Source organism: Phocoena sinus, chromosome 7 (assembly GCF_008692025.1).
Source record: "Phocoena sinus isolate mPhoSin1 chromosome 7, mPhoSin1.pri, whole genome shotgun sequence".
NCBI classification, from domain to species: Eukaryota; Metazoa; Chordata; class Mammalia; order Artiodactyla; family Phocoenidae; genus Phocoena; species Phocoena sinus.
Genome location: NC_045769.1, coordinates 61,941,031 through 62,085,209, shown reverse-complemented (window position 1 = coordinate 62,085,209; position 144,179 = coordinate 61,941,031). Strand labels below are relative to the sequence as shown.

The 144,179-nt window shown below is 38.4% G+C and overlaps 2 protein-coding genes across 5 annotated transcripts; one reads left to right on the top strand and one right to left on the bottom strand.

The window, feature by feature from the left end:
* Positions 1 to 29,414: 29,414 nt before the first annotated feature.
* On the bottom strand, positions 29,415 to 108,912 carry METTL8 (methyltransferase like 8). Of its 2 annotated transcripts, none has more exons than XM_032638638.1 (11): positions 108,692 to 108,912; positions 76,889 to 77,054; positions 72,981 to 73,135; positions 54,832 to 54,923; positions 44,527 to 44,897; positions 43,102 to 43,151; positions 38,051 to 38,114; positions 36,715 to 36,854; positions 31,633 to 31,739; positions 31,422 to 31,487; positions 29,415 to 30,679 (listed from the first exon to the last, which is right to left on the bottom strand). In XM_032638638.1, the coding sequence occupies exons 2-11, from the start codon at positions 76,898 to 76,900 to the stop codon at positions 30,489 to 30,491; spliced, it is 1,248 nt and encodes a 415-aa protein (XP_032494529.1). In that variant the 5' UTR covers positions 76,901 to 77,054; positions 108,692 to 108,912; the 3' UTR covers positions 29,415 to 30,488. The 2 variants fall into 2 exon arrangements, with proteins under 2 accessions (XP_032494529.1, XP_032494530.1); XM_032638639.1 differs by having other exon boundaries at positions 44,527 to 44,603.
* A 205-nt stretch (positions 108,913 to 109,117) lies between these two features.
* On the top strand, positions 109,118 to 142,217 carry DCAF17 (DDB1 and CUL4 associated factor 17). Of its 3 annotated transcripts, none has more exons than XM_032638232.1 (14): positions 109,118 to 109,553; positions 109,996 to 110,099; positions 115,545 to 115,635; positions 119,256 to 119,392; positions 120,157 to 120,235; positions 121,240 to 121,329; positions 124,157 to 124,261; positions 124,726 to 124,831; positions 130,346 to 130,488; positions 134,286 to 134,395; positions 137,258 to 137,348; positions 138,072 to 138,155; positions 140,369 to 140,524; positions 141,310 to 142,217. In XM_032638232.1, exons 1-14 carry the CDS (start codon positions 109,428 to 109,430, stop codon positions 141,475 to 141,477), a joined length of 1,590 nt encoding a protein of 529 aa, XP_032494123.1. In that variant the 5' UTR covers positions 109,118 to 109,427; the 3' UTR covers positions 141,478 to 142,217. The 3 variants fall into 3 exon arrangements, with proteins under 3 accessions (XP_032494123.1, XP_032494124.1, XP_032494125.1); XM_032638233.1 differs by having other exon boundaries at positions 109,996 to 115,222; XM_032638234.1 differs by lacking the exons at positions 115,545 to 115,635; positions 119,256 to 119,392.
* The last annotated feature ends 1,962 nt before the right edge of the window (positions 142,218 to 144,179 follow it).

The window sequence follows — 144,179 nt, the reverse complement described above, 5'->3', positions numbered from 1 at the left end:
GGATAAAGGAGCCCTCTCCAAATTTTTCTTTGGTGGGCTCTAAATTTAGAGCTGTATCTCCACCTCTCAGAGTTTGGTTCAATCCCATGAAACAAATTTGGGTGAAGAGATTCCCTGCCCAAGATTACCCAGCTAATAAGGGGCAGATGTGGAACTTGAACTCATGTCTATCTGGCTCCACGGGTTAGTGTTTAATTTATATAATACCTTCCAACTGCAAGACGAAAAGCTTCAAGAAGGCCACTTCATCCAAGACCCAACAGTGGGACATAGAGAGGATCAATTTGTTTCCCACTTCTCATTCCTAAATGCCATCAACATAAAACAAATCAAGATCTAGCATGGCATTCATACAAAGATCAGCTCCTGACTCTAACATAGAGCATAGGGCAAAAGGGACCTACTTTCTTCATAAAACAGAGAAAGAGTTGTAAAAGAGGCCCCATGTGCACCATGAATTGGGCTAGAAATCTGTGTCCCAGTGTCATTATCTCAGGGAAATCAATCTCAGTTGAGGCAACAACTCTAGGTGACTGCTTAGGAAGGGAGGGGCAGCTTGGTGCTCTGAGAGCCTAGAGTTTCCCTGGCTCCTGCAGCACTTACAGTCTGTGCCATCAATCCCTGTCTGTTGTCTGTATCTCTGCCTAACTAGTAGTGATCTCTTTCACATGTCTCGTTCCTGCTTAAAAACTAGAATACCACCACCTCTGTGAAGCCTGCCCCTACTCTCTGGGGGCAGCTAATTATTTCCTCCCTACTGAGCTCATCAGCTCTGGGCCTGTTCCTTCACGGCAGTGCTTCTCCCACTGTGTATTGTTCTCTGTCCTGTCACAACCCCAATTAACTCTCTGAGGTCAAAGACTACAACTTTTTTTTTAAGGTTGATGGGAGAATAAGTTGAGATGATGTAAGTAAAGTGATAGACAGTGCCTTGTACACAATAGGTATTCAGTAAATGTTCTCCCACTTTGTTGGTTCTCTCACTTGTAGACCCAGTACTCAGAGCAATTCCTTCAAGGCCACGGTTACTAAACACATTTTTCTTGAATAAATGAATGAGTAAATTAACAAGTGCATTCCACCTCCTGCCCCCAGGGCAGGCGTCACATCTTATACTGATCTATATCTCCTGGAATATCTTCTTCCTTTTATGTATATCCTCTGAAACATCTGTAACAATAGTGATCACATGACTGGGCACAGTACATGACGGACTTTCTCTTCTTGCAAAGGGTATTGATAGATTGAACATTTACCTCTAGGACAGCTACAGGAAATATATTTTCTATCATCTGTTTCATCTTGAGTAAGTGAGATTGCCTGGGGTCTTATAGACAAAGCTTTCAATCTTGCTAGTAAAACTCAATTTAACTCACTTGCCAAGGAGAGGGCTGTTTTCCTTTCTTTCTTTCTAAACAGTTAAGAACGAATATAAACTAAAGAAGGATAAGCCCTCCAAAGTGAGAACCCTGATGAAATCCAAGTGTTAACTGTTTTGATCCTAAGATCTCATTTATTTCCATATCCCCATGCCAGCCTCATAGGTACTCAAAAAAGTGTTTCTTTACTAAATAAAATCCCTTTTAAGGAGATAAAGAGAAGGAAAGTGATGAACTCTACAGTGTAATTTTGTGACAGTCTGTGGCTTTAAAGGCAAACAGTACAGAGGAGAGATGAAAAAATAATAATTCACATATCTGGATAGCATTACAGAATTGTAAAAGCTTTTCCCCCACATGTTATATAGTATTCGTTACATAGCATTAATTGAACCCTTAGTGTATAATAGGTGATTTAAATACCATTGCGTCTAATCCTGACAACAAATCTTGAAACGTTATGACAGTGCTCATTTTATAGTTGGAAAAAACAAGCTTAGACAGGATACATGATTTGCCCAAGGTCACAGACCAATATTGATTACCTTCCCCACCATTAAAATGTGAGGTTCATGAGGGCAGCATCTCTAGCACCTAGAACAGTACCTGGCATATAGCGGATGCTAAATAAATATCTGCTGAAGAATTAACCTTGTTGGCTGACTCCAAAGCCTTAGCTCTTTCTGTAATGTCACCTGCTACTCTGTCAAATGGTCTTTTGAAGCATCCAGAAGTAGTACCCTCTTTACACCCATGAGAAACTGAGGTTCTAGGAGATGAAGTTAATTTGCCTAGAGCTAACAAGGATAGCTGGGCCAGGACTGGAACTCAAGGTTCCAGACTCCTAGCAGTATTTTTTTTTGGCTAGTCTGCACGGAGGCCACGAGGCAGACACAAGTTATAGCCCACTTTCTTTCTCCGAGAAAATCCACGGAGTCTGGCCTGAAGAGAAACAGTTAACAAAGAGTTCGGACGAGGGAGGGATAAATTAGGAGTATGGGATTAACAGATACACAGTAACATATATAAAATAGATAAACAACAAGGATTTACTGTATAGCACAGGGAACTATATTCAATGTCTTGTAACAATCTATAATGGAAAAGAATTGGAAAAAATATATAAAACTGAATCACTTTGCTGTACACCTGAAACTAACACAATCTTGTATAACACTATACTTCAATTAAAAAAAAAAGTTACATCCAAGACTTTCTGCCTAGAAAGCAAAAGGCAACCTGATGCTGGAAGAAAATTATGTCCCCCAGTAGATGAGTGGACATTTAGGGTTACCTTCTTATTACACCAGAATTTGATGTTTTGAGATAGGGCTAGTCATGTGGTGATGTCTAACCAGGCAGCAGCAACCTGACAGAAGCTACTTCATCACACAATTGTTTTTTTCTCCTAATCATATTACTTCAAATCATCATGGGCCTTTAATTTTTCAAGGAAGAGATATGTATTCAATTAAACATCTTAAGGTTATACAGACATCATATATATACACATTTTTTTTGCCAGAGACTTTTTTCTTCTTTTTTCATTTTATTTTTAATACCAAAGAAAATGTCTATGTATATCCTACAGTTATTATAAGTTAGTAGCTATGGCAACTCCTATATCGATTTGTTAAGTACCCAACTTAACAGTGTCCCTATGCTAGGTATAGTGTAAGACAAGTAAGTAAATATATATGTACATAAGTTAAAAGTTTACAATATTCCATACGGCATTAAAGAGGCCATGTAAAAGTAGATAAACTTATACCAAACCCACAGACAATCAAATAAACCTATTATTATCTGATATAATGGACAATGAAATATTTATAGCTATATTGGTCAAGGGACTAGCCCATCTCAACTGCCATTCCTTTTTTACTTTCAGGCTATCCTTCCTCCTTCTTTTTTATTAAAAAACAACAACAAAAAAACTTCCGAGTATTTTCTCTGTTTTTCTTTTCAAAGCATCAAAATCAGTGGAGACAAACCAGAGCCTATTCTGGTTACATCCACCTCAGAAATCCCCAAACCTAAGTATCTGGCAACAGCTTGCAGAAGAGCCATACAAACTACTCCTGGTGGGGAAGGAAGTCATTGACCTACTAGCAGCTCATGGGCTGACAAAGCCCCAACAAAGGAGATTATACGTGGTCATAACAGCCACATGGATACGCTTTTTGCAGCTGACACATCAGTCCCTGGATTCTCACACTGTGTCTGCTGTATGCCCTGGCAAAGCTCACTCTGAGGCCACCGTGGAGAACTGGAGCCATGTTTTCCTATAGGAAAGGAACAATAGTTCCTTCCCTCATCTCCACATTTAATAACTCCACATTGTACAGTGAACTCCTTGGCAAGGTAAGAAAGAAATCAAGCCTGGAAGCCAGGGACAGCTGCTGTCACTGGAAGGGATTTGTGACTGTCTCTTGCCCTTCTCTCTCCTCCTCAGTGCACTTTTGCTCCCCCTTAATTTTTCTATCGTATACATCTTTTATTGTTTTCTAAATATAGACTTGCTAAAACCTCAGTGGAAAGATCGTCTGTTGAAACCAGAGTGATAGCAAGTAATGTGCCGGCAAATCGCAAAACAAATAGAGGGTACACTCAGCACTTTTGCTTCTGCTGCACAAAAGAACCCAAATAAGGCTCCTGGAAACATGGGTTGAGTAATCAAGTCTTTTTCCTGGATGTACAACCGCACAGCTTTGGGAGATAACGAATTCAGCTCGTGTAACTGTATACTCATCTAGAAGAGCAAAAGGAAGCACAGAAAGCGAGAAAAGGAGAGCTGGCCAAACTTTTAACTGCTTGCCCTCCTTCTGCACCTGCCATGACTCGCAAGCATAATATCATGTCCCCGCTGGCCATCTGTCCTGAATTCTGAGACCCCAAGACACCCATTGCCCTTGGAATTAAAGAATTACAAATGGAATTTTTGTACCTGCAAATTAAAAAAAAAAAAGATAAGTGAGAGAACTTAGAAAAGATCCTTTGAAATGTTTCTATCACCATTGTCAGGCTGTTTTCTGTCCCTGGTGAATGCTAACCAGACATATGAGTAAGGGCTCCTGAGGACCATTTGGCTGTTTTACTGAAATTAATTTTGGTTCCTACAGATTAACCATAAAGACATGCGTTGGCTGCAGGTGTGCCAAAGCCAGCGTTAGGAGCAAACCCAGCAAATTTTGTGGAGATGGCTAATGACTCCTGCAAAATTAATTTAAATTGAAATAGGATAAGAACATATGGAAAGAATCAATCATTCCCCATTTTGAGCGAATATTATTTTAGTATGCATAGATTTCTGATATAATTTTCTTTCTTTCCCTTAAGGGCTGGGATGTACTCACACACTGAGTCTTCTTGCAAAAGAAAAGATTTTCTTTTTTCCCCAGGAAAGAGGAGATATGTGTTTCATAAATCTTTTTCCTTGTCTAATGCCGAAACATACATCTGGGGCTTCACAGATGCTGATAAAAGCCCTTGCAGAAAACACAACTCTGTTCTCGGGGTAATTATGCAATCCTAGTGGCTGGACACTGGCTCTGGCTTCCATTTAGAATAAGATCTGGGCCCACTTATTATGCATGTCCACATTAACTGGATGATTTATAGAATTTAAATGTGAAATGAGGAGAAAGCAGAGAGGCAATGGCAATAGAATGGAAAATATAAAAGAAAAATATGTTTCAAGTGTTTGGAAAGAAATGACTACATTAACAAAAATCCCACAGCCACACGTTCACACACTTGTACTCCCATTTCATGTGCAAAGCCATCTCCAAAGTTTGGCTCCAGTTTTTCTGGAGGAGAATAAGACAGAAGTAGACACACCCATTTTAAGGGGTGGGTTCCCAGAGCAGGACACCAGTGTAGTCCCTTCTTTTCCACAGACATTCTTCTAATACTATTTATAGTTTATGTACCTAAGTTATTTATACCTTATTCCAGAAAATATTTAAGGTAACGTTATTGATATAAATCCACATCAAACACAAATATTTATTGATATTTATTTAATGATATTTATTCATTCTTTATTCAACAAATACGGATTAAGATTCTGTTCTGCACCAGGTATTGTGTTAGGTACAGGGTAGGGGAGGATACCAAGAAGAAATTAGACTAGCTCCTGGCCTTGGGGACCACATAATTCAGGGATGAAACTGCCACATAACCTCCTAAATTTAAATATAGCAAATTCGTTCATGCAGAAATGATCTACTGATTTTTTCCCCTCTTTTTACTTTGGACTTATTTTCACATGTATTTATTGGACATCTATTATGTGCAGGCAGTATTCTAGGAATTGGGGATATAAATTTGGATACAAAAATCAAAAGAAGAATTTCAAAACAACATTCCACAATTCTAGGGACAGCAGATGAGAAGTCAGAAGACATCTATTTGTAATATTGTGCCAGGGGAGGTGGAGAAGAGAATTCAGAAAATTAAAAAAAAAAAAAATCATTCCTATGTGGCTTTGGAAGAGATCCTAACTTTTGTGGAAAGCAGGGAAATAGGGAGTGGTGACGAACTAATGACTGTCTAATTCAATTTTCCTTAGGCTCATGTTATCACTAATCTCTGTTCCCTGAGCATTCATCAGCTGGGGACAGGGTGGGGATGGGAGGTTGGTGTCGAAGATTAAATCCAGATTCCAGTAGTTGGTTTTCAAACTTTAATTGTATAAAACCCACAAAAGAGATCATCTGGAATTGGGGATGGTAGGGAAAGAAAGGGGACATGAGGTAGCCAGGAAAGGAAGTCCTCAAGAGAAAAGGCAAGCTGGAGGAGAGTAAAATAAAAGACAAAGTCAGATAGTAACAGACCAAAAGAACAGCACTCTTCTTCCAGCCTTGCTGACTAGAATCCTGGTGTAAGCACTTAACCAAGTAATCAGTTTATGTGCTCCATCTGCCTAGCTAATCCCTAGGGGGCTGTGACTACGTTCTGGTCATCTCGTATCTCTAAACCTCAGCAGGGTGCCTGGCCCAGAGTTGGCCTTCAGTAAGTGCTGGTTAAGTAGATAAGAAAATGAATCAAGTGAAGGAGAGGACAGAAATAAGTTCAACATGCATATGTATTCTGTGCACAGGAGGCTTTAGCTGCATCCTATAAGTTTTGGTAAGTTGTATCTTCATTTTCATCCATCTCAAAGTAGTTTCTGATTTCTTCTTTGACCCACTGATTATGTAGGTGCATACTGTTTAATTTCCACATACGTGTGAGTTTCCCAGATTTTTCCATAGGAAAATGATACTGTAAACTGCCCTAGTCTGGTAGGTCCAAGAAGAACACCATTTGGAGAGGACATGAGTGTACAGATTAGAAAAAGCACAAGATTTCCTGGTAACCTCTGCTCAGGATGAACTTATCGATATAAACCTGCCCTTCAGCTCTCCACCCAGAGAACACAGATGTGTTCAGCAAGTGAATATTCTTCCAAAATATAGATGAAATATATGTCCAATCACACATGATCCCAGACACAGAAAGGCGTGGCACATAGCACAATCAGGATTCCAGGCAGGCCATAGAGCATCATGGTTAGGAGCTTAGGTTCAAATTCCTATTCTGCCATGTTTTTGGCTGTATGATCTTGGGAAAGGTGCTAATTTCTCTAGGTTTCAATTTCCTCCTTTGTAAAATGGGGATAATAATAGTACCTATCCCATAAGGTTATTGTAGTAATAATAATAATCACATAAAACACAGCACCATAGGAAGCTTGCAATAAATGTTAGCAGGTATTATTGTTAGCACTTTGGGGCCTGGAGTCTGAAGCTTTCAATGTCAAATATGCTGCTGTATGTGTGCCCCCCTGAATAAAGGAACTGGAGCCATCCTTCCTGAGTTTGAATCCATGCTCTCCCACATAATAGCTATTTGACCTTTATCAGATTACTTAACCTTTCTGTGCCTCAGTGTCCTCATTTCTAAAAGCGGGGTCAAAAAGACCTGCACAAGGTTATTCTGAGTAGATGAATTAATATAGGCAAAGCTCTTACAATAGTGCCCTTCCCATGCTAAGTAGCCAGTCCCTGCAATGATGAGACTTAAATTTTTATTAAGGCAACAGACAAAAACCAATAAAGAGACAATTAAAAGTTACAAATTGTGGTAAGTGCTATGAAGGCAGTAAAATAAGGCTGAAATAGAGAATGGGGAGGGACACCTAATTAAGCTATCAAATGGTCAGGGAAGCCCTTCCTGAGGAGTAAACATTTGAGCTGACAGTTAAAGGAGGAAAGGACTGAGGAACATTCCAATCTCAACCTTGCCAAGAACTGAAGGAAAAGCCTCTTAGGCATAGGGAACAGAAGAAGCAAAGGCCAGAAGTGTATTTCAAATTGAATTCCTAACAATATCTGCAATCGTCACATTCCTTAACATATCATGTCTATGTATCTTGTTTATATCAGAAGCATGATGTAAAATGATGTAACATGATGAGACATGAGGACACGTGCCAAATTCACATGCCTGATCCTTGCTGGGCACTTCCTTGAGCTATGCACGTGTGTTACGGTGGTCTACTAAAGCGCACCATTTTATATGAGAACATGTGTAGATCTGAATTTTTATAAGAGATTAATGCAGACCTAAGCCTTCCTAATTCATGATCATTTAAAACATTCAAATAAAAGTACAGAAGAGGCAGGAGGACTCTTATTTTTAGGCTTTTGCACAAAAACAAATTCACCTGGCAGCACAAGTTGATGATGACTTGTTTCCAGTGTGGGCACAATTTTGATATGGAACACGTGTGTGTGTGTGTGTGTGTGTGTGTGTGTGTGTGTGCATGTTGTGTTTTAGCAGAGTCTTTTAAATAGTTAGGAAATATATATATTTAAAACAAAGGAAGAAATGTCTATGGAACCCCTAATTTCACTAAACTCAGTGTCACAGACAGTTTGAAAAGTACTGTTGCAAAAATATCCCAGGTGGGAAAAAATTAATTTATCACTGTCCTCCATTCTCTCCCCATTGGCTACTTTTATTTCATTCATTCATTTAACATGTTTATTGAGCTCTGTGCTAGTTATTCTTCAACTTCTGCCCCCTCCTGCTCTAATCTATTTATTCTCCACTTTACTCTGCACTGCTTAGGGCCCTGGGAGGCACATCACTCAGGGTCCCTTGCCCTTAGGCTTTTGGTTCCCTACAGCTGGTGGGAGCAGAGCAGAGATCAAAGGTGAGTTCTCTTCCTGCTTGGTTCCTGGTTCTGGCAGTGACTGGGCCCCTCTGTAACTAGAACTGCTGCTAAGTGATCCTCTACGGCACCTCCAGGGCTCATCAACTCTAGTAACATCATTTCCTCCCCTTCTTTTATAGACTGTTAACTGCTCCCCTCTGTTGCTAGTGTCTTGGTGCTTCGGCCTCCTTTGTGGATGTCTTTAACCACACTTCTGTGAATTGTCCCTTCATTAACATCTCTTCAAAATCTAAACTGAGTATATCTTCTTTTTCCTGCTAAGACTCTGACTTGAACAAGCCTCTGCTATGTTCTAGACCAGTCCTGTCCAATTGAAAATATAATTTTAAGCTTTTTACTAGTAAAAAGAAACAGATACAATTAATTTTAATAATATATTTTAACTCATTAAAAACATTATCATTTTAATGTGTAATCAATATAAAAACTTAGGAGATATTTTACATTCTCTTATTCATATGTCAAAACCCGATGTGTATTTTACATGTCTCAATTTGAACTAGCCACATTTCAAATGCTCAATAGCCACATGTGGCTGGTGGCTACCTTACAGGATAGTGCAGTTCTAGATACTGTGTTGGGGCTGGAGATACAGAGAGGAAAGATCTTATCCCCCGCATCATGGAGTGGATGCTCCAGTAAAAAATATGGACAAGCAGACCATTACAAAATAATGTAGTAAATGCATAATCAGTGCTATGCATAAGATGCTATGGAAGCAGAGCTCTCTCTACCTGTGGGGTTTAGGGAGAGAAGATAATAGGGAACACTTGAGTGGGTCCTGAACACTGATTAGGATTCCGCCAAGGAATGGAGAGTGGAGAGAGCAATGCAAGCGGATAGAGAGTCCTCACCTTTCCATCTGCCCTAGCTACGTCAGGCCTTTTGGACTACATCTGAAATGGACATCCTGACCACTTAGAGTACAGTTGAATCTCCCTAGTTATTCTGGTACAGATTTGGATAGATCTCTGTAGTCTTAGGCTTTGGGATGAAAAGTTTTCAAAGGAGACTCAACTAGGCGATAATGGGGAGGGTGCTGGTGAGATATGTGTGTGAGGAGAATGCCTATAAACAGACACATTGAGAGAACCTGGATCCATTTTCCAAGGTAACGAGAATCTGGCCACTGATTGGCTTAGTTGGTTCAGGTTCCTGGGCACAGAGCCCAGTTTTATTTTCCTTATCTCATCTGTTGCCCTTGCTATTCTATAAGTGTTGTCACTGGACAGATATTAAAACTCACTGTTCCTATCTTTTGGAGATGCTTCTTTGTTGTTGTTTGCTGTTCATTTATTCTCCTTATATGAGCCTCATTTCTTCAGCGGTTCTGAGGACTTGAGGCTCAACATCAACATCCCCGAAGTCTGTGTCTCATATGAAAACCCTACTGCCTTTAGCCAAATATATCTGTCTTTTCCCATTTCAAATGCAGACTCCCTTTAGGGCAGCTCAAGAAGTTCCTACTTCCTATCTGAGAGGCACTGCTGGTTCTCCGCCCTTTGAAGAGAGGATATAACTTAAGTGACAATAAGGAATGGTCACATCTTTTCTGCCTCAATTCACCTTCGCAGCATACTTCATCAGATATTTCTGGAAGACTCACCTGACTCTCCTGAATCCCCCAACTTGTTTTTTAGCATGAAAGTACTTCACACAGGGCTTCCCTGGTGGCGCAGTGGTTGAGAATCTGCCTGCTAATGCAGGGGACACGGGTTCGAGCCCTGGTCTGGGAGGATCCCACATGCCGCGGAGCAGCTAGGCCCTTGAGCCACAACTACTGAGCCTACGCGTCTGGAGCCTGTGCTCTGCAACAAGAGAGGCCGCGATAGTGAGAGGCCCACGCACAGCAATGACGAGTGGCCCCTGCTTGCCACAACTAGAGAAAGCCCTCGCATAGAAACGAAGACCCAACACAGCAAAAATAAATAAATTAATTAATAAACTCCTACCCCCAACATCTTCTTTTAAAAAAAAAAAGTACTTCACACATATAACAATAACAAAATAGAGCTGCTCACCTTTCAAGCCTAGGGCCTTGTGCAAGGTTCCTCTGATCCTGTTTAGGAGGTAATAAAGTACGCTGCAGATCTCTTTGGGTAATTTCACAGTGCTTAATGGCTGGTGAGGATTTTTAAGGATACCCAAACAGTAATGAGAGAGGAAAGGAGGATAACTATTCTTAGATACTAAAAAAGAAGTATGTGCTTAACTCAGACAAACATTCTGGAGCCTTTCTGTATGAGCAGAGCTCTGATTTCCAAGAGGTTGGAGAGCTATGGCTGTTTACATCCTTTGTCTGCAGCAGTCAGATGGTATATACACTGCAGCCTTATTTTCCTTGTCTCCTTCTTAAGTCAACCATAAATCATTTTCGATGCCGAGCTTTCCACAAAAATTCCCTGTGGTTTCTTACGGTCTCACACTCCAACTATCACGTTGCGATTTCCACTGGCAATAATGTCAGCATCTGTTCTTCATATCAGCACTATTTGCAAATACTTTGAGACCAAGTCCTGATTACTACTCAAAAGTTCAACTTCTGTTTTCTCAGAGCCAAAACACATACTGTATTATCCAGTTTAAATAGTTTCCAATCCTCATCTGGGCAGCGGCCTTTTTCAGTTCCTCCCACTACTCATATTACTATTTTAAAATTTCTCTTTATCCTTTTCTTTCAATTCATTCACTGTATAGACGATTAACTTGGGTCTTGAACATGGCTAACTTTGCTCTTCTGAGCTCCCTATATCCCTTCTGAATTCCCCCCCTAAGGATTTCTTCCATCCATGCTGATGTGGACTCTGAGTTCTCTTACTCCCAAAGGCAATTTATTTATTGATGCCACCTTTTTGTTTTTCCTGAGTGGTCTAAGTCAGATCTCAGTGTGCCAGAAATCAGGCAATGATTGCACACAAAGAGTCAATTACTCTTAAAGAGAAATTTCCATGGCTTACATCTGGCTATCTTTCATCTCTCTGGCTTAAAACCTCCACAGTTTTGTTTATTTGCAATGTGCATGTATTTACATGGTTTGTTTTTGTTTTTGGTTTTTTTTTTTTTTTTTAACATCTTTATTGGGGTATAATTGCTTTACAATGGTGTGTTAGTTTCTGCTTGGTTTTGGTTTTATAAGTGAGTGTATGTATGTGGTTTGGTTTTGCTTCTGGTTTTGTTTATTTGTTATTTTTCTAAATGACTTGGTTGAACAGTTCTTCAAGTGAGCTGGGCGTGCCATTGTAGGCACTGTCTGCAATAAACATTTGTATGAGCTACCCCTTTTGCATAGACACTGTGTTTCTGGATTTGTGAGAAAGTATGTACTCATATGCTTGTGTGTGTGTACACATACACATGCAAAATATAGAAATTAAAACAAGAAACAGGAAGCTACCTTACCAAACCCAGTAGACTGAAGGACTTACATCTATATTATATAAAAAGGTCTTCTATAAGTTAATCAAAGATAGGTATGCATTTATATAAGAACTAGAAAAATCATATAAATTATAAAGAAAATCACTAATATATTATTAGATAACTAATACCAGTGCTACTACTAGCTCTAATTCTAACTTTTTTTTGAAGGCCCTCCATGCGTCAGGTACTCTTCTATATGCTTTACATTTAGAAATCCATTTAATCCAACAATAACTCTATAGATAGGCACTATTATTAGTCTGTTTACAAATGAGAAAACAGAGAGTCACAGAGAGGTTAGGTGACTCATCCACGGTTGCACAGCCAGATAAATGGAAAAAGGGACAATGAGAAAATTCACAGAAGATAAAATGCAATCACAAATGGAAAAATGTTCAAGATTGCCAGTAATCAAAGAAATGTACATTGACAGTAAGTATCCTTTCATACTACACCTTTGATGAGGCTGTGGTTAAACTGTCACTCTCAGATATAGTGAAAACAATGTAAATCATTGTAAGTTTTTAGGAAATCCGTTTGTCAGTACTTATAAACAACTGTAAAGAGACTCTCTTGAACTCAGTAATCACATCCCTAGAATTTATTCTTTGAAAGTTATTCAAAAGAAGACTCATATGAATAAAGTTTGCTGCAGCATTTTTATATTATCAAATATTAAAAGCAATCTAAATTTATAAATACAGAAGTACTTAAGTAAGCTATGGTACATCAATGAAATGGAATATTATGTAGCCATTTAAACTATAATTATGAGTGATAATGATAATATAAAAATGTTAGATAATGTTAAGTAAGGTAAGTCAAATATAAAATTTGACCTATTTGTAATTATATAAAATTATGTATACATATGCTCAAGAACCAGAATGGAACATAAAATGAAAACACTTGCAAATGTTAGGATGGCAAAAAATTTTTTTCCTATTTTTAATTGCCTTTATTTCTGTAATTTCCCATATGATAGCAAAACCAGGAGTTGGGACAGAATAGAAGATGCTGTCTTTGCCTTTTTTTTTTTTTTTTTTTTTTTGCGGTATGCGGGCCTCTCACTGTTGTGGCCTCTCCCGTTGCGGAGCACAGGCTCCGGACGCTCAGGCTCAGCAGCCATGGCCCACGGGCCCAGCCGCTCCGCGGCATGTGGGATCCTCCCAGACCGGGGCACGAACCCGCGCCCCTGCATCGGAAGGCGGACTCTCAACCACTGCGCCACCAGGGAAGCCCCCTGTCTTTGCCTTTTGATAATATATAATTTAGCTGAGAATTTATAGAATCATTGACTTTTAGAGCTGAAAGGGACCTTATCGGACTCTTTGTTCAACTCCCTGATTTTACAAATAAATACTCTGAGGCAGAAAAAGATTGACTTGCTCAATTGCTCATATTTAATTAGGAGCTAGAAATTACAAACCCAAAATGACTCACAATCATTTAGGGTACATTTGTTGCAGAGAAATTAAGTTATTAGGACCCTATCTTGAAATATATTATATCCATAAAAATGACTATTTTACTAATTCTACTTTCTTATCTGCATTATCAACTGCCTCCTTTCCCACCTGAAATAAGCTTTATGCCAAAGCAAGAGCTCTAATTCTTGACTGTATGGTACACATCATGCATATTTTTGGCATTTCAAAAAATGTCAAAATATTTATCAAGAAGATGAGTATTTCAATAACAATACGGAAGCTGCTAGTCATTTTCCTCTGATGGTAACAGCAGGAATTCAATTAAGATTTGATAAAACAAATTGAATTTCACTTTAAAGCATTTTAAAAAATGTTTCCTAACACTGACTAAAAATCTATCTAAACCTCTTAAAAACTAATTTTTGGGATAGGGGCTTCCCTGGTGGCACAGTGGTTAAGAATCCACCTGCCAATGCAGGGGACACGGGTTCAAGCCCTGGTCTTGGAAGATCCCACATGCCGCAGAGCAACTAAGCCCACGCGCCCCAAGTACCGAGGCTGCGCTCTAGAGCCCACGAGCCACAACTACTGAGCCCACATGCCACAACTACTGAAACCTGCGCGCCTAGAGCCTGTGCTCCACAACGAAGAGAAGCCACCACAATGGGAAACCCGTGCACCGCAACGAAGAGTAGCCCCTGCTTGCTGCAACTAGAGAAAGCCCACATGCAGCAATGAACACCCAACGTAGCCAGAAAAAAAAAAAAAAAAAAAAACCCACTAATTTCTGGGATAAAAATGAAGAGTATAGGTGAATATATAAATGTTTACACAGGCCTTGTAAAGAGGCTCCCATCTACTCACGCATGATCACAAAAGAAAAACATGTCTTCAGGAAAAGTAAGACCCACTTGGCAGGTGAAGTTCTCTAGTCATAAACCCATTTAGATTATGATCAATTCTGGCTGGGCTCCTCTGAAAGGACAAATGAAAAAGAAAAAACATGGGAAGAGGCTAAAGAAATTTTGGAAGTTGCAGATTGGTGTGGTGATACTAAAGTTGTTCTAGTGCATGTGTGTTGGGGCCGTTACCTCATGCCCCCATGGCTGATTTGCAAGAAGTGTGTATAAGGACAACTTGAGGTCCTCACTGCTGGGATTCTAGCATGCCTGGGCAGAGTGCAGTAGTACAGTGAGTTTCCTGGGGCATCAACCAAATAGCACCAGCAGCCAAAGTGATAGTTTTTGTTTTTGTTTTGCGGTACGTGGGCCTCTCCCTGTTGTGGCCTCTCCCAATGCGGAGCACAGGCTCCGGACGCGCAGGCTCAGCAGCCATGGCTCACAGGCCCAGCCACTCCGCGGCATGTGGGATCCTCCTGGCCCGGGGCACGAACCCATGTCCCCTGCATCAGCAGGCGAACTCTCAACCACTGCGCCACCAGGGAAGCCCAGCCAAAGTGATAGTAACAGCTGCTCCCACCAGTACCCTGTACCTGAGCCCTCGGCAGCAGCAGGAAGCAGCACCAGCTTTGGGCGCTGGGACAGGAGCATGGGCTGGGTGGAAAGCCCTGGACGCCATTTGATAGAAGAGAGCTGTTGAGACACTCTAAGGACTGAGGAAAAAGATAATAAGACACAGATAAGGAATAAGAGAGGAAGACTTTTAAGTAGAAATTGCTTATACATACAATCGATAGGTTTTTTTTGTTTTCTGATATGTATTTTATTAATCTCTCGTTCTCTCTCTCTCCTCCTCTGTGCCTCTCTCTCTCCTCACTATATTTCTTTTTTTGTCCCAGGAAGTTAAGAGATTTGATATACTAAGAAGACCTTTCCTGAGTATATAATCTGTAGTTTCAAGTTAATATTCATATATGTAGTTCAAAACCTATTCAGATTTAACTATCTGAATCTACTTTTTTACAACTCCAAATCAGTTCAAAATCCATGGAATTCTATGTGATAGTTTCCTTTAAGTCATACCCTCAATGGTCCTCCATCCTGGCTAAGTATCAAAGTCTCTGAGAGAATCACAAACACCAATTCCCAGGGCCCCCGTGGACGGATAAAATCAGAATCAGGTGGTGGGATCTGAAGCATCAAAACGTGTTAAGAGCTTCCAGGTGCTTCTAATGAACAGCCAAGGTCCTGAGATCCATTGCTCCAACAGGAGTTAGAAGCTTTCTAGAACAATTCTAGTTTCAATATGCATATGAATTACCGGGGGATCTTGTTAAAATGCAGATCCTGATTTAAAATGTCTGGGATGGGGACTGAGCTGAATTTCTAACAACCTCCCTGGTGATGCTGATGCTGCAAACCACCTTTGAGTACAGAAAGGATCTAGGATAATTAGGTCCAGAATAGAGTGGGCAGAGATAAGCAACTAACAAAATAATAAACTTTTTAAACAAAAAAGAGCAAAACAGAAAGTGTGTATAGCTTCATTTTACATGACCGAAACTTTTAACTTGGTCACAGATTCTAAAGAATCTAGATATTCTCTAAAGTCAAGGAAATACTGAAATTGGTAGCACGGACCTTTCTATATTGCCTCCTACCTCCCAGGTTTGCCATGTGTGTCATATTTGTGACACTCCTTAAGACCAAGCCTTAGGGACCACAGTTGGAAGGGATATTTGGATTGAAATAGCAGGGAAGCCAAGGTAATAGGTAAGAAGATGAGCATGAACTCTGAAGGGAGATGTAAGAATCAGAAAAGGGAAATGAACTTTTTCGTCCAAAGGCAGGAGTCAGAGAGCTGGAGTAAATGCAGTGCCTAGAATTCCAACTAAGACCCTCAACAAATGCTGGGGTGGTTTTTTTCTGTTGCGCCAGCACACTGTGTGGGGAGAGTCAAATGTAACACATTTGCTTTAGGTCCTCTCCATTTACCCACCACTCCCAAGCACAAGGGTTGGTGGAAGGTCTGAAACTTTTCCAGGTCTGCTTGGTGAAGGGTTTGATGGTACATTCTTAGTGGTGGGTGTTATGAGAAGGTACTATGGTGGTGGGAGCCCAGGATCTCTTGTACTTAAGCCCTCTCTCCTGGGAGTGGGCAATGAGAGTGTATGCAAAATGCCGGGCTGAGGCCAAGTGGGCTGGGCATAGTGAAGACTGGTGGAAGGCAGGGTGGTGTGTATGGAAAGTGGACGGGAAGGGCAGAGAGCTAGAGACAGAAGGCAGCAAGTTCATGATTTGGGAAGGCCAGGCTGAACACCAGGGCTAGTTTTTGTTTTTTAACTGTGGTAAAAATACACATAACACAAAACTTACCATCTTAACCTTTTTTAGTGTACAGCTCAGTGGCACTAAATACATTCACACTGTGTTACCATCACCACCATCCATCCACACAACTCTTTTCAGCTTGTAAAACTAAAACGCTGGCAACCCCAGTCTACTTTCTGTCTCTATGAATCTGAATATGGTGTCATATTCCAAGAAATCATTGCTAAATTCAATGTCATGAAGCTTTTCTGTCTCTATGAATTACATGTACCTGTAAGTGGAATCATACCTTGTCCTTTTGTGACTAGCTTATTTCGACTACCATAATGTCCTCAAGGTTCATCTACATTGTTATAGCATGTGTCAGAATTTCCTTCCTTTTAAAGACTGAATAATATCACTTTGTATGTATACACCATGTTTTGCTTACCCATTCATGTGCTGATGAACACTTGGGTTGCTTCTACCTTTTGGTTATTATGAATGCTGCTATAAACGTATATGTACAAATACCTCTTTGGGTCCCCGCTTTTTAACTCTTTTGGATATATATATAGAAGTGGGATTGTTGGGTTACATGGTAATTCTACTTTTAATTTTTTGAGGAACCACCATACTGTTTCCCATAGGCACTGCACCATTTTACATTCCTACCAACAGGGCACAAGGGTTCCAATTTCTCCACATTCTTGCCAACAGTTATTTTCTGTTTTTTGACAGTGCCATCTTAATAGGTGTGAGGTGCTTTGCAACTGTGGTTTTGATTAGTGATGTTGAACATCTTTTCATGTGCTTACTGGCCATTTGTAATATCTTCTTTAGAGAAACATCTGTTTAAGTCCTTGGCTCTTTTTTTAATTTTTTTTGCGGTACGCGTGCCTCTCACTGCTGTGGCCTCTCCCGTTGCGGAGCACAGGCTCTGGATGCGCAGGCCCAGCGGCCATGGCTCACAGGCCCAGCCGCTCCATGGCATGTGGGATCTTCCAGGACCAGGGCACGAACCCGTGTCCCCTGCATCGGTAGGCGGACTCTCAACCACTGCACCACCAGGGAATACCCTTGGCTCATTTTTTAATCGATTTTTTTGTTGTTGAGCTGTAGGAGTTCTTCATATATTCTGGCCATTAACCCCTTATCAAATATATGATTTGCATATATTTTCTCCTGTTCTGTGGGTTGCCTTTTCACTCTGCTGATTCTTTTTATTTTTTGGGGGGGTGTAGGAGTTCATTTATTTATTTATTTTTGCTGTGTTGGTTCTTCGTTTCTGTGCGCGGGCTCTCTCTAGTTGTGGCAAGCAGGGGCCACTCTTCATCGCAGTGCATGGGCCTCTCACTATCGCCGCCTCTCCTGTTGCAGAGCACAGGCTCCAGACGCGCAGGCTCAGTAGTTGTGGCTCAAGGGCCTAGTTGCTCCGTGGCATGTGGGATCCTCCCAGACCAGGGCTTGAACCCGTGTCCCCTGCATTAGCAGGCAGATTCTCAACCACTGCGCCACCAGGGAAGCCCCTGCTGATTATCTTTTGATGTACAAAAGTTTTACATTTTAATGTATTCCAATTTACCTTTTTGTTGTTGTTGCCTGGGCTGCCCGTGTTGCTGCTTGTGCTTCCTTATTCCAAGAAATCATTGCTAAATCCAATGTCATGAAGCTTTTCCCTTATGTTTTCCTCTAAGAATTTTAGTTTTAGGTCTTACATTTGGGTTTTTATCCATTTTGAATTAATTTTCCTATGTGGTATAAAGTTAGGGTCCAACTTAATTCTTTTAAATTAATCAATTAATTAATATATATTTTTTTGGCTGCGTTGGGTCTTCGTTGCTGCGTGCCAGCTTTCTCTGGTTGTGGTGAGCAGGGGCTACTATTCATTGTGCTATGCCAGCTTCTCATTGTGGTGGCTTCTCTTGCTGTGGAGCACGGGCTCTAGAGCACAGGCTCAGTAGTTGTGGCTCATGGGCTTAGCTGCTCTGCGGCACGTGGGATCTTCCCGGACCAGGGCTCGAACCCGTGTCCCCTGCATTGGCAGGCCGATTCTCAACCACTATGCCACCAGGGAAGTCCTCAACTTAATTCTTTTGCATGTGGAAATTCAGTTTTCCCAACGTAATTTGTTGGAAAGACTGTCCTTGCCTCATTGAATGGTCTTGCCACCCTTTGCAAAAACCATTTGAGGATGTGTGCAGAGGTTTGTTTCTGGGCTCCAAAGGGGCTAGTTTTTGAATTTATGTGATCAGGTGATGACTGTTGCCAGAGATGAGCCAGGTTTCTTGCTTGTATGACCAGATCAGGTGAACAGTGTGTGGGGTGGGGCTTTGTAGCACTGATAGCGGGAGTTTGCAGCTCTCTTGAAGGCAGCTCAGACCTCATCCCAATTGTGACAGGTTGGATGGGTTGTGGTAATGCAGAATAGTGCTGAGTGGTATTATAAGTGGAAGCCCTAAATGCTGTGGCAGGAGGTGATCTATGTAGAAGTATGGGCAGAATTATTAAAAGGGAACTTACACACAAGAGGGTCTGTGACACAGGGGCTACACCTTCTTTCACACGATTTGTTTGGCTTTTGCTGGGTAGTACGTGACTAGATTTATTCACGGAGGGCTTTGAAAAGGGTCTCAAAAACTAGGGTGCAAATTAATATGCTGGGGTTGGGTAGACTACGGTGGTCGAATGGCAGTGGCCAGCTGAAGCCAAGAGATTTAAGTAGGAGATACCACATCTCAGACAAATGGTCATCCATCCTAAGTTGTGGGCATCCGAAGAGCAAGGGCCGAGTCTTATTCATTCCAGCATTGTGTCTGGCAATTTCTGGCACACAGTGGATGGATGCTTAATATATGTTTGAACTGAATTGAATATAAGTCAAGAAAACAGCAATAATTTGAAGTAAGGAAACTTAACTCTTCATAGTTAGGAAAATTTCTTATGGCTAATTTAAAATATGTATATTATAGGAAGAGTGCATTTCTCCTCCCTTAAAAAAAGATAGACTTGATCACCATCCTTTGTTTAAAAAAAACTATTAATTACCACTTATTAAGCACCAATTATCTCCAGGCATCATGTCTTGCACTTGATGTGCATTATATTTAGTCCTTACAACAATCTTCAGGTAAGCAATATCATCTCCAATTACTGGGGCTCAGAGATGTTACATGTCTTGTTTAAGGTTACACAGCCAGCAGGAGCAAAGCTAGGATTTATATCCAAATGGGCCCCATGTTTCTTCTCTTCTCTGAGAACTCTTTTTATCTGTTTCTACCTGGGAGCTATCATTCTCATCCTGTAGCATGCTCTTCTTCTAGGGTTAATAAACACATTTTCTTCAGCCTCTAATCATGGCCCTTGTAACAAACTATCACTAATCGTTTATCTGTCTCTGGCCTTTCCCCAAGTTCTCCATGTTCTTTGAGTTTGGCATCAATCTAGCATTTAAACACTACTGAGTGGGGGAAAAAATTACAAGTTTTGACTTCAACAAAAGAACTGAATCATCTCCCTTTCCATTTTACATTGGCATAGAAACTATTTTGCACTGATTCACATATTCACAAAAAGTCAAAAATTTAAAAAGTGAACAAATAAAAGGAACAATAACCATCAGGAATCCTGGTGACAGCTGGGTGGTAAGGTGTGGTTTTGTGTACTTAACACAGACAACTATGTGAAAAGGATAGCAGCGAAAAGCACTGAGCACCTGGACCAAGCATTTCTAGGTGCAAGAGCCCAGGCCCTGGCATTGTACACTCTGAGGTGAAGAGAGACAACAGGGCTCAGGAGGCAAAGCTGAACAAATACTGTGACATGGATTTTTAATCTCCCTGTGGTTTAGAGCAGTGCAGCTCAAGGGATGGGTTGTGACTGGGTGCTGGTCTGGGAACTGTTTCATTCCCAGTCTGTGACAGGGTGAGCAGAGAGACCAAGTAAGGTTATAACTGATGAATCTAGTAAAAATCTTGGGCTTGTCTCTTTCCTTTTTCCTGTTCAACCCTTCATTCCCAAAACCTAGAGCAATGCCTGACATGCAGCTGGTAAGCACTGGCTGACAGGGCAGTAATATGGAGAGATTGTGGGGAGAGGGCAGAGACCAGGAAATAATGCCAGAAACTGGAGTATATCTTTTTTTTTTTCCCTACTAATTCATCTTTATTGTGTTTTACAAAAGTAGTGGTCTGTGACAGCTTGGAAACGGACAAAACAAAACAAAAAGCAACTACTGGTCCTTCGCCTCGGATAGTTTGAGAAGTGCTGGTGTACAGTGAGTCAATGTAGAAGCGGTGCTTGGCAAAGTTGCTAGACCTCCTGGCCATTTATTTAGCAATCTAGTAAAGGTTTAAGTGTAGTAAGGTTCCTAGAATAAGTCACTGGTTATAACTTTGGAAATTCATTCTGTTTGCAGTCCCCGGTATTCTAACCACATACAAGTGTCAGTGCATACCCTGCAGATTCCACCCATCACTAAGGCAGATGCTTACAGACCAGGTAAGCTGCCACAGGCTTACAGGTAAATGCTGAGCAGATGACTCAGCAAGTGACAAAAGGACAAAATAGAGTCCACTCCACATTGCTCTAGTCTCGGTAGATGTGGGGTATGCTTTACCCAGCACTTACAAAACGTTTAGGTAATTCCCACTCCTGTTGTTTCTCACCATGTGGAGGGACAGCAACTGGTCTCTTCAGTCTTGTCTTCCTCATTCCTGGGAGAGGTGAAGTGACTTGGCTAAAAAGTGAATTTGGGAAATGAATTAGGCATGTTTAACCTAGTCCTTTTTCACTCTCTCTTGGAAGCCAGCTGCTCTGTAAAAGGCTCTACAGGGGCAGACTCCCCATGGGTAGAGTCTTGTGGCTGTCCAGCTGTGGGTCTTGATTCTGGGGTTCAGTACTGGGGGGCAACTGTTTCCATGCACCTTGAGCCATTCTCTACTGTACCAGCTACATCAGTAATTAAGCTCATGTTTTAATCTTCATCTGTTGGCACCTCAGTCTCTCAGTTGGTTTAAAATGTGGGCAGGGAACACAGGAATAGTGCTTTGGGGGGCTTCTCAAACCTCACCAGATGGTGGTGACTGCATATCATGGTATTGTCTCATAGGCTATTCTGGCCTGTATTCTTTACTTGCCCTCCATTTATTTCCTTGCAGAGGGTCAGGAGATCTTAATCACTTGGTGACTCTATTACATTGATACCTAATCTGTTCCCTTGTGCAAAGTAGGAGCTAGACCTTTCTCTGTCACACTGGGGAATAAGGACGATCTTCTGGCTTGGCCAGTGTCCCCTTCTGCCTGCACCTCTCTGGGCGTGTTTATTCTAAAGCTGCACCCCATCTTTCCAGGTTTATGAACATCAATAAACTCATACTTTGTGACATGTCATGATGGAAAACAAGCACAAGGGCTCTGGAATCAAAAGTAAGAATCAGATAAAGGCAAGTCTTTGCTCTTCTAAAAAGTATCAAAGGGGCTCCTCTGGTGGCACAGTGGTTAAGAATCCACCTGCCAATGCAGGGGACACGGGTTCGAGCTCTGGTCCGGCAAGATCCCACATGCCGCAGAGCAACTAAGCCCGTGTGCCATAACTACTGAGCCTGTGCTCTAGAGCCCATGTACCATAACTACTGAGCTTGTGTGCCACAACTACTGAAGTCCGCACACCTAGAGCCTGTGCTCCACAACAAGAGAAGCCACCGCAATGAGAAGCCCGTGTCTGCAACAAAGAGTAGCTCCCGCTCACCGCAACCAGACAAAGCCTGCGTGCAGCAACAAAGACCCAACACAGCCAAAGATAAAAAAATAAAATAAAATAAAAATAAAAAGTACCAAAAAAAAGTATCAAGAACAAAATGTCTTAATGGCTATTTCTGTGATATAATTCAGGTAAACAGAAAAAGAGCTCATGGCCTCTGCAGCCTTCCTATTCCCAAGGCTCAGTGAAGTCTCTTTCTTTGGTTCTTCCTGAGCCAGGCTAGGAGGCATTTAAGCTTACAGTCTAGTTCTCTGAGGTTCAGTTTCAAGTCACTCTTGCTACAAACTTCTCTGACCTTGCATTTTTCTTTGGGTCGCTGGAACAGTATTTGGCTATTCTGCCTGTGGACACTGCCCACTTTCTCTAGGCCAGTGTGCCAGACGCTTCTGCTAGTAGCCTTTCCTAACGGTGACTGTTTCTATGTATCTCGCTGAGCTTTAGAGGAATGACTGACCCTAGATTCCGCTGTCATCATTATTGACATGGTACGCTTCTTCAAACGGACCTTGTCTATGCCAATAACTTTGTCTGTAACTCCCCCCCATATGGTATTTTATTTGTCATATTATTTTACATTATAGATTAAGTCCTTAAAGACAACGCCCACCTCGATGTAGTTAAGACCTTTGTCAGTCAAGGTTTTCTATTTTTATCATTCAACTAACTTTTTACATTAAACATCTTTTAGGGCTTCCCTGATGGTGCAGTGGTTGAGAGTCCGCCTGCCGATGCAGGGGACACGGGTTTGTGCCCGTTCTGGGAAGATACCATATGCCGCGGAGCGGCTGGGCCCGTGAGCCATGGCTGCTAAGCCTGCGCGTCCGGAGCCTGTGCTCTGCAACGGGAGAGGCCACAACAGTGAGAGGCCTGTGTATCGCAAAAAAAAAAAAAAAAAAAATCTTTTAATGTAAAGAATGCATTAATATATAAAAATATAGGCTCCAGGTTTAGAAAGCCACTCTCTTTGGAAAGTTACTGACACTTCATAACAAACTATTAATAAATACCCCAAGGCAGGATGAATCAAGAGTAACTTACATTCATATATAAACATAACTATAGTATAAATAAAGTTGCATAACTAGAATAAAATTTAATGTAAACGTGCCAAAGAGAAGAAAGCACGAGATTTATAAAGCTTACATGCAGTCAGAAAATGTTCAACTGAGTAATAACCAAAGCTTCATTAACTTGGCAGTCTTGGGGACTTAGAAAGTGAGGTAGCTCAAGCCAAATTCCTTGGGTGTTACAGTTCCTCCTGTCCCATGCCAGGCAACTGGCAATGGAACTGCAGTAGGGGTAAGCACTGCATGTGTTGTACATCGTTTTCATTGTAGGTAAAAACCAGCAAACAGGGAATTCTTTATTCTTAAGAGTTTCCCTGTGCCCATGATCAGCTTCTGCATGTACTTGGAGGAGAGACAACCCTATTAAAATGTCTTTTAAAAAGCTAAAGCTAAATGACTAAACATTAAAGCTTTGAGGAATGGGGGGGGGGAAACCTACAAGGAAAGCATCAGCTTGTTTATCCAGGGAATGAGCAGAATTTAATTCTCATTCCAGCATGGGGCTGCTAGGCACCCAGTTCCTTTCACTCTGGGTAGAAAACAAATCCCCAAGTTGCTACCGAGCCAAACTTTAAAGGCCAGTCAGGAAATGAGCAGCACTCCCAAATGGGAAAGGCTGGATCAGTGTTTTTTCTAAAGTAAACAAAAGATCTGCAAAAGTATTTCCTTGCGCTATTTGGCAAGAGAAAGAAGCACCTGGAGAGTGAGTTAGGAAGAGAAAGCCTATAAGACAAGGGAGTAAAACAAGGATGGTTATAATGAAGCTTTGTCTTTGTCTCACTAATCTCCAGAGCCCAAGTATTCTATTACGAAACAAAGCAGCAAATGAAGAGATGCTCAGAAAGACTGGTTGATTAAGAATACATTCATGGAGAGGATAAACAGAGTAAATGCTTTTCTGGATCCTGAATTTCATCTTTCATTTGGATTTTTAAAAAAAACCTTTAAAAATATCTTCCAGAGAGTCAAAGTGGAATATATACATTAAAATAAATGAGGGCTGTGAAGGAAGATGTATGAGCAGGGAGAAAAGCTATTATCCTTAGAGGCAGAAATTTCCTTGCTTCAATGCGGCATGTGACACTGGCAATTTCAGCCATTCTCTTTCAGTGCAAGTTCCAAATGCTGCTTAAGGGGACGCTGTTCCAGCTCACCTGAGGGAGTGCGGCGTAACTAAAAATGTATGGAGAGCTATCACGTCTGTTCAGCAGGACAGCCTCAGGAGAAAGACGTTACTCTCAAAAGGCAGGAGGTGAGAGAAATGAGGCTGCAATTGCATAGTGTTCCTTGTATTAAGTACACAGCATTTAAAAAAAACACAAAACCATCAACAAACTAATGCAAGAGACTCAACAGCATCTCATCATTAATTTTAGGAAGTTACACAGTTTTAGAGCTTTTTCTCAATGAGAAAGGCTTAGACTTGATGGATGATTGCCCTTCCCCAAAGTTTTTTGAAACAACCAACAACTGATATATAAAGATTAAGTAAGAAAAAAACTAATTTCTTTTTCTGCAATGAACTAGGAAGTGTCACATAAAGGAGCAATGGGTTGAAAACACTGCCAAAAAATTTGTGTAAGGATAACAAAACTTATAGTTTTCCTGGACTAAACCCCACCAGCCCAAGTAGGAGACATGTTTGGGGATTTTTAGGAGGCAATGAACAGCTCACCTAATTTAGCAGTTAACACCTGATAGAAAAGCATATCTTTTCTGGAGTCCAGGCTCTACTTAGTGCCTATCTGCTGGAGAAAATCAAAGATAAAGACAAAAATCACTGGGATGCCAAGGACACAGCTAACTAAATGCTATTTGTGACTACTTGAAGTCCATGTGCTCCTAAATATTTTTTTTTTCTCCTTATGTAATGTTAACATGTATTTATCCATTCACCTGCCTCTAGCTGTTCCTGACTAAAGGTTAAGTGGTTGTGAAACCACATGCACCGTAGAATCCAAAGCAGCTGTTTTAAACTCTTGGACAGTGGTGGTGCCTTGTAGCTTGCTTTTGATGAGGTCCGGGAGCAGCTGAGGGTGAGCTGTCTTTGACTATCTGGAGGTTTTAATGTCCTCCATGCACATCATGCCAACCTGGTTTGCCAGAGTTGGGGTCACTGTGCCCTGAGACACTTCAAGATGGTGCTCAAGGGAGCTGTGCTCTACCGCCACCTGGGCCCCTCCGGCAGGTGAACTTGCATTTTCAATTTGATGCTGTTTTTCTTACCCTCTGTAGGGACTCACACGCAGAACTATTATTACTTGCATGTTGCTGACTCATACGCAGAGGAAAAAGTAATTTTGTCTTAACACCTCTTCCCTGTCATTTAAGGCATATGTTAATGAAAGATAGATTTTGGCATCCACTCTCCTCTGCAGCTTTGAGGCCACAGTATATATTCATTATAAATGAAGATGCAACTGTTATTTTACTTCTATTTATATTTATAACTACACCAAAGCCAACCTGCAGGTAACTTTGGGCTCTCTCAAATCCCAAGCCATATTCCATGGAATGCTCAACATGTCAGGCTTGAATTGGCATTATTGTACATACAATGTTTTAAACAAAGATGTTCTCACTCATTTTATTATTGACACTCCCTGATCACATATTTTTAGATTATGCTGGAGTTGATCCCTTTGAGGGTTCCCCCTACCCCCTTGCAGTACAGACTGATTTATTTTCTTTAAGTGAGGAGTATGCAAGTGATGGGTGCTCTGTGTGCTCGCAGGGGAGCCAAGTGGAAGGCTGAAGCCCGAAGGGGGGTGGGGCGAGAGCAGAAGTAAACATATGCAGAATGCTGAAAAGAGCTGACTGCAAGCTTTTGCTTTGTCATTCCTCTTCGTTCCTTCCCTTCTCTTCCTTCCCAGTTTGTAACTGTGGACAAGTACTACCTACCTATTTCATAGAATCACTGGATCTAGAATGAGCTGTCTCCTTGAAGATCGTCTGATCCAAACTCCCACCCATTGCTATAATTCTCCGCTAGATTCAGGAGCTCTTTTTCTTCTCCAGCAGCTTTCCCGAACAGCATTTGAGTCTATCAATTAAAAGTGTACTGATGAGACTAGATGTTTTGGAATCAGACACTTCTGGGCCCAAATTGTGTTTCTGCCACTGACTCGCGGTGTTATCCTAGGCAAATTACCCAATACCTCAGAGCTCCAGTCTTATCTGTTAAATGGTTATTTTTACGGTAAAAACTAATTCATAGGAGTTTGAGGATTAAATGAAGGAATAATGTGGTATATAAAAGTGTAGTGTATAAAAGACTTAGCACTCAGAGGTAAATTAAGAGCAGCTAAGCGGTTCAACAGGAACTAGGACCCATGCTTCCTGTCTGACTTGCAGGCAATATTTTTCCATGCATTTTACTGTCTTTCTCACAAGGTCTCATAAAACCACTGAAAAAGTTTCTGTTGCTGGAGTGCTCTGTATGCTGCCTTGTACACTGTAAATACTGTTATTAATAACAATACCTCACATATATTCAGTGCTTTAGATTTTACAATGCACTTTTCACAAGGAAGGGAGGTAAATACCCACACCAACATGTCTACTGATGACTAACAGAGGCAGAAAGCAGAAGAAGCGGAGGCTCAGAAAAAGGCCTATTAATGATGCAAATGTGAAGTTATCTGCACTTGTGAGGAGCATAACAAACATTAAAACCAATTAGAAGTAATAATGCGTGATATATTCTGGCTTCAGAAATTGGCTTTGATGAGTTGGAAAACCAGAGGAATACAGCATAGGAGTCTGGGGGCAAGAATTTAAGTCACCTGATGTTGAACGGCTTACATGGTCCTGATGCCCCGGAGGGCAGCTCTTCGCATACGGGTGAATAATTTTCACGTACAAGTGAGTATAGCAACGATTTAGACTGCATGATGGTAGAAACCTCGATGTATTCAAAATTTAGAGACAACGCATATGGAACTGAGACAAGCAAAGCAAATAAGTTCTCAGAAGTCAACATTAACTGGGTGTTTCAATACGACAAATGTGTCATACCGAAATGCAAAACTTTTAATAATAGAAACCGCTACCTTGGCTTTCTCACAACCTTATGAAACAGTACTTCATATGTATGAGAATTTTTACATTTGGAAAATGCTCAAAAGTGAATTTTTAAAAATGGAGGAAAACAGAGGGTGCATTTTTAATATAGCATCTTTCATTGTTTCTGTATTATAAAATGAAGGAACACATCTTTTTCTGTTAGAAAGAAAATAGTCCTTTTGAAATTCAGCTCCCTCAGCAGATGAAGTTTTAAATATCAAACTCTGCCTAACTGACTAGTCCTAGCTCCATAGATGTGAGGGAAAAGATGAGAATTTCATGCAGTTATCAAATATTTTAAACTAATACCCAAGCAGATACATTTGCAACATTTCATGATTTCTTAATATCTATAGGCAATATTCCAAATCAGGTCTTTCTCTTATTTTTCCTCTGCCAAAAAAAATCTACATTTTGTCTGGCAGCAAACTCTAAATAGGGGGTTGATTCAGGTAGGCTAAGGGAGAGAAAGACTGACCAGACAAGCAGAAGACACTGATAGAAATGGCCCATTGAGCAGCCATGTGGAATAGGAGGTCTATGCTAGACAGAGCCCAAAAGAGCCCAGTTTGTGTCTCACAGTCCAAATTTGGTGGATGTATTTTTGAAGTTTCTAAAGGTTAACTACATGCTGTAATACATTATAGAAAGACACGGAGCAGCATTTTACTGTGCCAGTCAAGAAGCTGGCTTGAATCTGCTATTTAGGACAGAGAGAGACAGTACGATTTACATGTATGAGAATGTGGGAATAATTTTACCTTCTGTTGTTTTTAAAACCACCTTGGGCCATGAGTTTTAAATTGAGACACAAGAAGATCTGCTGGGGTTCCCATAGCAACATTAACTTATCTAACTGCCCTTGCTGTACGTAATAACTTCGTTACTAGTTTGGCTTTTAAATATACACTTTAGTTAGGAAAACAACTGAGTTAAGAGTCTCAGGCAAATTTTGACTTTTACATTTACTGCATGTTTAAACAGAAACCTTGATATTGTACTTCTGAGGATTTGTTATCAAGGCAAATGTACGCAAAAACCTTCCGTGGTTCTCCTTGCCCTGATCTCTGACCTCACTGCATTCCATTCTGTTGACGACTCCTCAATCAATCTCTCTAAATATATTTATAACACACCATGGCTAGGATAAAACAGAAATAAACCAACCTTGGATGGCTCTAGTCCAGAGACCAGAACCCAATGCACCCTCTATTCAAGGCTGTATATAGATGCCCTCCCCATCTTTTCTCCACTATTCCGAATCATGAATATCCATATCCCCACCAAACATACCTGTCTTCTCACCATCTTCTGAGAGCATATGTTCTAGGACTAGCCTGAGACCTACCTCCTCCCAGAACCCTGATTCTTTCCCTTCCATCCCACAGCTGATCTTTCTCTCTCTTCAGAACCATTATTACTACTGCTACCACCACACGATGTCTGTGACTGGGCAGCAGCCCTCCCCTCTTTTTTGATAACAGTGTCTTGATTTTCCTTTGAGGAACTTGCCTCCATTCCATATAGTCTGGTGGTGCCATCAAATAACCTGTCCTGCCCCAGTCTGTCAAAAGATGAATCCAGGGCTTCCCTGGTGGCGCAGTGGTTGAGAGTCCACCTGCCGGTGCAGGGGACACGGGTTCGTGCCCCGGTCCGGGAAGATCCCACATGCCGCGGAGCGGCTGGGCCCGTGAGCCATGGCCGCTGAGCCTGAGCGTCCGGAGCCTGTGCTCCGCAACGGGAGAGGCCACAGCAGTGAGAGGCCCGCGTACTGCAAAAAAAAAAAAAAAAAAAAAAAAAAAAAAAAAAAAAAAGATGAATCCATGATCCAAATTGGACCAATCATATGCTTCCAGGAAGTTGAATTTTAAGTGAGTTCAAAAAGGAAAAATAGTTGGAACTGATCATTCTGATGGTGGTCCTTTCAAGAGATTGTCCATGTCTTCCAGATTTCTGTGGCTCATAATCAATCAAGCATATCAGCTAGCTGATAAGCTCCGTATTTGAGTACTTGCTCACATATTATCTTAGATCATGATTTAGAGGCTTGGGATGCACAGTTTGCTTTGCCAGCTAGAGCCTATTTATGCTCTCAGAAAACAGAGCTGGATCTTTATTGTATTATTCCATATAATTCAGCACAATGTAAGTACTCAGTATATGTTGTATAATGAATGACAAACCAGTTTTAGAAACTCCATTTTTACCAAGTACAATTTGCAAGCCAATTTATGTCTTTTTTGAGGCAAGGTGGTAAATAAATTTTTAATTGCTACGATTTTCTTGGGTATGACAGTTGTCTTAAAGAAGGCTTCCAACTTGTACACCTAAGAATAGCCTGAAAATAATATTAGCATTGGTCATACTTCCCCAATTTTAGGAAAGGAAAGAGAAACTAAAATTCTGTTTCAGACATTAGTCTGTGAATTAAAGAAAAAAAAAGTTTTGGGACGAACAACAACAAAACAAAAAAATATAGACTTTTGTCTTGGTCTTGTGACTTTCCTTGGAAACAAGGTGAGCTGCCTCTCTGCTATCAGTTAACAGTGGAGGAGAGTTCAACTGTGTTCAACTAATGTATAAATAAAGTAGATGGGTTTTTTTCACTTCTAAAAAATGGCAGGTTTCCACCTCTCAGAATCATCTGACTTATATCGGTAATTTAACTGAATGCTTATAAAACTCAAAGAACAAACAAAATGGTTAAGATGTAATAAATCCAAACAAGCTTTAGCATATTAAGTTTTGAAAACACAGAATACTGTGCTCTCTTCCAAATCACTTACATGTGCTTAAAATGCACAAAAGAGCCCACCCATGGTAAACAGCAGGATATACAAATTCTCTTCTTCTGTCTTTTCAAAAATGGAAGATTTACAGAAGACTTTGCATAGTGTAATCCTCTGGTTTGTACCTTAACATGATACATAGTTCAGCCATGAGAAAAGAGTGAAAATACCAATTTGGAGCTTTTTTGAGTGAAGGGTAATGGTTTCTGGAATTTTCCTTGAACCCAAACTCGGTGCATTTTCACTTTTTTTTTCCTATTAACTTGTAAGCGACGATCGACCAGATTTTGCTTCTCATTTAACCCAGCCTTGCAGAACATATCGTGGACTTCCCCTGTGAGACAAGAATGGCAGTCAAATGTATGATATGTAACTTGGGGGGAGGGGCAGTCAGGAACAATGGAACATTAATGAAATGAATGACCATCTGAATTTTCATTTATACCAAGAAACATTCTCTAGTACAAATTGGTGAAGGAAACCCATGACACCAAGTGGTTTTCTTTTATTTCACACAAACATACTAAGTATAAACAGTTGAACACAGCAGGTGTTAACAGATATACAACACTACCGGTTGCAGCTTTCAATATTTTGAAAGGTGCCCAGATCTGAGTTTTTGTTGGTTTGCAGAGACCCCAAATGGCACATTGTAAAAGTACTCACATAAGTTTGGGGAAAGTCCTTGAATGAAGGATTCATTTTAAATGCTTTTTTAAAATGAGAAATTGACAAGAGATAAGTAATTTTCTATGGACTCTTAAAATCACATTCCCTCTTTTGGCTGTGGCACGTCATCAATTTTTTCATATCTGGGCTAACAGTACCTCTGAAATGGAAACTTCGTTAGGGTATGAGGATGAAACAAGTGATTCTTTAAATTGGAAAAAAATTAAAAGGCAAAAAGGCCACTTCCAAGCTTTTACATAGAACAGTTATAATCACTAAGGTGTAAAGACATCTAATGTTTATTCAACTCTTGAAGCCTCATTTTTAGAGCTTTTAAGTTTCTCCCTGCAAATAATACCCAAGGAAAGTTTTTACAGCTAATTATTTCCTCTTATAGATAAACATACCTTTTGTAAAGAAATATGCTCTGGTACCATCTCCTCGAACATAAAAGTTTTCAGATAAACAATGCCCTAAAAAGAAAAAGAAGTGTGACAAGAGAAACTCAGTATTCCTTAAGAAAACCACCACCACCACCACCAACAAAATTGACATGAAGTGTAAACACAGCATTCTTTAAAACACAAGAAAATAACTCCAAACTGAATATACCATTACCCCTTTTAAAACGAAGCTGAGTCTTATCGTATCTTCCATAGTCCCGAAATAACAGCATTCCCCCAGGTTTCAGTAACTTGGACAGTCGGTTTACAACACCTTGCATCCTTTGAAAACAAAGCAAGAGACTCTGTGGAAGTCTTGTTTTATACGTCACATTCAACCTCCTTAATGATAAAATAAGCACAGCTCAATGAGGCCAAAGAAATGTAAGCCACAAATATAAGGGGAACAAAACCAAAAATATTTTGTATAGAAAGAAAAAAGGACACCAACTTGCTAAATAATCAGATTCAAAAAGCCTAGAATATCAAGAAGTCACCCAAATGACCAGAGTGGTAACTTCACAGAGCTTGATGTGTAATGTCAATGCTGAACTGCAAAACCACATAGACATTCCTGATATTAACAGCAAATTAAGGTAGTTCCAAGGCAGAAAAAAATGAAGTCGTTTCATTTTCCTTGCAAGACAAAAAATATGCCAGAACTGTCCCAATCAGACATACCTAAACAGGGATCACCTTTCCTCCAAAACTAGCTGCTTTTCCTCCTGACTTCTTTATTTAGTTCAAAGGTACTAAATTCACCGAAGTGTAACACCTCAGAGAAATCTTTGACTCCTTTTATTTTTCTCTTCTTCCACTATCCTCAGCACAACCATTTGGTCATCAAATTGTCTTTTTTAAAAAACTACATATTTGATCGTTTCTCTCTCTTGTATCCCATTGGTACTCTCTTAGTATACAAACTCCAACATCCTCAGGCTGGAAACAGAATTGCTTCTTAACAGGTGTTATTATTATCCCTGCCAATCCTTCCTGCATATTATTGATGAATTAGTATGCTTAAAATGATGGTTTTGTCAAATCATCCCTTTGCTCAAATTTTCATGATTTTAATCCACAGGATAAAATCTTAGTTTCTTATTTGAGCCCTTAAGATCACCTACAACTGACCTCAATCTTTCCAACATCTTTCCCACTACTTCCTAATCTGAAGCATCTTTAGCCAAACTGTTACATGCTTGGCTCTGAGCAGTCCATGCCTTTGCTCATGTGGTTTCCCCTTAAAGAATTCTCTCCTCCTTACTCTTTGCCTATTTAAATTCTATTCACACTCTAAGCCCCAGCTCAATACTGGGAAGCTTTTATTACTTTCTATCTTTTACTGCTTATTCTACCCATCTGGTTCCCAAACATGACCCCTTGTGACTGGTTTTCTTTTTTTTTTTAATTTATTTTTGGCTGTGTTGGGTCTTCGCTGCTGCATGTAGGCTTTCTCTAGTTGTGGCAAGCAGGGGCCACTCTTTGTTGCAGTGTGCGGGCTTCTCACTGCGGTGGCTTCTCATTGTGGAGCACAGGCTCTAGGCACGTGGGCTTCAGTAGTTGTGGCATGCAGGCTCAGTAGTTGTGGCTCACGGGCTTAGTTGCTGCGAGGCATGTGGGATCTTCCTAGACCAGGGATCGAACCCGTGTCCCCAGCATTGGCAGGCGGATTCTCAACCAATGTGCCACCAGGGAAGCTGTGACTGCTTTTGATTTAATGTTTTTGGTTAAGTGTTCAAGGCCTTATATGTGATTATGGTACAGAGATGACAAAGATTTCAGATCTCATATCAAGCCAAGTGACTGACATTGGCTGCCGACGGAGCTCTACTGCAAAGGACTCTTAAGACTCACAGGGAATGACAATCTACAAAATCAATTATCAATGTCTGCCCTGGGCAGAGAATGGTAAATGGGCAGCCTGTGTACTAAGTCCTTGCTGTCTCTGCTTTATCCAAGCTTCTTAAAGCTTCTGAGCATAACTTATTTTAAAAATGAGGGGTTTTGATCAGATGATCTGTAAATTCCTTCCAATTAAAACACTCTTCAGGGACTTCCCTGGTGGCACAGTGGTTAAGAATCTGCCTGCCAATGCAGGGGACACAGGTTCGAGCCCTGGTCCGGGAAGATCCCACATGCCGCGAAGCAACTAAGCCCATGTGCCAAAACTACTGAGCCTGTGTGCCACAACTACTGAAGCCCATGCGTTAGAACCTGTGCTCTGAAACAAGAAACGCCACCACAACGAGAAGCCCACGCACCGCGACGAAGAGTAGACCCTGTTCCCCGCAACTAGAGAAAGCCAGCATGCAGCAATGAAGACCCAATGCAGCCAAAAATTTTTAAAAATTAAAAAAAAATAAAAAATTAAAACACTGTTAAGTGGAATAACGGGGTGAAACAGTATGTCAGGTTATGAAAGAAATAAGTAGTAAGAAAATGAAAGTAACTATGAAAACAAGAGAGAAATGACAGAAAAAGGTGCCATGATTAGAAAAAAAGCTCTTTAAAAAACCTGGAACCTGGGCTTCCCTGGTGGCGCAGTGGTTGAGAGTCCGCCTGCCGATGCAGGGGACACAGGTTCGTGCCCCGGTCCGGGAAGATCCCACATGCCGCGGAGCGGCTGGACCCGTGAGCCATGGCCGCTGAGCCTGTGCGTCCGGAGCCTGTGCTCCGCAGCGGGAGAGGCCACAGCAGTGAGAGGCCCGCGTACCGAGAAAAAAAAAAAAAAAAAAGAAAACCTGGAACCTAAGTACATGAAAGAGAAAAAGAAAAGTATTTTTCCTTGTTTATTTTATTACAGGTTATTTTCACACTGTGCTTATATCCTTAGAATTTGACAATTAAAGAAAACCATATCTAAACCTTAAAACGTTCACTTTCAGGATAAATGTTTTACGTACAGAGAAAAAAAATCTCTTTCTGCAATTATTAGCAAAACAAGCATGAAACGAAAACACAAAAAAACAAACAGCCAAATACTTCAAAATGTAGCCTCCTTCTGCAAATCCTCTCCTCCCAACTATCCTTTAAAGTCTGCATTGCAGGTGAAGGCAAGAGGTGGGGAGCTGCTTCTCTTATCAGCCCATCTTGGGTCATAATGCAATTCCAGAGCCAGTTCCTGAGAAATGCAGGTGGGAGTGGCCTGCAGGTGAGATGGACAAGAATGGGGGAAAGCCCCTTTTCTTTTTTCATCTGACTTGGGCCAACTCTGCTATCCTCACCTATCGCTGGATGGAGGGAGAGGAGAAGGAAAAAAGGAAATTAAAAAAATAGAGTGTTTATTGACTATTCTATGCTTAGATCTTTAGAAAACATATTATACTTTTATTTCAATAACAAGAAGGACAGCTACCTATTTTTTTTGTAGCCTTCTATGGTTTACTCCCATTTAAGCTGGGACCCCAAGACTCAAGGTCTAGCTGACCTTCCAAGCTGGCAATAAGCCATTTTTCTAGAATTTTCCTGGGGTTGAATCTACTACCACAGTGCTAGATGACCCTAAAGATACTGCCTTACTTTTCACTTACTATTACCCAACTTCTACTCATTCACCTCATTTTTAGATCATTTCCACGTAGGTAAGAAAGTAGCTATGGACATGATACATCTGAACTTATTTTATAATAAATAAATAGAATGAATATATGTACTATAAAAACAATCTTTCCAAGATATCTGCTTCCCTTTCTCTTTAACATTCAATTCAACTCATGACAAAAATACATTATCTAAACTAATTGAAATAGTCTTTTTGAGGTCTCATTTTGAATTTAAACATTTCCTGTTATAGGTGTCAGATAGAAAATCTTATTCACTATCCACCTACTCTATCTTTTTTACTATTCATCCTTTTAACTGTGAAACAAAATACATAGGTGACATCCTTCTACCAGTACCTGAATAATGCCAACAGTATAAACAGATTAGCAGAAAGAAATAGGTTATAGAAACTGGGAGGAAGTAACTTCATGGAACTTGATATATTTCACCAGGTGCAATTATATATTTCATTCGTTATTTGGAAATATAATTTGCTTTTCCACAAGTAATCAAAGTGCACATCTCTGAATGAGAAGTGAAAGGACTATAAAGGGTCCTAATGACCTTATAATAGCAAAGAAAGAAGGACACAATACTCGATTTCTTTGGGAAAGAGTCACACTCACCAAACAAAAAGCGGTTGATGCCAAGTCTGTATCTATTACCAGAAGATCACGAAAACCCAATTTTAAGAAACATTATGGGGCTTCCCTGGTGGTGCAGTGGTTGAGAGTCTGCCTGCCAATGCAGGGGACGCGGGTTTGAGCCCTGGTCTGGGAGGATCCCACATGCCGTGGAGCGACTAGGCCCGTGAGCCACAATTACTGAGCCTGTGCATCTGGAGCCTGTGCTCTGCAACAAGAGAGGCCAGCGCACCGCGATGAAGAGTGGCCCCCACTAGCCGCAACTAGAGAAAGCCCTCGCACAGAAACGAAGACCCAACACACCCAAAATTAAATAAATAAATAAATTTATAAAAAAAAAAAAAAAAAAAAAAGAAACATTATGAAGGCACAACCCCTGACACTTACCACATGTGTCTTAATACATACAAGGTGGCAAAATTTTAAGAAAAGTGATCATTTTAATTGCTGGTAATATCTCTTTGTGCTTCCTCTTTAGAGAAAAGCTGTATTTATTATTTCAAAACCTTATGTGAACAAAAATATATAAGTCATGAATATTTAAATGATGGCACTAGGCCAATCTTAGATTATAAAGGTCTGAGGTTAATCTGGCAAATTTTGATAACCCCTAATTCCCTAGTGGGCTTCTTTAAAACAAATATTTTAAAGCCCATCAACAGACCAGTGTGAAGCCAAACAGATTTACAGCCCACCTCTTCATGAACATTCAGCAAGATGCTAAATCAAAGATGTTTGTTTCTGATCACCAATGTACAATTTCCCTCTCGGGAGTCTATTAGGCTGTTCTGAATTTGTAATTTCCTTGAAGCTCTGTCACTTTTAATAGGCATGTGTCTTGCCAGAAGATGCTTTGACAGTGACAGAAAGCTCACTAAAGAAGTAGTGTCACCAGTTTCTTTCTGAAAGTCTGAAGAAAGGAAAAACTACATTTAAAAGGCTGTATATTATACATAATGCAGTTCATTAAATAATAAATTCAAGAATTGTCATTTTTGCTTTGATAGTTTTGAAAGCCACTCCTGATAAAGGGCTGTACACATTTGCTCTGCCCTTTCGTCTTCATTTACCTGTCAGGATGAATGGAAGAGAGCACAAAGACGAGGAGAATGACGTCCAGGATCCCATCTGGAAAAGGGTAGGGTAGGCCATCGTCACAAACGTCATGAACAAAGGCACAGCACTGGGCTGCTCTGTATGATGCGTGCGACTGTCATGATAAAGGAATGAAAAGACAAAAACAGTTGTTAGTAGACTTCTAGTATTTTTCTCAAATTAAAAAGGTCAATTTAACTTCTCTCAAGTGCCTTTCTTCTATAAATTTGATTTTTGGATTAGGTATTCTGTTAGGTTATTTCAAGCTGTCATTAAAAATTAAGTCTAGCTCTTGGACTTGATAACAAATATTCTTTTGCAATTCCTCCTTAGCTTGAAAAGTGGAGTAGGGCAGTCTTTCTGAGTCAGTAGGCAGTGTTGCTGGAAGCCCACCCTGTGTTACTTCAGAGGCACTGAGATGGTCCTCGGTTCTCTCTCTCACTGCTTATTCCATGCCTCCTTTGGCATTAATATGTAAATATCCTATAGTACATAATCAACATTAGGTAATGGTGATGGCTGTACAACTCTAAATATACTAAAAATCACAGGATTGTATTCTTTAAAATGGTGAAATTTATGGTATGTGAACTATACCTCAATAAAGACGCTATTTTAAAAAACCACATCCACACACAATTTGCCTATAAAAACAACACTAGAAGGATATATACCAAAATACTAACAGTGATTCACTCTAGGACTCTAAAAAAGCATATTATAGGTAAATTTTATCTGCCCCTTTAGGCTTTTTAGTATTTTAGAAAATGTCTACAATGAAAAACTATTAACTCTTATTACCAGAAATTATGTTCCATGTGTTTACTATACATTTTTGTTAGAATTTCCATTCCTTTTCCATTTCCTAAAATTACCTCTTTTTGCTATGATAATGCTTACTAGCATTTGGGAATTGGTCAAATAAGGCCCGGTTCCCACCACTGTTTTCCTTACAGTTGAGACATTTTAGATTTGTAATATATGCCTTTTCAGACCTTTTTTTTTTCAAAATTTTTAATTTAATGAGTGCCTACTATGTGCCAAACTGTGTGTAAAGCTCTAGGGACATAAATATAAATACCACCTTGTAGGAACCACTCTCTTGAACTCTATATTAAATCCCAAACAACTTCTATTGTTTTAGGGTAACATCTTAGGCATCAGTTGATGATATGATTTGCAAAATTGTAAAAGCTCAGTTAAAAATGGTCACAGATTACATCTGATGCAGTTACATTAAAAAAAAATCACTTCAACAGCAAAAAATTAGATTTTTAATATAGCTCTCTTTAAAGAAAATATAAGGCATACCTTTACCAGCTCCACAGCTCCAGAAGCAAAATCACAACAATAAAGAAAGAACTCTGGAGCATTCCTATGAAAATGAAAGAAATATTTAAATCTAGAGCCCAGATATGCTGAAGCTACAGAAGTAAGGAAAGTGTAGGTTTGAATTTGTTAGTATTTCTTTAACAGAATTTTGGATGACACTTGGCTTGTTGTTTCTTCCTTTTAGACACTGTTCTCTGCAGTGGTGTGTGGATGCCTTCATGTTTCTGAACCAACATTATCTCAAACACTTATCAATTACAGGGTGACTTTCAAATTCCTGCCCTGATTTTAAGGCCCTCCATTATGTGCGCCTACTTGCTCTATATCCCATCATACTCTCCCATGGGAAACCTCCAAAGCCATCCATCAGCATTGCTCAATCTTCCTCCTACCCCTCACAGGCACTCTTTCTTGTCTGCCTCCAGCCAGCGTGGCCTGTAACTCCTCTTAGCTTAGCCAAGTTCTATCCTCTCCAAGGACCCTCAACCCCCAGCTGCATTTACGTGCTGTTAAATATAATATTAATATGTTTATATTAACAGCATGTAAATACAACTTCTAAAAATAATAAAACACTAATATATTCTTATCGTTTCAAGTGATTGTCAAACTTTTCTTTCCTCTCCCGTTGCGGAGCACAGGCTCCGGACGCGCAGGCTCAGCGGCCATGGCTCACGGCCCCAGTCGCTCCGCGGCATGTGGGATCTTCCCGGACCGGGGCACGAATCCGTGTACCCTGCATCGGCAGGCAGACTCTCACCCACTGCGCCACCAGGGAAGCCCGATTTTCAAATTTTTATTGAGCCTTATACATGGACCAAGCATTAGAATACAAAGTAGTAAATGAAACTGTCTAATAAAACTGTCTAGTAAGAGTATGGGATTTGGGAGCCAATTACACCTGTGTTTAAATCCTGGATTTGCCAGTTATTAACACTGAATTTGACTTAACTTCTCCGAGACTCAGTTGCTTTACCTACAATACGTAAATAAAGTAAGCAAATTCAGGGAGGTTTCTTTTTGGGGGGGATGTTTACCCATATGAAAATCCTGACTAATTTTAATTGGCCTCCACTGAACTTAGACAAGTTCTATTTGGTCTTTACCTGAAATTCAGTAACAATGGCTGATCCATGGTTACTAATGGGCAGGCACATACAGCTGTCCCTTGAACAATACAGGTTTGAACTTCGCAGGTCCACTTACACATGGATATTTTTCAATAGTAAATACTAAGTGCTATATGGTCCGTGGTTGATGGAATCTGTGGATACAGAAGGAACCACAAATACGAAGGGTTGACTGTAAATTATTCGTGGACTAACCCCCCACATTGTTCAAGGGTCAACTGTACTTTGAATTTTGTGGGTCAGTACCCTTCCTAATCATACCTTGTATGCTATTAGCAAAGGATCCTTGCATCATCTTGCGTAGTAGTGTGTCTGAATCACAGAAAGAGATCAGTATGTCCTAAACAGTAATTATAGGTATGGTCCTGGCTCTTGTGGATTTTATAGCCTAGTTGGGGACATATACAAAAATTTCTATAGAAGTGTGCATAAGGCAGGCACCCTCAGGTGAAAGTCTTAAGAATTTTGAAGGAGGGGGATGGCATTACTAAGTGGGAAGAAGGGGAAAGGGTTTAGAAGTGGGAGTCACATGCTAGGGATGAGAAGCAGAGTTGATCCTGAGAGCCCAGTGTGTGACAGGATATATGGGCTTTGAAGCACATAATTAGAACTTCCAATTTGATTCAGGAGGCATTTCAAGCAAGCAGGACTTCTAAATAAATACGGAATATAAGCACAAATATGCATTTAGCAAAATCTCACCCAGGCTTGCATTACTCTCAAATGCTACTCACTGATGAATACTACATTCATGTATGATATTCATATATAGTATAGTATTCATATATAGTGCCATTCTGTGGCACTACGGGTTTGTACTCAAATTAAGATCTGTCCAAATAAATTAATGTATCATGAATAGGATATGGTTATGAAAAGTTAACCAGTACTGAATCAAAGTTAAAACTTGTGCTGCTTATATTTTCTTATCCATACCATATAAAAATTGTGCTTTATTGCAGCATATATACCCTTATTGTTTCCTATGAAATCCATATATTTGTGACTTGTAATTGTTGGCTGGTCACATATGTTTGATGTCTCAAAAAACACTCAGATACATATAGTACTATATGGTATGATGGCTAAGGGCAAGGGCTCTGAAACAAGACTGCCAAGGGTTGAATCCTGGCTCTACCACTTAGTTGGGTGACCATGGAAGAGTCATCTAATCTCTCTGTAATTGCTTTCTTCATCTTTATTTTTTTAATTAATTCTTTTATATTGGAGTATAGTTGATTAACAATGTTGTGTTAGTTTCAGGTGTACAGCAAGGTGATTCAGTTACAGATATACATGTATCTATTCTTTTTCAAATTCTTTTCCCATTTAGGTTATTACAGAATATTGAGCAGAGTTCCTTGTGCTATACAGTAGGTCCTTGTTAGTTATCTATTTTAAATATAGTAGTAGTGTGTATATGTCAATCCCGAACTCCTAACAGAGATAAATATGGCATCTAAGTTGGTTGTAAGGATTGAATGGACTCATATATGTAGAGTTTCTAGAAAGGTGCCTGACTCAGAGTAAGCACCTAATAACTGTTAGTCATTCTTATTATTGTTGCTATCATCATCACCATCATCATTATCATCATTGTTATCATCATTAAAGGAAGATCTGCCTCTGCCTTCCAGGAACTTAAAAACTTAAGAAATTAACATGGTTCTATAAATACTTCAATATAGCTCAAAATGCTTCTCTGGACACGGGCACATCTAGCTATTATGAAAGGTATGCAGTCTATCTTTGGGCAGTAGTTACTAAACACTCACAAGATACAGAACAGTCTAGTAAGCTAAAGGAAGGCATGTGCCATTTGCCATGTGTCCTACCAGACGGCAGCTTGACCTCTGAAACTGAATTCCCACTGCATCAGCAACCCAAGTTGGTCTTGTGATCACCCAATGACTTTCCAGAGCTTTTCAGTAAAATCGGCTGACTGCCTTGGCCCTTCTCCCAGCAAACAGGTGTAAATATCACCACTACCACCACACCACCAAGCACTCTCTTGGCAAGGGGTTTAAGAATTAAATGATCCTTGGAGAATGATATGACCTCTCAATTCCAGAGGTCTAATTATGGTAAAATATTCTAAAAATGTAAAACATTAATCTTATACTCTCCAAAAGTAATAAAACACAATTTCTGTGGTGGGAAAAAAAAGTCTAATCCTCCCTTTGGAAGGCTAATCACTGGTTGCCTTTTAAAGATGAATTAATTATCTCAGGTTATTGAGCTACAGTGATTTCTAAAATATGAATACGAGGCAAAAAAACCCAAAAAGACATATCCACAAAGAAAGAGTCAGCGGTGAGAGGCAAGAGCTTGCAATTATTAGTTGGAGGGAGAAGTAGAAGAGGGAAAAATACAACTAACAAGTGGGGAGCCAGAGATATTAATCAGTCAGTGTGTACCAAGCTCTATCTATATTGTATTGTTAGGCTACCTGAAAAATCAGATTAGAGTAAAATATGCTCTTTACCTCAAGGAATATATGAATAGTAGTTTAAGAAATAAGACATAGAGAAACGATATGCTAAATAATAACTTGAGGTAAGTCATAAAGTAACATACAATCAACTGCCAGTGTAGTAGATTTATGTGTATCACAAGTTCAGAGATCACGGGGGTGAAGGAATCTGGCTATGTGGTATAAAAGTACAGGAAATTTTGGCCCAGAAATTGGAAAAGGGAAAACAAAGAAAATAAGTCCGGAAAGAGGAAGACCATTCAGAACTGCAAATTGGCCAGCACCACTTCTAGCTGGACACTTTAACTGGTAATTTGATGATATTAGGGAATTACTTAATTTTTATTATGTTAGGTTTATAATAGTAATGAAGTTTGTTCTGCTTTTTGGAGATCCATCATAAGTACTTAAAGTGTCATGATGTTGGCCTTATGTTAGTAACTGTTGAAACAAGGTGGTGGGTGTATGAGAATACGCTGTATTACTCAGTTTTTCTGAATGCTTTTACATTTTCACAATGGAAAGTTAAAAAAAAAAGACTTTCTTAAATTTAAAGATAGGCATAGTGAAAAGACTGAAAGGAATTATAACAAAAATTCTGTCAGCAGCTATGCTAATGGTGGTGGGAATAATGGGTGATTCCCCCCAACCCATTTTCCTCTAATGGGAACGTTCTACAATGTGCTTATGTTGATTTTATAATGGAAAAATAATGGGAAAGCTATCATGTAAACTTAAAAAAAAAATAGGGACTTGACAGACCAGCCATAGGTAAAAGGTGTTAAAGTTTTGTAAGGTGTATCTTCTTCATCACCTACTAAAACACATAGGTGAGGTGGTGAACGGGAAGGGCAGCTCAGGAGAACATCTTTGCTCCTATCCCCTACTTCTGCCTTTTTGAATCTTAGGGTTAGGTGCTATAACTCCAAACAATTTCAAGTCTAGATACAGTCATTTGACATAGGAAGGTTTTATACTGGGTGTGGCTCCAGAAGTGATGACAAAAAAATGAGTTTAAAGCTTACACTTTATTTTGTGTAAGCTTTAAACTCAATTCTCTATGTGTAAAATGACACCTAAATAACCTGGAGGGGTAAATAAATCTCTAAAGTTCAGCAATTCCCAGCTTAGCAGAAGGATCCAACCTCTTACTCTCTTCTTATTCCCTCATCCACATAAACACAAGCTTAAAAAATTACTTCAACTCATGGTGGACAACCCATGCCTGTGAAACATTATTTTCAGAGTAATTCTCAGTTCACATGAAATTAGACACTCAGACCAAGACACTTCTTTTGAAATTTCCTTTAGTCATTGTTTATATAGGAACAAGAACACTACTGGCATATACATGACAACTTTTTCCCAGAATTTCTCAACCTCCCATATGTATGTAGAATTTTGTAGGAGAAAACTCTAAAACTCACTGCAAAGTGTTCAGAATTGGAAAAACACTATTCCCAGCACCACAGCCAACCTAAAATCAAAGAATAAACAAATATTATGAAAATAAAGTTAAATTTTCCTCACCAATGTCAGATTTTTTTATTAAAAAAAACTAAAAGAAATTTACTGGATCTCTGGGTATAGGAGAGTTTTCTAAACTCAAAAGCAATGAAGTAAATCACAAGAATAATATGCACTGAGAAATCTGACTATGGAAACATCTAAAATTTTTACATACCAAAACCCAAAATAAACCAAATTAAAAGGTAACAAACATACTGTGAAAAAAACATTTGCATTAAATATGATAAAGGGCAGAGCTCATTTTTTAAAAAGCATCTGATAAATAAAGGAAATAAACAGAACACAAAAGAAGTACAAATGACTTCTAAACGTTTGAAGAACTATATGACCTATTTAACAATCAAAGGAATGCAAATTAAAATAAGGTATAATTTTTGTCTAACAAAGCAGAAAGCACTAAAATAAGAATATTCCAGTCAGTAAGGGTGTGATGAAACAGACCTACACTGCTGTGAATTGGTATTAGTACAACTTCTTAGAAAGCAATTTGGCAATATATTTTAACAGTACTAAACTTTTAAAATAAATTATGAACTAGTAAATTGAACCCAAATAATAAAAGAAAATGCAGAAAAGTCTATACCCAAAGATGTTTGCTGCTGAAAACCTGAAAACAATTTAAATGCTCAGTCAAGTGAAAACAGGTAAGTAGAATCATAGTATTCCACATAGTAAAGTATTTTGCAGCCATGAAAAGGTTTATAGAGAATTTTTAAAGATAGGGAAAACTGTTTATGTTATAATGTTCAATACAAACAAAGCAAAACCCCAAAATGCAGGTAGAGTATAGCTCAACTATACAAAACAGTATAAACAAAAGGAGAAAAAAGTCAGTTAAATGTTAATAGTGGTTAAATTAAATCCCTTGTTTATGGGACTGTAGATTATTTTATTCTTTCTGTTTAGCAAATTCTCTGTAAGCAGTATATATTATCTTTACAATCAGAAGGAAAAGGTTTATTTTTTAAAACAGAAAATCAAGGTCTACACCAGATTATAGCAAATTACATACTTCACTTATTTCTATTTCACCTAAAAGTGGGTAATAACAGAAAGAGATAGAAATTAAGGCCAAAACCTTATTGGTATTTAAAACTTCCTTCAAGTTAGAATTAAAGTAGACAAATTAAAAAAAATTTAAATCACAAACTTAAAACCTGACTAATTAAAGATATGAGTCCCTTACATAATTTTTATGCACAAAAGTATATGAACACTTATTTAATAGTTAGATTTGATCATTTCCCCCCTAAAAAATATGGATCGTTATTAAAGTAATATGAAATGTACATTGAAAAATTTTTGCCCCTGCAGTACCATACCTCTAGGATTCTGAAAGTGGCATTGCTACCAGGAAACAATTCAGTCTTCAGAGGTCCTTTTCTGTGTTCTTTGGAGTCTAGGTTGGAAAAATCAGATCCTGCTTTGTTTTGACCATCTGATAAGCCAGAACTTTCTCTATCATGATTTTTTTCTTCACGCATAGTAGGGCAGTGCATTCTTGAGAAACAGTTTGCAGCATGAACTTTTACATGATTCCATGATAATTCTTTTACCTTCTCTTCAGTTTTTTGACCAACTGGAAGAATTTCAGGAAATTCTCTCAACAGCCAATTACGATCTTTGAAAAACTTATTCTTATGTATCTTATAAAATGTGTCCCAATATTTACTAGCTTCACTCTCATACTTCACTAAAGTAAAGAGAAGAAAAAGGATTTATTTTACTATGAATTATATTTATCATTAGTTACTATTTTAATAACTATATTTAATAATTAAATACTGCTAAATATATTACATATACTATTCATTTATAACAATTATATTTACTATTGAATAACTTTAATATTATAATAATTTTTATTTATCTGATTTTTTTTTTAACTTTTTTTTTTTTTTTTTTGCGGTACGCGGGCCTCTCACTGCTGTGGCCTCTCCCGTTGCGGAGCACAGGCTCCGGACGCGCAGGCTCAGCGGCCAATGCTTCATGGGCCCAGCCGCTCTGTGGCATGTGGGATCCTCCCGGACCGGGGCACGAACCCGTGTCCCCTGCATCGGCAGGTGGACTCTCAACCACTAAACCACCAGGGAAGCCCTTTTTCTTTTTTAACATCTTTATTGGAGTATAATTGCTTTACAATGGTGTGTTAGTTTCTGCTATAAGGGAAGCCCTTTTTTAACCTTTTAAAGGTTAAAACTACAGAGTATTAATCCTCACAAAATGTGTCAATGGGTGGGTTATTTGGGCTTACCCTGGTAAGTCTGCTTCTGTCTCAATAGTTTAGCCAATAAATTTTTGTGAGGAATATAATCATTGCATACTGCTTTCTACAGTCTAATCTTGAAATCTTAATGATCACATTTTCACCAATAACCTGTAAGGCTCTTTATTATCTTAGAGAAATGATACCTCATTTTTTATGTCTCTGTAAATGCAGCTTCAACACGACAAATGTCTGTGCAAACTGGTAATCAAACAGGAAATTGTGGAATAATAAATGACATAATCTTAGAGCTAGAACGGTCCATTGCAATAATCTACTCCAACCCCCTTGTTTCACGTTTGAAGAAAGGACACACAGAGAAATGAACCCACTTGTACGGGTCCTGGAGCCTGGTCACAGCAGAAGCAGGACCGTATGATCTGACTCCTGGGGTCTAGGGGCCATCCCCCAAGAACTCCATTCTTCACCCACCTCCAGAGGCACCTCTTCTTATTGACATCTCCTAATAGGAAGCCTTAAAGAGAATTTCTGATACAATTTAAAAAGAGATATGCATTTTGTGATGTCATCCCTTCGATTACCCTGGGTCTCAGCATCAGGGTTAGGTCAACAGTCTCAGACCTTCAGGCAATTCTTAGCTTTCTGCCTCTTTCTGTCTGCAGCTTAAATTAGTATAATCATTAATTCACTCACTTTCTCAATCACTCACTCAAGAAACATTTCTTGGATACTATTACATACCAGACCTAATCCCTGGGTTAGGAACTACTTTCGCCCAGTGTAGACACGTGACATTTCTAAAGTGCCTTCAAAAAATTAAAAAAACCTTCCATTAATATAGAATAATTTTCAAGACTTAATGTTAGGTGAGAAAGCAAAATGTAGAACAATAAGTATATGATGCAACTATTTATTAGAAACAAAAGAAGAAAAAAATACATGTATGTACATACACAGAAAAACAGTCATGTATGTATATGCACATATTTACTGCTATATGGGCAGAATACTTCTGGAAGGATAATCACATAATTAGTAGTACTGGTTGCCTCTAAAGAGTGGAACTGAGTGGCTGGGGACCAGGGTTTGAGGAAGAATTCTCATTTGAATTTTGATCCATGTGAAATTATAATCTATTCCAAAAATAAACTAAAACTAAAAACAACAGACTCATTTCTTTGAGAATTTTAAAGAAGCCCTTACCCTCAGAACAAGCAGTTGCCTATAGTCAGGATTGTCTCTGTTACAGAACCCTGTCCTGAAGTCCTTATATTTTTTCTTTTCTTTCCACTTTTATCTTTATGGCCTTGTACCATGGATCTCCACCCATCTGGCCACAAGACTTCCTTCCCATCAGGGCTGAATTGTATCTGGCAGCAGGACTGCTAGAAAGACAGAAACTCCCATCTGTATTTAAGGTCTGAGAAATGAAAGTAGATCTCTGTAACAAAAGAATTATGTGATGTTGAAGTCCAAAACATGCTCTCATCTGCACTAATGGGAGGAAGCCTATTTATCACTAATCTAAAAATGCTGTATATCTTTAAAATAGTTCTATCTCTACTTTTAGAAATTGGAGTGTACCTGATATACTGTGTAAGAAAACAAAACAACATTCTGAAAATCAGACTCAGGAGGAATTAGGAAACCGTCAAATTTCCCCAGGGTCTTCTCGCACCTTCTCTTCTTCCTTTTACCTTAAGAACTCTCTTTGTAACTCACTCTATGCTGGTAAAAGATTTTTCTGCTTAATAAAAGGTGACCCACCTAAGAAGACCTATATTTAGTCAAATCTCTAGCATTTGAGTTTCTAATACCAAGTTACTTGTGAAGTGAGTTTGAACCTAACTATAAGTAACTAGAATATAATATAAGTGATTAATTTGTGGGAATATCCCCCTCGGAATTAATTGGCAGGGGAAGAGATAGACAGCAGTGGAGTAACTTGAAAGAAAAGATGTTCATAGCAGTGCTATTTGTAATAAGAAAAAGTGGAAATAACTCAAACAGCCAGCAACATAGGAATGACCAAGCAAACCATGCATGTCAAAACAGAGTAAACTTATGTAGCAATTAAAATTTAAAGGATAATAATATTAAGAGAAAATATTCAGACAGAATGGTCTATACACTGACTGCAACTCTAAAATTTATTTTATATTCATTTATAACCAACAGATGGAAATTTGGAGTGCTGGTAACAATTTAACGATTATTAGGTAGTTCTTTCTTTTGCAAAGTTTTATCTACATCTTACATGAAGATAAAGAATCTTGGTTGAATTCTTCATTCTATTTGCCCAAAGAGTTTCCTCATTTGATGAGGGGTTGAATTAGAGCAGCGGCCCCCAACCTTTTTGGCACCAGGGACCAGTTTCGTGGAAGACAATTTTTCCACGGAGGTGGGGGGTGGGGGGGTGATGGTTCAGGAGGTAATGTGAGCGATGGGGAGCGATGGGGAGCGGCAGATGAAGTTTCACTCACTCACCTGCTGCTCACCTCCTGCTGTGCGGCCTGGTTCCTAACAGGCCATGGGCTGGACCCCTGAATTAGAGTATCTCTATGTTTAAGCTCTAAAAAGTCTATGTACTTCCCTATTAAATCCCATGAATTTATGGAGAACATTAAACATTCAGTTCTACAAACTGCAAAATCTTGGATCAGATTGCTGTCATAAATATGCGCCTGTACTACTGTTTAATTTCTACAGTTTATAAAGAAAATGAATTTGCAGTGAGGTGACTAGAATCTGGTGCAGGTACCAAATATATCAAGCACCTAAATTCAACCCTAGCTTATCCAATCTTTAAAAAGGATCTGATTACTATTAAAAGATGATGGTCAAGGTCTGCTAATATATACGCTTTCAAGCCTTTTTCAAGTATTTCCCACTCAGGAATTAGGAGGAAAAAAACAAACATCACATAAATCATTGTACCAATAACAGCAGCACAATAGTACATACTAAGTGTTTATTTTGTGCCAGGCACTATGTCAAATGTTACTTGGATTTTTTCCCCATTTAATCCTAATAATACCCCTCAGATAGACATGTTATTCCAATTTACAGACAAAGAAGTTCAAGGTCAGAGGGGATAAAAAAATTTGCCCAAAGTCACCCAGCAGAGCCAGGACCTGAACCAATTCTATCAGACTTTATGCTCTTAACCATTATACTATACTGCCTTCCTAACACAAAATCAAGATTAACCCCCTCCAAAATATCTCTGAAAATAATGTTTTTCTGATTTTGTACTTTCCTCTCATTATGAAGCATCAAGCGGAAATTAAAACCTCAGTATGACTTATAATCAGTATAACCAAGTAGTAAAAATAATGCTGACTGGAGTGAACCTACATAAAGACAGATCAGAAAAACAGACTTAATTAAACCCCATTTGAATTATATAAAAAATAAACTATGCAAGGTTGTATGATGAAATTATGATGAGCAACAGGAACATAAAATGCTCTTTGAGAATAGATGGGTTTGTGGGACAGCAACAAAACAGAAACAAAACAGGATAGTCTGGGATAAAGGCTAATGAGCTGGAATTTTTTTTTTTGCTTTTTAAAGTTGTGCTTTTAGCAGTACCTTCCATCAATGCTGGCAACTCCACAGTTCCCAGTAATGTATAACAGCTTCTGAGACCCACGGAAGCTCAATCAAACTCATAATTATGGCTATGAGACAAGGAAACACCTCCAGCATATAATTTAATTTCCTGAACTGCAAGAGTATCTGTGATAACAGGGGAATTGGAAGAGCAACTTTTCTGACCATGAGTGAAAAATTTAGCTTAATCCTGCTGTTCACTCAAGTTCAGGCCAATAATGATAAAAGAATATAGTGTAGAGAAATCTGCCCTGTCTTCACCTTGTCCAACTGATTTTCTAAACAGGTATATTAATGATCAATTTTTCTTGGAGGAGAAAATTTTCCCTTTACTCTGCAAGGTTGCCAATTCAGAGTTAATTGCTCTCTGCCAACGGCCGTAAAAGGGATGTAGTGATCTGTTTAACCACAGCCAGATGAAGCAACTTCTCAATTATTCATTTATTAAATTCAATACTGCTGAGGGGAAGAAGGACTATGACACACTAACCATACTTAAATATTCAGAATTCACCCTGAATCACACGGAATATAACAACTAAGAAATTGAATTAAACCATTTATATGTATCTGACATATACGATATGATTAATATGTATTATGAAAATTTATTCTAAGTTGCAATGTAACAAAAGGCAATTTATTTTTTTAAAATTTTATTTAGTTTAACATCTTTATTGGAGTATAATTGCTTTACAATGGTGTGTTAGTTTCTGCTTTATAACAAAGTGAATCAGTTATACATACACATATGTTCCCATATCTCTTCCCTCTTGCGTCTTCCTCCCTCCCACCCTCCCTATACAAAAGGCAATTTAAAGCTATTTTTGCACAGCAATTACATGAACACCTGAGCTCTCAAAGTTGGAAATTTCCACATGTCACTGATAAAGTTAATTGTCTAATAAAGGAAAACTCTTAAAGTTATGAAATTTAAAGTATACTTCTAAGAGCACTGTATGAAATTAACAACCAAAGCTGACCTACAAACAAGTATCCTAAATTTATCAGCACACAAAACTTTTAGCTACTCTATTTTTTTTCTCACATAGGACACTCTCAAGTGGTAAGGTATTCACAAAGGAAGGTATAGTGGAATTCTCTTACTATTTTCCTCGACATAGATAACTCATCCTAGGTAGTTAGTTATTTACAAGGGTATTTTAAAGTAAAAATAGCAGCTGCATTTGTTATTAACTTTTAAAAACCCATTACATTTGCTAAATTACCAGCTGAGATATAACACACTGGAGATGTTTTCAGGAAATTATAATCATGTTAACTCAAAAACTGCCAAATGTATCTTTCTCATTTCTCTGAATTAACCTGCTTTAAAACAAAATCTGAGCTATTATAAAATTTAAAATAAATTACCAAAAGGAAATGTGGAATTAAAAATCATTAATCTGGGCTTCCCTGGTGGCGCAGTGGTTGAGAGTCTGCCTGCCGATGCAGGGGACACGGGTTCGTGCCCCGGTCTGGGAAGATCCCACATGCCGCGGAGCGGCTGGGCCCGTGAGCCATGGCCGCTGAGCCTGCGTGTCCGGAGCCTGCGCTCCGCAACGGGAGAGGCCACAACAGTGAGAGGCCCACGTACCGCAAAAAAAAAAAAAAATCATTAATCTGGGCATCTAATTGAAAGAAATATTGCTAATGAGAGCCCGGATGCTTTACATTTTAATCACAGGAATGAATATGTCAACCATTGTACAGCAAAAGACTGTCTTATTTGTGATGTATAAGTTCTTATTTTCAGAATTGTGGGGGTGTTTCCGGACTTCAGTTCTCACCAAAGGCTGAGACAATAGGTGACAAATGGGAAATGGGAGTGACAGGAGAGACTGACACACAGAGACCAAAAGAAACTTGCCAGAGAGTTGGCCAGCATGGGAGAACAACCAGTATTTCCTCCCAGTGGCGTTAAAATAAGTAAGATAAAATCAGTAGACAGTGCTCATGCTGTATACTATTCTGCAAATGGAATACTTTATGATGGGAGAAAACTGGCTCTTTCAAAGACTTAGGACCCTCCTGGATAAGAAGAGATGGTGATTAACAGGGGCAGTGGGAGAAGAACCGGGTCACAGCTTCCTTTGGGTTTTCACAACGTTTGGGAATAGAGCTTTTAAACGGATCTATTCACCTTGACCCATATTCATCAGAGACATTAGATATCCAATTAGAAGCCTCACCTAGGCTGCTGCAGACTAGCAGGTCGATGATCCCTGGTGGAGACTGGACTGGGTGGCTGGGTAGGTATTTACTCTCACTGTAATATCCCATCACTCAATATAGTCCCTCAGGACAGAAGTTTTCTTTCTTTGCCACCCTCAACTGCTGCTCTGTGCAACCTTGCTTAAGTGTGATGTAAGGGTCACCCTCAATGTGTGTGTTCCTCTCCTTGTAGCAGTTCTCTGACATGTGTGAAGTCCACTGCACTGAGTGGTGTTATGGGGGGGTGGGGGGAGGTAGGAAGGGAGGACGCAGAGGGGACCCAGCAGAAGCCTTGATCACTTTGAGTCATTTTAAAATGAACTCTTTTGTTTTGTGTCTCCACGGCGGCCAGAAAACTTGCTCAGAAACAGACTGCACATGCTAATAAGCAAACTAAATGCTTCAAAGCAGTATCATCAGCTCTCTCCAGTCTGCTTTTCCTGCTTCTATAGAGAAAGGCCAGTCACCACCTTTCTATTTCAGTCACATTATGGTTCTGTGGGAACTGTCATTTTCCTTTACTGTGGTTTCCAAGGCCTGAAAATAACCTTCTCATTAGCTTCACTCAAGTTCATTGTTAACATAAATAGGCCAAAATAGGCAGCCACATACAGAGCCCTTTAAGGGAACATTATCAGCACTGCTCATCTATTTATGTTCTAAACAGAAATACTCAAAAGAGCATGGAAAAAAAAAATTCCTTGGTTTTTCATATTCTCAGGAAATATACTGTGGATAATTTTTAACTTCCTGGAAAAGAATTAAGATGACTGATATCTTTTAATTCTGTTTAGGCTTGACTCTCTCTGTCACATCCAGGTGGCCACTAGCAGAAGCTTGAGTAATGTGGAAAATATGCCTGTGCAGCTGCTGGCAAAGAAGCAAAATTATACTTCCTCAGAAACAGTGTGACAGAGTTCCTGCAAAGGAATGCAGTGCGGGCTGATCTGTGAGCAGAACTGCCACCGGTATGCACTCTCAAATCCAGCCCCAACACTCCCTGGCCACATCCCACTCTGGGACTGCATGGCTGGAGTTCATAAAAATAGAATGGTTCTACTGTGGATCAGGTGCTCTTCTTTCTTGTCCATCCTCCAGGACATATTCATGCTTACAGTAAGGAAGGAAAACTAGCTCTGAGGGATAACAAATGATGCCAGAGGATAAGACAGGGCCACACTGCCCCCCTTCACTGGCAAAGGGCAGCTCATGAGGGCTGTCTCATTAGCTTAAGTTTCAACAGCTACCTTTGCTTCAAACTTTAGCCTCAAGTGTAGACTAAAGTCACAACAATAGCTAACTACCAGTGGGATTAGTGCTTTTCACTATGCTTGGCTTGCACAGAGGAATGCAAACATCTTTCTCTGGGGAGTTTCAGGACAGCTGATCAATCTGGAAACAAAATTCTATCTCAGGGGTTGGCAAACTTCTTCTGTAAAGGGCCAGACGGTACGTAGTCTGTGTGGACTACATAAGGTCCCTGTTGCAACTACTCAACTCTGTAGATATAGCTCAAAAGCAGCCATGGACAATGTTAACAAATGAGTTCCAATAAATCTTTCTTTATAAAAATAGGCAGTGGGCTGGATTTGGCCCCTGGCCATAGTTTACTGCCTCTCATTCTATCTAACAGGTACACTGGCAGTGCTACATGAGTGATTGAGAAATGATGATGACCAGAACCAAGTTGTTCTGGCAAAACTAACCTATGGTATTAGAAGCCAGAATAGTGGTTGCTGTTTGTAGAGTCTTAGGGGTTTGGGAAAGTAATTGGGACAGGGCATGAGGAAGTTTCTGGGTTACTGGTAATATTCTGTTTCTTAAAGTGGGTGTTGGGAAAATTCACTGAGTTTTATGAAAACTTTATGAAAATTTATGAATTGTGTTAATTTCTATGGGTATCTGGTACTTCAATAAGCTGTTTTTGTTTTTTTTAAAGAAAAAAAAAATCAACCTGTTTTAAAGGAGAAATCATTTAAGGAAAAAAAAGGTAGGAAAATTCTCTCTGGAGAGTGTAAGTGTTGGGCCAACTGCCTGTCGGTTCCCAGCTATGCATTGAGAAGGACAGAGGCCAAATTATTTTTACTGTGCTTTTTAAACAAAAATTTGTGGTAAAAAACACATAACATTTACCATCTTAACCATTTTTAAGTGAAGAGCCCAGTAGTGTTAAGTATATTTACATTGCTGTGAAACAGATGTCCAGAACTTTTTCATCCTGCAAATCTGAAACCCTATACCCATTAAACAACAACTCTGTGTTTCACCCCCTCCCCTAAGCCCTTGCTAACCACCATTCTAATTTCTGTTTCTATGAATCTGACTACTTTAGGTACCTCATATAAGTGGAATCATATAGTATTTGTCTTTTTGTGACTGGCTTATTTCATTTAACATAATGTCCTCAAGGTTCATCCAGATGATAGCATGTGACAGGGATTCCATTTCTTTTTATGGCTGAATAATATTCCATATGAAGAGACCACATTTTTTTTTTTTTTTTTTTTTTTGCGGTACGCGGGCCTCTCACTGTTGTGGCCTCTCCCGTTGCGGAGCAACAGGCTCCGGACGCGCTGGCTCAGTGGCCATGGCTCACGGACCCAGCCGCTCCGCGGCATGTGGGATCCTCCCACACCGGGGCACGAACCCGTGTCCCCTGCATCGGCAGGCGGACTCTCAACCACTGCGCCACCAGGGAAGCCCGAGACCACATTTTGTTTATCAATTTATCTGTTGGACATTTGGGTTGCTTCTACCTTTTGCTATGGTGAATTGTGTTGCTATGAAAATGGGTGTGAAAATATTTCTTCAAGACCCTTTCAATTCTTCTGGCTATATATCCAGAGGTGGGACTGCTAGATGATATGGTAGTTCCATTTTTAATTTTTGGAGGAACTTCCATACTGTTTTCAGTAGAGGTTGTACCATTTTATAATTACCCTAACAGGGCATATAAGGGCTTCATTTCTATGCATCTTCACCCACACTTGTTATTTTCTGGTTTTGTGATTGGAGCATAGGCCAATACTTTAGAAGCCATTTTTAAGGTTGGCAAGGCCTTACCTAAATTAAACTCTAAATATCAAAGGCCTCCAAGAAAAGTACCTCAAATCCTTATTGAAACTTTATGTTCAATAAAAGACCAGAAACATTTTGATATGACTCTACCTTCTTCGCTCAGTTTTTGAATCTGTTGAATATTCCTAGCAGGTCAAGTGCACAACAGCATACTAAAAGATGCATAACTAAAGGAAAAAATTTAAATTATGTTCTCATATCTTGTTTTAAATGCCACCCTTATGTATCTCCCAGAGAAAGCAATAATATGACTATAGAAAGAGATTATACTTATAGGGTGAATACATAATTCATTTCTTTAACTTTGGTTCCGCTACACTGGAATAACTGGGAATTCTCCCAAAGGATCAAGTAGATTAGCAAAGGTAGAAGCTAAGAACTCTCTAAACTAGTGGCACAATTAGGAGGAAAAGAGACTGAGGTGTGAACTGAATCAGTGGAAGGGCACACAGGGAAGCCAGGCTCCAGGAGACACAACATGTAGTTGCTTTACCTTGCTCTTCCAGAAGGACTCGCACAGCTGAGTTTTCCTCTACTTTTTTTCTGGCTGCTTCTTCTTCTTCTTTTGACCACTGCATGTGATCCCTTTCAAAAAATGAAGATTATAAAACATGCTTTATAATTGAAGAAGGCAGAAAAAGAGTGACAAGGGATACCCCTTTCATTCTAGGTTAGTCAAAGGCAAATGACACAAACAAATTCCAAGGCAAATGAATACGCTGTGCCAGATGTTCCTTGTGACAGCGCCGGTGCAACCCTGGAGCGCCTACGGTCCTTCTAACTCTGGGTGTCTTGCAAGCCCCAGCGACCTTCTGGAGATAACTGCTGAAGTGGTGTCCCAGGAGCACCATGGTGCATGTTTATCTGGGTGCTGGTATGGTTTGCTGTGTTTCATTCTAAGGCTAAATTTATTTGCTTTTCTGTTAATTTATGAACAGGGAATTCTTTAATAGTTTTTTCATACTCCTTTTGCACTATTCTTATTAGCTGCCTTAATTTCTATATATGGATTCATTTATGTTTAAATGATAGACTACTTGATATAGCATATAAGAAGGTCATCTTTTTTTTTTTTTTTTTTTTTTTTTTTTGCTGTACGCGGGCCTCTCACTGTTGTGGCCTCTCCCGTTGCGGAGCACAGGCTCCGGACGCGCAGGCTCAGCGACCATGGCTCACGGGCCCAGCCGCTCTGCGGCATGCGGGATCCTCCCGGACCGGGGCACGAACCCGCGTCCCCTGCATCGGCAGGCGGACTCTCAACCACTGCGCCACCAGGGAAGCCCAGAAGGTCATCTTTTTAAGACCTGGCACTTTCTATAAGTATTTTCAGTTTCAGAATTTACTCCATATGAGAGAATATTATTTCCTGCCACCAAAATATCTTTCTTGGAATAGAAGCAACATCTTTATTGAAAAAAGGTGATTTTTGTTTTGTTTTGTTCTTCCAAAGTCTATGTTTCTTTTTTTGCAATAGGTAAAACTGTAAGTAGGTGATGTAGTTTCCTGGAATAAACCATTTTTCTTAACAATAAAGAAATCACATACCCAAAATTCAAGTCTGCTGCAGTAGTCTAGGAGTAATGAGGCCCAGCACTAAGGTGGTGGCAATGGGAAACAGAAAGGCAGAGTAGAGGGGGAGACACTATGAAAGAAAACTATAGTTATGATCTGGAGATTAACTAGATATTGAAGGGAGAAGAATGAGAGTCAGGAATGATTCCAAGGTATTAAAACTGAGTACTGATGAAGGTGGGGGCAACAGTGACAGAATAAGGAGTTGCTTTGGGTGGAATGATGATAAGCTCAGTACTATTTTAAGTCATGTTTATGCAATCAGATATGAGAGGGTATATTCCAGTGACCTGGCTATAAATACACCACTGAAAGGTGAGAAATTACATTTAAGAAGGATCAAAATTGGTATACTGAAGTTCCCAGGAAAAGTATATGATAATGTAAAAATCAGAGTTTCACAGATGAAAATTTAACCACTGTTATTTCAAATAAAACCCAATCATTTACAACCCAAATAATCACTAAACAGCTTTATCACTTGCTTTAATGAATGAGATCAGAACAAATTTTTGCTTTGACTTATTTTAATATATGTGAGGAATCGCATATATAACTTGGAGCTGGTAACTACATTTTATATTCTGTACCTATAAATATATAGAGAATATTATTATATGACAGTTATGACGTTAAAGGCAATAAATCACTTGTTGAAAAAATAGTATTACTAAGGCTGGGGACAAGTTTCTCATCTATGAATTTCTAAAAAATATAATAAGGAAAATAGAACAGTCTGTTTCCCTGTAAAAAAATCAAGCTCTGAGACAACGAGAGTGTATATGGTTTTCACTCGTACGCATTTGTTTTAAACTGTTAGTTTAACTTGCTTCTTCCTGAGTATTTAATAGATTTAGTTATTTCTTAAATTGCTCTAACTTCCTTATACTGTTTTTTATGTTGCTTCATTTTCTTAACTGCTAGGTGAGGGGGATATTATACCCTTAGCCCCAAGAGAACAGATTTTCCACTATATAGTTACAGAATCCCCATAGAAACCTATAAAATGTTTCTACTGTATTTATGGGGACTTCCTCCAGACCAGCTGCTTTATGGAGGTTCTTATATTAGAAGAGTCTGATTCATGTATATCCAAACCCAACAGACAGCAATAAGAATCATTAAGGTTTATAAGTAACAAATACAATTACAATAGAATTTAAGCATAGAGACAACTAACAAACAAACTGAAAATAATCAGGTATTTAACAACCACCACCACCACCACCACCACTACCACCACCACCACCACCACCACCACTACTGAAGGAAGAAAATGGTTCATACTGTTTGACTTGCAAATTATACTCTGCGAATTTATTGTAACGAAGCCACTAAAAAAAACCCAGAGAAGTTCTGTACAGAGAAGTACCTGTACAACAGTATTTACTGGAATACCAAATATAATAGCATAAAACTGGAAACAACCTCACTGATAGGATAATAGAAAAAGTATGGTAACTCAAAGGAATATTACACAGACATTTAAAATGATAGATATGAAGTTTATGCAACAACATGGAAAAGTATATATGAAAAAGCATGAGGTTAAAACAACAGATCCCCAAACTGTATATGTATTATAATTACAACTATATAAAATAATATACACACTGGGTGAAATAAAAACAATTATAGTAGAATAGTGGAATAAAGAGTAACTGCCTTAAAATTTCCTTAATATTATAAAGCTGCTTCAACTAGAGATAATCCTTTTAAAAACCATATTTATAAAAAAACTATACTGCATGTTTAAGGTCATTAAAACTTTATGCTATCCTTCTTGGGGGAAAACCCAGCAATCTTTATAATAAAAAAGAATATATGTTTTCTTAAAAAAAGAGAATTGAGGGCTTCCCTGGTGGCGCAGTGGTTGAGAGTCCACCTGCTGATGCAGGGGACGCAGGTTTGTGCCCCGGTCCGGGAAGATTCCACATGCTGTGGAGCAGCTGGGCCCGTGAGCCATGGCCACTGAGCCTGTGCGTCTGGAGCCTGTGCTCTGCAACAGCAGAGGCCACAACAGTGAGAGGCCTGTGTACCGCAAAAAAAAAAAAAAAAAAAAGAGAATTGAGAAGAAAATATAAAATATGCTGAATATTTTTTCCTGAAAACTTCAATTTGAGAAAAAGAAATCTTAAAAATAAAAGATAGGATTTTTAGTATACTACAAAGCTACAGTAATCAAGACAGTATGGTACAAGCACAAAAACAGAAATATAGATCAATGGAACAGGATAGAAAGTACAGAGATAAACCCACGCACATATAGTCACCTTATCTTTGATAAAGGAGGCAAGAATATACAGTGGAGAAAAGACAGCCTCTTCAATAAGTGGTGCTGGTAAAACTGGACAGGTACATGTAAAAGTATGAAATTAGAACACTCTCTAACACCATACACAAAAATAAACTCAAAATGGATTAAAGACCTAAATGTAAGGCCAGACACTATCAAACTCTTAAAGGAAAACATAGGAAGAACACTCTATGACATAAATCACAGCAAGATCCTTTTTGATCCACCTCCTAGAGAAATGGAAATAAAAACAAAAATAAACAAATGGGACCTAATGAAACGTAAAAGCTTTTGCACAGCAAAGGAAACCATAAACGAGACCAAAAGACAACCCTCAGAATGGGAGAAAATATTTGCAAATGAAGCAACTGACAAAGGATTAATCTCCAAAATTTACAAGCAGCTCATGCAGCTCAATATCAAAAAAACAAACAACCCAATCCAAAAATGGGCAGAAGACCTAAACAGACATTTCTCCAAAGAAGATATACAGAGTGCCAACAAACACATGAAAGAATGCTCAACATCATTAATCATTAGAGAAATGCAAATCAAAACTACAATGATATATCATCTCACACCAGTCAGAATGGCCATCATCAAAAAATCTAGAAACAATAAATGCTGGAGAGGGTGTGGAGGAAAGGGAACTCTCTTGCATTGTTGGTGGGGATGTAAACTGATACAGCCACTATGGCGAACAGTATGGAGGTTCCTTAAAAAACTACAAATAGAACTACCATACGACACAGCAATCCCACTACTGGGCATATACCCTGAGAAAAGCATAATTCAAAAAGAGTCATGTACCAAAATGTTCATTGCAGCTCTATTTACAATAGCCAGGACATGGAAGCAACCTAAGTGTCCATCGACAGATGAATGGATAAAGAAGATGTGGCACATATATACAATGGAATATTACTCAGCCATAAAAAGAAACAAAATTGAGTTATTTGTAGTGAGGTGGATGGACCTAGAGTCTGTCATACAGAGTGAAGTAAGTCAGAAAGAGAAAAAGAAATACCGTATGCTAACACATATATATGGAATCTAAGAAAAAAAAAAAAGGTCATGAAGAACCTAGGGGCAAGACGGGAATAAAGACACAGACCTACTAGAGAATGGACTTGAGGATATGGGGAGGGGGAAGGGTAAGCTGTGACAAAGTGAGAGAGTGGCATGGACATATATACACTACCAAACATAAAATAGATAGCTAGCGGGAAGCAGCCACATAGCACAGGGAGATCAACTCGGTGCTCTGTGACCACCTAGAGGGGTGGGATAGGGAGGGTGGGAGGGAGGGAGACGCAAGAGGGAAGAGATATGGGAACATATGTATATGTATAACTGATTCACTTTGTTATAAAGCAGGAACTAACATACCATTGTAAAGCAATTATACTCCAATAAAGATGTTAAAAAAAAAGAAGAAAATTTCACACCAAGGCTAGTAGAATTAATTCGTAATTTTGGAGTGGCCATGAGTCCTATGACTTCAGTTCATATGTGTGCATGTGTGTGTGATTTCATATTCCTTCTATAGGTATAGTGCAATTGAATGATGATTCCTTGCTTTAGCTTTAAGTTGATGGCAATAACAGTCTAAATAGTCATGCATTTGGTTTGGTTTTGAAAAGTTAAAACACACACACTCTCTCCCCAGTCATTTAGCTTGGGTACTAATGTTTCTGAGGTTCCTACTTATAGAAAACTGCTGAATGTGGTGTCACTTCCTACTATAATTTTTAACAATCAGATATAAACCAAAGTACCCAGTGTAAGCTACGCAGATAAAATGTTTTTCTGTCTTGGTCATTTACTGTGTATGAAAAAGTGTCATTATAGAAGAAAATTTAACAAATGTATTAGGTGACTAGTGAATTAAAAATAAAATATTGTTAGGTAAAAGGAAGAAATAAAGTTTATTAGTTTTACCTTAAAACTATTTCAGTAATCTTTAATTCCATAACAAAGTCATTTTATTACATAGTTAAATTATATTAATAGAAAAATTTAAAGAGGAAAAAGTCTTACCTTTCGTTTAAATATCCTAATCAATTAACAGTTCTTATTTTTTCAAGTTCCCTTCCTGTATTTGTGGATACACACACACACACACACACACAAACACTCTTCTACATAGCTACAAAATATTCATAATTATGGCTTAAAACTGCTGTATAGGATTTGTGATTTGCGCCATGACAGAGTACCTAGAAATAGGCCTATCCTTCTGCTATAAACAATAATAAAACTGGATAAAATAGTATATAAAGCAATTGCTTTTAGGCACTGGACTACACTTCAGACAGCACAGGACTGTGATCCCTAAAAGAAGAGAAACACAAAAGGTCAGCTCCCACATTTACCCTGGGCTTTCTGTCTGGGACATGTTCTAGACTGTGGTGCAGAGGTAGAGCCCAAGCAGAGCCTGGCTGACTCACTGAGTGGTAGTTTTGTGAGTTGAGAAGGCAGAAATCAAGGTTCAGAGCTGCTGAGATGGTGAGACTTTGTGTAGCAGAATACTGAACAAGAGGGGGTTGGACAAAGGGGAGGGTCCCTAAAGTCTGCATAGGCAGTGCAGTGCAGTGCTTGGAGATACTGGAGTTCTGGCTAAGCCAGAGTGGAGAGACCTCTCTGAACACCTCAGGCATTCAGTTAAGACCCCAGAATTGCCACACTATAGGAATAAGAATCACGCTAGATTCAGAAAAATATCAAAATAATTTCACCTGAACAGAACCTAAAATTAAATCTGACTTGACCAAGAAGATTTGGCAATAATTTAACCACTTGCCAGGAAAAAAAACTCAACACCTTTAAAGGAAGACAACATAATCCAGATTCCACATAAGATATCATCCATAATGTCCACCAGATAATCAAAACTTTTAGCATGTGAAGGAGGAGGATAATATATTACCCTTCGGTAAATATATTTTTAATATTTTATGTGACAAAATGGGAGGCATGCAAAAAGCTGCACACTGAAGTCTGATGAATGACTTGTAGAAAAGTACTTGTATGATTGTTTGCATTGTGAACTAAATTATATGCTTTTCTCATGGAATGCTATTTTTACTTGAAAGAGCAACTGTAGACAAACTATAGCTATTCAGACTTGAGTATTTGGCATCTTAAAAGTAAACAAAATCAGCCTATCACTTTAAGAAAAGAAACAGTATTTGCTGTCAAAGATAAATTTTGTGCTTTCAAGCAAAAATTAGGATTTTGGAAAGGTTGTTTCCACCACCATGAGTTTGATAGCTCCCAATACTTAAGAGATTTTTCCTGATGGGAATAATGGTGTATTAACAAATGTGATTTTTGAATATTGTATAATGAAATGTGTCATCTAAATCTACATAAAACAGGGAACTAAACTTTCCATACATGATGTCATAAAATGATACATAGGTAAAAAAAAAAATTCAAAATAGAAGGTGTGGGCTTCCCTGGTGGCGCAGTGGTTAAGAATCTGCCTGCTAATTCAGGGGGCACGGGTTTGAGCCCTGGTCTGGGAAGATCCCACATGCCACGGAGCAACTAAGTCTGTGCATCACAACTACTGAGCCTGCGCTCTAGAGCCCATGAACCACAACTGCTGCAGCCTGTGCGCCTAGAGCCTGTGCTCCGCAACAAGAGAAGCCACCGCAATGAGAAGCCCGCACAACGCAACGAAGAGTAGCCCCTACTCACCGCAACTAGAGAAAGCCGGGGCACAGCAACGAAGACCCAACGCAGCCAAAAATAAATAAATTTATTTTTAAAAAAAGTATAAGGTGTAACAATGGATTATAATATAGCACAATACCAAAAGTTCATTGATATGGTTTCATATTCCATATTGCAACTAAGAAACTGCTGCTGCTGAGATTTAATGTAGTATCAAGAAAAATATGGGGGGGCTTCCCTGGCGGCGCAGTGGTTAAGAATCCACCTGCCAATGCAGGGGACACAGGTTCGGGCCCTGGTCCGGGAAGATCCCACATGCTGCAGAGCAGCTAAGTCCATGCGCCACAACTACTTAGCCTGCGCTCTAAAGCCTGTGAGCCACAACTAGTGAAGCAAGCCCGCGCACCTAGAGCCCGTGCTCTGCAACAAGAGAAGCCACAATTAGATCCCCATGCACCACAATGAAGAGTAGCCCCTGCTTGCCGCAATTAGAGAAAGCCCGTGTGCAGCAACAAAGACCCAACACAGCCAAAAATAAATAAATAAATATTTTTTAAAAAGGAAAGAAAAATATGGGGAATTCCCAGGTGGTCCAGTGGTTAGGACTCCTGCGCTTTCACTGCCGAGGGCCAGGGTTCAACCCCGGGTCAGGGAACTAAGATCCCACAAGATGTGGGGCACAGCTAAAAAAAAAAAGAAAAATATCTAAAATTATCTTAAGATGCTATTATAACACTCCTCTCTTTTACAAGTACATATCTGTGTGAGGCCAAGTTTCCTTCATATAATTCAACCTAAACAACATTACACAAAAGATTAAATGAAGAAGCACATATGAGAATCCAGCTTTTTCCATTAAGCCAGACATTAGAGAGACTTACAAACATTTAAAACAATGCACTCCTTGCACTATATTTTTGGGGATCAAATAGATATTTTCATGAAAATATGTAATTTATGTTAACATGTAATGTTTATTATTGTTTTAAAATTAATATTTTACTGTTCAGTTTCAATCTCTAATATTGAACATATCAATAGATATAATCCACATAAATAAAAGGTCTTTGGGGTCCTCAATGATTTAACAGTGTACAGGGGTCCTAAGACCAAAATGTTTGAAACTATTGCTCTAAAATAACATACAAAAAATAATCAAAAGATGTATAGCCAAAAAGCCAGTAGAGAAAAATAAAAGAACAGATGAGACAAAAAATAAACAGAAATATAACCAGATTGTATTAACTTACACTGCTACCAGGATACAGTGTTATCTTAAATTTCTCTCTCTCTCTTTTTCTTTCTTTTTTGGTGTTATTTTAGTAGCTCTAAAAAGGTACCAAATTGTTTTGACTTGTATTTCTTTTACTGTTGTATATTTTCCCATATGTTCACATGTACTTCCTTCTGGGTCAATCTTTTATGTCTGTTGCCGATTTATCCATATAACAAAAGGTTTTCATGCTTTTCTAACAATATAACAAATATTCAAATGTTAATCTTGATGTATGGCAGTGGAAAGTAATTTATATTTTCTATGTCTCTTAGTTTTTGTATTAGTAAAATAAATGTAATAGTTCTCAAAACAGTGTACAATTAAGACTATGTACTTTGAAATTATAATTATCCTATTTCATCAAATCTAAGATACCATTATTTTCTGTACCAGTAAGAAAGAAAAAAACACTTCCAATTACAATTGTAAGATGCCATCAATTTTAAGAAATGCCATGACTTCACAGAGATGTTAATCGGTAAAAAAAATGTCTCAGATGGATAAAATATAGTTGTTATAGGTAAATCAGAGAATAACTGAACTAACTTCAATTAAATCTTTTCTACTATTGACACTAATTTATATTGCTGAGTCCTGGCTTTCCACTTATCTTTTTTGGCCATAATAAATATTTCAGTTGATTATTTTTATTAGTAAATCAGTTTCTTACTTAGGAATGAATGACATACAAAAGACACACAGAAAGAACCAATGCCTTCCCACTTCTGCATACAAGAGATAGAGGTCACAGCTGCTGGAAAAAAAACAATATTTACTTCTCTCATTAGACATTTATTGACAACCTATAACTATTAGGCACTGGGCTGTGAACTGGGGACACGAAAATGAAGAAGATTTGATAGAACTCAAAACTGTTAGGAAGATGAGGAGTTGTAATTGATTATTAAAGAACAAAGACTTTATCAGATAGACAGTAAGATGAGAATATGTACATGGGGGGCATTCTTTTAAAAAATCAAAATTCAAATAATACTAATGCTTATAAAATACGAAGTTTCATCTCTACCCTACTTCTTATCCCCATGTCCATCCCTGAGATAAACAGTGTTATCAGTATAATGTGGACCTTTCCAGACATTTCTCTGTGTATATAAAAACAAAGATATGTATATACTGTAGCACATGTATAGAAATTCCTTAATAAAAATGAGGCCATACTAGAGATACTTTTCTGCAACTTGCTCTTTCTGTTTAATGACATACCATAGCCATCTCTTGATATCAATACACATGGATCTCTCTTATTTTTATTAACTGCTACATTGTTTTCCAATGTATGGATGTAACCATATTTTTTAATGGCTTTATTGAGGTATAATTGACATACCGCACATATTTAAAGTATATGATTTGATACATTTTGACAAATGTAACATGCGTGAAAACGTCACCACAACCAAGTTAATGAATATATCCATTACTCTCAAGTTTTCTGGTGCACCTTTGTAATCCCTCCCTTCCACCCCTCCCCTTCTCGCCACACCCCCCTCCTGCTTCACTAACCACCACTGATCTGTTGTCGGCCTCTATAGATTAGTTTGCATTTTCTAGTACAGTAAAAGTAAAGTACATACTCTTTATTTCTAGCTTCTTTCACTCAGCATAATTATTTTGAAATTCATTCATGTTGTTGTGTGTATCAATAGTTTCATTCCTTTTTTATTAGTAGTGTTCATTATATAGATATACAATTTGTTTATCCATTTACTTGTTGATGGACATTTGGGTTGTTGCCAAATTTGACTATTACACATAAAGCTATGAACAATCATGCAAAAGTCTTCGTATGCTTTCTTTTCTCTTGGATAAATATCTAGGAATGGAATGGCTGAATCATATAGAGGTTGTATGTTTAATTTTTTAAGAAACTGCCAAGCTGTTTTCCAAAGTGGTTGCACCATTTTATATTCCCACCAGCAGTGTATGAAAATTCCAGTTCCTCTACATCTTCACCAACAGTATTGGTACAGTATTTTGAATTTTAGCTGTTCTAATAAATGTTTGGTAGTATTTCATTGTGACTTTAATTTGCACTTCCCTAATGACTACTGATGTTTGAGCATCTTTTCATATGCTTGTTATCTGTGTATCTTCTTAGGTGAAGTGTCTGTTCAATATTTTGCCCATTTTTATTGGGGTGTTTATCGAATTTTGAGAGCTTTTTATATATTCTGATTTTATTCTTTTATCAGTCATAAAAATAAGCAAAATATTGATATATGCAACAACATGCATAAACCTAAAAATAATGATCCTTAGTAAAAGAGGCCAGAAAAAAAAGAGTATATATTGTGATTCCCTTTACATAAAATATTGGAAAATGCAAACTAATCCATAGTGCATGCTATGTTCTTTCTCCCCTCCTTCCTTCTTTCCTCTCTGGTTTGTTGGCAGACAAATTCTCTTGACACCAAACCTTACTCAGGTTTATCTTTCTCTGCAAGCTTAGTTTGAAGGCTGGGTATTATGTATCCTCTGCACTTTTCTGTAATCTGAGGGTGTCAGAGGTGGGGGAGAAGGGGGAACTCCACTGGGTAGTTGGCAGCCTTTATTTTATGAGGGTCTGGGTCTGCTTTTTTTTTTTTTTTTTTTTTTTTTTTTTTGAGATTTATTAAGTCCTATCTATGCTAGGTTTCACTTATCTAGTTAGGATGTGTCCTATTCCTAAGGGGGTTTCCATTGGGCTTTGGATAGTTTCAATTCAGCATGGAACTCTGGAAAATGGTGAGCCCCATGATTTTCCCTACTCTACTAAGACCTCAAATTCTTCTGTGATAGGTGAGAACACTTATTTTCAAGGGCTCTTTCTCAACATTTGCCAGGGCTGCCTAATGAGTATTAGTAATGATTTGTCAGCTGACCTTTCCCTAGTACTGCTTCTGAGGGATAAAGATAGGGTTAGAAGCCACTCTGAGCCACACATGAATCTATAGTTTCTTTCCTTGGTCACTAATTGTCTATGTATGAACAGTATGAACTCTTGTAGTTGCTGTTGGCATAGTTTTTGCTTGCTTTTACTACTTCTTATTCATTTTGTTGGAGGAGGAATACTTTGTTTTTCAGATTCATTCCATCTTCTTTACCTGGAGGACTCAAGCTTATTAGTGAAACAGACTAGAGCTCCTTTAGAGCAGTGATCATCTGCTGTTCCTCTCTTGAGTACTGCTCTGAACCTAGCCCAGTGATGGGTACATGTCAATATAACAAAAATGCTAAGGAAAAAAGATATCATTTCATGTTCTACAATGGTTAACTCTATGTGTCCTGACAACAGAGCCTGATTAATTCTCCTAAAATACTTCTTTTGTCACACCATTTACCCAGTTTCAAAATGTGAAACCTCTCTTCCAAGTGGGCTGGTCTATTTGTTTGCTTTTGTACACGAAATATACCTCGTGTACAATGCAGATCTTTGCTCGTGTCTAGAACAAAAGGGTTTTCACTAGTTAAATCCTCCTCATCCTTCAGAGCCCAGGTTAAATCCTACCTGCCCTATGAAATCTTATTGACTTTCTTACATCCCCATCTCAAAAATCTCTTCCTATTGTGAAGACTATTCCTATGGTCTTCACTGTCTTCACTGTATGACCCTGCATAGTCCTCTATACTGTTTATTTATTCATTGGTATATATCTCAACTCTCCGTCTTATAATAATAACAAGAATGATGCCTTTTAGGGAGCTTACTACTACTAAGTGTTTTACATATTTATTTCCTTTAATACTCACAACACCTCATGAAAAAAACTTGCTCAAATTCCTCAAATTCTAACCCTGGAACGGGGTAGAGTCAGGGCTTAAATTCAGATTTTTTGGGTTCTGAAGCCCATGTTTAGCTATGATATTTTTTAAATTTATTTTTTATTTATTTAATTTTATTTTTTATAGCTATGATATTAACTCTCAGTCTAGCTGTAAATTTCAAGTAGACATAAACTGGATCTCCTATTTCTCTACATTCATTCACTTATTCAAACAAACTTATTGGGTACCTATAATATAGAGAATATAGCAATGAAACAGATATAAGCTAAGTTCTTCTCTGAAGAGTCATACAATCTAATAATGAAGATAAAACAGACACATAAGTAACTAAAGTACATGTTAGGAAACGGTAATAATAATAATACAGCTAATTCTTATGTGTTGCTTATTTATCATGTATATACAATTTATATTATAACATATATATACTAATTCAATCCTTACAAGAACTCTATGAGGTTAATATTACTGTTATTATCCCATTTTAGAGATGAGGAAACTGAGGCACAGAGAGATTAAGTAACTTCCTAAAGTTAGACATGTAGACTGCCCCTTTTAACATCTAGATTGCCTCATGACAAATTATTGTATAAAGAAAATTCAGACTATATAGTAAGAAAGAATTCTTGATACCTGAACTCTATTGGGATGCTGGAAACAGTCAGTTATTTAAATGGGTTATGTAATAGAAAGTCATGTTACAGGATATAGGTCTTGCCTTGGATCTACAGAGAATCACTTAGCTCAGTGTTTTTAAACTAAAAGTCATGACACTTTTAGTGAGTCATGAAACCAATTTAGTTAGTCCATCTACATTTAAAAAGAGAAAAAAACAAAAATGGAGCAGAAAAGAACAAATGGAAACTATGAGTGCATGTCTTACATGGTAAAACTGCATAGGAAACTTCTGTTCCTGTTTCATATATGTGCATGTGTTATACGTACAGGTACTGTTGCATGATGTGAACTGTTCTCCTTACTGTGGGTCATGCCAAAAAGCTTGAAAGCTGCTGGCCTAGCTGATTTAGTTATATGATAATACAAGTGCTTACTGCTTCCTTATAAATTTCGGGGGTCCCCTGAAAAGTTCCTATACACTTAAACCAGGAGCAGCGTGGAATAAGGAATGATTCTTCCAAGTAACTGTGTAATTTGCTCAATACAGACAGATGTCTGGGCCATGTCTCACAAGCACTCTGAATATAGTTTCATGTCAGTGCCCCCCAAATTGATAAATGTACTAAGTATAACTAAAAGACTATAAGTGGAATACAAAATGATTTAGTCACTGTGGAAAAGTATGGTGGTTCCGCAAAAAGTTAAATGTAGAATTACCACATGACCCCACAGTTCCATTCCTAGGTGACTCAAACAAGTACATGTACACACATGTCACAGCAGCTCTGTTCACAAGAGCCAAAAGGTGGAAATAGCTTAAATGTCCATCAGTGAATGAGTGGATAAACCAACCGTGGTATATACATACAATGGAATACTATTCTGTCATAAAAATGAATCAAGTACCGATACATGCTACAATATGGATGGATCTCCAAGACTTTATGCTAAGGGAAAGAAGCCAGACACAGAAGATCACATATTGTATAATCTCATTTATACGAAATATGCAGAAGAGGTAATTCTCTAGAGATGAACACAGATTGGTGGTTGCCAGGGGCTGGGAACTGTAGCATGAGTGTAAGAGGCCTAATGGATAAGGGACTTTACTTTAGAGTTATGGAAATGTTTTGGAACGATGCTGGTTGCACAAAATCGTGAATGTAATTAATGCCACTGAACTGTTCACCTAAAATGGTTAATTTTATGTTATGTGAAATTCACTTAACTAAACTATTAAGAATTAAGAGCCTATAGGCAGATGTAAATACTAGTAATATCCAGAATCTGGAGGGCAAATATTACTCAGGATATAGAAACTGAAGAAAAACGGTATTTTTATTTTTTCTCAAAAAATTTTTAACAAGAGGTTCATGTATAGAGTAAATAGTTCTTATTAACTAAACTAGAGGCTAAAGGGAAAAATGAACTGTACACAATTCTGATCAACATCTCTGAGAGAAAACTGACATGTACTTGTTAAGAGACTTCTTAAAAATCAAAATTCAGCATGAGGAGACATTATTCTTAAATATAAAGGAGGAAATAAGGAAGGAAGTGAGAACTTTTAGACAGAACTTTGGACTTGAAGTAAGGAGAAAGTAAACCAGTCTTCTGGTTTTCAGTTTAATTTACTTATCTTCTCTTCATGCAAAAAAATGGGGGGAACTGGGGTGGGGGACATGGGAAGGTGATGTGAAGCAACTACTTTCCTCTTCCCTTGGAGAAAATTATTATTTTTTTATTATTACAGTATGTATCTGCTTTGGAGAGAGTTCACTAGAGGTATCCTGCACAGTCAGGGTAACTTCTTTGGGGGTATGCTATGGAGAAGGATGGCTGTAGAGATCAGATCAAGGTTTTTCAAACTCTGGTCAGCTGAACCCTAAAGGTCCTCTAGGCTGCTAGAGGGAGGGAGGGAGGGGTGGGAGAGGAAAAGGGAAGTGGAGCTGTCAATGCCCCAAGCCTCTATGACCACTTCACTTCACTCAGAGTACGTTTGTTTTTACCTTTTAAATATTGGGATTCTATGTTAAGCCTTCACTTGGAAAAAAAAATCTACTAAAGTTTGAAACCATTGGACTGCATCAAGGATTCCTAAACCTGGTAGCTCAACAGAATTACTAAAAGAACTTTTTCAAATTACAAATTCCTGGGCCATACCTCAAGGGATTCTTGTGCAGCAGCCCTAAGCTAGCCCACAGTGTTTGAGAGGCACTGAACCACATGACCCTTGCTTCCCTGAGAGCCTATGACAAAACAGAACTTAAATGGGCAGGCAGGAATCTTGGGCAAAAAAGCTAGTGATAGCAAATGGAAAAAGAAATGTAGACAACTAAATCAGAGTCTACTGACAAAAAACAAATCAAAAATCCTGGCAGATGAGGAGCTTGCCTAGGACCAGAAGTTCCTCTGGAGGTTTAACTGTTTGACAATTATCTCACAGCCTATTATAACTGTCCAAATTGGTGATGATAGTCAAAATGGTTTAACTTAGTAACTGTCCAAGAAAGTATAATGTCGGCCACACATGTAATTTAAAATTTTCTCGTAGCCATGATAAAAAAGTGAAAAGGAAATTAATTTTAATAATATACTGTAATTCAACATATCCAAAATAATATCATTTTAACATTTACTGAATAATTAAGTACAAAAATTATTAATGATATACTTTACCTTTTACTTATATTAAATCTTCAAAATGTTATAGCACATCTGAATTCAGACTAACCAGGTTTCAAGTGCTCAAAAACCATATGTGGGTAGGGGCCACCATATTGTATAGTGCAGAACTAATTAATAAAGTCAAAAAAAAAAAAATAAAGTCAATCTATTTCCTTTTAAAATTGATATTCTGTTGCAATATAAACATAGAAAGTCCATGAATTACTTTCCCAGCCCTAGAGGTCCTGCTCCCAAGGCTAGTCAGATAACAATCTTGTCTGCAGATATTATACCCAACCTCACATCTTCAGCCCTGACTGCTCTCTCTTCCTAGCAGTGGAGTCTATGTTCTGGACATTTTTCTCAGGATGTTCCTCTCTGAAAACCTATTCAAAATATCTAAAATTAAATGCACCATCTTTATTCCAAAATAAAAAAATCAATTTACCTCTTATTTTGTCAAATACCTATATCTGTTATGAGCACTCATATACAAGTCTTTATGTGGACATATATTTTCATTTATTCTGGTAAATACCTAGGAGTGGGTGGAATTGCTGTGTCATATGGTAAGTGTATATTTAACTTTATAAGAAACCACCTGTTTGACATAGAGAACAAACCAGTGGTTACCAGGGGGAGAGAGAAGAGGGACGGGCAATATAGGGGTAGGGAATTAAGAGGTACAAACTATTATGTATAAAATAAGCTACAAGGATGAGAATATAGCCAATATTTTGTAACTATAAATGGAGTATAACCTTTAAAAATTGTGAATCACTATACTTTATACCTGTAACTTATATAATATTGTACATCAACTACACTTCAATTTAAAAAAAGAAGATAAAAACAAAACAAACAAACAAAAAGGGCTTCCCTGGTGGCGCAGTGGTTGAGAGTCTGCCTGCCAATGCAGGGGACACGGGTTTGTGCCCCGGTCTGGGAAGATCCCACATGCCACGGAGCGGCTGGGCCCGTGAGCCACGGCCGCTGAGCCTGCACTTCCGGAGCCTGTGCTCCGCAATGGGAGAGGCCACAACAGTGAGAGGCCTGCGTAATGCAAACAAAAAACAAACAAAAAACAAACAAAAAAAGAAGATAAACCACCTGTTTTTCTTCTATTATATTTAAAAAAAATCAATTTACCTCTTGATTTTCCTATTTCTATTAGTCATCTAGGATCAAACCTTCAGAGTCAAATGTTTCCTTTTCCTTTATTCTACAAAAGCACCAAGTTCTATTTTTTCTTCCCTTACAATCTCTCTCTCATTTTCCCTTTTCTGCTTCTAGTTCTACCTGCTGATCTATCCTTATACTGTTATACAAATACTTATACTTAATATACCATGTATAATGAATGCCATTTCTCTTTAGTGGCTCTGTAATACCTTTCACTTCAGGTGTGAATTTAAGACCACACACAATCTTGCTCCTACCCCACACCTGGTCTATTACCATTCCAACCTTATCATTTACCAATCTCCTAGAAAAGCCTTTATTTTCGGCAAACTATCCTGTTCTCCTGAATATGCCTTATACTTCCTCATCTAGGTGGATATGACTGTCTACCCACCTAGAATGCCCTTACTCCAGCTTTACCTATCTATTATTCCACAAATATTTATGTGTCAGGCACCATACTGGGTACTGGAGAAAGAATAAATATCTCAGTTTCCCCACTTAAACCTTCCTTTATATGCGAATTATAACTCAATAAAGCTGAAAAAAAAATCTTCCTGACTATGCCAAAATAGAAGTGATTCTGCATTGTTGAGTTGTTCTTTTTTTTTTTTTTTTTTTTTTTTTTTGCTGTACACGGGCCTCTCCCATTGCGAAGCACAGGCTCTGGACGCGCAGGCCCAGCGGCCATGGCTCTCGGGCCCAGCCGCTCCGCAGCATGTGGGATCCTCCCGGACCAGGGCACAAACCCGTGTCCCCTGCATCGGCAGGCGGACTCTCAACCACTGCGCCACCAGGGAAGCCTTTGAGTTGTTCTTATACAGACCTATGCCTTATAAGAACACTCTGGGCCCTTACAATTTGCTGCCTTGTATTCCTAATCATCAGTTTTTCCTATAAATACCCATCTATCTTCACAAATAAAGGGTGGATTTCCTAAAAGCATGAATTAAGGTCAAACCAATGTGTTCTCCCTGGTGCTCAGTAAGCAGCAGGTACTGAGTTCACATTTGCTGATTGATAAGTACTTGTAAAAGAGGCAAATGGAGGGCTCTACCTAGAAAAGAAGCCCCCTCAGTGATATGCTGCCAAATCAGGATCAGAGGTGAGCAGGGAGGGCCTGCAAGAACCCAAAGCTGAGGAAAGCACTTGGGAAACTTCACTTTTCTAATTCTCTTTGCAAAGAAATTCAGAATTGGCAACATTTAAGTTGGGATCAGTTACCCTTGCTTTTAACTTCAAAAACATAAGTGCTCAATTTAAAAAATCCTTTTCTGGCACTAAATGAAAATAACACTGGTGATGCTTAATGTACATACATTATATCACACCTAAAAAGATAACTTACCGGGCTCCCCTGGTGGCGCAGTGGTTGAGAGTCCGCCTGCCGATGCAGGGGACACGGGTTCGTGCCCGGTCCGGGAAGATCCCACATGCCACGGAGCGGCTGGGCCCGTGAGCCATGGCCGCTGAGCCTGCACGTCCGGAGCCTGTGTTCCGCAACGGGAGAGGCCACAACAGTAAGAGGCCCGTGTACCACAAAAAAAAAAAAAAGATAACTTACCACATGTTGTGTTCAAAAACTTTGGCTGGATCAGTTAAAATCCTTGATCCCAGAGGGGCCACTGGGTGATAACTACTTTGGTATCTGTGAGGCACCTTTCTTATCCTTAGACGAGAAAAATAATTTCTCCAAATCACATTCATCCTAATCAGTACCTGGAAAGTTACAAACAGTTAATTAGTCAATATGGATTAAACAACATATTATTTATCTAAGAGCCAAAAACTGGCCTAAAAGGTTTACAAGCTGAGAAAGGACATGAAAACTAAAAAATTTGAAATGAAAGATGGGCATGGTAGCTTCTTTCCTGAAGTATTTTTCAGGCCAAGAGAAGGAAAAAGAATATCTGGAGTGTACAACATTGCCTGGCATTCTTTATAAGTCACAGCCTTGACCAACTTGGCTTTCTTTGGTATTTGCTTATATAATTTTTAGCACATGGCTAAAGCATGTAAGCCCAGAATCTGGATTTTGTATACTAAAAAGTTTTTTTAAGTGATTTTATTATTTTGTTTTGGGAATTCTACGCAAATGTATTTCTAGGGAATATTTGATGACCACTAGACCAAAAACCCAAGTATAGGAGCAGAATAAGAAAACAAATTTTAAAAATCTCATTCCCTGGGCTGGGCTGAATAATATGAATATTGGTAAAATAAGTAAGTAAATACTATATTAAGATATGATCCCAACAGTTCTTAATTCTAACAACCCTGTATACATACATTTTAAAGAATAATCAGTAATGCATTTGCAAAACAGATTTCCCTGTACAAAACGCATGCTTAAATCCCAGCTCAAGAGGAGAATCATCATTTGATTAGCCAAATCTATCTCCATTTCTGGAGAATAACTTAAACATTTAAAGAGTATGTTATTTTAATTATGTACTGGCGTATATGTCGGCTTAAAATCTTCATGGAAAAGTATAAAAAATAAGCTCTAAAGAGCTTATGTTTTCCAATAAGAATCCATTGTAATACCGCTTGGCATTTCACCCCCATTCAGTTGTTAATCGCAACATTCAGCCTAATGCTGTAAGCTGTCAGGTAGAAACGGATGATAAAAGGTGTGTATATATAATATGCATTAGAGACTATCCCAGGTGCTATCAGGCATAAAAATGACATGTATTGTACACCCTTTACCACCTTACTGAAAGTCAATGGGTTTTTAAGACTATGAATTCCAAAACAAACTGCAGAATGTCAAAAACATCTCATTGTGCTTTTAAACATAAAATTCAAGATTTTCCTTTTGGGAAAAAAAGGCTTAGTTATACACACCAAAAAGACTGCAATGATTCCATTCAAATGTGACTAACAGTGATGAGAAATGAAACATTCAATAGCTAGTGCAGATCTCCTGTTTCTTATTTGTTTTTGCTTCTCCACTAAATGCAAGCTTTGGTGGAGGCAAATGAAATCAAATGCTCTGCCTACCACTACCTTTCCTCTGATGTGCCTTTGTTCTTTTCTCCTGTCACTGTTCCACATAAGACTAACAAAACCCTACTAGCACAATTATTTTTAGAGCTCTCTTTCTGCACTGAACATTATTCATAAAATCTTCCGTATGCTGAAGAGTAGAAATGGATTACACCTAGAAAAAGAGGCAATTCATGCTCAAAAGTATGAAATGATATAAATGTTTTCCACCTAGGAAAGCCAAATCAAAATGAAATTTCAATCCTTCAAATAATCACGTGATACTTATCTATATCTATCTATATATAGAAGAGGAAGAGAAGGGAAAAAAAGATGTTTTTCTCACTATAAATGCCCAAGAACATCTACAGACAGCTGGAGACAAAAAGGCATAACCGGATTGGATATTAGGCAATTCAGGAAAATGTCAGAGAAGTGTGTGCCTTGCAGACCGCTAGCCCATAGAAAAACACGGTATAGCCAGGGCCTAAACATGTGGCAATTTGTCCAGCTTAGGCAGCTTTTTCTAATTAACCACACAAACATCTTTATTTCATTTATGTATTATCTACAACAGCCTTGCAATGCTCTTTATCTTTTATATTATATAAATATATAGTAAACTGTATAATAAACATAATATAGATACATAATACAACTACTTAACATAAATGCTTTCTCAAATAAATTGCAAACTTCTAAGGGCAGCACCAAGCTGCTTGTGAATTAATTGTTTGACTACACAAAAATGGTACTTGTCTGACATAAATTTAATTGGAAGGAAGTTACTTCATATTTCCCAAGGTGGCTTCTTAGATCCCTGCAGTGTGGAAGAAGGAAGTGACCGAAGAGTTGACACTATACAGGCAGCTATCCAGTTATAGTCACTGCAACGATTAATAAATATGTGCTTTATGTTATGACTATCATGTTAGCTTAATGTTTACTAGGTCATGGTTCCATTTTGTGATGAGAAAAAAAGAGAAGGGCAGGGTCAGCTCCCAAAAGAATTCTGGTAGAGAAAATTGGTTTCTGCCACCAGAGAGTCCCACTCTCTTTAGGTACCCTCTATTAACTCTCTTTTGGCATACCCTAATTTGTTTGTTTGGGTTTTTTTTGGAGTGCAAAGTTTATTTATTTAAAACATCTTTATTGGAGTATAACTGCTTTACAATGGTGTGTTGGTTTCTGCTTTATAACCAAGTGAATCAGCTATACATATACATATATCCCCATATCTCCTCCCTCTTGCATCTCCCTCCCACCCTCTCTATACCACCCCTCTAGGTGGTCACAAAGCATCGAGCTGATCTCCCTGTGCTATGTGGTTGCTTCCCACTAGCTATCTATTTTACATTTGGTAGTGTATATATGTCCATGCCACTCTCTCACTTCATCCCAGCTTACCATTCACCCTCCCCGTGTCAAGTCCATTCTCTACATCTGCGTCTTTATTCCTGTCCTGCTGCTAGGTTCATCAGAACCTTTTTTTTTTTTAGATTCCATATATATGTGTTAGCATATGGTATTTGTTTTTCTCTTTCTGACTTACTTCACTCTGTATGACAGACTCTAGGTCCATCCACCTCACTACAAATAACTCAATTTCGTTTCTTTTTATGGTTGAGTAATATTCCATTGTATATATGTGCCACATCTTCTTTATCCATTCATCTGTCGATGGACACTTAGGTTGCTTCCATGTCCTGGCTATTGTAAACAGAGCTGCAATGAACATTGTGGTACATGACTCTTTTTGAATTATGGTTTTCTCAGGGTATATGCCCAGTAGTGGGATTGCTGGGTCGTATGGTAATTCTATTTTTAGTTTTTTAAGGAACCTCCATACTGTTCTCCATAGTGGCTGTATCAGTTTACATTCCCACCAACAGTGCAAGAGGGTTCCCTTTTCTTCACACCCTCTCCAGCATTTATTGTTTGTAGATTTTTTGATGATGGCCATTCTGACTGGTGTGAGGTGATACCTCACTGTAGTTTTGATTTGCATTTCTCTAATGATTAGTGATGTTGAGCATCCTTTCATGTGTTTGTTGGCAATCTGTATATCTTCTTTGGAGAAATGTCTATTTAGGTCTTTGGCATACCCTAATTTGAATACAAGTTTAATTAAGATATTATTTGCACAATGAAATTGTACGGATTAGTACTTTTATTTGAAATAACACAAAGAAGCATAGCTAAAAATATTCTATTCACCCAAAAGAAGGCAGGAAAGGAAGGAGGAGAAACTAAAGATCAGATGGAACCATTAGAAAACAAATACCAAGATGACATATTTAAATCCAACCATATCAGTAATTACATTAAGTGTAAATGGATTCCAGTTAAAAGACACAGGTTGCTAATTTGTATGAAAAAGCAATACTCAACCATATACAGGTCTCCCCCACTATCCAAAAGTGGAGGATTCCTGTGAAACCTTTTGTAAGCCAAAATGGTGTAAAGCAAAAAAGCAATTACCTTAGGACACATCTTGTTAATAGATGCACAAAATAAATCAAGATAAAGCACAGATGCTCAAAGCTATGGCGGCTTAATGCTGGGATGCTGAGTGTAGTTCCCAGGGAAGGAGCTTGGAGGTGCTGCTCTTGATGCTCAGGGTTTGCACCGCTTCTATAACAGCTCACTGCAAAACAAACACTGAAAGTTATTTTCGGTTTTCACCTTTTTTCGTAGAAGTGAAAATCCTCTTCAGATTTCTTTCATTTAGCGACAACAGGTACCAATGTAGGTCTTTCATCCAAGTGAAGGAGGTAAAGCAAACTTTCAAAAAGCAGGGCATACCTGTATTGTCTATAAGAGAAGCACTTTAAAGATACAAATAGGTTACAACTAAAAAAGAGATGGGACCTGGTAGCCCTACAAGCATTTGGTGTTAAACATAAACTCTGCGCAATGATGACTGGGATGGTAAAAGAGCAGGACAAATATTTGAGCAGGAGAGCAGTCCTTTCTTGATTCCTTCTGGTGAGCAGGGGTTGCTGCTGACATTTCTTCTTATCTGAGGTGGTGGGATCTAGGTCTTTCCAGATCTTTCCAGTTCACCTCCAGTGTTTTAATTGCTCTGGAGATACAATGGAGCGATAAACTTGGGAAGCTGCCCTTTACACCTGCTGGCATTTGAGGGTATAGGAGTGAGTTAAAGGGTTAGGAATCAGAAATTACACTTATTTAATGAAGCAACTTAGTAGCTCCACTTTTTTGCCTTTCATAATTCACATATTCAGTTGTGAAATCTGACATACGTACAGACAAGTACATAAAACACGGATGTTTAATAAACAGTCATAAAAGAAGCAGCCCTTCAGTGTACTTGTGCTCAGCAGCCCCTGCTCCCACCTCAGACAAAAGCCCCCACCCTGCCTGGTGCTCATTTCCTTCCTTGTGTGCCCCCAGTTTTGCCATCTACTGATGCATTCCTAAGCAACACTGTTCAATTTTGCCTATTTTTGAACCTTATACAAATGGCGATCCTACTTTATATCTTCTGGGTCTTCTTGGGCTCTGTAGTACATTGAAAAAAAAGAAAAAAAAAGAGATACCATGCAAACACTGCATAAAAAAACTAATGGAGGTATAATAATAGACAAAATAGACTTTTAAAAAGACTATTACATTTAATAATGATGAGCCAATTCATCAAGACATAAAAATCCTAAATGTACATGTACCTAATACCAGAGCTTCAAAATACACGAAGCAAAAATAGAATCTTTTAAAAGGAAAAATTAACAAATTCACGGCAATACTTGGAGATTTTAATAGCCCTCTCTCAGTAATAAACAGAACAACACTCAGAAATGAACTATCAAAAAATCAATAAGGACATAGGAGTTTTGAACATTATCAACTTGACCTGAATGACATTTATAGAAAGAGCAATATACCTAATAACAGCAGAATACACATTTTTTCAACTGATCATGAACCATTTGCCAAGGCAGACCACATATGCTGAGCTATAAGACAAGTCTTAATAAATTCCAAAGTATTCAAATCATACAGAGTATGTTTTCTGACCACAATAGCAATATTAAATGTTAATATTTTTGATGAATTGACTCATTAATAAATGCCCCTCCTTATTTCTAGTAATAGTCATTTTCTTGAAGTAAATTTTATGTATATTTTACCACAATAAAAAAACAAACCAAAAAACCTTCCTACAAAGAAAACTGGAGGCCCTGATGACTTCACTAGTGACTATCAAATGTTTAAGGAGGAAATAACACCAATCTTACACAGAATCTTTCAGAAAATAGGGGAGAGAACACTTCTCAATTTGTTTTATGAGGCCAGCATAACGTGGAAAAGTAGTACACTGTATTAAACAAAGGTCTGAATACTGGCCACATTATTACAATGCAGTTTTCCCACAGACTTAGGACTTCTCATTATAGTTCCTAGTTATCAGGTGTTTGTCAGGAATAAAACTTGCAGATATCCGAAAGAGGGAAGCCTGGTAAGAGTTTTCTAGGCATGTCTTGGTGTGCTTTATTTTTTTTTATTTTATTTTATTTTTTTTTAAACATCTTTATTGGGGTATAATTGCTTTACAATGGTGTGTTAGTTTCTGCTTTATAACAAAGTGAATCAGCTATACATATACATATGTTCCCATATGTCTTCCCTCTTGCGTCTCCCTCCCTCCCTTGGTGTGCTTTAATTGCTAAGGCAGTTTGAGTTACAACAGTCCAGAGCAGAGAAATACGAAGGCAATAAGAATTTCCACAAATCCTTGTTAGGTGTTTGAGTTTTAATTTACTGTTGGAAGCACCTTAAAAGGTTTGTGGTCCTGATGCTTCACTTAACTTAGCTCAAACTGATTCTGCCATATCAAATTCTAGTCCATATAATCAAGTGGTATTTCTTTTATTTACTTTGCCTATAGGTTCTCACTTTCAGCTCACCATCCTACGGTGGTTCTTCCTCTCAAGTTCTATCAAGGTCAAAATGAAACAGAATGAAGAAGGAGCATGGCTTTAGGGCCATGGCCCTCTGATATCTCAACACCAAGACTCAGTCATGAATAGTCAGTTGGCTAAAGCAATCACTGAGGAACAGATCCAGAAAGGAACTGAAGCTCATATGGGTATCAGAGTGAGAGAATTTCATTATCAATAGCATTTATTATGCTATAACTACATTGGTATGCCATGAAGAGCTGACAGACTTCCTGCCAGCTCTCAGATGTACGTAAGTGTGTGCCCATTTTAGAATACAAGGAAACAAATAAATGTATAAAATGATTTGGGTTCCACATATATATCGTATGACAAGCCAAGGAGAAGGTGATTTTAACACAAGTTTTCTGAGCTTACCACTAACACCACATTATGCTTGTAGCAAAAGCAGTAGCCTTGGTGTAGAAGGATGACTTGTAGGGAAGAGATCTCTGCCCTACCTCCAAATTTTGGCTAAATGCTTTGCTTTCCACTAAAATGTGGCCCTTTTCACAATGACTCACAGCCCTTACCATACCATACCAACAAAACTATATCATATTCTTCTGAAACAGGTAAGATGTATATGGGATATTTCATGTTTTAAGTAACTGCAAATGTTATTTTTGTAGAGTAATTGTTTTAAGTACTTCTTAAATAAAAGGGATAATTTTAGTAAAAGGAAATACTGCATGCCATACATTACAATTTGAAAAAATCTTTGAGGAAGTAAATCACCAATCCCAATTTATTTTTCATATAAATATTAATATTTTAAAAAGTTAAGTATTTACCATGTTTGAGGCCCTGTTCTAAGCACTTTACATGTATTATCTTATTTAACCTCTATTTCCCTACCAAGGGGTCCTATTTTTATACCCATATTACATAGGAATACCTCACAGAGAATGAAGTAAAGTAACATGCTTAAAGTTACCCAACCAATAACTAATGGGGCTTCAACTTGACCCCAAGCAGTTGAACGGGAAAGCCTATGCTCTACCTTTTTTTAAAAGCATCTTTGTTATGCACATATATACAATTTGCGCCCTACCTTTGTACACCACACATACAAGAAGGATCACAGTATTGACTCCCCAGTCTTTACTGGGGTTGCTAATTTGTTGTATTTGATTTAAGGAAGCCCAGAATTTCTTCCCTCCCTTCATCTTTCTCAATTCTGTTTTTTTCTCTTGGGCCTTAATCAAACAGCAAGCAATGCCACTGGGAGACACCAGTCCCCAGATGTAGGGCAGCACAGTCATTCTCTTTTTCAGTACTCAAATCTCAAGGTACAGGCAAAGTGCTCTTGCATAACCTAAACAAAACATTTTAACACCCTGTTCTTTCCACTGGTCTTTTACTTTTACTCAGTTGAGGAGTAGAGGCAAAGAAGGACTTCTTTCCCTTACTATTTAAGCTTTAGCCTAAGATTGCTTCCTCACATCTCAATACTATTGGAAGGGCACCAAAGAACTAGAGCAAATAGTACTGTTGTTTGTGTGAATCTGTAATGATTATCCTTGGAGCACTTCGCTGGCTCTGAGCTGCCTCCCTAAGAATGATTCCCAGTTGTCTCAGCTCACTGAAATCTCAGTGAAAGAAACTGCCGTTAATCATACACTAAATGCCTGCCCTTTGCTTAAAAGTTAACTTCCCTTGGATGTTTCCTGGGTTCTGAGCATCCTTTAAATGAGTAAATTAGTGAGACATTCATGTTTTTACCTTTGTTAACTGTTTAGCTTTCCTTCTCTGGCTGGGAAGCTGGTACAAAGGTTTCATTCAGAGGAACAAACAACATCTAGATAAAGCTGCACTAACATTACCTGAGAGGCTACCATTAATGAGAGCAAATTAAAGTGCTATTGTTGTACTGTTCTGAATAGTGAAAGCCACAGGTAAGAAACACTTAAGTATCAACTACAGGCGTGAAAACTGAAGCTTCAATTAACTCTGTCAATTTCAGAGAACTCTGAGGGTGACCATCTGTGAGGCAAAGAGCTCAGGCAACTCATACATCTTGTTTTAATCTTTCTTTGGATGATTATAATTTCAGAGAATAAATAAGGTTATTAGCAAGAACAGAACAGCAACAATAATTACAGTAAGTATTTGCAGAGCACACTGTGATGTCAGTCACCCTGCAGCTTCAAAATGGGAATCTCATGCTGTGTTTGCTCTCTAAGACCACCCTTAAAGGTGTCACCATGCACTCACACACACAAGAAGTTACTGGGACTCACACGTTATATGAAGGATTTCATGTAAACCCATCTCAAAGCTGCCTTAAACCTGAATATCTGAAGGGTATCTAATTGCTCTGGAAGTTGTCTCCAAAAACATGCTGGACCAGAATGAAATCTGTTTTAACTCATTCACCTGCCATTTCACATTTGTGCGCACTACAGTAACTTCTGGAAGTAGTAATCAGATTTGGTGGGCTGAGAAAAGGTATTAAGTTACATGCATGCTTTATGTGTTACCAGTCCTTACAAATTCTAGTAAAAAAACTCTCATGAATGAAGTTAATGGAGTTCTACACTTAATGAGACTTCTGCTTCCTGATTCATTGCAAATGGCCTTAACCCTAGGTACTCTAGATGGCAGGAGATGCTTGCACCTGTATGCAGGATTTACCCAGTCATGTTTGGACTAATGTATCAATAAGGCTGTCCTGGCACAAAATGGAATATTATAAAGAATTCAAGTTATAAATGAATGTTATATATAAAAACCTTCGGGGGGGCTTCCCTGGTGGCGCAGTGGTTAAGAATCTGCCTGCCAATGCAGGGGACACAGGTTCGGGCCCTGGTCTGGGAAGATCCCACATGCCGCGGAGCAACTAAGCCCATGCGCCACAACTACTGAGCCTGCACTCTAGAGCCCGAGAGCCACAACTACTGAGCCCGTGTGCCATAACTACTGAAGCCTGCGCACGCCTAGAGCCCATGCTCTGCAACAAGAGAAGCTACTGCAAAGAGAAGCCTGTGCACCTCAACGAAGAGTATCCCCCGCTCGCCACAACCAGAGAAAGCCCACGCGCAGCAACAAAGACCCAACACAGCCAAAAATAAATAAATAAAATAAATAAATTATAAAAAAAAATCTTAGAAAAAAAAAAAAAAAACTTGGGGACTTCCCTGGTGGCACAGTGGTTAAGAATACGCCTGCCTATGCAGGGGACACGGGTTCGATCCCTGTCCAGGAAGATCCCACATGCCACGGAGCAACTAAGCCCGTGAGCCACAACTACTGAGCCTGCGCTCTAGAGCCCGCGTGCCACAGCTACTGAGCCCACATGCTATAGATACTTAAGCCTGCGTGCCTAGAGCCCGTGCTCTGCAACAAGAAAAGCCATTGCAATGAGAAGCCCGCACACTGCAATGAAGAGTAGCCCCCGCTCTCTGCAACTAGAGAAAGCCCGTGAGCAGCAACGAAGACCCAACACAGCCATAAATAAATAAACAAATTTATTAAAAAAAAAAAAAAAGGAATCCACCTGCCAATGCAGGGGACACAGGTTTGAGCCCTGGTCTGGGAAGATCCCACAAGCCGTGGAGCAACTAAGCCCATGCACCACAACTACTGAGCCTGTGCTCTAGAGCCTGCGAGCCACAACTACTGAGCCCGCATGCCACAACTACTGAAGCCTGCGCACCTAGAGCCTGTGCTCCACAACAAGAGAAGCCACCACAATGAGAAGTCCATGCACCGCAATGAAGAGTAGCCCCCGCTCGCCGCAACTAGAGAAAGCCTGCACGCAGCAATGAAGACCCAATGCAGCCAAAAATAAAAATAATTAAAAAAAAAACTCGAAACAGAACATTAATGAATAAAAGCATCCAAATGAATGTATTTCCATAATTTCAAAAGAATGTGGGATTTAGGTAGGCAGAAATTATAGAACTGTGTAAATTCTATTTTAAAGAACTACAATTAGTTATAACTTGCAAAAAATCAAGGCAAACTGCACCATGGTCTATCAGGTAAAAATTTGACTGTCACATCACAGGAGGTATGACACAGAAAAGGCACCAGAGAATGGAAAGTAAAATTCACAAGAATGATACAATTTCCACATGAAAACAGACAAGTTGAAAGTTTCCAGGGAGCAATACAGAATGCTAGGAATATAGAGTGGGTAGTCAGAGTATGTTAGATTCCTCATTAGGTACATTTGTGCTTTCTACCAATAACAGATGTTGCTCCCACTGAGATCAAGCCTTTTTTCCTCTTGTCTTAAAGAGTCTTCTTGGCCTGGTCTTCTGTCTACCCTCAGGCCTTTTATCCAACAGGAAACAGATACCTGACCTCCTTGTGGCCTTGTGATTAGTTGGAGCTTAATCCCAACATCTTGGCCTTATTGAAAATATTAGCCTTCCTAAAAATACACCTTCCCATCTTCTCTTGCAGTTGGAGGAGCCATGTGACCGTGTTCTAGATGACAGAAGTCTGTTAACGGGCAAAAGTCTTTGCCTCCATACAGAAGGGAAAGGGGCTGGAGGATGGCTTGCTGACACCCTCACTCTGCCTTTTTCCTGAATAAAGGAAAGTGATGCTGTGTACAGGGGAGGGAAAGGGCCTGGTTCTTGACAGCATCATTGAACAGGTAAACCAATGATAGTTACCACTTTCCTCTGGATTTCCTGCTAGATGAGAAAAAGAAATCCTTATATATTTTAGCCACTATTAGGTTTTCTGTAATTTTCACCCAAGAGGATTCTAACATAACATCCATTACTATTGAGTCCTAGGAATCCAGGGACAAATCTATTTGGTTCCTGCCCTCAAGAACCTTATCACCAGGGCTTCCCTGGTGACGCAGTGGTTAAGAATCCGCCTGCCAATGCAGGGGACACCCGTTCAAGTGCTGGTCCACGAAGATCCCACATGCTGTGGAGCAACTAAGCCTGTGAGCCACAACTACTGAGCCTGCGCTCTAGAGCCTGCGAGCCACAGCCACTGAAGCCCGCGCACCTAGAGCCCATGCTCTGCAGTAAGAGAAGCCACCTCAACGAGAAGCCCGCGCACTGCAACAAAGAGTAGCCCCTGCTCACCGCAACTAGAGAAAGCCCACATGCAGCAACAAAGACCCAATGCAGCCAAAAAGAAATAAATTTAAAAAAAAGAAAAAAAAGAAACTTACCACCAAGTGAAGAAGAATGAGATGCAAACAGAGTCTTGATAAATGTGTAACAGAGGTGGGAATAAAGTGCTATTAAAGTACAGAGGCATTAGTGATTAAGTCTCTTGGTTGTGGCTAGGGAAAGCTTCCTGGTGAAGGCAACATCTGTGCTGGGTCTAGAAGAGTGAGTGACAATATTCCAAGGAGATAAGGGTAAAAACCAGGGCACCCCAGACAGAGGGACTAGCACAAATAAAGACAAAGAAGTGTGAAAACATACGGTATATTCAGGGAAGCAAAAGTAATTTGAAGAAAGATGCTAAGTAACTTTGGAAATGAGTAGAGTCTGTAAGACTAAGGGCAGTAAGAATTGTAATAAGCACTGTGATTTAGTTGATAAAGGGTTAACCATTCTGAAGTCACTATACAAATACACTGGAATTGAACAATTAAGAAGCAGATGGTGGGAATCAGGTTTCTCACCAGGAGTGGAAGGTTATGGATAAGTGAGGGGAGAAGGCTAGAATAATTTATATGGTAATGAATTAGAATTGGAGTCATCAGTATGAACTCATATTTAGCTTATAAATACAGATGTTACATACAGAACTAATTATAGATGTGTGTATATACATGGGTTAGCATACACACATATATTTCCTTATTCTGTTAGTTGAGAGGCAAACATACCCCTGTAGCAACAAGCACACCAGGGACCATCTTGGTTTCTAATACTATTCTCTAATAAAAGGAATCAGAGCTCCTTGGGAAAATAGCTGATGCTAGGATTGGGGCAGGGAATATATAAAATGAGCCTGTAGCATGGTACCAGAAAGTAAGGAACTGCTCAAACAAAAACAAAAAAACAACCCACAATGATAAGGATATGTCAAAGGGACACATAAGCCAACTGAAAGCACTCCCAATGGCCAAAGCTGAAATACTGATACTCTGAACCACAAAATAATTTTGGCTTATAACCCAAAATATAAAATAAATATCCATGTGTTCATATTGATAGAAATGGTTGATTGAATAAACAAATAAATAAATGGGTGAGAAGGGACAAATCTCTCATGCAGAAGACTTCCAAATAATTTATGTAGACACTCCACCCTCAAGGAGGTGGAACATAACTCCTCATTCCTTAAATGTGGGCTGCGCATAGTTACTTCCTTCTAAAGAGTACAGTATGGGTGGGATGTGGGGGAGTGACTCTGCAGTGGAGAAACTTGAGAAACACTACCTCAGTCAGGTGATCAAGGTTAACATCAACAATGATAAGTCAGGTTGATAGTATATATTCTTTATATATGATATGATGAGAATGGCACTTGGCCTCTGTATTCTTCTTCCTCCCCCAAACCCATAACTCCAGTCTAATCATGAGAAGAACATCAGACAAACCCCAACTGAGAAACATTCTTCAAAATACCTGACCAGTATTCCCCCAAACTGTCAAGGTCATCGAAAACAAGTTAAATCCGAGAAACTGTCAGAGCCAAGACGAGCTTAAAGAGACACGACAACTAAATGTAGTGTATCTTGGATGCGATCCTGTAACAGAAAAAGGATATTAGGTGAAAAAAATTTTTTTAATCTGAATAAACTATGGACTTTAGTTAACAATAATGTATCAATATTGGTTCATTAATTGTGACAAATATAGATACTAATGTAAGATGTTAATAATAGGTGAATCTGGTATGGAGTATATGGTAACTATCTATGCTATTCTCACAATTTCTCTGTAAATCTAAAACTGTTCTAAAATTAAACGTTTATTTTTTAAAAGTAATTTTATATGCTTAGAGCCTACGATGTGAGGGACAGATGGAGGTTGGAGTGGAGAAGTGATGATAAGGCTAGAAAATTAGGCAGGGGCCAGATAATGAGGAATCTTTATGTAAACCAAATTAAGCAGCTTGAATATTTTCTTATAGACACTGTCAACAACTGATAAGTTCTAAACAGGTAAACAACATGATCAGATTGTATTTTATAAAGATTGTTATGATGGTCTTATCCTGCCAATTACTGCGCCCTAAACGAGAGCAGTAAAAATCAAAGCTCGGGGACTGGGGCATCTACGGCTTCTTAAATCTTCACATATGATCCTGGTGCACATCAATGACTTAAAACCACTCCTATACAGAATTGATTAGATGAGGGCTACACTCAAGAAGAATTTGTCACAGATCATGAGAGCCAAAGATAGTGGCATGGGCTTCCCTGGTGGCGCAGTGGTTGAGAGTCCGCCTGCCGATGCAGGGGACACGGGTTCGTGCCCCGGTCTGGGAAGATCCCACATGCCGCGGAGCGGCTGGGCCCGTGAGCCATGGCCACTGAGCCTGTGCGTTCGGAGCCTGTGCTCCGCAACGGGAGAGGCCACGACATTGAGAGGCCCGCGTACCGCAAAAAAAAAAGGTGGATAATGGTGGGGTGTGGGTAGGGAAGGGAAGAGAATAAGGTCACTTTGCACATGACAAATTTTAAGGATCCCACAATACATTCAAATGAATATCACCAAAAGATAGTTGGAAATGAGTTCAGGTAATTAGTAAGCATTAGAGATATAGATTTCAGAGACAAGTCACTGGTCTACAGGTTGGTGGGTGAAGTCATGATGAATTGATCAAGAAAAAAAGGAGATAGAACTCAAGGGAATACAATACTTAGGAGTCAGGTAGAGGAAGAGGAACCAGTTTATGTGATCAAATACTAAAGAACATTAAAAAAGGAGAAGCTAAAAATAAATAATTGGTTTTGAAGGCACAGATCAATTATGACCTTTATCAAAGTGATTTGAATCCTGGCTGTGCTGGCAGAATGCAGACTTTAGGAATAAGTAGGTCACTGGGGTAGGGGAGGTAGTAAATGTAGAGGACTCTGATAGGCAGTAGCGAAGAAAAAACAGAACTTGGGCCTTATCTTAAGGGATTCCCTAGGTCAAAGTATTTGTTTAGATGCAAAGAATCCTAAGTATCTTTGTAGGATGAGAGAAAACCCAGTGTCGGAAACAAAATAGACTGAAGATAGCGGAAAGAGATGGATTGTTGACAAACAAGTTTCCAGAAGTGGGAGGTAGGGAGGGGGAATAAGTACACAGAAAACATGTTATCCATGTAAGGCATCAAGAACAATCTCATCCTCTGATGAGTGAGAACAGGTGTGTTTGTAGTGGAAGGGAAGATTGTTAAGAGAACCCTTTCCCAATGCTCTCTTCTTTGTGAAGTAAGAGGCTGCAAGGTAGGGAACCTGAGAAAAGAAGGAACAGGAAAAAAAAATGAGAAAGGAAACTAACAACATTTGAGTAAAATAATGTGAACAACATAATTGGCCCACATGAAGTTGCAACTCAAATTAGTGATCATTTATTAGCTGCCTCCTGAGTACTCACTCCCCACTTCCAATAGCTCATGGACCTGGAATCTGTGAGTTTGCAGAGAAGCCACAGTGGACCTGGCTGAAGCCAGAGATGGACTGCATAACCTACACTGAGCCAATCAGTACATTCCAAATCTGTGGGCATCGTGACTGGTTCAGAGGTGAGCATCAGACTAAATCTGGCCAACAGAGTGCATCTCTTAGGTCTAGTGCTAGAGATTTTGGGACAAAGATGATTTATCATACCTGTTACACATGAAAGAGGAAGCATGAAGCCCTGGAGCTACTGAAAGCTGTATTAGTCAGCTCAGGCTGCCTTAACAAAATACCACAGCCTGGGTGGCTTAAAGAGTAGAAATTTATTTTCTCACAGTTCTGGAAGCTAGAAGTCCAAGATCAAGGTGGCATCAGGGTTGGTTTCTGGTGAGGTCCTTCTTGCTACTTTCTTGCTGTGTCCTCACATGGCCTTCCATCTTGCATGCTTGTGGAGAGAGAGATCTTGGGTATCTCTTTCTCTTCTTATGAGGACACATTTCTATTGCATTAGGGCTCCATCCTTATCACCTCACTTAACTTTTATTTCCTCCACAAAGGCCTTATCCAAATATAGTCACATGGGGGGGGGGTTTGGGGCTTCAACCTATGAATTTGGGGGAAGGGGACACAATTCAGTCCATGACAAAAGCTATCTTGAAGCTACCTGGCCTAAGGATGATGGCACGGTACACATTTAGGATGAAGCCAACTCTGAAGAAGGAAAATTGGGAAAATAAAAAGAAGTTAGGTCCTACTGTTAATTAGTTAAAGTTTCATTTGAAGCCAGTCCCACATCTGGCTTTTTCAGTTATTGAGCCAATATATTCCCTTAATTGTTTAAGCCAGTCTGAGTTTTCTGTTATCTCCAACCAAAAGTAACCTAAATAATATAGCAGTTATGTGATTTCCTCTACCACCAGGCAGTCTGAGGGGAAAATATGTGGTTTTACCTAGATTTTTAGGCCTGTCTAGGCTTGTAGTACAGAAAGTAATGGTGATTTAGGATGTGGAATTGAGGGAGAATATAACAAATGACCATAAAAACCCCAAATGACTAGAAACCTAAAAATAAAGAGGAGAGAGGAGAAGGAGGGATTGGGGAAGGTTGATGGACTTGATGTGGTTGAAGTCTGGGTTTAACAGAAACAAGGGGAAGAAAAGACAGACAGAAGGTACTGGTTAGTAATTAGGCCTTCTGAGTTTAACCTATGTCACCTAGTAACAAAAACAGTAATGCTGTAACAAGGAGAAGGAAATCCTATTTGAATGAGAGATGCTTACAGTGTGGGAGAACCACAAGGCCATGAACACCTAGGAAAAAGAAACATTTTAGCATGGACAAAAAGCTGAAATATGGACCCCCAACTACCACCTCATTTTAATCTTCAGCAGGTCATTATAATAAATCTCCATCCTTTGCTCCTCAGGATCAATCCCCCACTGGACACATCTAAGATCCTATGACAACTTTTTAAATTGTATATTTATTATGATAATCTAAAAAATAAAACCAGTAGGAGCAAATGTATAACTGCTACTTGACTTCAGTGCCTATATGTGCATTTATGATCTTGTTGCCACAAGTAGCACAGATATAAGATAGAAAGGATGCATCTGAGTACACAGCACACTGTAAAAAGATTCTGCAGTATTTTTTTTTTTTTTTGGCGGTATGTGGGCCTGTCACTGTTGTGGCATCTCCCGTTGCGGAGCACAGGCTCCGGACACGCAGGCTCAGTGGCCATGGGCTCACCGGCCCAGCCACTCTGTGGCATGTGGGATCCTCCCGGACCGGGGCACGAACCCGTGTCCCCTGCATCGGCAGGCGGACTCTCAACCACTGCGCCACCAGGGAAGCCCGATTCTGCAGTATTTCGAGTTGAGAAAAGTGGTGAGGGAATTGAGAAGACACATAGCACACACAGTACAGATGGGATGAAGTCCAAAGAACCTGTGTGGTGGTGGTCAGTACCCTGTTTATAATGAGAGCTGCAAGTCAGTTTTGGTAAAACATCAGCAGTCATGTTATAATGTTGTTAATTTGAATTTTATTGGCTTTGTGGTTGTATTTGTGCTTATTTTGATTTTATAGTTGAATAATAGTTCTATGTACAAGGAGCTTATAACCAGATTTGTATTAATAATATAGTAAAATATCAACTCAGGGGTCTGAGAATTTTCTTCCTTTAAATGAAGGTTTATATATTTTTCAACATTGAGAAATACAGTATTAGAAGATTCTGTTCCAGAGAATTCTTCTCCCACTCTTAACAGCAGAAATACTCCAAGTAGGGCAGAATCACCTCAATTCTCCTTGGAAAACAATTTCAGGTGAAGAGGCAAAGGGTTTGGATTAAGTTGAATCCAGGATCTGCCACTTACTACCATATAACCTCTAACATGATACTTAACTTTGTTAACCTCAATTTCCTCAATAAAATGTGACTAATAAGATTATTGCAAAATATGGGAGGGTTATAGAAGGTGATCTATCTAGCATAATGTAGCATAGTGCTAGGTGCATGATAAGTGCTCAATAAACTTTAGTTGATATTACTGTTGTTACCGTTAGTCTGGCTCTCCTTACAATTTCCCTAGGGCTTCATTAATACCACAGGATCAAGCTTCCTACTTGATCTGATATGCTTATTATTCAGCCCTAAAGTAGTCCCAACTTCCCAAGAAAGTGAAAGACTAATTTACCAATGAAGTGGGGTGGTATAGTAGAAAGTGCTGAACTGAGAACAGAATAAGCCTCAAGTTGAAGTCATGGTACAGCCAATCCATTAATCAAGATTTTTGGGAAAGTGACTTACTTTGCCTAAGGCTCATTTCTTTTTTTTTTTTTTTTTTTTTTTTGCGGTACGCGGGCCTCTCACTGTTGTGGCCTCTCCCGTTGCGGAGCACAGGCTCCGGACGTGCAGGCTCAGCGGCCATGGCTCACGGGCCCAGCCGCTCCGCGGCATGTGGGATCTTCCCGGACCGGGGCACGAACCCGTGTCCCCTGCATCGGCAGGCGGACTCCCAACCACTGCGCCACCAGGGAAGCCCAGGCTCATTTCTTAAATGGAGATAATTCCTAAGTCACAAAGTTTTTAGAAAGAACATTATAAACGACATAGTGTTTCACAAATGTAAAGTCAAACTATTATTCAGTGAATTCCAGAAACATTTCTAAAAGACACCCCTTAAAGCTTGAAAAGGAAAAAAAAATCACAAATAATTAGGAACCCCATTTCCACTTCCCTCTATTGAGCAATCAAGTATTGAGGTGGCCCATTAGGACAAAAAGGCAAACTGTGAAAGTAGCAATCAAGCCTTTTACTTACCCTAACAGTGTAAACAAGAGGCAAAAAGAGGCACCGGCTCCCCAGTGTTCCATTTTCCCCTGTGGAATGACACCAGGCAAGGATCGAGTGGATGCAACAAAGATGGGGGAAACTGTCTCACTGCCCCAGACCCCTGAAAAAGAGGCTAATGCCTTTTTGTGGGCGCACGGACCGGCGCAGAGTGGGGGGTTTAGGAAGAAGGGAAGAGCTAAGAGGAATGGTACTGAGCCAAAGTGGAGAAAGGGTCTCCGCAGAGGCCCCCAATAAGGAGTCCTCTGAACGCAGGCATCTGGTCTAGGAATTGTCAAATGAAAAAACTAGCAGTGGAACACTCTTCCCAGGGGATTTTGGACAAGAGCAAGCTTTATAGTACACTAGAAGAGGCAATGTGGAAACAGCATGATTGCCTAGGAGGTCAGGGATTTCCTTATAAGGCTTGCAGGTCCTGTTTTCTAGGGTAAGGTGAGCTAGCTAAAATTAGGTTGGAGGACTGCGATTGTAGTAGTTAGGTTTCCTTGACAGGTGTTTCCCATAAGGGCAGGCTGACTAAGGTTTAGAAATGTGACCTTGACTAGGCCACTGGCGTGACATCCATTTTGTGGGTCCCCACACATGCATTCACTTTATCAGAATGCAGATATACATAAAAGTATGGCCACACAGAGTGGGGAGAGGCAGGGCGGGGGGGTGGGTGGGGGAAGGCTTGACTGGAATCCCTACAGAAAACTGCAGTGCACTGGCTGTATACCAATTCTGGTGTGCGGATGGCAGCTTCTTCCAATGAGGCCTTGCAGGAAAAGTCTTAATCACTAACTGCCAGGCCTGAAAGATCATACATATGATTCTGACCTAGAGTCAGACTCCTCATCCAAAGAAAAAAAAACTCAAGCACTCTTTACTTAACATATAATAAACTCATTCAGAAATTACATAAACTAAAATATCAATACATTTAAGAATGATTAAAACAAATAGCCCGTGAATAATAATGACACAGCAAGTTGCTTGAGAATAATTGAGAATGTTAATTATAGCTTTAACTTCCAAGGACCACGATATGTAGAGAAACCATAGTAATCTTCAATCTATATAAGGTCTTATTTCTAAGACCATTTGTAAGTCAGCTGTTAAGAGCTCAGAACCACATTTTCCACAGGAGCATTTTAAATGGTGATTAAGATACCAGGCTAGACTACACATGCTTTCAAAATCCATAATGTGGATGAAAAGAAATTTGTTTCTTTATTTTAGATGATCTTAGAAAACTGGCAAATTCCATTTTCCCAAACAGCTGAAACACTGCCAATCCATAATGCCTGGGGCAACTGGAATTTTATTTAATACAAAAAACAATCTGATTAAATGATTCTTTTAAAACAACAATAGCAAACACAAAAAACATGTTGGCCATCTCGTTGCCACCTGATAACAGAAGGTGTGCCTATAAAGGTATGTTGTTTAACTAAAAATTACAACTTTACATCAAAATAAATGTTGTCCTTTCAAATAAATCACCTTAAGAGATTACTATTTATTCCAATAACAGTAAAACATCTTTGAAAACATTATTTTCAGATAATGTCCTCATAGCAAGCTAATTGATCCCTTTTTCATATCCTCAGTAAGTGGCAATACTTTTGTTTTAGAAATATACCTTTTGTTGTTTTTAGAGTAAGGTTGTTCTTGTTGCCATAAATGTACATATTCCCAACATAACCAGCTTGGAAAGATCATATTCATTAAGATAATAGCTTCTGGGTATGTTTCTGTTTCCTTAAACGTCCTCAAACAGTCATACCTCATAAATCAAGTGCACATAGTACACACTGTACTGCCACAAATGATAGTATCCTTTGTGCTTATATCTGTTTTGAGAAGCCAAAACTATCTAGAAATATGAGCTAGATTTTTTAAAGTTTTTTTTTAATATTGATAACAAAAATAGAAAATATACAGGGGGGAAAGGAGCCTTTCTTACAATTACAACAAAAAAATTATATGAAATACCTAGGAATAAATTTAGCCAGAAATGTACAGGACTGATATTAAGAAAGCTATACAACTCTACAGAGGAGCATGGAAGATAATTTAATAAATAGGAAGACAGTACATGGGTTTCTGGAGCTGAAGATTCAATATTGTAAAAAAAATGTAGGGCTTCCCTGGTGGCATAGTGGTTGAGAGTCCGCCTGCCGATGCAGGGGACACGGGTTCATGCCCCGGTCCAGGAGGATCCCACATGCTGCGGAGCGGCTGGGCCTGTGAGCCATGGCCACTGAGCCTGCGCGTCCGGAGCCTGTGCTCCGCGGCGGGAGGCGCCACAACAGTGAGAGGCCTCGTAACCGCAAAAAACAAACCAAAAAATGTAAATTCTCGCCAAAATTAAAGTAATTCCAATCAAAGTTCCAAAAATTGTCTTTGGGGAACTTAACAAATAATTTTAAAGTTCATCTGGAAGAATAAACATGCAGAAAGTACCAAGAAAATACTGCAGGGGAAATGTGTGCTGTTGATTGTGGTGGCGTAGGGTTAGGGAGGGGTTGGGGTAGGTCCTTGCCCTTCCTACATTACAATACTCTAGAAAGCAAATATATCCTGGCCATGTCTATAGTGCCAGGATATATAGTCAAAAGCACTAGAACAGAATAGAAAGTCCAGAAACTAGTCAAATTATATATAAGAATTCCATTTGTAATAAAGCTAGTATTTCAAATCAGTACGTTAAGACTGTGGCCTATTCAAAAAGCGTATTAAGAAAGGGGCTACCTATTCAGAAAAAATAGTTATATCCCTACTCTATCTAACACCAAATGAATTCCAGATGAATTAAAGTTTTTAATGTAAAAATACTTTTTATAGGCTTAGAAAAAAATATAGGTGAATACTTACTAAAAAGTGGGGTAGAAAAGACTCTTTTGAACATTATACCAAAGCCATAAAATAGAAAAAGACTAATTGATTGCTATAGGAATGTACAGGATGATATACTATATATAAAAAGACACTCATGGAAATAAATGCAAAATATTACAATGTGTTAATATGATTAATATATAAGGATGTTTAGAAAATAATTATAAATGACCTCAGTAGAAAAATGTGCTAATACCATCAATAAGCATTCACAAAGAAATGCAAATGGCCACTAAACACTTAAAAATGTTCATCACACTAATAATAAATAACTTCGGGGGATGCTTATGACTGCAAGTAACAGAAGACACTATCAAACTGGCTCAAATAAATAGAGCATGTTATCTCTCAGAACTAAGTCCAGAGGTTGGGCAAGTTCCAGGTATGGTTTCAGTTCTATAATGTCATCAAGGACCCAGGTTCATGCCATTTCTCCATCTTGCTCTAAATAGCATCACCTCATTCTAAGGCTGGTTCGCTTTGTTAATTACAAAACAGCTGCAGCAGTTCCAGCATCACACTGGCATGGCAATATCCAGAGCAGGAAAAGGATCATCTCTTTCTTATGCCTCTTTTAGTGATGAGGAAACTTTTTCACAAGTTCTTCAACAGACTTGCTCTCAGATTTCACTGGCCAGAACTGGGTCACAAACTATTCCTAAACCAGTCTCTCCAGAGATGAGTTCCTATGATTACCTTAGACCTTTTGCGGTTTTCAAAGTGTGGTCTACAGATCCCTAGGGGCCCCCAAGACACTTTAAGTGGGTACTGCAAAAGGTCAGAATTATTTTCACAATACCATCAACATGTTATTTGCCTTTTACCTGTGGTGACGTTTGCACTGATGGTGTACAGGCAATGGTGGATAAAATTGCTGGACCTTGGTCTGAATCAAGGCAGTGGCACCAAACTATACTAGAGGTCATGCCTTCTTTAACCAACCATGCATTTGAAGAAAAAAAAAGGAAAAACCAGTTTCACTTAAGCATATCATTGATGAAGCAATGAAGACTGTTTTCATGGAACCCCATTTTTACTTTGGGCATTTTCTCAAAACAAGTAAGCCTGTCAAGAAACAACTGACAGCATTTGTTGCCATTGAATAAAATTCAAGCTTTTAAGCAAAGAAATTAGAATTTTGGAAACCCTGTGTCCACCACTGTGAGCTTAACAGCTTGCTGACACTTAAACACTGTTCTGATGAGAATAAAGTATTTTTGATATTGTATCATGAAATGTGTCAACATTTGGAAGACCTGCACAACTCAGTGAACCAATATTTTCCAGATGGCCAACATACGATATCACAAAATCATGCATGGGTAAAAGATCCACTCAAAGTGCAAGACAGACCAATGGATTTTAATGTAACAGAGTAGAAAAAGTTCACAGGTATGATTTCAAATATTATATTGCAATTAACCTTTAAGAAACTAATACTGGACTTCCCTGGTGGTGCAGTGTTAAGAATCCGCTTGCCCCATGCAGGCGGACACAGGTTCGAGCCCTGGTCCAGGAAGATCCCACGTGCTGTGGGGCAACTAAGCCTGTGTGCCACAACTACTGAAGCCCGTGAGCCTAGAGCCCACGAGCCACAACAGGAGAAGCCACCACAATGAGAAGCCCCAGCTCACTTCAACTAGAGGAAGCTCGCGCGCAGCAACGAAGACCCGACGCAACCAAAAATAAATAAATAAATTAATTAATTAAAAAAAGAAGCTACCACTTACTGGGATTTAGTGTAGTATTAAAGGAGATTCTTCAAACTCATCTGAATAGACTTTTAAAGTACTCCGCCCCTTTCTAACTACTTATATATCTGTGTGAGATCAGATTTTCTTCATATATATCAACTGGAACAACATATAATAGACAGTGCAAAAGCAAATATAAGAATCTAGCCATCTTCTTTTAGGCCATACGTTAAGGAGCTATGCAAAAATGTAAAACCATCCTACTCTTCTAATTTTTTTCTTTTGGAAAATACTTTTAATAAAAAAGGGTATTCATACTAATATGCAATAGGTTTATTATTGTTTTAAAAGGACTTAAATAAATATTTAAATTTTTTCTTAGGTTTAATTTCTAATACAGCAAATAATGATAACGATGATCCATATAAACAAAAGCTCTTGGGGGGGGGCCTCTATAATTTTTCAGAGTGTCAAGTGGTCCTGAGACCAAAAAACTTGAGAACTGCTGCCATAGATTAATTTTCTGGGGTGACATGGAGAGCAGAAAGTCCACCAATTTAAAAAAAATTGGTGCAGTGGGTTACTCACCATCATTTTGGCAAAGGTGAAATGTTGTGATCAGTGGTGTGCAAGAACAAGCATCCTCACACATTGCCAGGGAGATTGTACTAAGAGACCTTTCCTGAGGGAACTTTGGCAATACACATGAACATGTTTAAAGAAGAAATCTGATGGAAAATTCCATTTCTAGAAATATATCCTAAGAATATAATCAGAAGAATATATTAAGGATTTGTCACAGCATTATACTGAAAAACTGCAAACAATCCAAATATTCATCTTTAGAGGACTGACTAAATTATTGTACACCTATATAAAGGAAAATTATGTAGTTACTTAGAATGTTGCTAAAAACCTAAAGCTGTTGATATGGAAAGAAGTCCATGATTTATTAGGTAGAGTAAAAAAGGTACAAAAGAGTACCTATGGTATGATTTCATTTTAAAAAATTAATACACATACCAACACCTATGTGTATGCATAGAGAAAGTCTGGAAGAGTTTATGGTAGTTCCCTTTGACTGAAAGGCTCAAGGACATCCTTATATTTTCTTCTTAATGTGTCTCAAAATGTTCTTCTTGAGAAAACTCAAATTACTTTTATAATCAGAAAATATAAAAATATTTTAAAAACCAGTAACTATATACATTCTATATACTATCCACGCTTGGGAAGGAAGGGGGAAAAAAGATGATACGGGCAGTAGTGACAGTAACACTAAAAGGTTACAAAATTTTCTGATGGTCACCCATTTCCATGGAGGAAAAGATGCCATGGAGTTTGTAAGAGTTTGGTTAGTGGGACCCAGACAGAATGCTGGGTCCCACTAATGTAGTTGGCTGGATTCAGGACCCAAATACCTTAAGGTCAAAGAAGTCCAAAGAAAGGCTACTTTTAAAAGACCCCAATTTGTTAGACCAGGTGAGGCAGACAATTGCAGATGCTGAGAAGGTGGGGTAAGAAAGCTGGAAAGAGAAAGAAATTGGAAAAAGCAAAGAGGAGAAGGTGTAAAACAGACAAATAAAACCACATTAGAATATCAAATTCCAGTTATCCAGAAACTTCCTATTCACCAACTAGGGAGGTGCTTCCTACACTGCTGTGTGACATTATGGCTGCTGTCTCCTTCCATTTGGTAACTGTGTTTCCGATGTGCTAGAACCTTTTCATTTATAGTACTTGTTAATCATCAGGCAGCACACACAGATGGCACCAGTCAGGTCTGCCCAGCCTAGCTGCTGGGAAAGCTTGTGCACCCTCTGCTGGTCAGCTCCACACCAGGACAAGAGGGTCTGTGTCTGCAGGAGACAACTTCTAAATGACAGGAATACACTTTTGTGTTCTCTATACAGCCAATTTCAGTGAAGAGTTTGGAAAACATTTCCTGAAACTGCCACCTCAAAGAGACAATTCCAGATTAAAACAATGCCTTCCTTTGTTACACCAAAGAAAAACATCATAAAAACTAAAGTCCTATGAGAAAATATACCATCTAAAGCATCTTAAATTCGAATGACTTCAATTTGTTACATAATAAGTAAGTAAAGGTGTGCAGATGACTGCAACACTTAATATGACTATAAAGCTCCATGAGAATTTTACTCTGGTTGAAAACCTGAGATTATCATAACAAATAATACTTGTATAGGTTTTACAACTTACAAAGAGCTCTCACATTCATTTTCACACCTAATCCTTACAACAATTCTATAAGCAAGGGAGGAAGGCAGGGCAAGCACTTCTGTTATCACCATTTTACAGATGGGAGCTGAGGCTCAAAGGGGTTAATGAGTGGCCTTGATCACACAGCTACAAGAACCCACACTCCAAGCAGGTCTCCTGACTCCAAATTTTACGTTCTTCTCAGAGCTCTATTCTACCTGAGCTGCTGATCTATAAGGGGTTTTCTGAAGAGTTGGTACGTATTCTAGGCAGAGAAGTAAAAGGCCTAAAACATGTTTCTATAATACATTCATTCCATTTTGTTTCAAATATCACCAAAATTTTAGGTGCTGAACCCTAAATCTGAGGGGTTTGCACTGCAGGCAGTGCTTTGTCCTAAAAGAACATCAGTTTAACAAGGGAAGTGGATATTTTAATAAGGAATCTACTGAAAAACCAAAGTTAACTTCAGAATCTCTATGTTGGCATGTCTAGGCCCATAAAAAGTATCCTGTCAGGTTTCATGGCTTCTGCATTCACTCAGTCAATACTACATATATGTAGCAGGAAACTGGGGTTGGGAATCCTCAAGTTCTGGTCCTACTTTCTCTTGAATGTTTACCATCTTGATAATTTTTCCCTTATAAGCAAAACATTATGAATACTGTTTTGTCAGAGTGCCAAGCTAAAACTCAGTATGCTGAAGGAGAGTCACTGAAATTCAGCTATAATCACAGAGATCCCCAAAGCTAAAGAGCAAAGCAAAGTAGTAATAATAGACTCAAACAATTATATAGTGCTGGCTATGTGCCAGGCATTACTCTAAGTGCTTTACATATGTTAAGTCATTTAGTCCCCCCAAGAACCCATTTAACAGATAAGTAAATTGAGGCACATAGAGGTTAAGTAATTCTAGTTAGGGTAACCAGGTTCACACACTAATAAGTAGTGAGGCTGAGATCTGAACCCAGGCAGGCTGGTACCTGAGCTCATCTTCCTTCCAGGACACCACATTACATTTCGCCATCAAGTCTCCCTAGGCTCCTCTTTGGCTCTAACAGTTTCTCAAACTTTCTTTGTTTTTGAAGACCTTGTCAGTTTTGAGGAGTACTGATCAGTTATCTTTAGAATACCTCTCAGTAAATATTCATCAGATGTTTTTCTCATGATTAGACTGGGGTTATGGGCTTTAGGGAGGAAAACCACAGAGGTAAAGTGCCATTCTTATCACATCATATCAAGGGTACGTGATATGAACATGACTCACCACTGTTGATGTTAACCTTGATAAATTGGCTGAGGTAGTGACTGACAGGTTTCTACTGTAAAGTTACCAACCCCCCTCTTTTCCATACCATATGCTTTGGCAGGAAGTCACTATGCACAGCCAACACTTAAGGAGAGGGGAGTTATGCTCCACCTTTTTAAGGGTGAAGTGTCTACATAAATTATTTGGAATGTTTTTGCAAGGGAGATTTGTTTCTTCTCCCCCATTTATTTGTTCAATCATTTGTTTATATCAGTACAGTCTCATAGATATTTATTTTAAACTTTGGGTTATAACCCAATACTACTTTATTTTGTTGTTCAAACTATTCCTGCTTTGCCAATTAAGAGCTCTTTCTGGGGCTTCCCTGGTGGCGCAGTGGTTGAGAGTCCGCCTGCCGATGCAGGGGACACGGGTTCGTGCCCCGGTCTGGGAAGATCCCACATGCCGCAGAGCGGCTGGGCCCGTGAGCCATGGCCACTGGGCCTGTGCGTCCAGAGCCTGTGCTCTGCAACGGGAGAGGCCACAGCAGTGAGAGGCCCACGTACCGCAAAAAAAAAAGAGCTCTTTCTGTTGTCTCCTATATCCTTTTGACACATTCCCATCATTGTATTTTTGAGCACTTCTTTACTTTCTGGCACTACAAGATGCTACAGACTCTTGTATATTCCTTGACCCAGTCCTAGAATCAGCCATTTCCTCTAAAGAGTGTTGGGACTTCCCTGGTGGCGCAATGGTTAAGAATCTGCCTGCCAATGCAGTGGACATGGGTTCAATCCCTGGTCTGGGAAGATCCCACATGCCGCGGGGCAACTAAACCTGTGCGCCACAACTACTGAGCCTGCGTTCTAGAGCCCGCGGGCCACAACCACTGAGCCTGCGTGCTACAACTATGGAAGCCTGCACACCTAGAGCCCATGCTCTGCAACAAAGAGAAGCCACCGCAATGAGAAGGCTGTGCACCACAACGAAGAGTAGCCCCCGCTCACCGCAACTAGAGAAAGCCCGTGTGCAGCAATGAAGACCCAACACAGCCAAAAATAAATAAAATAAAATAATTTATTAAATAAATAGAGTGTTTGTTCCTTTTATTGGAGAATGGTCTGGGTGCTGGGTGTGCTCTTTGCTACTACCCTGTCCTTGCTTCTAGGCCCTCTCAACTGACAAAGCAAGGAAACATGTGTATATACTAAACCATGTATATACACATATCTTTATCTATAAATGTTTCATATGTATCCATCTGTATCTATAGTAAGCTAACTAGAGTTTATACTAATGTCTCCAACTCTAATCCATTACCACATGGATCATTCTAGCCTTCCCCACTTGGTTGTCTATAACCTCCCACTCCAACAGTAAGAAATCTGGTTGCCATCATCCACCATGCAGCTATTAATTGTTTAATTCCAGTACTCATGTGTAGTAGTTTCAGAATTATTAACCCATACCTCTGTGGGAAACTTTTATCAACTAGAGGACAGCGCTTATGTATAGTTCCTACTGCTTTTAGTCTTACAGTCTCATTTTCAAAGTTACTTAGGTCAGCACCTTTTCTCTTGCCCCTTTCAGTGAGATCACCGCATACATTTGTAATACAGTTAGATTCTTTTGTCACCGTCTGCATTATATCCTGGAACCCCCTCTTCCCCTTCTTTTTTTAAATTTTGCATACATTAAGTTTTACTCTTTGTGCTGTAAAGCTATATGGGTTTTAATAAATGCATAGTCTGGGACTTTCCTGGCACTCCAATGATTAAGACTCCACGCTTCCAATGCAGGGGGCATGGGTTTGATCCCTGGTTGGGGATCTAAGATCCTGCATGCCATGCATGGCACTACAGGAAAAGAAAAAAAAAAAAAAAGAAAGAAATGCACAGTGTTATGTATCCATTACAGTATCATACGAAATTTCTCTACCCTAAAAAAAAAAACAATGCTCTGTGCTACTTAATCAATCTTCTCTCTTTCCCAAACTCTCTACAACAGTGTGTTCATGTTTATAAATTCATGTGATTCACTTCAATCCCATTTCCACTTAGCAGATGATTGAAGGAAACAGAGTAAATGGCTTAGTCAAAATTTCACTATGTGATGCTGCTACAACTTGTGCCTTGTGACTCCTGATGTGATGCTCTTTCTACCACACAACTCCACTTCCTTGATTTCAGCAGGGAGAGGCATGGTTGTGCACACAGACAAGAAGAAGAGAAGACAGAAATGGTGCTAAGTGATCGTATCTTACATTAATGGAAGCTTTTACACTAAAAATATGAGAAAGTGGAATTCTTGTTCTGGTAATTTGGTGAGCCTGATACCCCCAAAACCTTTCTGCTATAAAATATTCCCAAAAGCCTGGACAAATACATTAAAAAATATATCTTGTTAAATATCGATACATCAGTGAGCCAGCAAAAAAGAAAGAGAAACCCTCAGAGACCAAAAGCTAGCAAAGATCCAAAGAGCTGAGAGAGCAATGAAGCCAGCAGTTGCCCAAATTCCAGTGTTTAAAAAACAAAACACATCACCAAAACTTATCTAAACTCAAGTTTGGTTTAACATTAGAAAATATATTTATGTAATTACCACATTATCAGATTACAGGAAAAAAATTATATTATCACCTCAGCAGTTACAGACAAAGTCTTTGATAAAATTCAACACCCATTCATGACTAAAAATAAAATGAACAAGACTTTTAGCAAATATGGAATGGACGAGAAGTTCATTAACCTAATAAAAGGTAGCTACCAAAAACCTACAATGTCATCCTTAATGGTGAAATATTAGAAGTATTCCATTTATAAACATGAATAAGACAAGGATGTCCATTATCACTGGTTCTACTCAACACTGCACTGATCCTGGCCAACACAGTAAGAAAAGAAAGAGGAAAAAAAGTAAAAGAATTGAGAGGGAAGTAACAAAACTGTCACAGTTTCCAGAGGACATGATTATCTATGTAGAAAAATCCCCCAAACCTTACAAATGACAATTATTGCTATTAAAGATAAATGTTGGCAAACAAAAGATCAATATACAAAAACAATGTTGCTAAACATAAGATCAATATACAGGGCTTCCCTGGTGGCGCAGTGGTTGAGAGTCTGCCTGCCGATGCAGGGGACACAGGTTCGTGCCCCAGTCCGGGAAGATCCCACATGCCGCCGAGCGGCTGGGCCAGTGAGCCATGGCCGCTGAGCCTGCGCGTCCGAAGCCTGTGCTCCGCAACGGGAGAGGCTACAACAGTGAGAGGCCCGCGTACCGCAAAAAAAAAAAAGATCAATATACAAAAAGACAACTGCATGTTTGCATACTAGCAAAAACATAGTGAGAAGACCTAATTTGAAAATATACCATTCACACAACGAAGACCCAATGCAGCCCCCCAAAAAATTAAAGAAATACATATACCATGTACAACACTGACCAAAAATATAATGTACTTAGAAAGTTGCAAAATATGCAATCCATTAATAAAAAGATTATAAAATTTCATTAAAAGACACTAAAAAGATCTAAATAAATGGAGAGACATACTGTCTTCAAAGATAGGATAATTTGATATGGTAAAGATGTCAGTTCTCTTCAAATTGATAGGTAGATTTAATGTCATCCCAATCAAAATTCCAGTAAGGTTTTTGTAGAACTTAAGCAGATTTAAAAATGTATATGAAAGTGCAATTGCAAAAAAGAAATAAGATCCTCCTGAAGAAAAGGAATAAGGTACAGGACTTACTGTACCAGCTGGAAAGGCTTATTATAAAAGTGGTCAGGTATTCATTAACCCAGGGAGAGAAAAATAGAATAGACCAGAAAATAGAGCCTAGAAATACACTATGAATGTAAACTCGATATATAACAGATAGCACTACAGATCTGTGGAGAAATGAGGGCCCCTCCAATAAATGGCTCTGGGACAAGTAGTCATCGGTGTACAAAAAAAAGAGGGACAATAAATGGGTGTTAGTTTAAGGTGCTTAGTTTGGGGTAATTTGTTACACAGCAATAGAAAAAGAACACCTTTTTTAATATGTGTACCAAAACACAGGTTTAAGGTCTATAGAAGCACTTTTCTAGGAATAAAAAGCCCAAAAGAAACAAAAGCCCAGCCAGTAGAAAATGGATAAATAAATTGTAGTAAATTCACACAATGAAATACTATATATTGGTAAAAATAAATGAAATGAACTACAGGTACTCTGTCAAGTGTAATGCTGAAGCAAAAATAGACAACTTGTAGAAGAGTACATATATGCAGTATGATTCAATTTATATGATGTTCAAAAACATTCAAAACTTAATGTTTTATTTATATAAAGAAGAAAGAGGGATCCAGGAACAACGATGGACACATAGGAGATGTCAAAGTTTTAGGTAATGTTCTGTTTTTTTAAAGTTGATGATAGCTATCTGGGTATCATTTTATAATTATTATTTATATATTATGCTATGTTACCTATACATATTCTTTTGAATAAATAAAATATTTTTTTAAATAAGAGGAATAGTTTGTAAACTTTACTATCAATCCTTTAAACCTAAATCTTTCTGGACTTTGTATATGAATGAATCTACTACATGTTCAGATATATATCATCAAAATATACAGAGAAAAAATAAAAGACCAAATTTATGGTTAAAAGCCTCAATAATTTCAAAATAAATTTCCAAAAGTGACTCACTCTCACCTGAACTACTACAATTACCTGCTAACTGGTCTCTCTACTTCACTCTTGTCCTGATGCTGTACCTAACTATCTCTTTAAGGGAATGTAATATCACTCCAGAGATTTTTCCCATCACATTGCCATGGGCTCACATGCTCTGACCCCTGCTTACTTCTGGGACCTGATTTTATTCCTCTCTTCCCACATGCCCCAGCCATAGAACAAATCCTAACATTCTCCAGCATTAATGTCTATAATGCTAATGTGTACATTTAATGAAATCTTGGCATCTTTCACTGACAGCACATCGTGAGTATTTCCCAGCTTTCCATTTGTTCTGGGGAATTTGGGGATGTTGATTTGTGGTTCTGCTTTATCATGATTTCACTTGACTCTTTCCTTCATCTTTAATATCTACATCAGAAGTCCTGTCAGTTCTACTTTCAAAATAAATATATCCTGAAACTGTTCCCTTCTTTCCATCTCTCCTGCTACCACTCTAGTCCATCTATCATCTCTCTTTTTTTTTTTTTTTTTGCGTTACGCGGACCTCTCACTGTTGTGGCCTCTCCCTTTGCGGAGCACAGGCTCCAGACGCGCAGGCTCAGCGGCCATGGCTCACGGGCCCAGCCGCTCCGCGGCATGTGGGATCCTAACGGACCGGGGCACAAATCCGCGTCCCCTGCATGGGCAGGCGGACTCTCAACCACTGCGTCACTAGGGAAGCCCCTATCTATCATCTCTTATCTGGACCAATGCAACAGCCACCATCTCCTTGTTTCCATTCTTGTGCCACTGCAGTACACTATAGCCACAATGACCTTATTATAACAAATTAGATCACGTTACACTCCTTCTTCAAAGTGTCCTATGGCTTCCCATCACAACAGAATAAAATCCAAAATTCCTTATGCCCGATGTGACTTGGTCCCAGCCTACCTTGGCAAGTTCACTTCCCTCATGCACACTAAAGAATCACACTAGCCTTCTCATAATTTTAGAATAATCCAACGTTGTGATTGCCTTAGGGACCCCGAATTGGAGCATCCCTCTGCCTAGACTACTCTAACCTTAGTTCATGCAGATTGGCTCATCCTCATCATTCAGGGCTCAGTTCAAACTCCACTCTTCAGAGAGGCCTTTCCTGACCATCTGGGTACAGTAGGGCTCTCAACCACTCACTGTCGAGCACATCACTCTGTTTTCTCTTCTTCCCAGCACTTTATCACTACCTGAAAATCTTATTTTTAAAATCGATGTATTGTCTATCTCTCCCAACACGTGAGGACCTTGTTCCCTGTCCATTGTTATACCCTATGCCGAAATAGCTGCCAGCACATTGTAGATGAAAATAATTACATGTTGAATGAATGACCTCTTGTGGCCTTGGTTCAAATTTCTTTGTCTCTGAACAAATGTTCAGGTTTAATAACCAGAGTGTTTTATACATTTATTCTGTTATGCCTCTTTAAACGACGTATGTGAACAAAAAGCATTTTATTAACTTCTGAACTCACATGTCCTCTTTTCTGTCTTTAAAGTATCATGGCAAGGATGGTTAAGTATTCTCTAAACATCACACAGACACAGAATGAAAAAAAAAAAAAAGAACTAATGTTTGTTTTATGCCCCAAATTAAGAGAAGTCATTTCCAAATCTTAACCTAGGGATATCGGTTCATGACATTTTACCTTCAACAAGAAAATATCTACTTTATAGGTAGAACTGTTAGGGATTAAAGTTTTTGTTGTTTGTGAATAAAAGAATCTTTATTGATCGAATGATTGATTCCCATAGGTTTATTTTTTATTTTATTTTTTAACATCTTTATTGGAGTATAATTGCTTTACAATGGTTAGTTTCTGCTTTATAACAAGGGATTAAAGTTTTAAAAAAGTTATTTCTTTTTATGAATATTGTGGTTTCCTACTTATTTAAAGAATGAAGACTAAATCTGATTCTATGTTAAAAGTACTTAGTTGCTGACAATAGAATCTGTACAACATTGTTTTTAGAATAGCCCATTCATTCAACATACATATGCATCCTTAGCACAGTGCCTAAAATGTGGTTACTGCATATGTATGTTGAATGAATGAATGGACCTCTCTAAACACAAACGTTGGGAAGACAGGCAAACAACAATTCTAATATAGTGCCACAACCAGTGTATGCAGAGTAACGTGTTAGAAGAGGCAAGGCTATAACTTGCCTTGTCTCTTCTAACATGTTAGAAGATGGAGGGGTCGGGAAAAGTGTGTTGAGTGGAGCTGTGATACCTGGGATGAGTCTTGAGATAAACAGATAAGAGGAAAGGAATGTGCGCTCCAGACAAAGTAAATTTAAATGTAAAGGCACCCTGGCTTGAGCAAGTAGGCAACATGTCAGAAGCACAAGAGCAAATGTGGGGCTTCCCTGGTGGCGCAGTGGTTAAGAATCCATCTGCCATTGCAGGGGACACGGGTTGGAGCCCTGGTCCGGGAAGATCCCACATGCCACAGAGCAACTAAGCCCGTGCACCACAACTACTGAGCCTGCATGCCGCAACTAATGAAGCCCACACACCTAGAGCCCGTGCTCCACAACAAGAGAAGACATCACAATGAGAAGTCCGCGCACCACAACGAAGAGAAGTCCCCGCTCACCACAACTAGAGAAATCCCGCAGGCAGCAATGAAGACCCAATGCAGCCAAAAATAATAAATAAGTTAATAAATTTTTTTTAAAAAGCACAGACTCTAAAAAAAAAAAAGCAAATGTGAAGGACGGGCAAAGGTGAGGCTGAAAATGTGGGCAAGATGCAGATAGTAAAGTGCCCTGTATACTACACTAAGGCATTCAGATTTTGTCCTATAAGGCACCTATACTGACCTCGAGGAATTCGTATTATGTAGCCTCGAGGTTATGAGATTTCTCTAAAGAAACGTTTTATTTTTAATTTGTTAAAAATCTAAATTAAAAAAAAATTTTTGAACAAAAGGATACTCTGGATCACCTGGATGACTACCTTTTAATTGATTACAGTACTGTCACAAGATTTCAGTTCACATGTTTCTGTTTAGGACTGCACTGGCAAACAAGTGGCTTATCATTGGCACAGGTTTAATGAGAGACATGGAGACTTTTACATAAATGATATTTGTCAAGTGAAGGTCTCAAATGAAATCATGACACAATGAACAAAGGAAGATTTTTACACTGGTTTAAATAAAGAAAAGAGGTGAAGTCACTGAGTAATCTCTCAACACAAGGACAATGCGGACAGGCCTTTCTGTAAGGAATTTATGCCCCGGAGGACAGTGAAGGTTTACTTTTTAGAGCATGATAGGTCCAGCAAAAACAGTCTCATTGTTAACAATAAATAAGCATTCATCAGAATTTATTTGTTTTATAGTTTTGCTTCATTTAATGTACAACCATCTATACCGAACATATTTTAAGTTCACCATAGAGAATCCTAGGTATCTACTTAGGTTTGAGAAATTCTGCTCTTGGTGACGGGGAGCCACTGAAAGATTAAATAGGGAAATGACAGATTTGTGCTTTAGAAAAATCACTCTGGCAGCAGTGTGGAGGGTTGGAATTGAAAAGTATTTAAGTAAGGCAGAAAGGAGGCTACTTAACATAATAATGTGGTAAAATGGTGAGGCCCTAAATTACTGGGGGGGGGATATGAAGAGGAGATGGATAACAGAATCAAAAGCACTTGGTTGAGGGTGACAGAAAAGAGGGCATCTAGGATGACTGTCCCTTGGGTGACTTGGTGGTGAGATACAGACCACTAGGAGACAAACAAGTTGGGGTGAAGGGGAAGGAGAAAAAAAGAGGTGATCAATTCAATTCAGCAATGATTTGAATTTCATTTTCGCCAAAGAAAACCCAGTTATCTTTTCTGGGTTCGTTTTCTCAGTGACAGCTGCATTCATGAATTACCAAATTAACTATTATAGCGCTCTCTAAAAATATACAAAGCACTCCACAGTATGCTGTAAATAAGTCATGAAAAAATCAGCAAAAGCCCAGGCCCTAAAGGAAATTCAGCAGAGTTAAAAAGAGATATGACAAATTTTTCCTAAACACTTAAAACCAATGCACTCACCCAGTATTGTACTTTTTGCTCTGTCAGTCAAATGCAATCACTCCCTAGCCCACGTCTGAACAAGAGGCCACGTGGGAGATGCAGACACCACCCTCAAGGCACTTAAAAGCAAAGCAAGGGCCCTCGTCTGGTGCATGATTACTGAAACCTTAGTGTGGTAGGAATGTCATATCCTCAATGACCCAGCCCTTGAGGATATGACAGGAACCTTGACCCTACAGGCAGGGCTAGTCACAAAGTTATCTTTTACTTAGAGGAATCAACGTGGAGTACCCTAGGCAGTTCAATAACAATGTAAATATTTCATATTTCATTCCCGATAAGGAGGGGAAAAAAAGGCGAGTAAGGACAATGCAGCAATTACCGCAAAACCAGCCTGCGTCTCTGCGGACCACAAAAGGGCGGGCCTCCGGGAAAATAATTCAACTCTAGTTTGGTGGGAATGCCAGCACCTTCACCACTAACTCATAATAACAAAAGCATAGTGTTTACGGACCCAAAAGGTTTAACCGTCCACCTCATCCACAACGTCCAACGCGTGACTGAAGGGAAAGCCGTGACTGAAGGGAAAGCGTACCTTTCTTTAGCACAGGACGCTGCCTTCGGGGGAGAGGGGCGGTAGCACACGACACCGCCACCCTCTCGGTGCCCGGTCAGGGCCTCTCAGAGCAAAAGTCGGGGGCTGAGAGACGTAAGGGTACCGGGGCGGCAAGGGACGCACCCCTGAATGCAGGGCTTGAACAGGTAACAGGGACCAAGAGGCTGCAGCACAGCGCCCCCAGGGTTCTCCCCTGGCGCCGCGCGCTGAGCCGGAAAGGCGCGCCAGCCCTACGGCGCAGCCTCCGCCGCGGCCAGAGGAGGCAAGGCCGGGCGGGGCGGCGGCCGGTTGGAGGCGGGGCCGGGGCAAGCGCTCGCTCCCCGCTGCCTTGTGGGGGTTGTAGTTCTGGACAAAAGTCAAGATCCCTCCGAGGGCACTGGGAACTACATTTCCCAGTGAGGGAACGGCTCCGGCGGACCGCGCGTTACGGTCGTCGCAGTGCCGGCCGCCGGGTCCGGAGTCAGAGAGCGTTTGAGGGGCCAGCCAGGAAGGGAGTTTCTTTTCCTTTCCAATTGCCCGGTCTCGGGCGGCGCCGGCTCTGCCTAACCTTGCCTCACTGCCGTGCGCCCCCGGCCCGGCTCCGGGTGTCAGCTTTTCCTGGGCCCCTCGGGGAGTTGGGGCCTGGAGGTTCGGAGGTAGCAGCCGCTGCCCGGCGCCGGAGTGAGGGGCGCACCCCTCTTGGGCCCTGCCAACTCCACCACCGGCCCGCACCTCCATGGGCCCAAGCCAGAAGCCCAACGTGTGCCGCAGGCTGAGTCGCCGGGCGCTGGGCTTCTTCTCTCGGGACGCGGGCGTGGTGCAGAGGACGAACCTGGGTATCCTGCGGGCGCTGGTGTGCCAGGTGACCGCCCGCCGGCCGGGAGCCGAACCAAGGGCAGCGGGGCGATTGGCGGAGGGTGGGGCTAGGAGGGTGGGAGTCAAGCTTCCGGCAGGGGTGCAGTTTTCACGGAATACAGCCCCGTTTTAAGATCACCCTTGATGGGCAGGGTGATCCAGGCCTTGAACCTGGAGGATTAGTAAATAGCCTTTAATAGAACCGGCACATGCTTTTAGTTTTAACTTTCTTATGTCTTATTGCAGACAGTTCTTTTTTTCTAAAAATCGGTCACCCCACTTAAGCCGAAATGTGAAGGCAGAGTGAGGAAGAATTGAACATAATGTTTTTTTTAAGAACGTACATGAAATTATTTTGAAAACTGTAAATGTAACTATCCAACTTAAAATTGGTGCACAGTAGAAACTTAGGAGTTATTTGCTAAATCGAAATTCCTTGTGTCTTTCAGGAAAGTACTAAGTTTAAGAATGTTTGGACAACTCATTCCAAGTCACCTATAGCCTATGAGAGAGGAAGAATATATTTTGACAACTATCGGTGCTGTGTCAGCAGGTATCTTTTTGGTGAAAGTTATTGCTGTAATTCATTTGACTGTTGCTCTTAACTCTAATTTTTATAGAAACACATGCCTACATTAGTGCTTAGTGAAATAGGAGAATGGAGAAATCGGTCCAAAATAAGGGTAGGGGGTAAAATGCATGTAATTTAAAAATCTTGTTAAATCTAAAGTTTGAGGTTTTATCCTTGTAAACACCAACTTAAAGCAAATTTATATTGCAGGCAAAATGACAGTTTGCTGAGTACAATGTAGTATTTTATTCTGCTTGAAAGATACCAGAGTCAAGAGATCCAGGTACCTACTAATTAGATGATGTTTTAGAGAAGACTTTCTGTGTTTTGTTTTGAAACTACTTGCCTTTGTTTTAGAAGGAAATTTTCAAACTTGCTCAAGTAGAGAATAGCATAGTGAACCCCATATATTCATTACCTGGATTCAAAAAGGATCAAGATTTTGCCATTTGCTTATCTTTTCCCACCCCCTTTTCCTTTATTCCTTTGCTAAATATTTTAAAGCATATTCCAGACATCATGCCATACTTAAGTTTGCTTCTCTAAAAAAATATGGCTATTTTCTTTTTCTTTTTTAAGAAAGAATTCACCATTTTAAAGTGTACGATGCAATGATTTTTACTTCCTTGAAATTCAATGAAAATGAATTTGATGAACCACTGATGGTTCATACAGACATCACTACAGTTAATTTTAGAACATTTTCATTACCTCAAAAAGAAACACTGTACCCTTTAGCTATCACCAGGATACCTTCATCACCCTCAGCCCTATGCACCTGCTAGTCTACTTTCTGTCTCTATAGATTCATCTGTTTTGGACATTTCAAAAAATTGAATCACATAATATGGATTTTTGTGTGTGACTGGCTTCTTAGTAGAGTACCAGTTTATTATAAAAGTTTATAACTCAGGAACAACCAGATGGAAGAGATGCATAGGGCAGTGTATATGGGAAGGAGTGCAGAGCTTCTATGCTCTCTGAGCCTGCCACTCTTCCTGAATATCCATGTGTTCATCAACCCAAAAACACCTCTCCTTTTCTAATATATATATTTAATGCCATACATTTCCCTCTAAGGACTGTTTTTGCTGCATCCCACAAATGTTGATACACTGTATATTCATTTTAAAATTTGAGAGCTTCTTTGATTCTTGTGTTAATTATAAATGTGTCATTTAATCTCCAGATATTTTGAGATTTTCCAGCTATCTTTCTGTTATTGATCTCTAATCTAATTCCACTGTATTCTGAGAGCATATTTTGTATTATTTCTAGTTTTTTTAATTTGTTGAAGTGTACTTTATGGCCCAGAGTGTGGTCTATCTTGGTGAGTGTTTCACGTGGGCTTGAGAAGAATGTGTATTCCCTTGTTGTTGGATGAAGTACTCTATAAAGATGTCAGTTGGACCCAGCTGATTGATGGTACTGTTCAGTTCAACTATATCCTTATGGACTCTGCTTGTTGGATCTGTCAGTTACTGATAGAGGTTGTTTTGAAGTCTCTTAACTATATTAGTGGATTTGTCTATTTCTCCTTGTGTTCTATAAGTTTTTGTCTCACATATTTTGACATTCTGTTGTTAGATGCATACACATTAATGCCACTCTTTATCCCTGATAATTTTCCTTGTCAAAGTCTGCTGTGTCTGAAATTAATATGGCTACTCCAGCTTTCTTTGTCTTTTATTCTTTTTCTGCCTTCTCTGATTTTAACTGAGCATCCTATATGATTACCTTTTCTCTACACTTTAACATATCAATTATATTTCTTTTTTAAACTTTTTAGTGGTTGCCTTGGAACTTGCAGTATACATTTACAACTAATCTAAGTCACTTTCAAGTCACTTTCTCCTACTCTCTTCATGAGTAGTGCAGCTACCTTATAACAGAGTGTTTCTAATTCCTCCCTCCTGTCTTTTATAATATTACTGTCATACATTTTACTTATCCATAAGCTATATTCATTGAATACCTTGTTGCTGAATACATTATTATAAACATATAAATTGTTTAACTTAATTGTTAAATCAATTAAGTATAAGAAAAACAATGGATTTTATTTTGTCTTTATTTATTCCTTCTTTAACATTCTTCTTTTCTTTATGTAGATCTGAGTTTCTGACCTATATCATTTTTCTTCTCTCTGGAGAACTTCTTTGAGTTCTTAAGGCAGAACTTTCTTATAAGGCAGGTTCACTGACAACACATTCCCTCAATTTTTGTTTGTCTGAAAAAGTCTTATTTCTCCTCAACTTTTTAAGGATAACCTCTCAGGATACAGAATTCTAGGTTGGTGGGAGTTTGTTTTGTTTCATCACTTTAAATATTTCACTCCACTCTCTACTTGCTTGCATGGTTTCTGAAGAGAAGTCCAGTGTAATTCTTAACCTGTTCATCTGTAGGTAAGGTGATTTTTTTTCCCTCTACCGTCTTTCAAGATGTTCTCTTTGTTTTTGATTTTCTACAGTTGGAATATGGTATGCCTAGGTATAGATTTTTTGGTATTTATCATGCTTGGTGTTCTGTAAGCTTCCTATGGATGTGGTTTGGTGTCTGTCATTAATTTTGGAAAATTTTCAGCCATTATTATTTCAGTATTTCTTCTGTTTTGTTCTCTTTCTTCTTCTGGTATTCCCATTATGTGTACATTACACATTTTCCAATTTCCCACAGTTCTTAGATGTTCTGTTCTGCTTTTTTCATTCTTTTTTCTTTCTAGTTTGGGAAGTTTCTGTTGACATATGTTCAAGATCACTGATTCTTTCCTCAACTGTGTCCAGTCTCCTGATAAGCCCATCAAAGACATTCTTCATTTGTATTATGGTGTTTTTGATTTCTAGCATTTCCTTTTGATTTTTCTTAGGATTTTTTTCTCTGTGATTAATTACCCATCTGTCCCTCCATGTCTCCACTTTTTCCATTAGAGTCCTTAGCATATTAATCATATTTATTTTAAGTTCCCAATCTGATAATTCCGAAACCTCCACCATAACTTGTCTGGTCCTCACACTTGCTTTGTCTCTTTAAACTTCGTATTTTGCATTTTAGCATGCCTTGCAATTTTTTGTTGAAAGTTGTACATGATGTATTGGGTAAAAGGAATTGTAGTAAATAGGTCTGTAGAGTGAGATTAATATTTATCTGGCTAGGAGTTAGGCTGTGTTTGTTGTTTGCTGTCGCTGTAGGTGTCAGAGCCTAAAATTTTCTCTGGTGTTCTTGTTTTTGTCTCCCCAGTACTGACTCCAGCGGCTTGCTCCTGGGTTTTTGCTTCTAGTAAGCTGTGATTCTTGGTATCCACCTCTCTCTCCAGTTTTGGGGGCAGCAATTTGCCCTCTGACCTCAATTATCTGATGTAACTAATAAGAGTTGTTGATTTTCAGTTTGCTTAGCTATTTTCTTGTTGTGAGGACATGACTGATGGACCAGAAACCAGAAGTTAGAGACAATGGTTTTTTAGGTAGTGTTTGAGATTTGTTCTGACCCTGGAGGGCTCCTCCCAGCAATCTTTTTCTGGTTCTCTCCAACAAATTAGCCAGCCTACAGTTTAGCCTGTATGGCCAGTGAATCTACAGATCTCTACTCATTTGCCTTTCATCACAGCCTCCACTGGTTGTGAGAGTGTTCTTAGGCTAGAACTTCTCACTCTGTTACAAATGAAGTCAGTTTCTCTGGGAAGAGACTTGGAGCTATCTGCTTTATGGCCTGCTTCTCCGCCAGGCAAAATCTTCAAGCCAAGGCTCTCAAGCTGGTGGGGGGAGAGGGTCAGTGGCACTTTTGCCTCTGAATGACTCCCCTACTCTAGCTGAGCACATGGGGTTGGGGCAGACATTAGCCTCGGATTTTCTTGCCACTCTCAATGTGGAACCACTGCTTTATGAGGTGGGATAAGGGTAATCAGAGCCCCAGTATTCTTAGGCATGGCAGGCCCAAGGTGGAGCCTCCGTCCCATGAGTAGGGGCTAGGCAGAAGGGAGTCCCACCTCTTGACTGCACTAACCTAGGACCCAGGCCCAGCAACGAGGAGGTGGAGGCTGGATGGAAAATGCTGTCTTTCTACGCTTTGAGGGAAGGTAACCCTCTAGGAGCCGGAGGTTGAGGGAGCCCTGTGCTCTTGGCTGTACCAGTCTGGAGTAGAGTTTTCATCTTGCTGAGCTAAGAATGGTGGAGAGGGAGCACATATTATTTCAAACACCATAGACTCTTACTGTTCTTACTGAGTTCTAGTAGATTTTTTTGAGTAAATGTTTTTTTCATTTGTTATATGCCTCTAGGACCACTTCCAGAGACTTTAATTAGTTGTCCTTTTATAATTCTCACCATTTTCCTGGGGAGCATGTCCATAGAGCTCCTCATACTCTCATGCTAGAAGTGGAAATCTGGACATCTTCTTATATCATAATGTCATTATCATGCCCAGCAAAATTAACAGTAATTCTTTGGTATCATTTAATGCCCGTATTGTAACTTTTCCAATTTAGAGATAGCTGCTTTAATTGAAAATTTTTAAAAAATCAGAGTAAGTGGCATTGATTGGTGATCCAATGGTAAATACCATTGGAGTTCTTTAATATTCCATTCAGGGGTGTTTTACCCATAGGTTAGAATCATATATGAGGTTGCTTTCATTCCTGTGAAATTCTGTTTGGTTTAAACCTTTGAGTCAGTGAGAGTACATCAAAATTGAATAAAATTGTCACCCTAAAAATTGTTTCTAATTAGTAGTTTAATTTTAAAGTTCATGAGTTTACAAAAATGAAAACATCTATGTACACCTCTTAGTAGTAATCAGGGAAGTATATATTAAAGGTAAGAGACTATTTTTCATATCATAAATATAGTGTTCAATATTGGCAGAAGTATAAGCTTATTCAACCTTTCTGAAACACAACTTGGGAGTAAAAAAAAAAAAAGCCTTAAAGGGTATTTCCTTTATTATCTACTAATTTGCATCGCAAATAAAGGAACTCTTTATCTAATTAATTTTCATTTTATGATGTTGGAATAACAGTTTATGAATGTGGAATTCAACAGAGATATTCATATTAAATGTTAAAGGATAAAGAAAGAATTCAGTATGCTCCAATTTTGGAAAGTGATCAGCAGGTGGGTATGTGTATATAAAGAAAAGCTAGAGGGAAATGAACCAAGATATTAATACTGAGCCAAAATGTTAATATTAGGTAGTTTTGTACTATTATAATTTATTTTAATTTATTATATATTTTAGATTTTTTTCTATGAATGTGTATTATGAATTTTGTGATCAGAAAAAAAAATGTTAACATTTAATCAAGAAGAGGAAAGCAAAGTAGCAAGTTGTATTTTTGGTATTCCAAATCTCTGAATTAAAAAAAAAAACAAAACCCTCAAATCTGAGCAAACACTACCTCATTTATGAAGAAGAATAATATTTTTTTTCCCCCAGCGTTGCATCAGAGCCAAGAAAACTTTATGAAATGCCAAAATGTTCCAAATCAGAAAAAATAGAGGATGCTTTATTATGGGAATGCCCAGTGGTAAGATTTGTTTTTAGAGCACTTATTTCTAAAGCATTGTTAGCCTAGAAGAACAGATTATTGTTAATATACTGCATAAAGAAATAAAACTTAGGTATCATAGTGATTCTTAAACTTTGAAAGGAATCAAGAAGGGAGCATATCTTTTGATTATCATTTTTCCTCACGAAGTAGTTCCTGTCCTAAAAAATTACATATTAATACTATGAATATATTTTTAACTTTTAATACCATTTGTAAATCTTGAAAACTAGAAAAACTTATGCACTGATTAAAAGTTTTATAAGCAATATAAGCTAGTTTATAGTTATTCTTAGCGTTTAAGAGATTATTCTACTTAATATATTGAGACAATAAAATATTTATTTAGGGCAACAGTTACGTGACGTGACTCTTTTTTTTTTTTTTGCGGTATGCGGGCCTCTCACTGTTGTGGCCTCTCCCTTTGCAGAGCACAGGCTCCGGACGTGCAGGCTCAGCGACCATGGCTCACGGGCCCAGCCGCTCCGCGGCCTGTGGGATCTTCCCGGACTGGGGCACGAACCCATGTCCCTTGCATCGGCAGGCGGACTCTCAACCACTGTGCCACCAGGGAAGCCCATGTGACCCTTTGAAAGTGGATTCTTATGGGTTTCCTCTATGAATCTTTTTAGGAAAATAATAAGATAAAAATAAAAATAATAAAATAATAGATAAGCTCATTCCATCAGATCAGCATTGCCCCAGTGTGTATTTTTTCAGAACGCCATTTTCATAAGATGTTAACATCTTATAATTGCTAGAGGAGTTGGGAGAATTAGGTTGTTTAAAGGGTTAAACAAATTTATTTATAGAATTACTTCTCAGAGCCTTTAATACTGTTAATACTTACAATAATACTACTGTTCGTGGTGATTGTCAAACCGTTTTCCCAGCTTTTTTGATCATAGAACTTCCTATTTTGAGATATATTTTTAAATATTAATTTTCCATAGGATCAGTGTTCTAAGAAACACTTAAGAAGTGGTGCAACACATATATACAATGAAATATTACTCAGCCATAAAAAGAAACGAAACTGAGTTATTTGTAGTGAGGTAGATGGACCTAGAGACTGTCATACAGGGTGAAGTAAATCAGAAAGAGAAAAACAAATACCATATGCTAACACATATATATGGAATCTTAAAAAAAAAAAAGGTTCTCATGAACCTAGGGGCAGGACAGGAATAAAGACACAGACATAGAGAATGGACTTGACACGGGGAGGGGGAAGGGTAAGCTGGACGAAGTGAGAGAGTGGCATGGACATATATACACTACCAAATGTAAAATAGCTAGCTAGTGGGAAGCAGCCACATAGCACAGGGAGATCAGCTCGGTGCTTTGTGTCCACCTAGAGGGGTGGGGAGGGAGACGCAAGAGGGAGGAGATATGGGGATATATGTATACATATAGCTAATTCACTTGGTTATACAGCAGCAACTAACATACCATTGTAAAGCAATTATACTGCAATAAAGATGTTTAAAAAAAAAAAAGTACTGCAACAGGGGCTCCCCTGGTGGTCCAGTGGTTAAGACTCCTCGCTTCTACTGCAGGGGGCATGGGTTCGACCCCTGGTCAGGGAACTAAGATACCACATGATGTGTGGTGTGGCCAGGAAAAAAAAAAAAAAAGAAAGAAAGAAAAAAAAGTACTACAACAAACTAATCAGGTGTCTGAATCTGGCTGTTTGTTTTTTAGGAAAAATAGAATATGTGACCAAAAATCACGTTTAAAGGTTAAGAGACTATGCTTTGCATTTATTATTAAAATTCCTTTTTTTTTTTAAACACTTGTTTTTACATAAAGTTGTAGTTTTCTAGGGCTGCTGCTTTCTTTTTCCCTGGACAGTTACTTTCTTTTCATAGAAGTCTCCTTTTTAAAAATCAGGAAGCTTTAAATCTATGTTCTCTTCCCCAACTCCTTATTGAAAGTTAAAAATAACTATTGTGTCCCCACATCTAAAGCCTTTTAGTCCAGTCTCATTGGTGAGGGGAAGAGGATGACAGATTTCCTAACTGAGAAAAATTTTGAAGACACCAGTGCAGAACACCAAAAATTTAGAGCAATCCTGCAAAAATAAAGTTTCTAGTAACCAAATTCCTAATCTCAATCCTCCTTAAACATTTCATTCTTATTTGAAGTGGAGCAAGATTTTCCACTAAGAAAAACTACAAAGCATATTGTATTAACATAATGACGTGAAACTACATTTAAACTAGCACCCTTCTTCTCTGAGATAATGTGTGAAATACAACTTTTAGTTTAGGAAAATAGCTTGAACCTATTATGTATGCTACTTAATCCTTGTTTTTTTAAGTAGGCAAGGTATAAATGGTACATTTTTAAAAACTTTAAAAACTCCATGAGGTGATACTTACGTAAGACACCAAAGAATAAAAATATTTACATCATTGCCTGTGATTTTAGTGTAAGACTTCAGTAGCTAATAAGCTTAAACACACACACACACACCCCCAAGAAACAAACAAAAAAACCTTGTTTCTTTCCCTAACATTTGAAAGGGGAGACAAACCTTAGGAGTATAAATAAAATAACTACACTTACATTCTTTTCTATTCACTCTTCAGCCCAAGCAATATAAGAGTAATTTCAACTTCCTTATTCTTAACTTTCCCCATAGAACATCCTTTTTATTCTATAAATCAAAGTAGAACCCTTGGCTTCTCTTTCTCTTTCTGCCTTAGTCTTCCACCTTATGGCAACTCCTCAGTGGCAGGTACGCCCAAGCAGCTGTCCTCTCCCTTTGTTGGGGGTAATCCATTGGAGACAGAGGTTCTCTTTAAAATTAGGTCTGACTCTTTTCTTTGGCTGCCTTGATTCTGGATTTTAGCTTTTCATTTGAGGTTAGAGTAGAGCCACAATGACTAATGGGATAATTTGCTCTTTTGCCATTTTAACTTTTATCAAAAGGAAAACAAGTCTTGGAATAAAGAAACATCTGTTCTAGCAGATGACTCTTAATTGCTTATGGTATTATATACATGGTTTTAAGAACTGTTATTGGGGCTTCCCTGGTGGCACAGTGGTTGAGAGTCCGCCTGCCGATGCAGGGGACATGGGTTCGTGGCCTGGTCCGGGAAGATCCCACATGCTGCGGAGCGGCTAGGCCCGTGAGCCATGGCCGCTGAGCCTGCGCGTCCGGAGCCTGTGCTCCACAACGGGAGAGGCCACAGCAGTGAGAGGCCCACGTACCGCAAAAAAAAAAAAAGAACTCTTATTGTTGCTATTGTTATCACAGCAGCATCAGTAGTACTCCTATTACTGCTGTTATTATGATAATGATTGGCTAACATTTGTTGAATACTTAATGATTAATAATAAGTAATCAGTTATTTCAGGTACTGTTGAAGCACTCCATGTGAACAAACTCACTTAATAAATTAATGATGAAAATAATTATTCATGATTTTAATCTTTCCTTGTCTTAATTCTTTATTTGTGCATTAATAGTTCTTTTTTAATTTACTTATTTGACTACTTCTTTAAGTGTTTAGCTGTTTTCTTTGGATATGGATTACTGCAGATTGTTTATGACCGTGGAGTTTCAGTTTTATACCTCATTTTTTTTTAAGGGAGAAATGCTTCCCAATACATCAGATTATAAATCCTCACTCATAGCACTGACTGCTCATAATTGGCTACTTCGTATATCAGCAACTACAGGAAAAGTCCTTGAGAAAATATATCTTGCTTCATATTGCAAATTCAGGTATTAAGTGTGACTTTGTTATTTAAAATTTTATTATGAAAAATTGAGACTTGTGGCCTGGGATATTTCAAGATTTTTTTTTTAAAGTTTTCCATTGTAAACATAGATCTCAGTTTAAAAACCTATTCTATTTTTCTCTCCTCATGACTACTTTTGAAGATCTGAGGATGGAGACCCTTTATCATTTATCTTTGTATTCCTCATAAGTAACTAACCTCTAGTAGTTGGCAGATACCCTTTCTTAAAAAAATTTACTTTTTACAAATAGTATTCTATATGTAGAATGTATTTTATGGTAGATTTTTCTGAAGGCTAGTCTGTTGCAGTTAAATTACCTACGTAATATAATCTAAGAACTGTTAATTTTTAACTAGTAATTTTATAAATTAGATATAAATTTTTGGAATGAATATGTGCATGCAAAATGTGAATGTAACATTTTCAATGCTTTTTGTAACTTCCATTTTAAATCAGGAATGGTTTTTTGTTTTCTAAGTTTTGAATACTGACAGATCAAATATAATTTTTATTCACTGAGACTCTAGAAGGATTAAAATTATATATATATTTAAAAATAGGAATAAATACGTATAAGGATCCAAGGGAATTCTTTTAGTTAGTTACTTGTTTTTAAAATAAACTGCTTTGATTTTATAATTTAAGTAACTGAAAAACTGTTCACTTTTAAAATATCTATTATATTTTTATTTTAAGTATAAGGAAATTGACACAAATGAATAAATTTCTTTTTATTCTTTTAAAAGATACTTGAGCTGGGACACTCCTCAAGAAGTCATTGCAGTCAAGTCAGCTCAGAGCAAAGGCTCAGCATTGGCCCAGCAGGTAGACGTCTTTAAACATTCAATAAAATAAAGAATTTGTTTCCAGAGGAATTTGTCTGAAAATTTGTTATGAAAGAACTAATTATCTTTGATTTCTGAAGCATGCTATAAAAGTTGTTTACCACAAATTTAGGCAATTCCCGTCAAGCCACTGTGGGGAAATACCACAGATTATTTTATATTCCATAACGGAAAGAAATTTGAACCTTGTTCTTCAGAGTAAAGGAGCTGTCTTCTTCAAGCAGAGAAATCACTCGAGTTTTAATTGTTGATACTTTTTTCTATTTCTCTTTTCTCACGTTAGTGTAATACTGTTTTGTAATGCTAAATGATATGACCATGATAACTCTGTGTCTTTTGATTAGGCCCTTGATTATTAGAATTCCAATTCACAATATAAATTATGTTGTATAATAATATAATACAATATATTAATTTATATTATAATCTATTATATAGTATATAAATATATTTTGTTATACAGTATATAAAGTATGTTTTTGTAAAATATATTTTGTTGTTAAGAAACGTTTACTGTTATGCTTACTTGTATAGATTTTTGTGTATATGCAGTTTGTAGTGTCTGAAGGGCTAAAGGCTTAGTGGACATATTTTGAACATGCAGGCCTTCCTGTTTAAGTAACTTTGCAATATAGATAGAGGAATGTTTTTAATTCATGAAAACAGTGTTTTTATTTTTTTAATTAAAAAACTTTTTATAGAAGTATAGTTGATGTATGATATATGTTATAGATGTACAATATAGTGGTTCATGATTTGTAAAGGTTATACTCCATTTATAGTTCTTATAACATATTGGCTTTATTCCCCGTGTTGTACAATATATCCTTGTAGTTTGTCTTATACATAATAGTTTGTACCTCGTAATCCCCTACCCCTATATTGCCCCTCCCCCACTTCCCTTTCCCCACTGGTAACCACTAGGAAAACAGCAGTTTTAAAATACTCTTGAGAGCTGCCTATGATTTTAGTCTTTCCTTTTAGGCAGGCATTCAACAACCTGTTTTGCTGTACCTTGCAGTGTTCCATGTGCTACCTTTTTCACTCATAGGGATTTTGGAGATCAACAAAAAGGTAGGAACTCATTTCTGATTTAATTGTAATACTAATTTTTTGACAGTAAGGTGTAATATCATTTTTTAATTATTTGTTTATTAGGTGTTTGGATTGGAAATGTTCCCTTGACTGTACAAAGCTTGCTGATTTAGTTTATTTCATATCAAAATACACGAGAACATTTGATGTGGGAAGAGAGTCTAATAGTCCCTTCATCTTTCTACATGTTTATTTATTTAGTTAGTTATCCTTGGCTGCTTTGGGTCTTCGTCACTGCGCATGGGCTTTCTCTAGTGTTGGGGGCTACTCTTCATTGCAGTGTGTGGGCTTCCCATTGCGGTGGCTTCTCTTGTTGTGGAGCACGGGCCTAGGCACGTGGGCTTCAGTAGTTGTGGCACATGGGCTCAGTTGTTTTGGCGTGCTGACTCTAGAGCATAGGCTCAGTAGCTGTGGCGCATGGGCTTAGTTGCTTCACGGCATGTGGGATCTTCCCGGACCAAGGATCGAACCTATGTCCGCCGCATTGGCAGGAGGATTCTTAACCACTGCGCCACCAAGGAAGTCCCTTTCTGCATGTTTTTATGCTTCTCAAGTGGATAGTGTTGAGTACCAGTCATTAATATACCACTGTTCTATAAAATTATGAAATGAGTAAAATATTTTTTTCATTGGGAATATACCAAAGCTTGTTAAAAATGATCATAAAGAAAGGTAAAAACCTGCAACAAAGTGCCTCATTTTAATTGCAAAGTATAGATCTAAAACTTGTTTTATGGTATATAAACAAGTCTTATAATTAAATATGTAAGTTCTTCAACTCATTCAGTGTTGGGTTTTGTTTTTATTTTTTGCGGTACACGGGCCTCTCACTGTTGTGGCCTCTCCCATTGCGGAGCACAGGCTCCAGACGTGCAGGCTCAGCGGCCACGGCTCATGGGCCTAGCCGCTCCGTGGCATGTGGGATCTTCATGGACCGGGGCACGAACCCATGTCCCCTGCATCGGCAGGCAGACTCTCAACCACTGCGCCACCAGGGAAGCCCAGTGTTGGGTTTTATTGTTGTTGCCATTGTTCTTGATTTGTGGGGTGGTTATTTGGGAAGAAAGAAAGGACATATTTCCTCTGAGTAAAAGAATCAATAGTTAGCTAGTTTCCTTTAAAAAAATTGTTACTTAGTTTGGGTGAATAGTTATTTATTGGTCTCTTCTACTAGTCTTTAATTAAGCACCTGAAGCATTATTGAGGTCAGGTCTTGAGGGTCCACTAATACTTATAAGCAAACAAGATAAATGTATTTTAAAATTTTTATATAAGCATAATATACTAAACTGCATAAAGACTAAAGAATTAATTATTTATTAATTGTTCATTTTGTATCAGGCACTTTGAATATTTTACGACATACAATAATAGTGTAACATATAAAGTATTTAACTAGGAGGTTAAGCAGCTACCAAAATCCTAAAGGTAGTAAATGGAGAAACTGGAATTTGAACTTATATTTGACTCCAGAGTTTAAACCAAATTTTAAAATAAGAGTGGCTACTTTATTATAGCACTCATCATTTGAAAATACATTTGAATTAAACAAATCCTCCTTTCAAATTGGGGAATGAGGATCAGGGAATAAAAAGTCATAGGCTAGTCAAGAGCAAAACAAACCATGATTATCCTTTTAAGAGATGACAAAAAACACAGCTCATAAGTGTAATTGTTCTCTTTGTGCTTGTGGATTAAGTAATTGTGTATACTTATTACAGTCTACAATAGGAGTGAACACTTAGCAAAGTCATAAATTGTTTCTATTTATTCTTACATGTTTGAGATAATCATTTGAGGGATTTGATTTTGATTACAGTTATTTGAAATTGATGTATATCTTTCACTTACCATGCATAATAAGACTACCTACGGGCCAGGCTCAGAATGTACTTTAAGCTGTTTGTTGGGGTAGTAAATCTTTACTAAATGATTTGTCTTGAGTAGAAACAGAAACAGATTTTCACTGAATTTCTACTTGTTCTTTCTTTTTTATTTATTCACTTTTGGCTGCATTGAGTCTTTGTTGCTGCATGCAGGCTTTCTCTAGTTGTGGCGAGCGGGGGTACTTGTTCTTTCATTGCTATGAATATTTGTTTATGTTAGTTGGCTTTTGTTAAATATTAAAATAGGCACAGAATCAAGTTCTTTTCAGAGCTCTGTGGAGCATCATGACAGGATCCAGTGCATAGAACAGAGACAGAAAGGGAACAATGAGCCAAAGCTTCTCAAGGTCAGCTAGGCTAAATGTTTCTGGATGTATTTGGTTTTTAACATGTTCGGTTTTAACAGTATTAGATATTTAAAGAAAAGGTAATGTAATGATAAAATTCTCGAGTAGGCTATTTTTTATTAGAATTACTTTCTTAGACCCAATCTTTTCACCTCCAGCTAAAAAATGTCCCTTTATAAATAACATTTTATGAAGAATAGGTCCCTGTATTTATTCTGCCGTGCATATTCTGCATGGTAGAATTAAATGGACTCAGTTTACACCTATGTCCATGAGGAAGAGGATTTGTTATTAAAAGATATTGACAAGACTGTGAAGCAAATGTATGCTGCTGCATCATTTTGAGGGGTATGTCTTACACTCGCATTAGTGCTTCAGTTTGAGACCCCAGTGGCTTACCACTCTGCCCTAATAACACCTTAGCTTCCAGTTTCTAAATTCTAATTAAGTTATAATGTTAGGCAGCAGTGTTGTAGTGGTGGCCTGAATATTAAACAGATGCACAAACCACTGTGAAACCCAGAGGACTGGCCTTCTGGTCTTTTCTCAGGTGATATCTACCTTTCCCCTCAGATTTTCGGGAGCGTAACAGATGCCACCTTGTCTCATGGAATACTGATTGTGATGTACAGCTCGGGACTGGTCAGACTTTATAGCTTCCAAGCCATCACTGAACAGGTAGAGAAAACTGAAATTTGCCATATTGAAATTAACTTGAGATTTGGACTGAGGTATGAATTTTTTTTTTGAATTTTATTTTATTTATTTTTTTATACAGCAGGTTCTTATTAGTTATCCATTTAATACATATTAGTGTATTCATGTCAATCCCAATCTCCCAGTTCATCACACCACCACCCCCACCCCCCTCGCCACTTTCCCCCTTGGTAGGACTGAGGTATGAATTTTTTAATGAGATGTTTTTAAAGTAAGGCACTGTGTAGATTTCAACTCTACAAAACTGTACAAATGCAGAAAGACAAAGTAGCCTTTAAAAGAGGGGTGGGAAGATAAACAGAAAGGCCCTTGAATAAATAAAGACATTTCCTCTGTCATATACGTGTGAATTTGATTTTTTTCTCTCTCCAGACAGCAAATAAGTAGGTGCTAAAGCCACCATTTTTGTTTTGTTTTGTTTTTAGTTCATGCAACAGAAACTTGACTTAGGGTGTGCATGCAGATGGGGTGGGACTACTGGAACTGTAGGAGAGGCTCCTTTTGGCATTCCTTGTAATATTAAAATCACAGGTATGGCTACTATATAGTACTTTCTTCACCTTAAAAATTAAGTGGTCATATTAATAGTTATTAATTGTAATCATCCAAATGTTTTTTGCATGATTTAATTATAAATTAATTCATTTTATTCCTATGCAGAGTATTCTTTGCTTTTGAATAGGCATTCACAAAAATCTGTTATTCATTTAGATAAAGGCCTGGGGATGCTGGACCTTGCTTAGCCAGAGATCTGTTGCCTTTGGCAAGTTACTTTTTTTTACCTTTCTGGTCGTGATTTCCTTATCTGCAGAATAATAAGTTGCAGCAAATGATACCATCTTAGTTCCTTTATAACTTAAAATTTTACAATTCTGTGAAATTTACCCAACTTAAAGATCAACAAAGCACAAAAAAGTTATACATAATTTTATAAATATAATAAAAATGTTCTATATTTAATTAGCTTATCAAATTCAGCAGTTTATTAAAAGGAAATGAACTGCTACTCAAATTGAGCAATGTGTGTTAGATAAACCATGACTGACCAGAGTTCATCTCAGCAATACAAGAATTATTTAATGCAGACAGATGTAAAACTGATATGAATAAATTTAAAAAGATAATATATTTTGTTATCCTAATATTTGTTTATCTTTAGTCTTGGTTCATTAAGAATCATTCTTGGGACTTCCCTGGTGGCACAGTGGTTAAGACTCTAGGCTCCCAATGCAGGGGGCCCAGGTTTGATCCCTGGTCAGGGAACTAGATCCCACATGCATGATGTAACTAAGAGTTTGCATGCCACAACTAAGGAGCCCGCCTGCTGCAATTAAGACCTGGGGCAACCAAATAAATTTAAATAAATAAATATTTTTAAAAAAAAGAATCATTCTTTGTCATATTGAGGACATTTCCTTTTACTTCTAACCAATAAACATCACATATTTAGGTGAAACTCCAAAGGTTTTTCTAACATGGGTCAAAATAAGACAGTAATTTTTTTCTATTATTACTATTTAACATTACATCATCAACAGATCAAGAAACAAATGAAAGATTTAATTGTGAGAAAGGAGATGTTCTTTTTATTAGTAAATGACAGACTATAAAAACAGTCTAGTATAGCCATTATTCAAGAAACTCAAAATAAATATTCTAAAAATTACTCGGGGTTTTAGATGTCTTGGACAAGCTGAATTAGGCAGTTCTGTGATAACTCAGCCTCAGCAATACCTCCTATATTTGATACAAATATGCTAGCAGGAATCTATTAAGAATTTTAAAACTACAGGCTCCAGTAGTAACTACAATGTATTATTTTGACGCGAGTTTCCCCAAATGGTACATTGTTCTCATTGAAATGCAGATAGTAAGCAAATAAAGCAAAGAACAGGGTGATAAAGAAAGCTCATAGAGCCTTTGATTGTGCTGTGATTTTGGTCCCTGTTTGTAGAGAGAAGACTAGATTTGGGATCACAGTCTTGGTCTGCTACTAGTAAGAGTGAAATTCCACTACTAACTGATGGTTATGATAGTGAGCAAATTACTTAACCTCTCTGGGCCTCACTTTTATCAACTTTAAAATAATAACATTTGAAAATATCTGTGAAATCACATGCCATTGTAAAACAATACAGCGATTGTTGGACATTTAGCTTAGAAAAGTAGCATACTATGTTGGAAACTTTGAGTATTTTTTCAGACTATATTGACTGAAATCCTATTCATTTCTACAGATTTGTTTTTCAGGATCATTAAGCTCTGTACAAAAGAATATTCCTTTTAACTGTAAATAACTTTTTTTAAAAAATGCAAAGCAATTCATTTTCATTACAGAAGAATTAGGAAATAATGATAAACAAAATAGGGAAAGTTTAAAATACTCATAGTCCTCCTGCATGGAATTAACTGTTATCACCTCAGTGTGTTTTTTTGGTAATCTTGTAATGTATATATGTCTGAAACCAAAAAAGAATCATACTGTGAATACTCCTTCATAACTTGCTTTTTAAAAAATTAATTAATTAATTAATTAATTAATTAAAATAATGGCAATTCCCTGGTGGTCCAGTGGTTAGGACTCCGTTCTTCCACTGCTGGGGGCCCAGGTTCTATCCCTGGTCAGGGAACTAAAATCCCACAAGCCACACAGTACAGCCAAAAACAGAGAAAAGAAAAGAAATAATAAAATTATTAAAATAAAATAATTTAAAAAACAACTCAAAGTATAATTTACATGCACTTAAATGCCCTCATTTTAACTGTACAATTTGAGTTTTGCCAAATGTTTATATCCATGAAACCACTACTACAATCAAGATTTAAAATCTTTTCATCACTCCAAAATGTTCCCCTGTGCCCTTTCCAGTCAATTCCCTCCCCATCCCCAGCCTTAGGCAACCAATGAACCTGCTTTCTTTCACTCTAGTTTTCTAGAGTTTCATATAAATGGAAGCATATGATATGTACTTTTTTGTCTGGCTTCTTTCACTCACCATATTATTTTTGAGATTCATTGCATGTTATTGCATATATCTGTAGCCTAACCCACTTTTAAATGTTAATATATTACAAATATTAATTTCCATCTAGATTATTTAATAGATGGTCATATGAAAACAAAGAGTTCTATCTTACTCTTTACATCAAAAGAAATAATAGATGGATCAAAGATTTAAAGTTCTATAAGAAAACTTAGAGAATCTTTTTATCTCAGAGTTGAGAAGAGCTTTCTGACGCAAACGCAGAGCCATTAAAGAAGGGATTGATAAATTTGGCTACATAAAAATAAAGTGCTGCAAGGTAAAAAACAAAAACAAAAGCACACACATAAACCAACTCAAAAATCAGACAACGAACAGGGGAAATATTTGCAACATACACTGTAAAGGGGTAATTTCCTCCTTATATATGAGTTCTACAGACTAGTAAGAAGAAGTGACTACAACAACAACAACAACAAAATGAGCAAAGGATATTGTTCAGAAGAAGAGGAAATATAAATGACTTTTAATTTGGGGAGGACAAAGCCCAACGTCACTGATAAGAGAAGCGCAAGTTAACACTATCATAAGATACTTCTTTTCAGATTCTCAAATATCAAAAAGTTAGGTAACAGCGTTGGTGAGAGTATAGAAGAGGCACTTTCATTTATTATTGGAGTCCCTTGGGGAGGACAATTTGTCAGTATGTTTCAAAATTTTAAATGCATATGTTCCTTGAGCAATTCCATTTTTAGGAATTTATCCCAGATACATTCACATGTGTACAAAATGACAAATGTACAGTTACAACATTGTTTCTAACAGCAAAAGATTGGAAACAATGTATATTGATACATTGATAGGTGACATTAGTATTCTTTGATTGTTTGGCTATGTCATAAACTTAATTGTTAAAAAGAAACAGGAATTCTTTTTGCACTGGTATAGAGAAGTTTCCAATATATATTAGTAAGTAAAAAAAGGAGTGCAAAACTATGTATATAAAAAACCTCATTTGTGTTAAGTATTCATATGCATATATTAAAAGTATAGATATATGAGTATATGCCTTTAGGATTGCTTGAAATATCTGGAAGGGCACACAGAAAACTGATAAATAGTAGTTATCTTTGAGGGATACAGATGGAAGGGAAACTTAGTTTTCATTATATTTCTTCTGATGCTTTTTGAATGCAGTACTTATATTACCTTTGCCAAAGAGTGGTCCTGTGTATATATGTGCACACGCTAAGCTCCTCAAGGTTTTAAGATCTCGACTTATGTACCTTAAACGCATGAACTGTAAATTTATTTAACCAGTTTACAATGGACATTTAGGTTGTTTTTAATTTTCTGTGATTATAAATAGTATAAGAATGTTCCTGTAATTATTAATGATCCTAAAATTTCCTCATCACAAGACATGGAATCAGCCATTCTCTGAGAACTCCTAGGCCCTTTCAATTGAGAATAGTATTAGAGATCAAAATTTGGGCTCTTGGGGCTAATGGGGACCCACCAGGATTGTGGTGAGCAGAGTCATGCTGTGCTTTTGGGCTATTTTTAGCAACTGCTGGGAAAAGTATTTCTTTTTAAATACATCTTTTTGCATTGATTTTTTTTTCCTATTTTGAATTCCTATCTTATATTCTCTACAACATACCTACTTAAATTTTTAACCCCAAATTCAAACTCTAATTGTATTTTTTTCTCTTTATAATTCTTCTTTTCCTCATCCACCATCATTTGGTAGCCACCATATTATCACACATGATGTTTATGTACCTTTCACAATTTACTGACTGATGTCCTTTGCCCATTTTTCTATTGGGGTGTCCATCATTTTCTTATTACTTAAAAAAGATTTCTTTATATATTAAGAATATTACCCTTCTCTTAAAAGGTTTTTAAAAAAAGGTACTTTAAATATAGTTGATATGTTTATACTTATCTTTTCTTTCTCCTCAAGATTGTCAGTTTGTAAACTCACTTTTCATTATTTGTTGTTTTCCTTTGTATAGCTTTAAGTAGTAAATTGCCCTTATGAAGAAACCTAATAAGGCACACACTTCTATGTGTAACATGTGATTTTTTGAGTGAATGGTCTCCCAAGACAAGTCCCTTTACTGACAGTGGTGGCCTCATAAGCCAAAGATTAAACTCTCAAGTTAGAGGCATAAACAAAGGACTCTGAATAGTCACCTTCACAAATAGACCATGCGGTATTTCAGTAGGGCTGCCCCAAAGGAATTCTGGTCTTCATAAGCAGCACTACCTTCCATTTATACATGTCTCCAAAAGTAAGTCTGTTATGCTCTATATAAAATTAATTGTCATCAAAGAAGAAGACTAGGAAGCACTAACAGATAGTTCTTTTGTGTTGTCGGTCTCCAACAGACAGTGACTGACTGGATGTATCTAAACTACCTTAAAATTAACTTGTCTTATGATTATACTAGTAGTAGTGGCTATCCTTTGATAAAGCTTCCACGGTAACAGGACCCAGCCTAAGTGGTTACTTTTCATTATTTCAGAAGTGGAAATCTTAAGCAACACTTCTTTTGTAAAGTTTGCTAAATATAACCTGTGAGTCTAGAATATGAAGGTTCTCTTCCTCACATTTGAAGGAAGTATTAGACCTAATACCTTGTTGGATTGTTACGAGAGATGGAAATAGTATCTAACCAAGCCTTGTAGATAGCCGGTGCTTATTAAATGGCAGCTGCTTTTGTTAGGTATACTTTATCATTTTTGCCATCATAAGCACCTTCAGCCCATTTTTTATCTCCATCCAGCTGCATGTCATACATATCCTGAAAACGGATGTCTAGAAAGTTGACTCATAACCTAACAGTTGTTTCCTATCAGATTTTTCTTTTCTTAAGACTATGGAAATAAGCAATAAGCCTCTTTCCTGATTGTATTTTCTTTCCTTGAACATAGTAATTTTTCATTAGTGGAAGTTCATAGATGATGCATGCAAAGGTTGAGTTCAGTTAATGAATGTTCCAAGGCTACCAGAATAAAGGAGCTAATACATTCCTTTTGTCCATCTCTGCAGATACACCACCACTGCTCTTTGAGGTGTCCTCCCTGGAGAATGCTTTTCAGATTGGAGGCCATCCTTGGCACTACATCATCACACCTAATAAGAAGAAACAAAAAGGAGTTTTCCATATTTGTGCCCTAAAGGACAATTCCTTGGTAAATCAAGGTGGTCAGACTTCAGTAGTAAATTTATATCAGAAATTCTTTATTCTCTACTTCTCTAATAGGTCCACAATCCTAAGAATTACTTTTTTGTTTGTATTGATAATTTGTAAACAACGTAAAGTACAGGAGAGTACAAAGAATATAGCAAACACTTGTATGTGCTATCCAGAATTTGAAACATTAACATTTGAAAATTCTCAGGACACCAAAGATTTATTAGGTTTTTTTGTCCTTACCGTCTCCTTGATCCCATTTAAACATCTCTGAAGCTGCATAGTGGGAATCGTTGATGGAATGTATTCAGGCTGCCTCTGAAATTACTGGTGGAATGTGTAGTTGGTTCTGCTTCTTCATGGTTTGTTGCTCTTGGCTCTCTAGAGCAGAACCAGATAGAACTTTGTTGGTCACGGTATAAACACTGAAACACTTTGAGTTTTCAAGGATATTTTAAAGTTATATATGGCAGGATAGAAAGAAAGGGTATATGGCAAGACAAGACAAAAAATTACCCCTTGAGTTAATTTTTCTTTTTAAAAATGACTTAGGCATTGATTTATCATTTAATAAACATTATTGAGGGCCTACTGTGTGCCAGACTTGGCTGGGGACACATTCTCTTCCCACAAGTTGCTTACACTCTCCAAAGAAAGCAAATGTGTAGGGAAATAAGATGCAGTCCGTTAAGTACAGTGATTGAGATAAGTACAAGAGTGAGTGCACAGAGGAGGGGGGTTCTATCTTTGTTTTATATTGCTGATTTAGTTTAGTTTAGTTCTGGAGCCTCTTGATACATCAAATGAACTTTTTATGAGGCAGACCCAGCTTATTCCACATGCTTCTCTTCCAGAATCTTTTTCCATCAGTCACTGGTGGACCCAGTGGCTTTGAGAGTCACAGGTCACCTTTCACCACACCGAAGACGTACACAGTCTTGGGTCCATTTATCTATTTCCTTTGGTGTCATGGCCACCAGGGAACGTGGTGTATATAGTGTGTTCTCGTTTTTTGTTTGTTTGTTTGTCTTTTTGCAGGAGCATTCTTCCCTTCCATTTTCTCATTAACCTATCACATGTGGGAGCTCCTGTTTGGCCCAGCCCAGTGACATCCTCTTTTACAAATACAGACTGTTTCCCACAAGTCTGTGGTTTGATTATTCACCTCCCAGCAGTGGACATCCTTCAGCCACCAGGACCTGTCACATCTCTTTTTTGCTGAACTTTTCTATCTAGTCAAACCCTGCACAGTTCACATTCTAGACATTTAGTACATATTCTTCTTATATAAGAACTGATGATACATATTCTTTTATGTGTGTGTACAAAATGGCCTTCAACATCTACATCAAGCATGCCTGTCAAGTATTCTCCTTGTATGATTACTGATTATAACATTTAGTCAGATCTTATTTCAACATATTCATAAATAATTGTTAAATCCAGGGGAGTTTTCAGTCCTTTTGCTGGACAACTTTGTTGAGGTGATATTACCTTAATGTTGCATATGTGCATTACCTCCCCACCTGTCAGTCAGAAAAATACATAACCCAAAAACATATGTAGGCAAACTGAAGAATTCAGAAAATGATTCATAGCTTTCTATTAAACTGAGCTTTAAACTAGCATTTGAGCAAATAATAAAAACTACAGAAGCTGATAATAATGCTGCCTAGTATTTAACACAGAGAGAGATAATGTTTCTTTTGCATGTTGTATTTAGATATTATAATAAAGAGAATAGTCTCCTAAAGAAAGAAAGATATGGGGTTTTTTTTTTTGTGTGTATATATATATATATACACATACATACACACACAGCATAAAAAAGTTTTATATTGGGCTTCCCTGGTGGCACAGTAGTTGAGAGTCCGCCTGCTGATGCAGGGGACACGTGCCCCAGTCTGGGAAGATTCCACATGCCGCGGAGCGGCTAGGCCCGTGAGCCATGGCCGCTGGGCCTGCGCGTCCGAAGCCTGAGCTCCGCAACGGGAGAGGCCACAACAGTGAGAGGCCCACATACTGCAAAAAAAAAAAAAAAAAAGTTGTATATTAAATGAAGGAGCATTTGGAGCTAATGCCAAAATGTACGTTGTTTTAGTGGTTGCAACAAAGATGTTTAATTGTATTGATTTTCTTATATGTAAAATGCAGTAATACCACCATTTCTATTAGAAATCGTTAGGATACTTATAAAAATTCTTTAAAAATTAAAATGCATGTGCTAATTTGATACCTAAAATGTGTTAAATTCCAATTTTTAAAAAAGCATGGCATACAAAGCACTTGTGATGTAACCTCAGCCTACCTCTCCAGTCTCATGGCTGGACACTCTACTTCTCAATTTAATTTTATCTGCTACTCATGTTTGTGCATATACATGCTAAATGGATCAACACTTCTGTGCTTTTGATTTTGCTATCTCTTCTTTCTAGCCACTTTATTCTCATTTCAAGGCAGAGTTCAGGCTCCTGAAATTCTGCTTACTTGGGTTGGATGCTTGATAATATCCTGTGCATAGCTTGACCACTTTGTTTTCTACACTGCCTTATTCTATTTCTGTTTCTATCTCCCTTCTTGAATATGAGCTTCTTGATGACAAGGATTATGTTTAGTGCCTAGTGTGATACCTTAAACATTGTGTCCTGTCAGTATATGCTAATGGAATTAATAATTTTATATATCAGAAACTTTTATGAGTATCTAATAGGAAAGATGACATCATTTCATTTTACATTGGAAAAATTAAGTGACTTGGATAAAGCCAGTGAAGTTAATATATCCATGCTGGTATTAGTCCCCAGTGCTCCTGTGTGTAAGGTAAAACATTTATTACATATGTGATCACATATGGAGGTATCTTTTTCTTTATTTTAATGTCTAAATATACTACTATGAAATCAATCTCTCTACTTACCTTAAGTGCTAAGCAGTATTAGACCATTTCCTCAGCATTAGAGTTTAACATCTGACTTTTTTTTTTTTTTTTTTTTTTTTGCGGTATGCGGGCCTCTCACTGCTGTGGCCTCTCACGCTGCGGAGCACAGGCTCCAAACGTGCAGGCTCAGCGGCCATGGTTCACGGGCCCAGCCGCTCTGCGGCATGTGGGATCTTCCCGGACCGGGGCACAAACCGGGGTCCCCTGCATCGGCAGGTGGACTCTCAACCACTGCGCCACCAGGGAAGCCCTAACATCTGACTTTTGCAAGGAGATTGCATGACCTGTTTGGTTGCATGTTTATTTTTGTGCTATCTACTCTTCTGATTGACAGTTTGTTGAGGATAGGGAAGGGAGAAGGATGTTGTGGGGGACTGCATGTACCTAATTATGGCAGAGTTAAATAATGGAAAATCCATGGACTTTGGAGTCTAATCTGCTGTTTAGTAGATGCTGAATACTAAGCAAATGATTTATCCTCTTTGTGCATCAGTTTCCTCATCCATAAGATGGGGATAGCAATATATGCTTCAAGTATTGCTGAGATCAAAAGAAATAATGAGTATAAAACATCTAATGCAGTGCCAGACATACATTAGGTGCTTGAGATATGGTAACTTATTATTTGTGAGCTATAATATATAGTGCATGGTGCATCTATGAAATTTCTGAATTTAAATGTTCTGGATTTTTCAAGTTTGAGTGTCCTAATTCAGCCCTAACACACATCCCAGTTCAGCTGGTTAATGTTTTCTCTTCCTTTACTTTTGACTTACTGATCTATCGCTGATGCTGGATTGGAAAAATTATTTTATTTTTCCTTAATTTTTATTTTCAATATTTTGTTCCAATTTCAGGCAAAAAACGGGGTCCAAGAAATGGAGTGTTGTTCTCTAGAATCTGACTGGATCTATTTCCATCCTGATGCTTCTGGTAGAATAATACATGTTGGCCCAAATCAGGTCAAGTGAGTATTTTCCTTAGTTACTTTAAAGTTAAAAGTAGCCTTTGGTAGTATTTATTGGCATCTTTATTTCTGCCAGCTAACTACTGAGCAAATTGTGGAAATAATTAACTTTTTGTAGGGTGCTTCCTCAGAGAATGGCATCTAGAAAACCTGACTTTATTCTTTCAACCTCATCATTACTGTTTGTAAATATTACATTTGAGTAAGTTCTTTGTTGGATGATAGATGACGTGTGAGGAAAAGATTACATATTGGTTCATCCTCGTCAGGTCTTAATTCATTCTCCAGGATTAATGGGTGAGATGATTTATCTTTGTTCTAAAAGACAGCCTTACTGCTGGAGAAGCAGCAGGTTGTTTGAAGTAAATCTTGTTGTATTTAGTTTACCCACATCTTCCACACAGTTGACCTCTCCTTCCTTGAAACACTCTTCATTTGGCTTCCCTGACACCACAGTGCTCCTGAATATTTTCTTCCCTCTCTGATCTGTCTTTCTTAGTATCCATTCATGTTCTTTATCTTTTTTTTTTTTTTTTTTTGGCTGTATGCGGGCCTCTCACCGTTGTGGCCTCTCCCATTGCGGAGCACAAGGCTCCAGACGCACAAGCTCAGCGGCCATGGCTCACGGGCCCAGCCGCTCCACGGCATGTGGGATCTTCCTGGACCGGGGCACGAACCCTTGTCCCCTGCATCGGCAGGCGGACTCTCAACCACTGCGCCACCAGGGAAGCCCACGTTCTTTATCTTCTACTCAGGCTTTAAGTCCTCAGGACTTAGACCCTCTTTTCTCACTCTTCATTCCCTTTCTGCTTGATTCTCCTGTTTACTCCCTTGGTTTTAAAGATCTTGTGTACACCAAAACTCCAAAATTTCTCTTAGCACAAACCTCTCATCTAAGTTTATGTCATAAGTCTGGAATCATTCTTGACACTTTCTTACCTTCTTGTCTTTCATCAGTATACGTGTACTTAAACACTCACTTGCATTTTCTTTCTCTCTCTCTCTCTCTCTCTCTCACACACACACACACACACACACACACACACACACACACACACACACACCATATATCCCATCAATCCAGTTTATTTTGCTACTAAACATTTCTTAAATCTGCCTCTTTCTGCCCTTGGCCACTGTCACCACCTTGGTCAGATCATTGTCATCACTAGCCTAGACTATAATATTTGCCTTCTTACAGGACTCCCAAGGATCTACTTTTTACTCTTTAAGTCTGTTTTCTTCTCAGCAGCTAGAGTGATTTTTAGAAACATTAACAAACACAAAAACCTAACCAAGTGAATTCTGCTTTAACCTTTTTATGACCTCCTATTGCGCTTAAGATAAAGACCACATACTTAGCTGGTCTAAAAGATTCCTCCCACTCAATTTACTTCAGTCATGCTGTCTTTTCACAGAGCTAAGGACCTGTTCCCTCTAATTGAAGTCTGTTTCCCCTACCTGTTTGGCCTAATTTCTATTCATATTTTATGCCCCCTTAAATGTCCCTTTTTCAAAGAGTGCTTCCCTGGCACCCTTCATTAGATTAGCTGCCCCATCATATTTTCACTCTACCCACTATGTAATCTTCTGTAGCACCTACAGCAATTTAAATTAATTATTTGTATGATTATCTGTTTGAATATCTAGGTTGGGAATCAGGAGCTCCATGACAGGGAAAGAGTCTATCTTGTTGACACCTGTAACCCTGGCACTGAGCATAGGTCTTAATACAGAGCAGGTGCTCAGTAAGTATTTGTTGAATAAGAGGAGTAGTGTCTGCATTCTTTATTTTGTATGCTTCATGATAATTAGTCTACTCTGAATCAGTTATAAGGAAGATGAAGGGACTTAATGAAAAAAGATTATGAACTTTTATAAAAAGTCATAAAAAGTATGGTCAGCTTTAATAAACCTTACTCTTAATGTTTGTTACCACACATCTTTTATATTAGTTTGAGTTTAAGAAAATAAGGTCCACAAAGAGTGTGTGCCCTTTTGCTAGGTTTTAAAAGATAGACACTCTTAAATATTGGCACTAATTAAGATAACTAATTAAGGAATTTAAAATGTAATCTGATTTCTTTGTCTCTGGCAAACTCTAAGGTCTCCAGCTCTCTCTGGCCACAGTGGCTGCTTCTCCCTGCTTTTCTCTTTGCCTGCATTTGAGACTTGAAGCTTTGAGGACATTGTGCTTTTGATGCTTGTTAATGCTGTGAACAGATTTGTGTAGGTGGTGAGAAAATTCTTTTACTTTCACTTGCTTAATAAGCTTGATCCGTGAGGTCATTTGCACTCAGAAAACTCAAATCTTTAAATGTAACCTTAAGAAAAAAGAAAAGAAGTCATTTGCAGTTTTAAAATATTACTCTACTATGAAAACTCTCGGTTTAGAACTTAGTTGCTAATCCAGTCTATATTATATTTAACTCTGAGTGTTGTTCATTGATACCTCATTCTATCTTCAGAAATAAAAATGTAAATATCTACTATAATGCCATTGTTAAAGCTGAAATGTTGAAGACCTGCTGCAGGATGGTAGAGAGGAGGTTCTTTAGAGTAACTTTCATTAAGCCAGTTTGGAAGATAGTGTAAGCCTCAGCAAGCTGCTGCATTACCTACTTCAGTAGCACCTGTTGTCACATATCCTGTTTTTCTGTTTAACAGAATCTCTAGATTTGAAGAAATTTATGGACACTTAAGTTATCAGACATTAATATTTTGGACTAATCAGGAGGAGAAGAGAACTAACTCAGTGTTGTTACCATAATTTTCATTTAAGTTTCTCTTCAGTAGTTCAACTTTGACATTTTGATGGTGTGTTAAGATCTTAGGTTCTTAGAATCCTTTTTACCTTTTCAGAGTTTTAAAGCTAAGTGAAGTAGAAAATAATAGTGCCCAGCATCAGATCTCTGAAGATTTTGTCATTTTGGCCAACAGGGAGAAGAACAAAGTAAGTCAGGAGTACTTTAAAATCTTTTGTATATCACTGTCTTTCTATATAAGAATATAATATGCAAATGTATTTATCTTTTAGTGTGGCAGAAAAGAAAAGCACAGTTCTATAAAAGTCTGTTCATTTTGTCTACATGGGTAGCTAGTCTTAGCCCCATGTATAATATCTATGAGATTTGAAGAGAGTTGATGATATTGACTTTATCTTTTGCTTATTTCTGTTTCCTTTCTGGATTTCTCTTTAAGTTTTTATTGATGAATTATCAACCTTTGGGTTTAATTAATTGTGCACACTTAGGGTAAGAAAGGTTAGATATAAACTTTAAAAAATTACACACCATTCTTTGACTTCAAACGGTTCTTTGTCTTTAGCATACAAATTAAGAGCCTGAAGAAAATCATGCAGAGGGAAATTTCCAAAAGCAGATCGACTCTTTATTTGCTGTACTATATACTAAGGCAAAAATCAGAAGGGCAGGTGAAGTAACAAATCTGTAACCTTTGTATATCTAGTTTGATATTTTATCCATTAAAAACTTTACTATAATAAAGTATTTTTATTAATTGGAGGATCCAAAATCTGGTTCAGAATTTTCTCAGTTGAGGAAAGAATTGTGGATGTTAGAGAAGGGTTGGTTAGTTAACAAATTCATTAATACAGTTTTGCCATTGACTACATAATAGGACTTATCATGTATTTTTATTTCTCTCCATATGATAGAATGAAAACTTACCCACTGTTACAGCTTCTGGACGGGTGGTAAAAAAAAGCTTTAACCTTCTGGATGATGACCCAGAACAAGAGGTATTACTTTAGCCAGAAATAATAAACTAAGCTTGTATGAACTTGCCCTGGGGTAGAGGTTGGGGAGCTCCATGCAACCTTAGTCTGTAGGATTGTGTGTGCTATTTGAACCGATGTGTCTCTGTCTCCTCTCTTTTAATATTGGAATTATTCTTAAGATTTTGTTTGCAGAAGATTTCATAGGACCGAAATAATTTGAAAACACTATTATTAGCTTATTGTTTTGTTGATATGCACACTTCCTAGGGAAATCTCTTAATAGAAAATTATTGAGTTATATCTTGATGACTATGGTTTTTGCCTTGTTTTTCACTTACTAGACATTGTTAATGTTCATGAGCCAGAGGAGGAGGGTGTAAGGGTGTGGTAAATCAGTTCAGCCTTTGGCCTCAACTTGACATTGCCAGTCACTAAGCTAATACATTTTTATCCTTTTCTTTAAAAAAAAAAAGCACTGGAATTACTTATGAAATCAACTCAAAGTGTTCATACTTCAGACATATAGCCTTTGTGTAAATACTGAATCCCTTTAGACTCTATAACTATATAGTTCATATGACCATTTCTAGGTAGAAATATTGAGTAGCCCTCTAAGGATAGTTTTTTTGTTTTTTTTTTTTTTGGCAATACGCGGGCCTCTCACTGTTGTGGCTTCTCCCATTGCGGAGCACAGGCTCCGGACGTGCAGGCTCAGTGGCTATGGCTCACAGGCCTAGCCGCTCTGCGGCATGTGGGATCTTCCTGGACCGGGGCACAAACCCATGTCCCCTGCATCAGCAGGCGGACTCTCAACCACTGCGCCACCAGGGAAGCCCTAAGGATAGTTTCTAAAAATCTTTTAAAATAGGTTGGAGGTGGCACAGTATGTGGCTACTCTCAAAAATGAAAAAATATATATTCTTTTGAACCAAATATATATTTATTCTTTTGAACCATCGAGAACAAAGCAGAAAGCTTCCTACCCTGTATGTAAAACTGTATTAAAAAAAAAGCATACCAAAGTTACCAAAAGGTGGCAAGAATACTTAAGAAGGGAGAAGGTAGTAGCAAAGAGAAAGATACTCTGTATTGTGAGATTAGAAAACAAAAACTTTTCACCTGTAAAGGAAAAGTTGAAAGGGGTTGTGACTAAAACCTATAAAATTACTGACACTCAGGCAAGAAGTCACCTTTTGAAGTTTGCCCAAGGTAAGATTAAGGCAAAAAGTAAATTAAAAGGAATCACTGGTAATAAATCTACGTAAATTTTTATGTCATAGATGGTAAAGGCAGAAAATGTAAATGGATTAAAAAGCAGTTTGACCAAATGTGAGTGAAGGTTTAGTATTTGGTGATTAAGAGAAACTTGCTGTGCCTGTCAAGATGTGCCATCCCTGGATGGGTGAGCATAGATCTCCTTCCCCATGAGACTGTTGGAGTCCCAGGTTTTCTTCCTTGAGACAGAGTTCTGGGGTTAGATTTTTCTCTCTTAATGTCTTTACCATCATTAATCATTTCTAACTAACGTCTCTTATCCCAGTCCTGTTCTGTGGGTTGGATTTCTGTTCCTAATATTCTCCCTCAAGTATAAGCAGCCATTTTTGCTTTCTTTAGGGAACCAAAAAGGTTTTTTTTTCTGCACCACGTGGCTTGCAGGATCTTAGTTCCCCGACCAGGGATGGAAAGCATGTAGTCCTAACCACTGGAACACCAGGGAATTCCCTAAGAAAGGGTTTTTTTAAAAAAGGATGGCAAATAGGGTCATAAATAGTATATGATGGGCTATCAGTTCTTCTTGAAATGACTTGTGTTTTTCTGGTATGAGAACCTTCCAAGCACAGTGGGAAGTCTTCAAGTTTCAGAACTGAGTTTTATATATTTAGTCCTATCTGGAAACCAGTGAACACACCTATCAGTGTCAGCAGTTGAATACCTCTTTCAAATTTGGAGATACTCTGGCTTGCTGTCATAATAGAGAATTTCAGTTATACTTTGGCTGAGATCTACATAGACTTGGTTGTGTTCATCAAAATCTGTAGGATACTTCTTGAGTCCTAAAAATCTTGAGACTGATATTTTACTACGCAGATAAGTGGAAACACATTTCTATCTATGCTCCCACCCATTCATTTTTCTTTCTACATATTTTTATAAATAGTAGTTAAGCCACAAATGTAGAAATAATCCTAACTGGATTTTGCCCCTCTTTTCTTTTGCTTTATCTATTCCCCAAGACTTTCAAAATTGTGGACTATGAAGATGAGTTAGATTTGCTTTCTGTGGTAGCTGTTACTCAAATAGATGCTGAAGGGAAAGCTCACCTGGATTTCCACTGTAATGAATATGGAACTTTACTTAAAAGCATTCCACTCGTGGAGTCATGGGATGTGGTGAGTAGAATCCATGGAATACAAAGTTGTAAGAGTTTCCTTTATAGGTGACATTTATTGGAACAGATGTTACTGTGTTCACGTCAGTCCAGGTTCACCTATACCAGTGACCACATGGAAGAGGTTATCATCCTACATGCAGGACAAAATGAGTACTTCTTTAGACTTTCTCCTCTAGGGATGAGAATTTCTCCTTACCATTGGCTTTAAAGATAAAGTTTTATGCTTTTTTCATGAGACACGCTGTCTATTTCCTTACCATAGTCTAGTTTTCTCCTATTTTATAAGTTTGGTAATGTTTTAAAAAATAAAAGTATGCTGTATCAAATCCCCGCAGTTATTTAATAGAGACAAATCTAAGCGTGTAGGGTTTTCAAGCGCTCTTAGAAGCGTTTGTCTGCTCTTCTAAGTATTATAGAATATAAAAATTATAAAGAACAGTAGATGTTACTTTACCCAATCATTGTTTTATCAATGGAGAACCTGAAAGATTTAGCAACTTGCCCACGGTCACAAGTGAAATAGTGGCAATGTTGGCAATAGAATCTGGGTGTTCAGACTCCTAAGTCCAGGGTTCTTTTCATTCTCAACATTTTGTGTAATGCTTTTCTCATAAGTCATCTGCATATCCACAAATAATGAAAAATAAACTATTTCTGGCAGCTATTTTGCCTCCAAGTGTATATTTGAACATCCCTAGCATAGACGCTGTGACATTTTAATGACTCAGTAGTGCATATGATTATGTGAAGAGGAGATTCCATTTGCCTTTGTTTTCGTTACAGACATATAGCCACGAAGTTTACTTTGACAGAGACTTGGTACTACACATAGAACAGAAACCCAGCAGGGTCTTCAGCTGCTATGTTTACCAGATGGTATGTGACCCTGGGGAAGAAGAAGAAACCACAAACAGAAGTTGTAAAAAGGATTGCAATAATTTAAAATTTTGAGATGTAACTTCTGAGACTTCTAGCCAAACACCCCAGCAGCCATGTCCAGTCCTCCTTTTTATTATCTGCATAGCATATTCTCCAGTATTTTCCAGAAAAGGTCTTGTGTTGACTTCAGATGACTGTGACTTCTTTTTTAAACTCTTGCCATACAAGGTGGTGAGTACTTCATTTTATGTAGAGATTTTTTACAATGACATCCCAAGAAGTCTAACATTTTGCAGTTTTTAGGCGGGTGGTGATGCAAATATAAAACATTGAAGAGCAGAGAAAGAGGTTAATTCTAATTATTGGGAGAGGGTCATTGATGAGTAGGTGTTTAACGTGGTTGTTAAAGGATGGCCTGGGATTTTGATTAGTAAAACTAAGGGGGAGAGATAAAAAGAAAGATACAAAAGATACAGAAAGAAATCAAGAAATCCTGTATCCTCTCACCCAAACTTTGTTTAAGGATGGAAAATGAGATCTATAATATGAAAGAATACTTTGAGCCAAAAATGTGTCATCACAGTTTAAAAAAAATGTATATGTATATATGTTTTGTGTTTGTATATAGTATCAGGAATTGGCTGTAGTTCCCCAATAATCTTTTCTTCCATGGTTTTATTCTCTTGGTTTGATGTTCCCATTGGTTTTTTGTGTTTCTATTAGGCTAATGTAAAAGATTTCAAGCAAACTGTAAGTGAAATTTTTTTTCTCATATGTAGGCTGTTTAGCTGTTAATACATCTAAGAATGTTGTATTCGTTTCACTCTTCTATTTATTTGGTGAGTCTTCCAGTTCTGCTTAGGCAATATTTTCATACCTAGGCAATAAGATAAAGGTATCCTGGGTTGTACCAGCTCTGCTCCCTGTAGAAGAGTAGATAAAGTCCCAGGAGTTCTTACTAGCTTGGAAACTGACTGGCAGCTAGAAAAAGGTTTTGGCTCTATCTTAGCTGTGAGATGAGTATTTTTTCTTCTTTATTAGAACTGATCAAAATATGATCCTTGAACTCAGATAATCATCCTTCAGAATGTTAAATAAAAGCAACCCAAGTAAAGGGAGGGAAATGTTTCTTTGTGGTTCCTGTTTGAAAAATCCAGTTGCTTGCAATACATATGTTTAGCACATTTCTCTGATTCAGGCTTAAAAGAATAACTAGTAAAAACAGAAGGGGAGGAGACAGCAGTAAAAATCATTGCTGATTCAAATTTAAAATTAAAATATGGGATATTAGCTTGGATGATTTACATCAAAATCCTCCAGTTTTTCCTTCAGTTTTGGCCTGATCCCATGTTAAGAACAATGTGAATTCTGCCCTGTTCTGCCCTTGAAGTTTGCAGATAAATTTCAGGCTAATTATGATCAACAGGGCTGGTGAGAGAAAAGCGTTAGCTATTCCAAAAGTCTAGAAATTAGTAGCAGAGTCCATAAATTAAAAAAAAATAAAGGGAACAAACCTAAAACTGTCTTTTGTGCAATAGAAAAGAAGATTGCTAACATTTTAGAATAAGGGAAAATATTTATATGTTGGCTAAAAATAAATCTTTCTGAATCTGTACTTATGTATAATAACCACTTGGGAAAGTAAAAGTGATTGATTACCTCATGAGCAAGATGATAAAACTATCTTCATATATTAAATTCTAATACTTTTATATCTACAAGTTGAAAAATCCATTCTCATTTTTTGCATATTTAATATAATATTTGAAGTCAGAGTATTTTGGAGACATGATTGTGATTACAAAGCACAGTTATGAATAGCTGAATAGTTATGATGTGCTAGATATTGCCCCAGACTTCCAACTAGACATGAGCTATATCTAAATAGTCCTGCCCAGTGAATTTATACCTTGAAACAGGTTCGATAAGAGGAAATAGATAAATATCAGAGAAAAGAAAAGAAACCAGTATGGTGGGTTTCAAAGCAGATGCAGTGCTATGTAAAGGCAGAAAGCCTGCTCTCCATTTCCAAAAGTGTTTCAGAAAAGGATGTCTTAAGACTTCAATTCTGTCAGATTTTTTTTTAAAAAGCAGGCTTGTTGAGTTTACCTTTCTCTAAGTCATTGCCTTTTTATGAAGGAACTCATCTGTTCAGAAAGGCATCTGAGAACTATCTGAGATTCTTGGCTGCTTTTTTAGTGGGGTCAGGGTTGGGTGGAATACTTCGTGAAGACAGGAACTGAGCACTAAGAAACGCCTATTGTCTCACTGCTGCCCAAATCAAACTAGACCTGGATCCACATGCCATATGGGCCAGGCAGGAAATGCACCTAGTGTGAAAGACAATAGGGAGTTGTGGACAGTGTAACAAATAGGAGAGCTATGCCCCAACTAAAGGGACAAACTGCTACTGCTTAGTTAATTAAGCTGCTACTGCTTAGTTTCAGCCAGTTGTAACACCATGTGGGAATGTGGACTGCATGATTGTTAACAAGAAGGTTAATAAAAAGGGTGCCAAAAGATAAAGAAGATAGCAAAGAATGTGGTAAATGCACAAGTAACAGACATAGCAGGAAACAATAGAGCATGATTCCCCCAAAATTATTGGCTTCCCAGCTCCCTACAGTGGCACGCAGCTGCTCATTCCGCTGCCTGCCAGACATGAGACTGCTGTTCTCCTGAGGGCAGAGGGAAGTGGTAGTTAATATCCTCCTGCCCCTCCTTAACCCTCCTCTCTATCTGACTATTTTAGAGGCTTTAACTATGTGCCAGCC

Coding starts and splice junctions, on each gene's coding strand:
- METTL8 (XM_032638638.1), bottom strand. Junction 54,924..72,980: donor GTTTTTGAACACAACATGTG/GTAAGTTATCTT, acceptor ATTTTTTGAAAG/GGATCACATGCAGTGGTCAA. Junction 30,680..31,421: donor AGCATATTTCTTTACAAAAG/GTATGTTTATCT, acceptor CTTGTCTCACAG/GGGAAGTCCACGATATGTTC.
- DCAF17 (XM_032638232.1), top strand. CDS start 109,428: ATGGGCCCAAGCCAGAAGCCCAACGTGTGCCGCAGGCTGAGTCGCCGG. Junction 109,554..109,995: donor TGCGGGCGCTGGTGTGCCAG/GTGACCGCCCGC, acceptor TGTGTCTTTCAG/GAAAGTACTAAGTTTAAGAA. Junction 120,236..121,239: donor GCTCAGCATTGGCCCAGCAG/GTAGACGTCTTT, acceptor CTTTCCTTTTAG/GCAGGCATTCAACAACCTGT.